Source organism: Diplotaxodon limnothrissa, linkage group LG23, assembly GCF_057381915.1.
Source record: "Diplotaxodon limnothrissa isolate DT_005_m linkage group LG23, D_limnothrissa_male_GT1.1, whole genome shotgun sequence".
NCBI classification, from domain to species: Eukaryota; Metazoa; Chordata; class Actinopteri; order Cichliformes; family Cichlidae; genus Diplotaxodon; species Diplotaxodon limnothrissa.
In genome coordinates, this window is record NC_140617.1 from 42698482 (window position 1) to 42842660 (window position 144179).

At 40.5% G+C, this 144179-nt stretch overlaps 12 protein-coding genes and 1 non-coding gene across 14 annotated transcripts; 5 read left to right on the top strand and 8 right to left on the bottom strand.

Annotated features, from left to right (window-relative positions):
* Nucleotides 1-16959: 16959 nt before the first annotated feature.
* Nucleotides 16960-18592, top strand: LOC146608762 (uncharacterized). The gene is made up of 2 exons (XM_085348684.1): nt 16960-17940; nt 18584-18592. The coding sequence occupies exons 1-2, from the start codon at nt 16975-16977 to the stop codon at nt 18590-18592; spliced, it is 975 nt and encodes a 324-aa protein (XP_085204810.1). The 5' UTR covers nt 16960-16974.
* Nucleotides 18593-50380: 31788 nt separating this feature from the next.
* Nucleotides 50381-50499, top strand: LOC146608763 (5S ribosomal RNA). The gene has a single exon (XR_014905150.1). It is a non-coding gene; the product is annotated as a 5S ribosomal RNA (ribosomal RNA).
* Nucleotides 50500-51398: 899 nt separating this feature from the next.
* Nucleotides 51399-59423, bottom strand: LOC146608764 (ETS translocation variant 5-like). The gene is made up of 13 exons (XM_085347186.1): nt 59333-59423; nt 57288-57353; nt 57112-57196; nt 56759-56806; nt 56626-56676; nt 54747-54855; nt 54380-54640; nt 53976-54253; nt 53744-53806; nt 53600-53668; nt 53065-53216; nt 52848-52949; nt 51399-52314 (listed from the first exon to the last, which is right to left on the bottom strand). Exons 2-13 carry the CDS (start codon nt 57333-57335, stop codon nt 52081-52083), a joined length of 1500 nt encoding a protein of 499 aa, XP_085203312.1. The 5' UTR covers nt 57336-57353; nt 59333-59423; the 3' UTR covers nt 51399-52080.
* An 8560-nt stretch (nt 59424-67983) lies between these two features.
* On the bottom strand, nt 67984-69152 carry LOC146608765 (gamma-crystallin M2-like). Its single transcript, XM_085348555.1, has 3 exons — nt 69135-69152; nt 68448-68690; nt 67984-68256 (listed from the first exon to the last, which is right to left on the bottom strand). Exons 1-3 carry the CDS (start codon nt 69150-69152, stop codon nt 67984-67986), a joined length of 534 nt encoding a protein of 177 aa, XP_085204681.1.
* A 1348-nt stretch (nt 69153-70500) lies between these two features.
* Nucleotides 70501-71320, bottom strand: LOC146608766 (gamma-crystallin S-1-like). Its single transcript, XM_085348553.1, has 3 exons — nt 71276-71320; nt 70876-71118; nt 70501-70773 (listed from the first exon to the last, which is right to left on the bottom strand). Exons 1-3 carry the CDS (start codon nt 71318-71320, stop codon nt 70501-70503), a joined length of 561 nt encoding a protein of 186 aa, XP_085204679.1.
* A 1406-nt stretch (nt 71321-72726) lies between these two features.
* Nucleotides 72727-73894, bottom strand: LOC146608767 (gamma-crystallin M2-like). Its single transcript, XM_085348554.1, has 3 exons — nt 73886-73894; nt 73560-73802; nt 72727-73002 (listed from the first exon to the last, which is right to left on the bottom strand). The coding sequence occupies exons 1-3, from the start codon at nt 73892-73894 to the stop codon at nt 72727-72729; spliced, it is 528 nt and encodes a 175-aa protein (XP_085204680.1).
* A 1610-nt stretch (nt 73895-75504) lies between these two features.
* Nucleotides 75505-76780, bottom strand: LOC146608768 (gamma-crystallin M3-like). The gene is made up of 3 exons (XM_085349054.1): nt 76766-76780; nt 76384-76632; nt 75505-75780 (listed from the first exon to the last, which is right to left on the bottom strand). The coding sequence occupies exons 1-3, from the start codon at nt 76778-76780 to the stop codon at nt 75505-75507; spliced, it is 540 nt and encodes a 179-aa protein (XP_085205180.1).
* Nucleotides 76781-77236: 456 nt separating this feature from the next.
* Nucleotides 77237-78101, top strand: LOC146608769 (gamma-crystallin M3-like). Its single transcript, XM_085348275.1, has 3 exons — nt 77237-77245; nt 77422-77670; nt 77823-78101. Exons 1-3 carry the CDS (start codon nt 77237-77239, stop codon nt 78099-78101), a joined length of 537 nt encoding a protein of 178 aa, XP_085204401.1.
* Nucleotides 78102-80772: 2671 nt separating this feature from the next.
* Nucleotides 80773-82183, top strand: LOC146608770 (gamma-crystallin M2-like). The gene is made up of 3 exons (XM_085348276.1): nt 80773-80784; nt 80991-81233; nt 81911-82183. Exons 1-3 carry the CDS (start codon nt 80773-80775, stop codon nt 82181-82183), a joined length of 528 nt encoding a protein of 175 aa, XP_085204402.1.
* Nucleotides 82184-83909: 1726 nt separating this feature from the next.
* LOC146608771 (gamma-crystallin M2-like) lies at nt 83910-84757 on the top strand. 2 transcript variants are annotated; one of them, XM_085349051.1, is made up of 3 exons: nt 83910-83984; nt 84169-84411; nt 84488-84757. In XM_085349051.1, exons 1-3 carry the CDS (start codon nt 83976-83978, stop codon nt 84755-84757), a joined length of 522 nt encoding a protein of 173 aa, XP_085205177.1. In that variant the 5' UTR covers nt 83910-83975. The 2 variants fall into 2 exon arrangements, with proteins under 2 accessions (XP_085205177.1, XP_085205179.1); XM_085349053.1 differs by having other exon boundaries at nt 83976-83984; nt 84169-84421; nt 84495-84757.
* A 370-nt stretch (nt 84758-85127) lies between these two features.
* On the bottom strand, nt 85128-86290 carry LOC146608772 (gamma-crystallin M2-like). Its single transcript, XM_085349055.1, has 3 exons — nt 86282-86290; nt 85917-86159; nt 85128-85403 (listed from the first exon to the last, which is right to left on the bottom strand). The coding sequence occupies exons 1-3, from the start codon at nt 86288-86290 to the stop codon at nt 85128-85130; spliced, it is 528 nt and encodes a 175-aa protein (XP_085205181.1).
* Nucleotides 86291-89526: 3236 nt separating this feature from the next.
* LOC146608773 (protein boule-like) lies at nt 89527-94324 on the bottom strand. The gene is made up of 11 exons (XM_085348412.1): nt 94298-94324; nt 92310-92438; nt 92127-92218; nt 91917-91971; nt 91738-91813; nt 91390-91550; nt 90936-91007; nt 90793-90828; nt 90594-90710; nt 90256-90348; nt 89527-89673 (listed from the first exon to the last, which is right to left on the bottom strand). The coding sequence occupies exons 1-11, from the start codon at nt 94322-94324 to the stop codon at nt 89527-89529; spliced, it is 1005 nt and encodes a 334-aa protein (XP_085204538.1).
* A 23423-nt stretch (nt 94325-117747) lies between these two features.
* On the bottom strand, nt 117748-134746 carry LOC146608774 (DNA-binding protein SATB2-like). Its single transcript, XM_085347711.1, has 11 exons — nt 134512-134746; nt 132071-132256; nt 127751-127877; nt 126769-126892; nt 125728-125830; nt 123114-123164; nt 122354-122874; nt 122048-122260; nt 121724-121876; nt 119830-120021; nt 117748-118386 (listed from the first exon to the last, which is right to left on the bottom strand). The coding sequence occupies exons 1-11, from the start codon at nt 134744-134746 to the stop codon at nt 117748-117750; spliced, it is 2544 nt and encodes an 847-aa protein (XP_085203837.1).
* Between the last annotated feature and the right edge of the window lie 9433 nt (nt 134747-144179).

Here is a 144179-nt window from a genome sequence, read left to right on the forward strand (position 1 = left end):
TCCAAAACACGTAAAAACACGTACAAACTCCGAAGCACGTAAAAACTCAGAAGCACATAAAAACTCAAAACACGTACAAAAGACAACAGAAGTGCTCCAGGATGCTGGGCGCAGTGTTGAGCCTTTGTTATCTTGTGGCTACACAAGCCAGCAAGTACCAACGACCGGATTTGGTGTGTGGTAGTAACAGGTAAATGAACTTTTTTTTAAATTATTTGAATATATATATGAGTGCCTGTGTATAAATACACAAACAATACACACATGCTTTCAATTGTGTAATTTAAGTGATCTAGTAGCTCTGCTTTGGAAGTTCAGTTCATGCTAGAAATGTGTTTTGGCGTTTGTACGTGTTTTGTCTCTAGGGGCCACCGCATATATTTATATATAAACATATATAAATAAAACCACTTGTTTTTACGTTAGTAATTCCTTTTGTGCATAATTTTATATTATTGTTAATAATAAATTAATTAAAGCAACAAAACAACCTGAAGAGCCGGTTCGGAGCCGAAAGAGCCGGATCTTTTTAGTGAGCCGAACCGAAAGAGCCGGATCTCTAAAAAGAGCCGGAAATCCCATCACTATTATAAACCCACCCGCTGTCTCAGGTCAGCTGATCAGCTGTTCCTGAATGTTCCCAGGACTGAGCGCAAACTTAGAGGACATCGTGCTTTTGCTGTAGCATCTCTGAAACTGTGACACGATCTGCCTTTAGAGATTAGACAGGCTTCTTCTCTGCCTGTTCTTAAATCACTCCTGAAAACTCATCTCTTCACCCTGACCTTTGACACCTTGTAAGATGTTGGTTTTTAGTTTGAGTTTTTTAGTTTATTTTTGCTGTTTTATCTTGTTTTTAAATATAGGGCTGTTTAAATTTTTTATGTATTATGTGTTTTATTTTTTTACTGTTATGTTTTATTCTATTGTTCTTAACTCATTTACTGTACAGCACTTTGGTTTTGTCCTGGGTATTTTAAAGTGCTTTCTCAATAAAGATGGATTGGATTGGACTGGAAGATAAACACTTTAGTTTGCAGTACTGTGGTGAGTTCACAGTAAAGCACTGTGTTGGACTGGCGCACAGTGATTGTGGCGTTCATGGTCAGTGTTAGGTTACCTTAGAGCTGGGCGATATAACATTTTTTCATATCACGATATGTTTTTTTCATTTCAGGCGATAACGATATCTATCACGATATAAGATTTAAATGTGACGTTGCTCACAAGTAAAATGTGAAATAATCAGCAGCTTGTTTTTATTTAAATATTTATTTCCCATAATAAGTTCAACAGGGTAGATGTACTCAAGGAACATGAGACTTTTTCAGATAAATAAAGGCAAATATTGCAAACTACACAAAAGGCAGCCGTTAAAGCGTTTAAGTTTCAAAATAGAACAAACGAAACAGACGACTAAATTGTCAATTCCACTTAGAAACAAAATATTAATTCTAAAAATAAATCTTAGTTTGTTTTACAGAAGAACAGACAAAACTCACTAACTTTTGTCAATATCAAATAAACTGAGAACTAAAAGGAAATTCTCAATCTGTCCTTGTTGTATAGCTTAGCTTTTCAAACAGTTTTAACAGTTACTTTAGTCTGACAAAAGCCGAATGACGAATTAGCGCTTCCAGTCAGAGACTGAGGCTACGTCCACACGTACACGGGTATTTTTGAAAACGGAGATTTTCCGTTTTCGTTTTAAAAAATAATCCCGTCCACACATAAAGGAAGAAATGAAGGAAAACGCTGCTATGAACATGCCAAAGCAGCAGGTGGCGCTAGATTCCTAACCGTGCAGAAATGTTGGCCAATCAGAAGTCTAGAAGCCTCGGTGGGAAAAAGTAAACAAAGCTGGGGCATAGAAGCAGAACCGAGTCGTATGCGTGGAGGGACAGTAACTGTGTGTATATGTAAGCATTTAAACACTGCAGAGAGTAGAATTAACAGTAACAGTATTGTAGAAATTCATTTCACTGAAACAATAACGTGGCGCACAGTGTGACGTCAAAAAATGCGCACACCTTTGACGCTGCATTTTCTCCGTTTTTCTAGTCCACACGTAAATGCAAAAACGGAGTTTTCAAAAATCTTCGTTTTCAGTGACCAAAAACGCCGTTTACGTGTGGACGAAAGGTGCAAACGCATAGAAAAATCTGCGTTTTCAAAAATACCCGGGTACGTGTGAACGTAGCGCATGCACCAGTTTATTGTATTTCCAGACTTGCTTTCGGCACAATTTACAGTGCACGCTACTCTGTTTTTTGTCAGACTTGAAATAGCCGAAATACCTTCACACTACGGAACTTCTATGGCTCTTCTGTTCGACAATCTCTCCGGCATTGGAACCATCATCTGTTTTTTCTTCGGTCACGCTCGGTTGATTTTTCTAGTCGGCACACTCATTTCCTCCATTACCCGGGGGGTACGGTGGCTGGCTGCTTCCTAAACAAATACACATGTGCGGCTTGGCACTTGTGCTGTACGTAACAAGTCACGTGACGTGACGCTGCGGCTGTGATTGGTTCGGCTCTGCACTACTTAATTTGGATTGGCTGTTCTCTTTTTTTTTTAAGAGGACAAGAGCGGCGAGGTCTATCGCGATAGTTTAATTTTTCTATCGAGAAAAAGTTATATCGCGATACATATCGTTATCGTTCTATCGCCCAGCTCTAGGTTACCTCAAGTACAGTGGATTCATTTGCATTTAAGTTGATGATGCTTAGATTAAGTCATCAAATTTCACCTTTATATCAGCTTTATAAGACAATTCTCAGGATACTGTTAGTGTAGGAAATGGAAAGACAACCAAGATATCTGTGAAACGTCTGCTTACATCTTGAACTCAGCTCCGGCGTATGTGGTAAGTTGTTAATGAGTGACTTTAATTTATTCTTTCTTCAGATGTGGCTATACACTCTACTGAGAATAAGCATACTGTCACGATATGAGTGGATCTTCAAAATAGACATCAAAATAGTTCATGGAGAAAATAAGTAGAAAAAGTAAAGATCTTATTAGGAATAATACTGTTTGGATAATTATAACCATCATAAGCAACCGAATCATCTCAACATGTATATGCTCAAAAATTAATTTATTACTACAAACACGTATTTAATTATCAACACAAGGAAAGTCAACAGTTTCTAGAACTCCAACAGGGGCAGGACTTGGAGGTACTGGGATTTCAGGAGGCAGCAGAATGGTACACTGGTCAGTGTCATTATTATTGACCGGTGATGGTGGATGGCCTTGGGGGGAGCTGAGAGGTACCTCAGACCTCTTATCTTCAGGACACGGAAAGCAAACATACTTCTTTTCAGCAGCTGGAGACTTAGAGACATCCCAAGTCATCAGCCTCATGCGTTTAGGCTGAGGCAAAGGTTCCTCTTCATCCTCCATAGAAAAAACGCTTGAATATCTGCGCTTTCTGCCCAGACCTAACTCTGCAATGGGTGGAGGTGTCAGAGGCAGAGGAGACATTAAAAAGGCCAAATCATCATCCAGGGATGAACAATCATATTTAAAATCTGGATGCATGATCTTGTCTGTGTCCTTTGACTGAAAGCTGGCATCAGCAGGTGGAGGAACTGAAGAAACTGGAACATCAGAACTCATCAGCCTCATGCGTTTAGACATCAAATGTTCCTCTTCATCATTAACAGAAAAAACAGCAGAATATCTTCGCTTTCTGCAGAGACGTAACTCTGCAGTGGGTGGAGGTCTCGGAGGCAGAGGAACATCAGTAGGACACATGAAAAACGTCACTTCATCATCCAGGGATGAACGATCATTTTTCAAATCTGGATGAATGATCTTGTTTGTGTCCTTTGAATGAAAGCTGTCATCAGCAGGTGGAGGAACTGAAGAAACTGGAACATCAGAACTCATCAGCCTCATGCGTTTAGGCATCAAATGTTCCTCTTCATCCTCCACAGAAAAAACAGTAGAATATCTGCGCTTTCTGCAGAGACGTAACTCTGCAGTGGGTGGAGGTCTCGGAGGCAGAGGAACATCAGTAGGACACATGAAAAACGTCACTTCATCATCCAGGGATGAACGATCATTTTTCAAATCTGGGTGAATGATCTTGTTTGTGTCCTTCGACTGAAAGCTGGCATCAGCAGGTGGTGGACTTGGGAGCTCACATGCAGGTGCGCTGATAGGTCTGAACATGAAAGCGGGAACTTCATTGTCCAGAGCACAACGGTCTGCATCGGATGAGTGTGGGAGCTTCTCCTTTGCCTGTGGAGGAAGCAGACTTTGAGCCAAAGGGATCTTGTGTTGCAGAGGAACATTCAAGTCATCTGACGTTTTGCTCTGTTACATATTATTATTGTTGTTGTTGGATTTTTCTTTAAAAATTCACACGATTGAATGTTTAGAAACAGACACAGTGAAGGGTAACTTACCACAGCTCGAGCCATTTTAGGCGTCTGTCAAGGCAAAGACGCAGGATTTGGTTTCTCTGTGTAAGATTACAGGACAGTTGTCAGTTTCATTTTCAAGTCAGTTGGATAAATTCATATCAAACTTCTCAAACTGTATCATTAAAGCATTGTTTAGGTGGACAAATATGAAAGATATGAAGATAAAAACAGTAACAGCTGGCAATCAAGGGAAAACAACCTTACGAAAAAGGTCTTAATCATTATTGTTTAAAAGTAAATCTTTCAGTCCTTACTTCAGTGATTGTTTGAAGTCTCTGTGCTTGTTGTCAGTCGCAGATTTGTGTAAAATAGTTGCAGTTTGTGAATAAAGTTTGCAGGAGCTCCAAAGTTTGTCTGTTCAGTACCAAAGTAATGAGGAGACTGAGTGCAGGTTTGGAATCCTCAGTGACAGAAGAATGCAGCAATGTTTGAATTTGAATTTGTTATTGTTTTATTAACAACAACTACCAGGATCATACCATAGCAACACAGTGATGCCCAGTCAAATGTCAGGTACAAGGGATAGTCCACATACACATCCAACAGCACAGTAAAGCAATGGGCACCAATGCCACCAGTCAGGCCTTAAAAATACCTGAGTTATTTAACAGCACACTGACAGTGTCTCATCCAAAAAAAGAAAATGTATAAATACAGTTAATATCATTTTCATTTAAATTTTATTTAATTCTCTTCATATAGTGCCAAACAGATGTCTCAAGTCGTCACTGTTACAACATAGATAAACATGAACATGAAATCCATTATTTAATTCTCTTCCATTCACTCCAGTTCAATTCAATAGCTATATAGATGGATAGACAGATACTGTATTATATACTATATTGATTCCAAATGGAGAATTAATGTGTTATATCACCAGGATAATGAATTCAAGTAGTACAATCTCCAATAAACAGACAACACAGTTCAAGTTCAAAGTGCAATATGTGCAGGATCCAGGCTTTATATTGTAAGATGCAAAATGTTTATATATACATAATATTGTTGAAAAAATAAAGAAAGTTAAAAATCAAAATAAGTTTATTGTCACGGTGGCTGATGTGATTGCAATATGAACCCGGAAGCAGACAAGGGAGAGATGGAACTGAATCTTAACAAAAAACAAACCATTTATTAGGTTGAAAGACACGAACACAAAACAAGGCCCAGCAAACAGGGGCGACAACTAAAACTAAAACCTACACTGGGAATAACTCGGTATGACTATGACAACTATGACAGGAAAAACATGAACATGAATCCGAGGAGGTGCATGCGAGAAACTCTGATGAAAAAACATGAACATGAACATGGACCTAAACAGAATCAGGAGATAACCTGAAACCCGGAATAACGTGAATGGAGGAAAACAGACGCACCAGCACTGACCAGAGGAAGACAGCGGACTTAAATACACAGAAAATAAAACACAAGTGGAAACACAGCTGACACAAATGAACCTGACACCACAGGGGAAGCAAAATGAAACACACTGAGCATGGAAACACAACCCTTTCATAATAAAAGACGAAACAAGGAGAGACGTGGACGTGTGATGGGCTGAGTTGAAAAAGCAGGAGGAGTCACAGGAATTATTACAAAAACATGGTTTTCATTTATTTAACCCAAAAAAGCTGTGATGGATGGCCTTCGCCTCACGGTAATGCACCAAAGCTTTTCATCCGCGACCCTCCAGCCCAGAGGACATAGTTGGACTGGCCATCGGGCATACCGGGCATTTGCCTGGTGGGCCGATGGTGATTTTTCGTTTTTATGGGCCGATGTTTTGTTTTGTTTTTCATTTTTTCCCCGTAACAGTATAAACACTGAAAGGTGGTGGATTGGCCAGATGCTGGGAGATGCAGCAGAGAGCTTTCTCCCAGCTCTCTGCTGACGAGACTAGCGCCACATATGGAGTTGTTTATTTTATCTGTTTATTATTTTCTTATCCTGTTCTCACTGTCTTTCCTATAAAAAGTGCCAAGCCTCTGTTCACGATGTGAGTTGTTCTCAGCAGCTCACCCGTGTTCACGTTAAAGCATAAAAAGAAACCTTGTCTCATTGTGTCTTTATTTCTCCTGGGTTTTTTACAGAGTTTTCCCCCAACATTTCTTGGTCCTTCGGAGCCGGAGCACCTCCATCGTGTCCCATCTCCGTGACCAGTCCACGTTGTTCGCCTGTCGACAGCCCACACACCAGGTGTGTGGAAAAAGACCAAGAGCGTTAAATTCGAGTCTTGGCCAACGTCTTAGCAAGCGACCCACGGTGGTGGGGCCCGATCGAGGTGGACCAGACCCGGCGACACTGACCAGGTAGATACAGACACACTGACACAATCTTGCGTAAAAACGTATTTTAAATTCAGGGAATTTAAAATAGCGGAAGTAGCTCGTCGACTGGTAGCTTGGAGCTCGTCGACTGGAAGCTCCCCACTTCTGTGGGTTAGGTTTGGAGCTCTGGGTAGCTCCCCCAGCTGGGTCTAGACAGGGTCTAGGGAATAAGTAGCTCGTCTACAGAAAGACTGGCAGCTCCCCTTATGATAAGGGTTCCGATCGCGCGAATAGGTGTGAATGTGAATGTGTGTGTGTATTGTTTTAATTAACGGAGCAAGCTGACTTTCCACGGTCCAATAAGAGACTGAGCTGCTCCTACTGTGTTTTCTTTCACTGCTGTTCTCTGAAGTGCTGGTGGTTTGGGAGAACGGTCGAGTTTCGTCTTGTAAAGTTCACACCGCTTTTGGAAATAGTCTGAAAGTCGAAGGGCGTGTGAACAACCACTCTCATTCCTCATACCAGCGAAGGTGGATAGCAGCTGTATTGCCAGTGTACTATAAATAATATAAATACATGCATGACTAAATAAATAAATAAATAAATACATAAGTAGGATACGCTAAATAATAAATAATAGAAAAATGGGAAATGAAACCTCAAAACCTGTTGCCAACAGTGGACAGTATACACAAAAACTCATTAATGATGAACAGTGGATAGAAAATAAATATCCAGATGCAGGAAAAATCAGTGCAAGGAGATGGCGTAATCCTAAAAAGACGTCATGTCCTGGGTGGGAGGGTACGTGCAGCCCCGCAGCTTTAACGCAGCTCAAAGACAGCCTATTAAAAGAAATAAGTGCAACCACAAATCTTAGAAAGAAAGGAAAACGCACAAATGAATTAACTTTCCTAGATGCATGGAAAAAAGAGCAACAGAGACGTGCTGAGAATAAAGAAAAGAGACAGAATAAAAAACAAAAACAAAAGCAAAGCTGTGAGGTGCCTGAAGCAGCGACTGCAGGCCCTCCCCCCTATGTTACTGCCTCTGCATCTACTCCCAAGCACACAGAGAAAGATAAAGCTGTGAATAACCCGTATGGTTCAGTACAGGCAGATTTAGCAAAAATGTCATTAACACATGCACTCAAAGCAGATATAGGGGAAGATCATGTAGACAGGGACATATGGCCTGACCCCCCAAGCCCCCCAGGAGTATTTCCATTAATAAGTTCACCTAACCCCAGATATGGTCAGCCCACTGGACCTATGGGGCATAGAGACGCCCAGCCCACAATTCTTGTGTTTAGACCATGGTCACATGAGGATCGAAAAAATGTTCTTAAGGATGTCCCGCCCCTGTCTGATGGTTTTGACACATGGAAGAGAGCAGTTGAAGCAATTAGGACTCAGTGGTATTTAAACGGTCATGAAATGTACCAGGTACTTCAGGATCTTTTAGGTTTAAAGTTTGGCTCAGTGAAAGGCTCTTTCACTGGGGGGGGCAATTAATAACCCCTTAGACTCTTTAGTAATCGGTAACGGGCCACAACCCCTGCGTGCAGGCGACCCTGATTTAGAAGGCCAACTACATAACTTCTATGAACGTGTGAAGCTACAGCTGGCCCCCAAGCCAAACTACAATAAAATAGGAGAGGTGAAACAGAAAGAAAATGAAACCGCATCAGACTTTCTAGACCGCCTGCGCCCAGTTTTTAGGCAGCATTCAGGTTTAGACTATGCCGATGGCGATGCAACGCCATTCCAGCAACAGTTAAAAAATGCGTTTCTAAACGGCCTACTCCCACCAATCAGAGCACATGTAGAGAAACATTGGGTCACAATGAACACTGGCAGCCTGCCAGACGCTCTGTTGCACGCTGAACATGCCACAAAAGTGCACAAGCAGAAAAATAAGGCTGACGTGTTCACCATAGATTCAGAGACAGGTTTCCTTGCATTTGCAGGAGGCTATCGGAGGCAGAAAGGGAAGCAAGGTAATCGACAGCAAGGCCGCAGACACCCAAACAGAGACAGCAGATATGACAGAGACAATGCCTGTTATAACTGTGGAAGACAAGGTCACTTTGCACAAGATTGCAGGAGTAAGCCACAGACACAAAATAGTAGGAGAAATAATGACAGGCAAAACAGTGGCGAATCTATGGAGAACAGCGACATGTGACTAGAAAACACACAAGACATGAACATTGATGAGGGAGGAGAAGTTTTTAACATAGAACAATTGCTATTAGGGTCAGAATACAAACCAACGCTGCTAATCCATGTGAACGGGCAACCAATCCAAATGTTATGCGACACAGTAGCATGTAAAACGGTTTTGAGGCAGGCACCTAAGAACTTACAGTACTCAAAAGACACATTAGTTGTGAAGTCAGCCACAGGCCACACCACTGTACAACAACTAACTGCCCCTTTAGAACTAATGCATACAGAAAGTGGCCGCAGATGCTTCATTAAATGCATATACGACCCGTCATGCCCAGTAAACCTACTAGGAAGAGACGCTCTGACAAAACTCAAGATAGGCGTGATACCGGAAGAGAATGGCATGATTGCTGAATGCATGTTAAATGACAACACACCAGAGCCAGATAGCATTAACACGGCACACAGCAGCAACGTGTGTCTCTCTCAAGGCCACGGTGTCCCACATTATTACTGGACTCTCGACTTGCCAGAGCTCACAAAACTATACAATGTGGCCCGCAAATATACACCCGCCACATCCTCTTTTCAGAAACCCACCGAGTATCACAACACGTTGAGATTTAAACAAACTCCAGGCCCAGACCCACTTTACAATCAGCAAGTGTGGAAGCTAGGGCAACAGAGTTTGACCTTACAACACCTGTATGTCACAAAGTCGGGAAATGCAGTGTGCTCCGTAATCCAATCAGCAGCCGTGAAGGCTTTGAACCGCATGCCTAAGCCGCACGTGTCTGTAGCGCATGACATTCACTCAGACTGGAAGGATTTAGGAAAAGTGTTAGCCAGGGTTGAAGCAGACACTTATGAAAAAACGGAAGACACTCATGAAGGCTGGCTTCAAGGCCGCCGGACGGGTTGTTTCCGATACACACTGGGTTGGTTGGTCGCAGTCAGGCCCGCTGTACACCTAGCCGATGTCGCTGAAACACACGCACAACTAACTGAATGACACCAGGCAGCACTAGCTCAGCTGCCTAAAACTCTCTGGTCTACAGGCCCTGCTGATGTAGGACTTATAAAAAATGCAGATGAAGTAAGAGTAAAACCTCTCTCAAAACACAGACCACTGATATCTCAATACCCACTCACTACTGAGGCTAGACATGGCATCCGCCCAGTGATAGCAGACATGGAGAAGGCAGGAATTCTAATAAAAACAAAGACAGCGACCTGCAACACTCCTATCTTTCCTGTTAAAAAAGCTACCGCTGGTACATACCGTCTAGTACATGACCTGAGAGCTATAAACGAAGTGACTGAACAGATCCCGCCTGTGGTTGCAAATCCACACACTATTTTAAATCAGGTCACACCTAAAGAACAGTGGTTCTCAGTAATTGACCTTTCAAACGCTTTCTTCTCAGTTCCACTACATTCAGACTCACAGCCATTGTTTGGCTTCACCTTTGAGGGTCAGAGGTACACATACACTCGTTTACCCCAAGGTTTTCAGAATAGCCCAACTCTCTATGCAGAAGCGCTGAAGAAGTCAATGTCTAACTGTAAACTCCCACAGTTAGGTCAATATTTGCTGTATGTAGATGACATTTTAATAACCGGTCACACACAGCAGGCGTGTAAAGATGACACACTTGCTGTGTTACAGCACTTGGCTGAACAGGGCCACAAAGTCTCACAACACAAGCTGCAGCTGTGGAGTGATAACGTTACCTATCTCGGACACACACTCACAGGCCAGGGCAAAACACTGCTGGGAACCAGAAAACTGACAGTGCAAAACACACCCAAACCTACAACAAAACAGCAGATGATGAGCTTTTTAGGCTTGTGTAATTTCTGTAGAACTTGGATCCCAGAGTATGCACTGACAGTTCAGCCACTGCAAGACATGATTTATGGCAAAAATCTCGCCTTGCGGGACAAAATAACGTGGACGGTAGAGGCAGACACAGCATTCACTAACTTAAAGGTGGCTTTACAAACAAACGTAGTCCTGGCCCTGCCTGATTATGACAAGCCTTTCACGCTGCATGTTGATGGGGGGGCCGGCTACATGAAGGCAGTTCTGACACAGGCTTTTGGTGACGAACAGCGCCCTCTAGCATTTTACTCATGTAAGTTAGACGCTGTAGTTTCGGGCCTGCCGACTTGCGTGCAAAGCTGTGCGGCAGCCACAGAAGCAGTAAAGAAGTCAGCAGACATTGTTTTAGGGCACAAACTAGTTGTCAAGGTCCCACATGCTGTCACATCTATACTGCTGCAGGCCAATCTCTCCTACCTCACTCACGCCAGACAGCTTTCATATGTAGGCATTTTACTATCACAGTCTCACATCACATTGGAAAAATGTGGCACACTGAATCCAGGGACACTAGTGAGCGCACCAGGTGATGGAGATCTGCACAACTGCCACGCAGAATTAGACAAAAACACAAAGCCCCGCCCAGATATTTATACTGAACCACAAGCTGGCTTTGCTGATGTCTTTGTGGATGGATCAGCCTCTAAAGACAACACAGGCCGCAATTGTGTAGGTTACGCAGTGACCACAGACAATAGGATACTAGAAGCGAAACCACTTTCTTCTTCATATTCTGCACAGAGCGCTGAACTGATAGCTGTGATTCGCGCATGTGAAATACACAAAGATAAACAAATTAACATTTATACAGACAGCCAGTATGTTTTCTCTGCTGTGCATCATTTCGCAAAACTATGGCAAAACAGGGGAATGATTACATCAACCGGAAAGCCGGTTCAGCATGCCAGCCTGCTACAACGCCTACTGACTGTATTAAATTTACCACAACAACTCGCATTGTGTAAATGTGTAGCTCACAAAACTGATGGCTCTTTCATTACTACAGGCAACAATTTTGCTGACCGAGCAGCAAAACAGGCGGCACAAAAGACAGACTTCACATTGATGGCAGTAGACACACATCAGATTCCGCTGGATGTGTTGCAAACTGAACAAAAAGCGGCAAGCACAGCAGAGCAGGCAAACTGGCTAAAACACGGTGCAGTTCTGACAAACGATTTAATGATGTGTTATGGCAAGCCAGTGTTGCCAAAATCTCTCCACAAGATGGCGGCATTAGTGACTCATGGCTGTACGCATTTGTCATCGGGGGGAATGACCTGTATTGTCAACTCTCATTTCTACACTGTAAATTTTGAAACTTCAGCAAAACAATTTGTCAGAACGTGCATGACGTGTCAAAAATATAATGCTCAGGGAAATCTGCGACCAAAAAGAGGCCGTTTTCCCACTCCGCCTCACCCTTTTCACACAATTCATATGGATTTTATTGAGCTAAGCGAATGTCAAGGGTCGAAATATGCCCTAGTGGTTATAGACGTGTTCTCAAAGTGGCCAGAAATTTACCCAGTGAAAAAGGCAGATGCAATTTCAGTAGCAAAGTGCCTGTGCAATCACTTCATACCCACATATGGCATCCCAGCTTTGATACGATCAGACAACGGCACTCATTTTGTAAATGGTGTCATCACTAAGGTCTCTGAAGCACTCGGTTTCAGCATAAAACACCATTGTGCGTATCACCCTCAGAGCGCAGGCCTTGTAGAGAGAACTAACGGCACTATAAAACAAAGGCTCAGGAACTGCATGGCAGAAACAGGAAGGCCTGAATGTTTGGGTTTAGTGAAAATGTGGATGCGCTTAACACAAGGCTCCCATAAACTAACTCCATTTGAAATCATTCATGGTAGGCCGTTCCCACTGCCCATCACCAGTCAACCAATAGACAAATCAATCAGAGAAAACACATTAGCAGAATGGATGTCTAAGCTGTTAGAAAACAAAGAGATCATTGTACATAATCGACAACCTGATGATGTTTCTCCAGTGTCTTGCAGATTACAGCCCGGTGACTGGGTTCTGATCTATGGAACGCCAGGACTGCCATAATGAATTAATTAAATACACCATTAACACTAGCATCCCCAGGCTTCTACCTTTCTACCTATAAAACCCGAGAGCAGTCAAATGGTGGAAGTGGAAGCTAAATTGGCTAGTCATTCATATGTATATTAGGTCGTTACCTAGGAATTCTGGAGGGAGGGGAGTGGGGGTGAGTGATTGAGGGGGTGGGGGAGTGGAGTGTTTCAGTTTGCCATCTTAGGGAGAAATCAACACATGTCCTTTGTATGTCCTTTGTTGCTGACATTTATTGATGAAAACAGTACAAAAAACCAACCATTTGTACACATATTTACAAATAATGATAAAAAGTGAGTGAGTACATTTCAACATTTTCAGCAATCACTCACAATCCTGGCACTGCCACGGTATCTGTCGTCTGCATTTACCACATGTGTACCTGTAGCAGTGAACACATTGCACAGTGGCCTGATTTTTTTTGCATCTGTGTACTTGGATTTTAGGTCGCAAGCCACCCAAAACTTGCTCCATGCACCACTCAGCAGGCCATTTGTAAATATGTGTACAAATGGTTGGTTTTTTGTACTGTTTTTATCAATAAATGTCAGCAACAAAGGACATACACCCATGTGTGTTGATTTCTCCCTAAGATGGCAAACTGAAACACTCCAAGTTGGTGACTTTTGGAGATTTGTTTCCCTGGATGATTGAGAATGCATCAAGATGAAACACAAAAGGAAGCTCACCGCTTTTAGCAGCTCCCCCACCCCCTCAATCACTCAGTGAGTGATTGAGGGGGTGGGGGAGTGGAGTGTTTCAGTGTTTCAGTTTGCCATCTTAGGGAGAAATCAACACATGTCCTTTGTATGTCCTTTGTTGCTGTCAGCCTCACCCATCAAACTCAGGGGGCGGGGTTAACGCTGATCGAGTCAAAACCATTGCTTTGGCCTGGTGGCCATTGTTTCTAGCACACAACAACCGGCATGTGGAAGCTAACAGAACTGAGCTTTGAAAAACCCTGTTTGTGTGTTACCAAATACCGTTTTAATATTTTTTTAGCCGAGAATGTAGTGGTTTAATCTTCATGTGTCTGGTCGGTTTGTCAAGATACAGCCTCTTTGCAAAAGTGTTTCGATGATTTCGGAGATGTCTGCCCAGTCTCACGGCAAAGCGTGGGATAGACCCGCTCGCCTCGCAAGCAATCCCACCGACAAAGCGCAGGCCCTGGTACACAGCTGTAGTAACCCCCGCTGACTTCTTTTACTGAGGTTATATTTATCGATGTTTTATTTCCTGATGTTCTTATGTGTCCTACGTGTTTCAGTCGCCAATTCTGAATTATAACTAACATTTAAAACATGTTTAAGGAGGAGAGAGAGCAAATAAATCTGTTTAACATCTGATCTTTGGGTTTTTGTTCAGTAATCAGCGTGACCTGTGTATAAACACATAAAAGAGATAACGTTGGTGTTTCCGTCATGTAGTAACTGCTGGCTTTAACTGTACAAAGGTTGTTCGACACTATGAAACACATACAGACTTCATGATGTTCGGCTAATATTTTTATTGTGAATATTAATCATGCTGACCTCGCTCTGTACACCACGCAGCGAGGTCAGCATATCCACGATATCCTCAGCTCCATGAGTTAACACAAAGTTTCCCAGCTGACTATCTAACTGCCAACTATTCCAGAGACGTGAAAATATACAGCATAAAGAAAAGTGTAAGAGACTCAGCAGCAGATTAGAATAACAGTTATACATTTAATAAATCACCAAATGAATCCAAGAAACGAGCAAACCTGTTCCGACAATTTGAGTTTGTATTCCCTCAGCTGCAGACTCGCTGCTGTTTAAATGTTTGAAAAGGAAGATTAGATATAAAAAACGTCAAACATAGACTCAGTCTGCCTTCACATTTGATATGAGGCCAGCACGTATAGTGGCCTCAGCAGGCTATTACTGAAATACACGTGCTATATCATAAACTATGATATAAACAGGGAGGTCCTATTAACATGTTTAGTTTTAAAGGACACCTTCCTGCCTTTAGTCTAATTCATGAGCAGTATTAGTTTTCTTCTAACATCTAGAAGTCTGCACGATGTGTTTCATAGTTTGTAACAAGCCTTTGACAGGTAAACATAACATGACCGAAAAAGCAAAAAAAAAGCAAAAAAAAAAAGAGAGTGTTGACATAAGAAGAGAAAATTCTCTCAATTATGGAGACAGGCAAATGGTTCATTTATGTTTGATGTGTGTTTATTCCTCCCTAAATATCGTCGGTGAAGTTTGCCATGCACGTCAGATTTTCCTGCGCATTTTTATACCTCTGCCAACAGAGAGAGAGAAAAAATCACATTCTAACAGACAGCTGGTGCTTAGAATACAGTTGAATAACTATTAAAAAACAGATGATATTTAGATGATAGTTCAGTCTAACACATGTGCCAGTGAACCATTAAACGTCTGTGAAACTATGCAGTTATGAAACGTAACTTTAACCTCAGCCAAACCGATTTGCTCAGTTGTAAATAAAACAGCGAAGTAAACGTGACCCGACAGACAGAACCTGAGTGAATGAAGTCCAGCGTTTAACCACTGAGAGCTAAAACTCAGCTGAGGTTTGAAAGCTGTGTGCCGGTGATTGGACATCAGCCGCTGATAAAGCTGGCTCGCCTATAAAGTGCTCTGTAAGGAAACAAGCTCCAGCAGCTCTGCGCTCGGGGAAAATACTATATTTACTTATCTTGTGCAGAAAAATGCGCTGACATTGCGTTATATCGAGCACCGGCTGCCCAGTTAAACTGTGACTATCACCAGGTAACTAGGCGTGTTTCTTGAATTAGCAGCAGGTGTTAAACAGCTGACAGATGAGGAGGAGGATGCATGCAGGTAAACTGAGGGTCTGTTGAGCTGATCGCTGGTTTCGTGAGAAAAATGTCAGCTCGTTCTTTATGTTACAGAAGCACAGAGACACAAGACCAGGCGGAAAGAGACGATCGTTCGGTGAAAATGAGAATCTGCGAATGCAACATGTGGAACACGGAGAGTGGAATATGTAAACAAACCGGTTAACGTAACCCCCTCGGTGCACTCTGCATGCTAACTGTTAGCAGAGCTAGTGAAATCTCTGAAAACATCTGAGCACTTTTGCAAACATGTTCTATGTTGACAACCTGACCAGACATACGTCGCGACATTCGCGGCTAAAACACTGTTAAAAGTGTAGCTGGTGACAGAAAAACGGGGTATTTTAAAACTACACCACCACCATTGCTGCCTGTGATTTGATCTGCATTCTGGGATAACTGGCTGCCCCAAGTCTACACAAGCAATCGATTTTCTAGGATCGACCTGTTTTGACTTACTTTGCACGGCAACCAATCAAATGTTAGAGAAGCTGCATGGGCAGCGTTAACCCCGCCCCCTGAGTTTGATGGGTGAGGCTGACAGATAAAATTATTTCATGACGAGAGCCAGGCGTCAGGACTGCCAAAATGAAATAAATAAATATATCATTAAATAATTAATTAAATGTGTCAATAATTAATTAAAATGTGAAATACATAAATAATTAATTAAATGTGTCAATAATTAATTAATTACATGTGTCATAACTATTTATTTAATTAATTAATTCCAATTTTAATTAATTATTGCCACATTTAATTAATTATTTAATGGTGTATTTAATTAATTCATTATGGCAGTCCTGGCGTTCCATACTGATCAAGGTGCTCCAAAGGAAAAACTGGAGCGCACCTAGGTGGGAGGGACCACATCAGGTTCTCCTCACCACGCCCACCGCTTGCAAAATTGCGGAACGACCATCCTGGATCCATCAGAGTCACTGCAGGCGAGTAAGTGAAGCCATCTAAACTCAGCCGACACAGGCTCGCCCAATTGTTGTGATCTCGCCCGGTGGAGGGAACAGCCTTTCTGGCCGGGGGGTCTACTCACGACAGGAGGGTGTGTCCTGTTGTCATGAGGTGGTGGCTCCTAATAACTGCAGCGGCCCTGACCCTGGCCGGGCTCCTCATCTTTGCTTCCGTGAGGGACAACAAGTCACGCTATATGAAGAAAAGGCAGACACTGTATGACAAAGGAAAGTACACCAAGTTTCCCCATGGCTACGCTACTAACTTCTGGTGGCAGTTTATGAACACTACAGCTCACTTGAATAATAAAACTGACTGCTATGCATGTACCCATATGCCCCTATCCTCACAGACGTCTGGCCTGTGGCCGTACAGCATACCTGAAGATCGCAGTTGGTGCCTGTTGGGCCTGGCAACACATCCAGGCTACGGTACTCTTTGGTCCAAGGCCAACTACAGCATCCCAGCAAAAGCAACCTGGAGGTCATCATCACCCACAAATGTGAACTGTTCCGGACAGACCTACCTACTGACCTGGCCCCAAGTCTCAGACCCACTGCCTGATGTAATTCTACTGAACAAACTGAACGCATCACAACTGCCAGTATGTGTGATGAACAATGGATCGCGGGCAGTGGGGGAGCTGCCTACTCACCTATGTAAATACATATACACTTTCTGCCCACCGAGGAATGAGAGGAAGTGTATGGCCTGTTCAACCAACACAACCTGTGACAGTAACGCGACGCTGATGAGCCTCAACTGTCGCTCCGACTACAGCTACCGAATGCCACTACAAACAAAGACTCAGTACCAGACAGGATGTGCACGGACGGCACCCAGCAGCAGAGGAACCAGAGTTTTGGCTGACTGGTACTTCCTATGTGGCAATAAGGCTTATCTGTCACTCCCTGGAGGTTGGGGGGGTCTGTGCGCCCTGGTGCAATTATCAGATCACGTCTTCTTCATGCAAAGTGTTGCACATCACCCAAGCAGCCGACAGAGACGTGAAGTGGACATCGCCTCACCCAATTCTTTCGGCATTACAGTGGACACTGGAGTGCCGGGAGAGTTTCGCATCTGGGGAGGAGGAGTGAAATTCTTACAGAGCTTGATCCCCGGCATTGGAGTTGCCGAGGTGCGGGATCACGTGGAAATCAACCGATATGATCTGCTACGACACATCAACTTAACTAAGACCCTGGGAACGGCCTTAGCAGGAGAACAGAAGGCCATGAGAACGATGGTGCTGCAGAACAGACTGACTCTAGACCTGCTAACAGCATCACAAGGAGGAGTTTGCAAGCTGATCGGGGAGACATGTTGCACTTTTATCCCTGATGGATACGAAGCTGGAGGTGACATTTATGAAGCTTTGCAGAATTTGACCGTTCTGCAACAATATCTCACTGACCACACACCTGGAGCAGCTACAGCACAAGGCTGGCTGGACTGGCTGTTCGGCGGTTCATGGCTGGCTGCTGTAGCAAGACCGTTTGTCCTTCTAGGTCTCATCATGATAGCACTGCTAATATTAGTGTTGTGTGTGTTGCCATGTCTCAGAGTAATGATTTCAAAGATGATAACAACTACAATGACTGCTTATGTTGCCGTGCCTTAAGAAGAACAGCATCCCGTTGAAATTCTGTTAGAGGAACTTGTAATAGCTGCTAATAAATGACGTGGTGATTAAAAATGACTTGTCAAGTGGTCATGCACTGATTAACACATTAGTAGTTTATACAGGTACAACATAAGGTTTTCTTATTCTTTTATTTTTTTTATTTTTTGTAGTTTTAGTTTTATTATTTTCCTTCATTATCACTTTTGTATTTTCTTTTACTGTGTCTTCCTTAGTTCTTTTTTTCTTTTATTGTTTTATTCTTTAGGCCACATGATTTAAATTTCTGCTTTGTTGACATTTTGACCATTAAAAAATTGCTAAAGATACTTAATAAATAACCTTGACAGACAATTGTTGTATACATTTAAAATAAGTTAAAACAGGGGGGAATGTTAGTGGAAAATGATTCTATGTTTCTTTACCTTCTTTTAAATGTACAAAGATGCCTTTTATCTGCCCTTTGTCTATGGTTAGATTAGTTTAGAATTATCCTCTTAGACTTTCCCAGCGAAGACATATTGTTTTGGGACATATTGTTTTAGATTGTTTTATCTCTCACAGCTTTCTCCCAGCTCTCTGCTGACGAGACTAGCGCCACATATGGAGTTGTTTATTTTATCTGTTTATTATTTTCTTATCCTGTTCTCACTGTCTTTCCTATAAAAAGTGCCAAGCCTCTGTTCACGATGTGAGTTGTTCTCAGCAGCTCACCCGTGTTCACGTTAAAGCATAAAAAGAAACCTTGTCTCATTGTGTCTTTATTTCTCCTGGGTTTTTTACAGAGTTTTCCCCCAACACTACTTCAATCATTAAACTGATCCATGATCAGCTGATCGGCTTTTCTCTCTTGTTTGTTTATTGCCCACTTTGTGCCAGAAAGAGGAAACCGCCAGATGTCACGCTAAACAACAGCAGCACGTTTAAGCTTGATCAGCTGTTGTTAGAATTTAGGGAGAGGGGGGCACAAGGAAATACTTTTCTTTCTTATTCTCATTTAAAATGTCTCGCTTTTAATAAATAATTATCTGAATCTTACAACAAACATTTTCATCTGATGTCAAATGTATAGAAATCCATTATTGTACATAGTAATTTTTTTAGGGTCCCATCATAATTTCTTCAGAAGTAAGTACCGTATATGATGCCAGTATTTTCCCACATTTTCTAGATTCTGTACCAGTACTGTGTGTAAAATGCCATCAAAAAGTCAATTAAGTTTTATTCTTTCTCACCTGTCTTCCTGTCTCCTTTCACTTTTTAAAGGTTGCCATGTTGGAAAAAATATTTTGCCCTGCCATGCTGTTTATTGATGTGGTAAATGAATGGTTTATGAAAATATATCTAAATCTGTCATCAGTAATCAGTAATGATCATGTCTCACCTCTAGTCTTCTCTGTCTTAATTTCAGGTTTTCACCATGTGTTGTAGATAGTTCAGGAGGTTAACTCGACCAAGCAGTCTACTTTCGGGTACTGTTTAGAATACCAGAATAGGGAGGATGGTGTAGGTTTAAGTTTATTAGACTGACGCATATATACCAACAAGACAGTGTACATCACTGTGACAACAGCGTTTGTTTTCTTTCAAAGGCTTTATGGTTTTTCCTATAATACCTGGTGGGCTGGTCTCTAGTCAAAATGCCCGGGCCGATTTTTTTGTCCCAGTCCAGCCCTGCCAGAGGAACGAGACGCTCTTTTAAAATTGACATTCTCCTCCCTGGCAGCGTCCCCAGCAAACCATGTGGAAGTCAACCTGGTTCCCCTCTCTTCCTAATCTGTCTTGGGCGTGTGAGGGCTCAGAGAAGCACTTCCAGTTCATTAAATGCCTCTCACTTCATACCCATCATTCAAAGTTGTTAAGAATACATCACACTAAGTGTGCATTTATGTCTCATAGTGATGCATTGTACATACTAGGAGTACACTGCTGCTGCTTAGTGTAGCCTATGTCTCCTGTTCACCGGACAGTTATGTCGCGCATTATAAATTCCTCCACAGCGCAGAAGTTCTCAGATGCTTTTAATTTAACACTATCCCCACAAAACGGTGTTGATTTCTCAACGGATCTATTTAATCATCATTGTCTTTCGATCTTAGATGAAATCTGTCCGGTTAAAATGAGACCTGTGCCTGTTTCCAAGTCCCTACCTTGGCTAAATGACAACATCCGCTCTATAAAACGTAATTGTCGTAAAGCTGAGCGGTTATGGAGGAAAACTCATTTAAATGTTCATCTCCTTTATTTAAAGGATCTTTTAGCCTCTTTTAACAATGCTATTAGAGATGCAAGGGCTGCTTACTTTTCTCAGTTGGTTGCAAAGAGCAGAGGTAATCCTAAGGTCTTATTTGATACTGATATCATTACTCCTGCTCCACCTGCTGCCATTATTTCTTCTGCTGAAGACTGTGAAAAATTTCTTGCTTTCTTTTTAGAAAAAATTAGCAATATAAGGAAAAAATTGTCCCCATCAGCATCTGCACTGTCAGTTCCCACGCCAGTTCGGCCTGTTGTTTTAGAAAGATTTTTACCTGTTTCACTATCCGAGCTGGGAAAAATAGTTAGTGCAACAAAAGTATCCTCTTGTTCACTCGACATTTTACCCGCATCGTTATTCAAAAATGTCTTTTACTCTATTGGTCCCTGTATGCTCACTATAATTAACACCTCTTTGGGATCTGGCAAAGTCCCTGCTTATTTTAAAACTGCTGTTATATACCCCCTGTTAAAAAAGCCTATGCTGGACCCATCTCTCACTAGCAACTACAGACCGATCTCAAAAATACCGTTAATTGCTAAGATTTTAGAGAAGATTGTGGCTAAGCAGCTTACAGCAGTTTTAGACAAATATAATATCTTTGACAAATTTCAGTCTGGCTTTCGTAAAGCTCATTCTACTGAAACAGCCCTTCTTAGAGTTTCCAATGACATTCTGATGCAAAACGATGCAGGTAAGTGGTCTGTTCTCTTAATGTTGGATCTCACGTCGGCCTTTGACACCGTTGACCATTATATTTTGCTTGATAGGCTGAAATACTGGGTCGGTGTATCTGGGTCTGCCTTAGAGTGGTTCTCCTCGTATCTTTGTGAACGATACTCTTCTGTGGCAGTTTCTAAGTACAGGTCATCTTCTACGTCCCTGTCCTTTGGTGTGCCACAAGGCTCTGTGCTGGGGCCATTATTGTTTTTAATTTATTTACTTCCTCTCCAGCATATTTTGAGCCCTTTTGAGGATATTTGTTACCACTGCTACGCAGACGACATCCAACTATATATATCTTTTAAACCTGAAGATGCTTCTAAGCTGCGGATTTTAAATGTGTGTTTGGAAACCATCAAAGGTTGGATGGCCGACAATTTCCTCCAACTAAATGAAAATAAAACTGAAGTCCTTTTATGTGCTCCAGACAGACATGTACCCAGCATAATGAATGCTCTTGGTCCCCTTTCAACATTTGTGAAACCATCTATCAGGAACCTAGGGATAACCTTCGATCCTGCTCTTACATTGGATATTCACGTCAAATCTCTGGTTCGGTCTTGCTTCTATCATTTAAGAAATATTTCTAAATTGAGCCCCATAATATCTCATACTGAACTGGAGATTGTGATTCATGCTTTTATTTCATCACAACTGGACTATTGCAATTCACTGTTCACATGTCTAAACAAAAGTTCCCTGGAGCGTCTGCAGACTGTCCAAAATGCTGCAGCAAGGCTTCTGACGAAAACATCGAAATACTCACATATAACACCGTTGCTTATACAGTTACACTGGCTCCCTGTCGAATTCAGAGTCCACTTTAAGATTCTAGTTCTGACATTTAAGGCTCTTCAAGAACAAGCACCATCATACATCATTGAACTTTTACAGCCCTATGCCCCTAGTAGGTCTCTGAGGTCTTGTGGTCAGGGATTACTTGTTATTCAGTATACGAGACTGAAAACTAGGGGTGATCGAGCTTTTGCTACTGTGGCCGCCAGACTGTGGAATTCTCTTCCTCAGAACTTAAGATCTGCTGATTCACTGATTACTTTTAAAAAACAGCTAAAAACACATCTTTTTAAAATTGCATTTTGTTAACTTTTGACTGTACTTTGTCTTTTTAATCTGTTCCTATACCTTGTAAAGCACTTTGTGATCTTTTATCTATAAATGTGCTATATAAATAAAATTTTACTTACTTACTTACTTACACTCGGCTGGATTACTGTAATGCACTTTATATAGCGATCAGTGCTTCATACGTGACTCGTTTACAGTGGCGTGTCCAGCGGGGTGGCCTGTGCCCCCCCAGGCCTAATTTGCCAATTGTATGTTAAAATGTTCGTATTTTAATATTAAAAAATGTTTTTGCCCAAAACATATGTGCACTACATGTCAGTAAAAATACTATGCAAATATTGATGTCCTTGACTGCTGAATAAACACTGACTGATTGTATCTCTTGTACTTTATCAACGCAGTATCTAAAAACTTTTCACCGTAGTGGTTAAAATCTCATACTAATAAGAGTTAAAAGCGCATTCGCTTATTAGGTTTATAGGGTTATTGAATTATGGTTAACGGTTGGTAGAATTGTTTTTAACATTATCTGACAATTACATCTGCCACCCTTCTCCAAATCTGTGCCCCTACCTGGCCCCCCCAACAAAAATTTTCTAGACACGCCACTGCTCGTTTACGGAGGGTGCAAAATGCGGCAGCTTGTGTTTTAACTGGCACTCGAAGGTTTGAGCACATCTCCCCTATTTTAGCTTCACTTCACTGGCTGCCCATTTCTTTTGGCATTCATTTAAAAATTCTTTTATTTGCCTTTAAAGCTCTCCATGACCTAGCTGCATCTTAACTCTCTGAGCTGCCACAGTCTTATAAACCCACCCGCTGTCTCAGATCAGCTGATCAGCTGTTCCTGAATGTTCCCAGGACTGAGCGTAAACTTAGAGGACATCGTACTTTTGCTGTAGCATCTCTGAAACTGTGACACGATCTGCCTTTAGAGATTAGACAGGCTTCTTCTCTGCCTGTTCTTAAATCACTCCTGAAAACTCATCTCTTCACCCTGACCTTTGACACCTTGTAAGATGTTGGTTTTTAGTTTGAGTTTTTTAGTTTATTTTTGCTGTTTTATCTTGTTTTTAAATATAGGGCTGTTTAAATTTTTTATGTATTATGTGTTTTATTTTTTTACTGTTATGTTTTATTCTATTGTTCTTAACTCATTTACTGTACAGCACTTTGGTTTTGTCCTGGGTATTTTAAAGTGCTTTCTCAATAAAGATGGATTGGATTGGACTGGAAGATAAACACTTTAGTTTGCAGTACTGTGGTGAGTTCACAGTAAAGCACTGCGTTGGACTGGCGCACAGTGATTGTGGCGTTCATGGTCAGTGTTAGGTTACCTCAAGTACAGTGGATTCATATGCATTTAAGCTGATGATGCTTAGATTAAGTCCTCAAATTTCACCTTTATATCAGCTGTATAAGACAATTCTCAGGATACTGTTAGTGTAGGAAATGGAAAGACAACCAAGATATCTGTGAAACGTCTGCTTACATCTTGAATTCAGCTCCGGCGTATGTGGTAAGTTGTTAATGAGTGACTTTAATTTATTCTTTCTTCAGATGTGGCTATACACTCTACTGAGAATAAGCATACTGTCACGATATGAGTGGATCTTCAAAATAGACATCAAAATAGTTCATGGAGAAAATAAGTAGAAAAAGTAAAGATCTTCTTAGGAACAATACTGTTTGGATAATTATAACCATCATAAGCAACTGAATCATTTCAACATGTATTTGCTCAAAAATTTATTACAAACACGTATTTAATTATCAACACAAGGAAAGTCAACAGTTTCTAGAACTCCAACAGGGGCAGGACTTGGAGGTACTGGGATTTCAGGAGGCAGCAGAATGGTACACTGGTCAGTGTCATTATTATTGACCGGTGATGGTGGATGGCCTTGGGGGGAGCTGAGAGGTAACTCAGACCTCTTATCTTCAGGACACGGAAAGCAAACATACTTCTTTTCAGCAGCTGGAGACTTAGAGACATCCCAAGTCATCAGCCTCATGCGTTTAGGCTGAGGCAAATGTTCCTCTTCATCCTCCACAGAAAAAACGCTTGAATATCTACGCTTTCTGCCCAGACCTAACTCTGCAATGGGTGGAGGTGTCAGAGGCAGAGGAGACATTAAAAAGGCCAAATCATCATCCAGGGATGAACAATCATATTTAAAATCTGGATGCATGATCTTGTCTGTGTCCTTTGACTGAAAGCTGGCATCAGCAGGTGGAGGAACTGAAGAAACTGGAACATCAGAACTCATCAGCCTCATGCGTTTAGACATCAAATGTTCCTCTTCATCCTCCACATAGAAAAAAGCAGCAGAATATCTGCGCTTTCTGCAGAGACGTAACTCTGCAGTGGGTGGAGGTCTCGGAGGCAGAGGAACATCAGTAGGACACATGAAAAACGCCACTTCATCATCCAGGGATGAACGATCATTTTTCAAATCTGGGTGAATGATCTTGTTTGTGTCCTTTGAATGAAAGCTGGCATCAGCAGGTGGTGGACTTGGGAGCTCACATGCAGGTGCACTGATAGGTCTGAACATGAAAGCGGGAACTTCATTGTCCAGAGCACAACGGTCTGCACTGGATGAGTGTGGGAGCTTCTCCTTTGCCTGTGGAGGAAGCAGACTTTGAGCCAAAGGGATCTTGTGTTGCAGAGGAACATTCAAGTCATCTGACGTTTTGCTCTGTTACATATTATTATTGTTGTTGTTGGATTTTTCTTTAAAAATTCACGAGATTTAATGTTTAGAAACAGACACAGTGAAGGGTAACTTACCACAGCTCGAGCCATTTTAGGCGTCTGTCAAGGCAAAGACGCAGGATTTGGTTTCTCTGTGTAAGATTACAGGACAGTTGTCAGTTTCATTTTCAAGTCAGTTGGATAAATTCATATCAAACTTCTCAAACTGTATCATTAAAGCATTGTTTAGGTGGACAAATATGAAAGATATGAAGATAAAAACAGTAACAGCTGGCAATCAAGGGAAAACAACCTTACGAAAAAGGTCTTAATCATTATTGTTTAAAAGTAAATCTTTCAGTCCTTACTTCAGTGATTGTTTGAAGTCTCTGTGCTTGTTGTCAGTCGCAGATTTGTGTAAAATAGTTGCAGTTTGTGAATAAAGTTTGCAGGAGCTCCAAAGTTTGTCTGTTCAGTACCAAAGTAATGAGGAGACTGAGTGCAGGTTTGGAATCCTCAGTGACAGAAGAATGCAGCAATGTTTGAATTTGAATTTGTTATTGTTTTATTAACAACAACTACCAGGATCATGCCATAGCAACACAGTGATGCCCAGTCAAATGTCAGGTACAAGGGATAGCCCACATACACATCCAACAGCACAGTAAAGCAATGGGCACCAATGCCACCAGTCAGGCCTTAACAGTGGCGTGTCTAGAAAATTTTTGTTAGGGGGCCAGGTAGGGGCACAGATTTGGAGAAGGGTGCCAGATGTAATTGGCAGATAATGTTTAAAAAAAATTCTACCAACCGTTAACCATAATTCAATAACCCTATAAACCTAATAAGCGAATGCGCTTTTAACTCTTATTAGAATGAGATTTTAACCACTACGGTGCAAAGTTTTTAGATACTGCGTTGATAAAGTACAAGAGATACAATCAGTCAGTGTTTATTCAGCAGTCAAGGACATCAATATTTGCATAGTATTTTTACTGACATGTAGTGCACATATGTTTTGGGCAAAAACATTTTTGAATATTAAAATACGAACATTTGTAACAAACAATTGACAAATTAGCCAATGCCAATGCAAAACCAATGCCTATTAAAAAAAGAAGATAATCTTCTCACAAACTGAAGTTTGATTTTGAAACAGGAAAAAGTGTGGAAACAACTGAAAAGACTAACATTTGAATAACACCTGAAAGCAAGTAAATACTTTCTATGCTGCCTTATGGTAAACTTTGGTAATATTGATGTATAAAGAACAACACTGGCTGATGATGAAATACAGTCAGCTGGCATGGTGACACTGCCAGTATTAACCTGCAGGGCTGGACTGGGACAGAAAATTGGGCATTTTGACTACAGACCAGCCCACCAGGTATTAAAGCCATAAAGCCTTTGAATGAAAACAAATGCTGTTGTGACAGTCCCATATGGAAAAGAAATAGTAAAAACGTATATGATTTACTCATGAAAGTGGCCACTTTCTCATTACTTTCATATATTGTTTTAGTAAGTATCCAAAACATACAAGATTCATTATATAATCTTTCAAGGGATCTTATATCTGTTTTTACTCTTGTATGCTTTTCATACAAGTTTCACACAAGACATTTACAAACTTTATAAAATTTATATATATCTTTTCCATATGTACACTGTCTTGTTGGTATATGTATGGTTTCTATACATTTATGTCAGATAAAAACTTTGGTTGTAAGATTCAGATAATTATTTAATAAAAGCTAAATATTTGAAATGAGAATAAGAAAGAAAAGTATTTCTTTGTGCCCCCCTCTCCCTGTTAATGCCCTACCTGCCCCCCTGGCAAAACTTTCCTAGACCCGCCCCTGCACAGTTACCAGCTGTCAGCTACATAAAAAAAGGATGCTGGTGTTATTTGTCTCTCAGAAACAGTTCATAACTTCCCTTCAACTCATTCATGTCACCTAAAAGGTAAACCTGTTTCTCCATCACTGTTCTGCTCTGATGATTCAGTAAGGACATCTCCTGGTTTCATCTTCATGTTTCCCTCTCACCACATATACAAACCGACATCATGACCAGCAGCTTTACAGCTGTGGCTCCAGCAAACATCAGCTGATACTAGAAATTAATATTAAATAAATTCTAACAACAGCTGATCAAGCTTAAACGTGCTGCTGTTGTTTAGCGCGACATCCGCTGGTTTCCAATGATCAGCTGATCGGCTTTTCTCTCTTGTTTATTTATCTCCCACTTTGCGCCAGAAACAGGAATCAGAATCAATAAAGTATTCTGATTCCTGTTTCTGGCGCAAAGTGGGAGATAAATAAACAAGAGAGAAAAGCCGATCAGCTGATCATTGATCAGTTTCATGATTAAAGTAGCAACAGAAGAGGGAGGGTGGGGGGGATAAGAGAAGAGGCAGCTGTGCAGCGTAAAGACAGAATAACTCCAGCTTTGTGTCTTTTCCCATTCTAGCTAAAGTTCGGGACAAACTGCGTCTCTTCTCAGCTCAATACGAAACACGTAATATTTTCTCTGAATGAGGGACCATTCCATTTTTTAAGGAGCCGTTGGCAACTCTACTAACTAACCTTATGAATAAAATAAAGTTCACTATCAGTAACATCATAGCAACCGAACAGCTGTATAGAAACTCCGTCAAGCTGGCTAGAACGCAGTACGAGTTATTGCAACTGACGGTAAAAAGTCAGCACAACGAAAATAAACTCCACCTAAACTTGGTTTATATCTGACCCAGATAGACTGCAGGTCATAACTTCTTACCTGAAGTTCAGTTCACCTGACACTCGGACTGGTGGCTGCCTCGGGTCTCTTCTCCTGCCTCCCCTTCCCTCATCCACCTGCTGGCCTCTGTGGAAGCCCCGCCATAGCCACCACCAAACAATTGAGTTATTTTTACACATCGACCTGCATCTGGCCAATCCACCACCTCTCATTGTTCATGCCCTTACAAAAAAAAATAAGTCACCAGGCATATGCCCAGTATGCCCGATGGCCAGTCCAGGTATGTTAACCTGCAACCAAATCTGCAGCTCCATACAGCAATGTTACGACTTAGATTATATCTTATAACTCATAACTCTTATGTTAGCTCCCCTCAGTAGCATACTGCCTGAAATATTCGACGGCTGCAATAATAAGTGTTATTTTTTCCTTGGTATTCTAATTTCACTGAAGTTTACTAAACTCAACAAACTTAATATTACTTACCGGGACATTTATTCTGTCCTCATTTTCTTTCACCGAAAAATTGTTTCCTGCGGTGCCGTCTTTCGTGCTTGGCTCTCCTACCTTTGCTAACGTGATGCACATAGCGCAGAAGCCGATGCTGCATTCACTTACACTCGGATATCTGAACTTCACCGTGAAAACATAATCGGACATTTGATATTTGATTGAATTTTATTGTTTTGCCTTTGGGGTGGCACCTGGGGTGGCCAGTCTGGTTGGGGGAGTGGCCTGGGGGGGCACAGGCCACCCCGCTGGACACGCCACTGGGCCTTAAAAATACCTGACTTATATAACAGCACACTGACAGTGTCTCATCCAAAAATAGAAAATGTATAAATACAGTTAATATCATTTTTATTTAAATTTTATTTAATTCTCTTCATATACGGCCAAACAGATGTCTCAAGTCGTCACTGTTACAACATAGATAAACATGAACATGAAATCCATTATTTAATTCTCTTCCATTCACTCCAGTTCAATTCAATAGCTATATAGATGGATAGACAGATACTGTATTATATACTATATTGATTCCAAATGGAGAATTAATGTGTTATATCACCAGGATAATGAATTCAAGTAGTACAATCTCCAATAAACAGACAACACAGTTCAAGTTCAAAGTGCAATATGTGCAGGATCCAGGCTTTATATTGTAAGATGCAAAACGTTTATATATACATAATATTGTTGAAAAAATAAAGAAAGTTAAAAATCAAAATAAGTTTATTGTCACGGTGGCTGATGTGATTGCAATATGAACCCGAAAGCAGACAAGGGAGAGATGGAACTGAATCTTAACAAAAAGCAAATCATTTATTAGGTTGAAAAAACACGAACACAAAACAAGGCCCAGCAAACAGGGGCGACAACTAAAACTAAAACCTACACTGGGAATAACTCAGTATGACTATGACAACTATGACAGGAAAAACATGAACATGAATCCGAGGAGGTGCATGTGAGAAACTCTGATGAAAAAACATGAACATGAACATGGACCTAAACAGAATCAGGAGATAACCTGAAACCCGGAATAACGTGAACGGAGGAAAACAGACACACCAGCACTGACCAGAGGAAGACAGCGGACTTAAATACACAGAAAATAAAAGGGGAAGTGGAAACACAGCTGACACAAATGAACCTGACACCACAGGGGAAGCAAAATGAAACACACTGAACATGGAAACACAACCCTTTCATAATAAAAGATGAAACAAGGAGAGACATAGACGTGTGATGGGCTGAGTTGAAAAAGCAGGAGGAGTCACAGGAATTATTACAAAAACATAGTTTTCATTTATCTAACCCAAAAAAGCTGTGATGGATGGCCTTCGCCTCACGGTAATGCACCAAAGCTTTTAATCCGCCACCCTCCAGCCCAGAGGACATAGTTGGACTGGCCATCGGGCATACTGGGCATTTGCCTGGTGGGCCGATGGTGATTTTTCGTTTTTATGGGCCAATGGGTTTTTTTTTCATTTTTTCCCCGTAACAGTATAAACACTGAAAGGTGGTGGATTGGCCAGATGCTGGGAGATGTGTAAAAATAACTCAATTGTTTGGTGGTGGCTATTGCGGAGCTTCCACAGATTCAGTAACATTAGCAAGTGGTGGAGGCCAGCAGATGCAACACGCTGGCAGGTGGATGACGGAAAGGCACGAGGAGCAGAGGCCGGAGGCGGTGAACTGAACTTCAGGTAAGAAGTTATGACCTGCAGTCTATCTGGGTCAGATATAAACCAAGTTTAGGTGGAGTTTATTTTCGTTGTGCTGACTTTTTACAGTCAGTTACAATAACTCGTACTGCGTGAGCTAGCATGAAGGAGTTTCTATACAGCTGTTCGGTTGCTATGATGTTACTGATAGTGAACTTTATTTTATTCATAAGGTTAGTTAGTAGAGTTGCCAACGGCTCCTTAAAAAATGGAATGGTCCCTCATTCAGAGAAAATATTATGCGTTTTGTATTGAGCTGAGAAGAGACACAGTTTGTCCCGTACTTTAGCTAGAATGGGAAAAGACAAAAAGCTGGAGTTATTCTGTCTTTACGCTGCACAGCTGCCTCTTCTCTTATCCCCCCCCCCCTCCCTCCCTCTTCTGTTGCTACTTTGATCATGAAACTGATCAATGATCAGCTGATCGGCTTTTCTCTCTTGTTTATTTATTGCCCACTTTGCGCCAGAAACAGGAAACCAGCGGATGTCGCGCTAAACAACAGCAGCACGTTTAAGCTTGATCAGCTGTTGTTAGAATTTATTTAATATTAATTTCTAGTATCAGCTGATGTTTGCTGGAGCCACAGCTGTAAAGCTGCTGGTCATGATATCGGTTTGTATATGTGGTGAGAGGGAAACATGAAGATGAAACCAGGAGATGTCCTTACTGAATCATCAGAGCTGAACAGTGATGGAGAAACAGGTTTACCTTTTAGGTGACATGAATGAGTTGAAGGGAAGTTATGAACTGTTTCTGAGAGACAACACCAGCATCCTTTTTCTAAGTAGCTGACAGCTGGTAACTGTGCAGGGGCGGGTCTAGCAAAGTGTTGCCAGGGGCCAGGTAGGGCATTAACAGGGAGAGGGGGGCACAAAGAAATACTTTTCTTTCTTATTCTCATTTCAAATATTTAGCTTTTATTAAATAATTATCTGAATCTTGCGAACAAAGTTTTTATCTGACGTAAAATGTATAGAGATCATACATATACCAAAAAGACAGTGTACATCGCTGTCACAACAGCATTTGTTTTCATTCAAAGGCTTTATGGCTTTAATACCTGGTGGGCTGGTCTGTAGTCAAAATGCCCAATTTTTTGTCCCAGTCCAGCCCTGCAGGTTAATACTGGCAGTGTCACCATGCCAGCTGACTGTATTTCATCATCAGCCAGTGTTGTTCTTTATACATCAATATTACCAAAGTTTACCATAAGGCAGCATAGAAAGTATTTACTTGCTTTCAGGTGTTATTCAAATGTTAGTCTTTTCATTTGTTTCCACACTTTTTTCCTGTTTCAAAATCAAACTTCAGTTTGTGAGAAGATTATCTTCTTTTTTTAATAGGCATTGGTTTTGCATTGGCATTGGCTAATTTGCCAATTGTTTGTTACAAATGTTCGTATTTTAATATTAAAAAATGTTTTTGCCCAAAACATATGTGCACTACATGTCAGTAAAAATACTATGCAAATATTGATGTCCTTGACTGCTGAATAAACACTGACTGATTGTATCTCTTGTACTTTATCAACGCAGTATCTAAAAACTTTGCACCGTAGTGGTTAAAATCTCATTCTAATAAGAGTTAAAAGCGCATTTGGTTATTAGGTTTATAGGGTTATTGAATTATGGTTAACGGTTGGTAGAATTGTTTTTAACATTATCTGACAATTACATCTGCCACCCTTCTCCAAATCTGTGCCCCTACCTGGCCCCCCCAACAAAAGATTTCTAGACACGCCACTGCTCGTTTATGGAGGGTGCAAAATGCGGCAGCTTGTGTTTTAACTGGCACTCGAAGGTTTGAGCACATCTCCCCTATTTTAGCTTCACTTCACTGGCTGCCCATTTCTTTTGGCATTCATTTAAAAATTCTTTTATTTGCCTTTAAAGCTCTCCATGACCTAGCTGCATCTTAACTCTCTGAGCTGCCACAGTCTTATAAACCCACCCGCTGTCTCAGGTCAGCTGATCAGCTGTTCCTGAATGTTCCCAGGACTGAGCGCAAACTTAGAGGACATCGTGCTTTTGCTGTAGCATCTCTGAAACTGTGACACGATCTGCCTTTAGAGATTAGACAGGCTTCTTCTCTGCCTGTTCTTAAATCACTCCTGAAAACTCATCTCTTCACCCTGACCTTTGACACCTTGTAAGATGTTGGTTTTTAGTTTGAGTTTTTTAGTTTATTTTTGCTGTTTTATCTTGTTTTTAAATATAGGGCTGTTTAAATTTTTTTTATGTATTATGTGTTTTATTTTCTTACTGTTAAGTTTTATTCTATTGTTCTTAACTCATTTACTGTACAGCACTTTGGTTTTGTCCTGGGTATTTTAAAGTGCTTTCTCAGTAAAGAGGGATTGGATTGGACTGGAAGATAAACACTTTAGTTTGCAGTACTGTGGGGAGTTCACAGTAAAGCACTGTGTTGGACTGGCGCACAGTGATTGTGGCGTTCATGGTCAGTGTTAGGTTACCTCAAGTACAGTGGATTCATTTGCATTTAAGCTGATGATGCTTCGATTAAGTCATCAAATTTCACCTTTATATCAGCTGTATAAGCCAATTCTCAGGATACTGTTAGTGTAGGAAATGGAAAGACAACCAAGATATCTGTGAAACGTCTGCTTACATCTTGAATTCAGCTCCGGCGTATGTGGTAAGTTGTTAATGAGTGACTTTAATTTATTCTTTCTTCAGATGTGGCTATACACTCTACTGAGAATAAGCATACTGTCACGATATGAGTGGATCTTCAAAATAGACATCAAAATAGTTCATGGAGAAAATAAGTAGAAAAAGTAAAGATCTTCTTAGGAACAATACTGTTTGGATAATTATAACCATCATAAGCAACTGAATCATTTCAACATGTATTTGCTCAAAAATTTATTACAAACACGTATTTAATTATCAACACAAGGAAAGTCAACAGTTTCTAGAACTCCAACAGGGGCAGGACTTGGAGGTACTGGGATTTCAGGAGGCAGCAGAATGGTACACTGGTCAGTGTCATTATTATTGACCGGTGATGGTGGATGGCCTTGGGGGGAGCTGAGAGGTAACTCAGACCTCTTATCTTCAGGACACGGAAAGCAAACATACTTCTTTTCAGCAGCTGGAGACTTAGAGACATCCCAAGTCATCAGCCTCATGCGTTTAGGCTGAGGCAAAGGTTCCTCTTCATCCTCCACAGAAAAAACAGCAGAATATCTACGCTTTCTGCCCAGACCTAACTCTGCAATGGGTGGAGGTGTCAGAGGCAGAGGAGACATTAAAAAGGCCAAATCATCATCCAGGGATGAACAATCATATTTAAAATCTGGATGCATGATCTTGTCTGTGTCCTTTGACTGAAAGCTGTCATCAGCAGGTGGAGGAACTGAAGAAACTGGAACATCAGAACTCATCAGCCTCATGCGTTTAGGCATCAAATGTTCCTCTTCATCCTCCACAGAAAAAACAGCAGAATATCTGCGCTTTCTGCAGAGACGTAACTCTGCAGTGGGTGGAGGTCTCGGAGGCAGAGGAACATCAGTAGGACACATGAAAAACGCCACTTCATCATCCAGGGATGAACGATCATTTTTCAAATCTGGGTGAATGATCTTGTTTGTGTCCTTTGAATGAAAGCTGTCATCAGCAGGTGGTGGACTTGGGAGCTCACATGCAGGTGCACTGATAGGTCTGAACATGAAAGCGGGAACTTCATTGTCCAGAGCACAACGGTCTGCACTGGATGAGCGTGGGAGCTTCTCCTTTGCCTGTGGAGGAAGCAGACTTTGAGCCAAAGGGATCTTGTGTTGCAGAGGAACATTCAAGTCATCTGACGTTTTGCTCTGTTACATATTGTTGTTGTTGTTGTTGGATTTTTCTTTAAAAATTCACGCGATTTAATGTTTAGAAACAGACACAGTGAAGGGTAACTTACCACAGCTCGAGCCATTTTAGGCGTCTGTCAAGGCAAAGACGCAGGATTTGGTTTCTCTGTGTAAGATTACAGGACAGTTGTCAGTTTCATTTTCAAGTCAGTTGGATAAATTCATATCAAACTTCTCAAACTGTATCATTAAAGCATTGTTTAGGTGGACAAATATGAAAGATATGAAGATAAAAACAGTAACAGCTGGCAATCAAGGGAAAACAACCTTACGAAAAAGGTCTTAATCATTATTGTTTAAAAGTAAATCTTTCAGTCCTTACTTCAGTGATTGTTTGAAGTCTCTGTGCTTGTTGTCAGTCGCAGATTTGTGTAAAATAGTTGCAGTTTGTGAATAAAGTTTGCAGGAGCTCCAAAGTTTGTCTGTTCAGTACCAAAGTAATGAGGAGACTGAGTGCAGGTTTGGAATCCTCAGTGACAGAAGAATGCAGCAATGTTTGAATTTGAATTTGTTATTGTTTATACCATAGCAACACAGTGATGCCCAGTCAAATGTCAGGTACAAGGGATAACCCACATACACATCCAACAGCACAGTAAAGCAATGGGCACCAATGCCACCAGTCAGGCCTTAACAGTGGCGTGTCTAGAAAATTTTTGTTAGGGGGCCAGGTAGGGGCACAGATTTGGAGAAGGGTGCCAGATGTAATTGGCAGATAATGTTAAAAACAATTCTACCAACCGTTAACCATAATTCAATAACCCTATAAACCTAATAAGCGAATGCGCTTTTAACTCTTATTAGAATGAGATTTTAACCACTACGGTGCAAAGTTTTTAGATACTGCGTTGATAAAGTACAAGAGATACAATCAGTCAGTGTTTATTCAGCAGTCAAGGACATCAATATTTGCATAGTATTTTTACTGACATGTAGTGCACATATGTTTTGGGCAAAAACATTTTTGAATATTAAAATACGAACATTTGTAACAAACAATTGGCAAATTAGCCAATGCCAATGCAAAACCAATGCCTATTAAAAAAAGAAGATAATCTTCTCACAAACTGAAGTTTGATTTTGAAACAGGAAAAAGTGGGGAAACAACTGAAAAGACTAACATTTGAATAACACCTGAAAGCAAGTAAATACTTTCTATGCTGCCTTATGGTAAACTTTGGTAATATTGATGTATAAAGAACAACACTGGCTGATGATGAAATACAGTCAGCTGGCATGGTGACACTGCCAGTATTAACCTGCAGGGCTGGACTGGGACAGAAAATTGGGCATTTTGACTACAGACCAGCCCACCAGGTATTAAAGCCATAAAGCCTTTGAATGAAAACAAATGCTGTTGTGACAGTCCCATATGGAAAAGAAATAGTAAAAACGTATATGATTTACTCATGAAAGTGGCCACTTTCTCATTACTTTCATATATTGTTTTAGTAAGTATCCAAAACATACAAGATTCATTATATAATCTTTCAAGGGATCTTATATCTGTTTTTACTCTTGTATGCTTTTCATACAAGTTTCACACAAGACATTTACAAACTTTATAAAATTTATATATATCTTTTCCATATGTACACTGTCTTGTTGGTATATGTATGGTTTCTATACATTTATGTCAGATAAAAACTTTGGTTGTAAGATTTAGATAATTATTAAATAAAAGCTAAATATTTGAAATGAGAATAAGAAAGAAAAGTATTTCTTTGTGCCCCCCTCTCCCTGTTACAGTTTTTGCCCACTGCTTGAACACATTTTGCAAAACCCCGCTCGCTGTGCCAAAACTGTACACACAAGTACACATGACACAACACTGGGAAATATACCATTCACATCTGTGCCAAATTGGAACTCTACTCCCAAAACCTAAACTCTGCTGTCAAAACCTAACATTCCTTTGTCAAAATGTAACTCTGTTGACAAAATGACACATACCTGCACCATATGCAAACACTCACAGATCAGGGGGAACACACTAGTCTGCTGTACATAAAACACTGCAGTCCTTGATTCCCATTGTTTATTCAGAAGGCACATTTACAGGAGACACATTTCCAAACAACCATAAACGCAAATAGACCTACTCAATACTGTACATTGCAGTACCATGAATACAGGTACAGCAAATAAAACAACAACAACACAATAGTACTGCATTTGAAAAAACACTATACTGTAAACACAAAAAACCATGACAATTGTGCATAAGTGGGCTCATGGATCCCGCCGTCTGTTGGGGTCTGGCCACAGGACCTCATCAACATCGCAAGCAATGTCCTCTCCCGCTAGGCACCGGGGTAAATATCCTCTTGCTCTCCCTCCATCCATGCTTGCAAAGTTCTTGGAATGGCTACGCTGAGGGCTTTTTGTAGTTGGCTAATTGGTGTTCAGTTTTGCAAGTAGGTGCCTTCAGGTGTGTATTTGAGTGGTTGCAATTACCCGATGTGTTTTGTATTTTGGATACATGTGTTTTCCGAATGGCACCCTGAGATTTCATTTTGTGAGCGAAGTGTCTTATGTATGAAATAGAGTGTAGCATGCAGGACCATGTGTGTTGCATGAGGGAGTAGGTGTGTTGCATAATTGGTACTGGGGTGCAAAGCAGCGCTTTTGTTTAAGGTAGGGGTACATGTGTTTGAGGTATGGTAACAACAGCTTCACGTTGTGTTACTTTAGTCTAAGCATGGGTTTATAGTGTTCAAGCAACAGGCAAAAACTGTAATACCCTACCTGCCCCCCTGGCAAAACTTTCCTAGACGCGTCCCTGCACAGTTACCAGCTGTCAGCTACATAAAAAAAGGATGCTGGTGTTATTTGTCTCTCAGAAACAGTTCATAACTTCCCTTCAACTCATTCATGTCACCTAAAAGGTAAACCTGTTTCTCCATCACTGTTCTGCTCTGATGATTCAGTAAGGACATCTCCTGGTTTCATCTTCATGTTTCCCTCTCACCAGATATACAAACCGATATCATGACCAGCAGCTTTTTTGCAGCTGTGGCTCCAGCAAACATCAGCTGATACTAGAAATTAATCTTAAATACATTCTAACAACAGCTGATCAAGCTTAAACGTGCTGCTGTTGTTTAGCGCGACATCTGCTGGTTTTCTCTTTCTGGTGCAAAGTGGGCGATAAACAAACAAGAGAGAAAAGCCGATCAGCTGATCATTGATCAGTTTCATGATTGAAGTAGCAACAGGAGAGGGAGGGGGAGAGAATGTGAGAAGAGGCAGCTGTGCAGCGTAAAGACAGAATAACTCCAGCTTTGTGTCTTTTCCCATTCTAGCTAAAGTCCGGGACAAACTGCGTCTCTTCTCAGCTCAATATGAAACGTGTAATATTTTCTCTGAATGAGGGACCATTCCATTTTTTAAGGAGCCATTGGCAACTCTACTAACTAACCTTATGAATAAAATAAAGTTCACTATCAGTAACATCATAGCAACAGAACAGCTGTATAAAAACTCCGTCAAGCTGGCTAGAACGCAGTACGAGTTATTGCAACTGACGGTAAAAAGTCAGCATAACGAAAATAAACTCCACCTAAACTTGGTTTATATCTGACCCAGATAGACTGCAGGTCATAACTTCTTACCTGAAGTTCAGTTCACCTGACGCTCGGACTGGTGGCTGCCTCGGGTCTCTTCTCCTGCCTCCCCTTCCCTCATCCACCTGCTGGCCTCTGTGGAAGCCCCGCCATAGCCACCACCAAACAACTGAGTTATTTTTACACATCGACCTGCATCTGGCCAATCCACCACCTCTCATTGTTCATGCCCTTACAAAAAAAAATAAGTCACCAGGCATATGCCCGGTATGCCCGATGGCCAGTCCAGGTAAGATAAGATAAGATAAGATAAGATAGAACTTTATTAATCCCTCGGGTGGGTTCCTCTGGGAAATTCGATATGGGTATGTTAACCTGCAACCAAATCTGCAGCTCCATACAGCAATGTTACGACTTAGATTATATCTTATAACTCATAACTCTTATGTTAGCTCCCCTCAGTAGCATACTGCCTGAAATATTCGACGGCTGCAATAATAAGTGTTATTTTTTCCTTGGTATTCTAATTTCACCGAAGTTTACTAAACTCAACAAACTTAATATTACTTACCGAGACATTTATTCTGTCCTCATTTTCTTTCACCGAAAAATTGTTTCCTGCGGTGCCGTCTTTCGTGCTTGGCTCTCCTACCTTTGCTAACGTGATGCACATAGCGCAGAAGCCGATGCTGCATTCACTTACACTCGGATATCTGAACTTCACCGTGAAAACATAATCGGACATTTGATATTTGATTGAATTTTATTGTTTTGCCTTTGGGGTGGCACCTGGGGTGGCCAGTCTGGTTGGGGGGGGTGGCCTGGGGGGGCACAGGCCACCCCGCTGGACACGCCACTGGGCCTTAAAAATACCTGACTTATATAACAGCATACTGACAGTGTCTCATCCAAAAATAGAAAATGTATAAATACAGTTAATATCATTTTTATTTAAATTTTATTTAATTCTCTTCATATAGTGCCAAACAGATGTCTCAAGTCGTCACTGTTACAACATAGATAAACATGAACATGAAATCCATTATTTAATTCTCTTCCATTCACTCCAGTTCAATTCAATAGCTATATAGATGGATAGACAGATACTGTATTATATACTATATTGATTCCAAATGGAGAATTAATGTGTTATATCACCAGGATAATGAATTCAAGTAGTACAATCTCCAATAAACAGACAACACAGTTAAAGTTCAAAGTGCAATATGTGCAGGATCCAGGCTTTATATTGTAAGATGCAAAACGTTTATATATACATAATATTGTTGAAAAAATAAAGAAAGTTAAAAATCAAAATAAGTTTATTGTCACTGTGGCTGATGTGATTGCAATATGAACCCGAAAGCAGACAAGGGAGAGATGGAACTGAATCTTAACAAAAAGCAAACCATTTATTAGGTTGAAAAACACGAACACAAAACAAGGCCCAGCAAACAGGGGCGACAACTAAAACTAAAACCTACACTGGGAATAACTCAGTATGACTATGACAACTATGACAGGAAAAACATGAACATGAATCCGAGGAGGTGCATGCGAGAAACTCTGATGAAAAAACATGAACATGAACATGGACCTAAACAGAATCAGGAGATAACCTGAAACCCGGAATAACGTGAACGGAGGAAAACAGACACACCAGCACTGACCAGAGGAAGACAGCGGACTTAAATACACAGAAAATAAAAGGGGAAGTGGAAACACAGCTGACACAAATGAACCTGACACCACAGGGGAAGCAAAATGAAACACACTGAACATGGAAACACAACCCTTTCATAATAAAAGACGAAACAAGGAGAGACATAGACGTGTGATGGGCTGAGTTGAAAAAGCAGGAGGAGTCACAGGAATTATTACAAAAACATGGTTTTCATTTATTTAACCCAAAAAAGCTGTGATGGATGGCCTTCGCCTCACGGTAATGCACCAAAGCTTTTAATCTGCCACCCTCCAGCCCAGAGGACATAGTTGGACTGGCCATCGGGCATACTGGGCATTTGCCCGGTGGGCCGATGGTGATTTTTCGTTTTTATGGGCCAATGGGTTTTTTTTTCATTTTTTCCCCGTAACAGTATAAACACTGAAAGGTGGTGGATTGGCCAGATGCTGGGAGATGTGTAAAAATAACTCAATTGTTTGGTGGTGGCTATTGCGGAGCTTCCACAGATTCAGTAACATTAGCAAGTGGTGGAGGCCAGCAGATGCAACACGCTGGCAGGTGGATGACGGAAAGGCAGGAGGAGCAGAGGCCGGAGGCGGTGAACTGAACTTCAGGTAAGAAGTTATGACCTGCAGTCTATCTGGGTCAGATATAAACCAAGTTTAGGTGGAGTTTATTTTCGTTGTGCTGACTTTTTACAGTCAGTTACAATAACTCGTACTGCGTGAGCTAGCATGAAGGAGTTTCTATACAGCTGTTCGGTTGCTATGATGTTACTGATAGTGAACTTTATTTTATTCATAAGGTTAGTTAGTAGAGTTGCCAACGGCTCCTTAAAAAATGGAATGGTCCCTCATTCAGAGAAAATATTATGTGTTTTGTATTGAGCTGAGAAGAGACACAGTTTGTCCCGTACTTTAGCTAGAATGGGAAAAGACAAAAAGCTGGAGTTATTCTGTCTTTACGCTGCACAGCTGCCTCTTCTCTTATCCCCCCCCCCCCTCCCTCCCTCTTCTGTTGCTACTTTGATCATGAAACTGATCAATGATCAGCTGATCGGCTTTTCTCTCTTGTTTATTTATCTCCCACTTTGCGCCAGAAACAGGAATCAGAATACTTTATTGATTCTGATTCCTGTTTCTGGCGCAAAGTGGGAGATAAATAAACAAGAGAGAAAAGCCGATCAGCTGATCATTGGAAACCAGCGGATGTCACGCTAAACAACAGCAGCACGTTTAAGCTTGATCAGCTGTTGTTAGAATTTATTTAATATTAATTTCTAGTATCAGCTGATGTTTGCTGGAGCCACAGCTGTAAAGCTGCTGGTCATGATATCGGTTTGTATATGTGGTGAGAGGGAAACATGAAGATGAAACCAGGAGATGTCCTTACTGGATCATCAGAGCTGAACAGTGATGGAGAAACAGGTTTACCTTTTAGGTGACATGAATGAGTTGAAGGGAAGTTATGAACTGTTTCTGAGAGACAAATAACACCAGCATCCTTTTTCTAAGTAGCTGACAGCTGGTAACTGTGCAGGGGCGGGTCTAGCAAAGTGTTGCCAGGGGCCAGGTAGGGCATTAACAGGGAGAGGGGGGCACAAAGAAATACTTTTCTTTCTTATTCTCATTTCAAATATTTAGCTTTTATTAAATAATTATCTGAATCTTGCGAACAAAGTTTTTATCTGACGTAAAATGTATAGAGATCATACATATACCAAAAAGACAGTGTACATCGCTGTCACAACAGCGTTTGTTTTCATTCAAAGGCTTTATGGCTTTAATACCTGGTGGGCTGGTCTGTAGTGAAAATGCCCAATTTTTTGTCCCAGTCCAGCCCTGCAGGTTAATACTGGCAGTGTCACCATGCCAGCTGACTGTATTTCATCATCAGCCAGTGTTGTTCTTTATACATCAATATTACCAAAGTTTACCATAAGGCAGCATAGAAAGTATTTACTTGCTTTCAGGTGTTATTCAAATGTTAGTCTTTTCATTTGTTTCCACACTTTTTTCCTGTTTCAAAATCAAACACCAGTTTGTGAGAAGATTATCTTCTTTTTTTAATAGGCATTGGTTTTGCATTGGCATTGGCTAATTTGCCAATTGTATGTTAAAATGTTCGTATTTTAATATTAAAAAATGTTTTTGCCCAAAACATATGTGCACTACATGTCAGTAAAAATACTATGCAAATATTGATGTCCTTGACTGCTGAATAAACACTGACTGATTGTATCTCTTGTACTTTATCAACGCAGTATCTAAAAACTTTGCACCGTAGTGGTTAAAATCTCATTCTAATAAGAGTTAAAAGCGCATTTGGTTATTAGGTTTACAGGGTTATTGAATTATGGTTAACGGTTGGTAGAATTGTTTTTAACATTATCTGACAATTACATCTGCCACCCTTCTCCAAATCTGTGCCCCTACCTGGCCCCCCCAACAAAAGATTTCTAGACACGCCACTGCTCGTTTACGGAGGGTGCAAAATGCGGCAGCTTGTGTTTTAACTGGCACTCGAAGGTTTGAGCACATCTCCCCTATTTTAGCTTCACTTCACTGGCTGCCCATTTCTTTTGGCATTCATTTAAAAATTCTTTTATTTGCCTTTAAAGCTCTCCATGACCTAGCTGCATCTTAACTCTCTGAGCTGCCACAGTCTTATAAACCCACCCGCTGTCTCAGGTCAGCTGATCAGCTGTTCCTGAATGTTCCCAGGACTGAGCGCAAACTTAGAGGACATCGTGCTTTTGCTGTAGCATCTCTGAAACTGTGACACGATCTGCCTTTAGAGATTAGACAGGCTTCTTCTCTGCCTGTTCTTAAATCACTCCTGAAAACTCATCTCTTCACCCTGACCTTTGACACCTTGTAAGATGTTGGTTTTTAGTTTGAGTTTTTTAGTTTATTTTTGCTGTTTTATCTTGTTTTTAAATATAGGGCTGTTTAAATTTTTTATGTATTATGTGTTTTATTTTCTTACTGTTAAGTTTTATTCTATTGTTGGGTATTTTAAAGTGCTTTCTCAATAAAGATGGATTGGATTGGACTGGAAGATAAACACTTTAGTTTGCAGTACTGTGGTGAGTTCACAGTAAAGCACTGTGTTGGACTGGCGCACAGTGATTGTGGCGTTCATGGTCAGTGTTAGGTTACCTCAAGTACAGTGGATTCATTTGCATTTAAGCTGATGATGCTTAGATTAAGTCATCAAATTTCACCTTTATATCAGCTGTATAAGACAATTCTCAGGATACTGTTAGTGTAGGAAATGGAAAGACAACCAAGATATCTGTGAAACGTCTGCTTACATCTTGAATTCAGCTCCGGCGTATGTGGTAAGTTGTTAATGAGTGACTTTAATTTATTCTTTCTTCAGATGTGGCTATACACTCTACTGAGAATAAGCATACTGTCACGATATGAGTGGATCTTCAAAATAGACATCAAAATAGTTCATGGAGAAAATAAGTAGAAAAAGTAAAGATCTTCTTAGGAACAATACTGTTTGGATAATTATAACCATCATAAGCAACCGAATCATTTCAACATGTATTTGCTCAAAAATTTATTACAAACACGTTTTTAATTATCAACACAAGGAAAGTCAACAGTTTCTAGAACTCCAACAGGGGCAGGACTTGGAGGTACTGGGATTTCAGGAGGCAGCAGAATGGTACACTGGTCAGTGTCATTATTATTGACCGGTGATGGTGGATGGCCTTGGGGGGAGCTGAGAGGTAACTCAGACCTCTTATCTTCAGGACACGGAAAGCAAACATACTTCTTTTCAGCAGCTGGAGACTTAGAGACATCCCAAGTCATCAGCCTCATGCGTTTAGGCTGAGGCAAAGGTTCCTCTTCATCCTCCACAGAAATAACAGCAGAATATCTACGCTTTCTGCCCAGACCTAACTCTGCAATGGGTGGAGGTGTCAGAGGCAGAGGAGACATTAAAAAGGCCAAATCATCATCCAGGGATGAACAATCATATTTAAAATCTGGATGCATGATCTTGTCTGTGTCCTTTGACTGAAAGCTGGCATCAGCAGGTGGAGGAACTGAAGAAACTGGAACATCAGAACTCATCAGCCTCATGCGTTTAGGCATCAAATGTTCCTCTTCATCCTCCACAGAAAAAACAGCAGAATATCTTCGCTTTCTGCAGAGACGTAACTCTGCAGTGGGTGGAGGTCTCGGAGGCAGAGGAACATCAGTAGGACACATGAAAAACGTCACTTCATCATCCAGGGATGAACGATCACTTTTCAAATCTGGGTGAATGATCTTGTTTGTGTCCTTTGAATGAAAGCTGTCATCAGCAGGTGGAGGACTTGAAGAAACTGGAACATCAGAACTCATCAGCCTCATGCGTTTAGGCATCAAATGTTCCTCTTCATCCTCCACAGAAAAAACAGCAGAATATCTTCGCTTTCTGCAGAGACGTAACTCTGCAGTGGGTGGAGGTCTCGGAGGCAGAGGAACATCAGCAGGACACATGAAAAACGTCACTTCATCATCCAGGGATGAACGATCATTTTTCAAATCTGGGTGAATGATCTTGTTTGTGTCCTTCGACTGAAAGCTGGCATCAGCAGGTGGTGGACTTGGGAGCTCACATGCAGGTGCACTGATAGGTCTGAACATGAAAGCGGGAACTTCATTGTCCAGAGCACAACGGTCTGCATCGGATGAGTGTGGGAGCTTCTCCTTTGCCTGTGGAGGAAGCAGACTTTGAGCCAAAGGGATCTTGTGTTGCAGAGGAACATTCAAGTCATCTGACGTTTTGCTCTGTTACATATTATTATTGTTGTTGTTGGATTTTTCTTTAAAAATTCACGTGATTTAATGTTTAGAAACAGACACAGTGAAGGGTAACTTACCACAGCTCGAGCCATTTTAGGCATCTCTCAAGGCAAAGACGCAGGATTTGGTTTCTCTGTGTAAGATTACAGGACAGTTGTCAGTTTCATTTTCAAGTCAGTTGGATAAATTCATATCAAACTTCTCAAACTGTATCATTAAAGCATTGTTTAGGTGGACAAATATGAAAGATATGAAGATAAAAACAGTAACAGCTGGCAATCAAGGGAAAACAACCTTACGAAAAAGGTCTTAATCATTATTGCTTAAAAGTAAATCTTTCAGTCCTTACTTCAGTGATTGTTTGAAGTCTCTGTGCTTGTTGTCAGTCGCAGATTTGTGTAAAATAGTTGCAGTTTGTGAATAAAGTTTGCAGGAGCTCCAAGGTTTGTCTGTTCAGTACCAAAGTAATGAGGAGACTGAGTGCAGGTTTGGAATCCTCAGTGACAGAAGAATGCAGCAATGTTTGAATTTGAATTTGTTATTGTTTTATTAACAACAACTACCAGGATCATACCATAGCAACACAGTGATGCCCAGTCAAATGTCAGGTACAAGGGATAGCCCACATACACATCCAACAGCACAGTAAAGCAATGGGCACCAATGCCACCAGTCAGGCCTTAAAAATACCTGAGTTATATAACAGCACACTGACAGTGTCTCATACAAAAATATAAAATGTATAAATACAGTTAATATCATTTTCATTTAAATTTTATTTAATTCTCTTCATATAGTGCCAAACAGATGTCTCAAGTCGTCACTGTTACAACATAGATAAACATAAACATGAAATCCATTATTTAATTCTCTTCCATTCACTCCAGTTCAATTCAATAGCTATATAGATGGATAGACAGATACTGTATTATATACTATATTGATTCCAAATGGAGAATTAATGTGTTATATCACCAGGATAATGAATTCAAGTAGTACAATCTCCAATAAACAGACAACACAGTTCAAGTTCAAAGTGCAATATGTGCAGGATCCAGGCTTTATATTGTAAGATGCAAAATGTTTATATATACATAATATTGTTGAAAAAATAAAGAAAGTTAAAAATCAAAATAAGTTTATTGTCACGGTGGCTGATGTGATTGCAATATGAACCCGAAAGCAGACAAGGGAGAGATGGAACTGAATCTTAACAAAAAGCAAATCATTTATTAGGTTGAAAAAACATGAACACAAAACAAGGCCCAGCAAACAGGGGCGACAACTAAAACTAAAACCTACACTGGGAATAACTCGGTATGACTATGACAACTATGACAGGAAAAACATGAACATGAATCCGAGGAGGTGCATGCGAGAAACTCTGATGAAAAAACATGAACATGAACATGAACATGGACCTAAACAGAATCAGGAGATAACCTGAAACCCGGAATAACGTGAATGGAGGAAAACAGACGCACCAGCACTGACCAGAGGAAGACAGCGGACTTAAATACACAGAAAATAAAAGGGCAAGTGGAAACACAGCTGACACAAATGAACCTGACACCACAGGGGAAGCAAAATGAAACACACTGAACATGGAAACACAACCCTTTCATAATAAAAGATGAAACAAGGAGAGACATAGACGTGTGATGGGCTGAGTTGAAAAAGCAGGAGGAGTCACAGGAATTATTACAAAAACATGGTTTTCATTTATTTAACCCAAAAAAGCTGTGATGGATGGCCTTCGCCTCACGGTAATGCACCAAAGCTTTTCATCCGCGACCATCCAGCCCAGAGGACATAGTTGGACTGGCCATCGGGCATACCGGGCATTTGCCTGGTGGGCCGATGTTTTTTTTTTTTTTTCATTTTTTCCCCGTAACAGTATAAACACTGAAAGGTGGTGGATTGGCCAGATGCTGGGAGATGTGTAAAAATAACTCAATTGTTTGGTGGTGGCTATTGTGGAGCTTCCACAGATTCAGTAACATTAGCAAGTGGTGGAGGCCAGCAGATGCAACACGCTGGCAGGTGGATGACGGAAAGGCACGAGGAGCAGAGGCCGGAGGCGGTGAACTGAACTTCAGGTAAGAAGTTATGACCTGCAGTCTATCTGGGTCAGATATAAACCAAGTTTAGGTGGAGTTTATTTTCGTTGTGCTGACTTTTTACAGTCAGTTACAATAACTCGTACTGCGTGAGCTAGCATGAAGGAGTTTCTATACAGCTGTTCGGTTGCTATGATGTTACTGATAGTGAACTTTATTTTATTCATAAGGTTAGTTAGTAGAGTTGCCAACGGCTCCTTAAAAAATGGAATGGTCCCTCATTCAGAGAAAATATTATGCGTTTTGTATTGAGCTGAGAAGAGACACAGTTTGTCCCGTACTTTAGCTAGAATGGGAAAAGACACAAAGCTGGAGTTATTCTGTCTTTACGCTGCACAGCTGCCTCTTCTCTTATCCCCCCCCCCCCTCCCTCCCTCCCTCTTCTGTTGCTACTTTGATCATGAAACTGATCAATGATCAGCTGATCGGCTTTTCTCTCTTGTTTATTTATCTCCCACTTTGCGCCAGAAACAGGAATCAGAATACTTTATTGATTCTGATTCCTGTTTCTGGCGCAAAGTGGGAGATAAATAAACAAGAGAGAAAAGCCGATCAGCTGATCATTGGAAACCAGCGGATGTCGCGCTAAACAACAGCAGCACGTTTAAGCTTGATCAGCTGTTGTTAGAATTTATTTAATATTAATTTCTAGTATCAGCTGATGTTTGCTGGAGCCACAGCTGTAAAGCTGCTGGTCATGATATCGGTTTGTATATGTGGTGAGAGGGAAACATGAAGATGAAACCAGGAGATGTCCTTACTGAATCATCAGAGCAGAACAGTGATGGAGAAACAGGTTTACCTTTTAGGTGACATGAATGAGTTGAAGGGAAGTTATGAACTGTTTCTGAGAGACAAATAACACCAGCATCCTTTTTCTAAGTAGCTGACAGCTGGTAACTGTGCAGGGGCGGGTCTAGCAAAGTGTTGCCAGGGGCCAGGTAGGGCATTAACAGGGAGAGGGGGTCACAAAGAAATACTTTTCTTTCTTATTCTCATTTCAAATATTTAGCTTTTATTAAATAATTATCTGAATCTTGCGAACAAAGTTTTTATCTGACGTAAAATGTATAGAGATCATACATATACCAAAAAGACAGTGTACATCGCTGTCACAACAGCGTTTGTTTTCATTCAAAGGCTTTATGGCTTTAATACCTGGTGGGTCGGTCTGTAGTGAAAATGCCCAATTTTTTGTCCCAGTCCAGCCCTGCAGGTTAATACTGGCAGTGTCACCATGCCAGCTGACTGTATTTCATCATCAGCCAGTGTTGTTCTTTATACATCAATATTACCAAAGTTTACCATAAGGCAGCATAGAAAGTATTTACTTGCTTTCAGGTGTTATTCAAATGTTAGTCTTTTCATTTGTTTCCCCACTTTTTTCCTGTTTCAAAATCAAACACCAGTTTGTGAGAAGATTATCTTCTTTTTTTAATAGGCATTGGTTTTGCATTGGCATTGGCTAATTTGCCAATTGTATGTTAAAATGTTCGTATTTTAATATTAAAAAATGTTTTTGCCCAAAACATATGTGCACTACATGTCAGTAAAAATACTATGCAAATATTGATGTCCTTGACTGCTGAATAAACACTGACTGATTGTATCTCTTGTACTTTATCAACGCAGTATCTAAAAACTTTGCACCGTAGTGGTTAAAATCTCATTCTAATAAGAGTTAAAAGCGCATTTGGTTATTAGGTTTATAGGGTTATTGAATTATGGTTAACGGTTGGTAGAATTGTTTTTAACATTATCTGACAATTACATCTGCCACCCTTCTCCAAATCTTTGCCCCTACCTGGCCCCCCCAACAAAAATTTTCTAGACACGCCACTGACACAAAGAAGGAAAACCCACCCGATTGACCAAAATCAACTCAAAATACTCCCACACAACAGAACCTCCTCTATTCCTCACTGGCTCCAAATCTTTCAGTAGAAATATCAGTGGTTCACTATTTGTCACCATCAAAATACTCCACAAATCTCGCGAATGATTCACTTCCTTATAAACCAGGGAATCAGACACCGAAGCAGTTAGGTTCTAAATGAAGCTTCGGACGTCACTGATCCGAATTTGACGTATTTGACTGATATTGACCCTCATGTCCCGTTTATTCTGGGCTTGTACCTGTAAGAGCTTTGGGCCTGAAAGTTTGCACGAGTAGTATAGAGGCCCTTAGCGGTTACTCGGTGGCTTTTACTCGCTACATAAAAACTATTTCACCTTCCAGATACTGCATTATATGACATCGTCAGTTGGTGAACTTTCCTCTCATGGATATTTTGTATAATTAATTTGCATATCTCATATAGAGATGACTTGCACTGATTTCATTTCAGATAAATATTCCAATTTAAAACTGATCAGATGTGCAGGTGCTTTTTAGTCACCTGGCCACTATTTTAACTCACTGCAGCCAATCTGAGGTTTCACAGAATTTCCTTCACTGACCATCTTCAACCTTCAATCTCTACACTTGCAATGTTGCTGTTAATGAGAGCAGCTTTGCTGTGATCTTTAAAGATCATTCTCATGATGTTGCTTTGGAAATGTTTCTTAAGAATTTGTTGAGTTTAAGTAATATAACAGTAATTATAATTATGACAGAACATGGCAGATTTCAGTGAATGTGGAAAAATATCACAATCACAGCAGTTATAGCAGCATCCTTTAGATCCTTTAGCTGCTGCTCCAGAGAATTTTATTAGAGTAGAGTGGACATCATCACTGAGGGTCATTGCACAGAAGTGAAAACAGGAGGAAGCTACAGACCACTTCAGTGGTTCACGACTTTGTATCATTTGTATTGTAAAGATTTTTTCAAATTGTTATTTTATTTTGGGGATTTTATATTATTTTATGTCTGTATGTAGTTATTAGTAGGGATGGGTACCGGTGTCCGGTGCCATGATGGCACCGGTTCTGACATAAACTGTAGTAACCAGACCGAAAGCAGCGCACATTTCGGTGCTTTATTTCGGTGCTTTTTTTTCCTAAGCTGTGATACACTTTAGATTCTAGCCAATCATTTTACGTTTCCGAGGATAGTAGGCGGGCCCAGGTACGTACGTTCTTTTAGAGCAGAGCTACAGATTAAAAATGTCCAAGGTGAAGCGGTCAAAAGTCTGGCTGTACTTCACAGCAAAATATGCAAACTCAGCAGCAACAAGTGCTTTAAGCTGATACTGTGATACTGTCAAAGGAGGTAACACCTCAAATCCGATGAAACACCTGGCGACGCATTAAAAGCCGAGAAATGCGCCGTATTTGATAGCTTGCTGCGAGACCTCACACAGAGCACATCTACTGCGGGTGGGTTGCCTGTTATGCGACATCCCCCAAAAACACAAAGAGGAGAGTCCTGGCCCCTAGCCCTGCCAGTGTAGCAGAAATGATGACGGATGATGGTGGCAGCAGCAGCCGTTCTTCTCTGCGTGAGTAGCTTAATGTTGTTCGTGTGTAATTTACGTTGAGTAGGCTCACCACGTTATTACATTAATGCATGTAAGGTGAACTAGCAAACATCATCATAGCTACATGCGGCTGTCTTCTTGTTTGATGGCAGATACTAACTTCACCCTGGCCAAAAAGGCTAAAATGACCAAAGAAAAAGCGGAAAACAGTTAAACATGAGAGGTTTTTGGACAAAGTTTGTGTTTTTTTCATTGTTTAAGCACTGCTTCCAGCCAAGAGTGATACCATATATGCACCATAGCTGCAGAAAAGGCTAACATTGTTATCTTTTTACAAAAAACCAGCTGAACATGAGAGGTTTTTGGACCAATTTTGTGTTCTCCATTCTTTAAGCACCGGTTTGAGCACCGTTTGAGCACCGGCACCGTCTCAAAAGTACCGATTTGGCACCGGTATCGGATAAAACCTAAACGATACCCATCCCTAGTTATTAGTTTTACACAAAATATAAAAGCAGCACTTACAGAAGTTTTGTAAATTACTAAAGTATTTACTAAAGCTGTCTCCCCTGAGTGAGCATCAGGGCCCTCTGCAGTTTTTTTTGTAGAAATGCAATCTTAGAATTAAACTGATTTATCTGGAACACAAGATGGAAAACTGATATTCTCATTAAAGACAGAAAATAGATGCAAATGCGCAGAAATGTAACTGTTCATGCCTGTAAGAACAAAGATGAACAGCAGCTCTTGTCGTTTGGAGACTTTAACTTATATATAGAAGATCAAAATGTAAGGGTATGTGTGTCGTCACCGCATGTATAAAAAGGCTTTTTCCGAATCGCTTTCTCGCTTACGGCCATACCACCCTGAGCACGCCCGATCTCGTCTGATCTCGGAAGCTAAGCAGGGTCGGGCCTGGTCAGTACTTGGATGGGAGACCGCCTGGGAATACCAGGTGCTGTAAGCTTTTGCACTTCCACACACAAACTGCAGAGGGCGCCGCTGCTCACTCAGTGGAGATAGCATCAAGGAATACTATGATAACAAGGACATCACTTAATATTTCGGTATTTTGTTTTGAAATAATACAAATGACAGTTTAAATATAGAAACTAATCTGAGGCCCTCTTTTAGCTCATTTTCTAATAGGATGGTTAGTGTGTCTTGCAAAGCTTTTGCACTTCTAAACAAACTGCAGAGGGCGCTGCTGCTTTCTCAGGGGAGACTTTCTCTTTTCGTCACGTGGTAGTAGTTTTGAAATAATGAACTGAGGCGAGAGAAAAGAGTAAAATAGTTTATTTTATCAGTAAAGATCAACAGAAGGCACGAATAACAGAATCCAAGGGCAGAAGAGAGACCAGTGTCAGTATGTTATACAACCATGTGATCAGATAGCAAAATATACCTTTACATCCACCATCTAGCTCCAGGAGTTCATGGGTAAATCCTTGGAAGGCTGAAGAAATACTTCAACAGGACAAATCGCAGCCTTTTGCAAAAATATATCCATATATAATTATACACTTTTTTTCTACATGTCGAAGCAAATAAACTCTACAAAATGCAGAAAACTATCCGAGAACATGAACTGCTGATGCATTCATAAGAAAGTCCATGCTTATTATTCGCATCAGAGTATCACTGAATCAAAAATAGAAGCAGTACCTTTGTCAAAAACAGCAATAGGAAAAACTTACGAGTCCATAGAAAGCCAAAAAATATCAGCTTTGAAAACAAGAAGAGGAACACAAAACGTTTCAAACAGATGTTTATAGGATAATTCATAGGTCTGAAAATACAAGTCAGTCCCTTTCAAGCAGTTTAAAACAGAAACAGTAAAGGACTGCCATGGCTTTGAGATACTTTGGTTGTAATACAAATCCCAGAGTTCACAAGCAAGAGGACTACAAAGATGGCCATGCTACAAAAAAATACAACTGGCATCAAGAGCACTGTCACTAACAAAAAGAATTTTAAAGATAAAAATGGAGCATTTTGAAGGGGAAAAAAAAAAAAAAAAAAAAAAGCTTGGGAAAAAAGTATTGAGCATCACAATTTTACAAGAAGCTGGAATATTTCAGGACCGATGCAGTTTTTACAAAAAATAAAACTGTCATTGTAATTTAACCAGCCTCATTTTGCTACAACTGCCTATCCCACCCAACAAACCTGACTCAATACCATTTTACCCATCACAAGTCTCCCAAGTAAAGTAAAGCCTTCTCCTTCTAGATACATGTTGTAATCTTATTGACTGCTCAAATGTAAACTAATCTTAAAATTCCAGGTATTTTTAGAATATTATAATACGTGAAACCAAATCAGAACTACGATGAGTTTTTTTCCCCCATTTTCTGAGTTTAACCATCAGTTATTTTTTTTGTTAGCTTTCTGGCTTAATAATAATTTGTTTTTTGTGAAATTAACTTCTTCAAATGCTGCGTCTTTGTGACAGATAACGTAGGTACATACTAAAAATTCTCAAACACTGCTCCGTAAATATAGGTTACATCGTGTTAAAAATAATTCAGCTGCCAGGCTGTGGAGTCTAGTACGGGTAGCCGTCAGGGAGGCCCAGTCTTTGGATGCACTGCTCCACTCCTTCAGCCAGATAAGGCCCGTCATCTTCATAGCTGGGGAGGTGGGAGCCTTCGTCCTCGCTGGGAGGTAGGACAGCATCCGGGTCAGGCTTGAGACTTGGCCTCTGATTGTCTGGGAAAGCCATGGAGAAAAGTGCCTCGGGGTTGCACACGAACTTGTAGACGTACCGCTCACCGGCCACCTGCAAAGAGTTTGAGTTGAGAAATTTAAAATAAATAAATAAATAAATAAATAATAATAATCAAACAAAAGTAATCTCTCAAAAATTTGGAAATTGATGACAAAATGTTGAGGACAGAAAACTGCAGTTTCTCTAACGGCCACTTGAGGCTGGTTTAAACAGCAAGTCAGTCTCCATGGACTTCAGTGTTTAAATGACCAAAACAGCAGAAAAAAAACAACACTGATGATGTTTAATAGCCTGGTACAACAACACACACAAATAAATAAATAAATAAATAAATAAATGCCTTTAATAAAAATTATAAAAATATATATATATATAAAATAACCTCAAGTCTTTTAAAACTCAAAACATTAAACTGGATGGCTTCCAGATGTGGTTCATTAGAGGCTAAGATTAGAAATAAGAGGTCAGAAACTCAGTGCTTCAGTGTAAGAGCCCAATAGCTAGTTGTTGTTTTTTTAAATAGTTTGTGATTACAACAACATAGGAGTAAAGGAAGACTCAAGTGGAACATGACCTGCCTTTACCTTCTGCATAATGCCCTTTTCATAATAGTACCGCAGCGAGCGACTCAGCTTATCGTAGTTCATGGCAGGTCGATTCTTCTGGATCCCCCAGAGCCGAGCCACCTAAAAACATGATGGGGGAGGGAAAAATTAATATATGGCTTTAAAATGTTGTTTTTCCCCAGTCTTAAGAATATTAAGCTTCTCAAAGTTCCACATTAGGTATGCAGTAGCTGACCTCTTCGGGGTCAATCAGCTTGAACTCCATGTTTCGCCCCGTCCAGATGATCAGGTGTGCATTGGCTGGGTTGTCCAGGAGTGTGAGCAGGAACTGCCACAGCTGCAGGGAGCCACGGCGCTGGTACGGCAGACCCTCCTGTTTCACTTTACCTGGTGAAGACACGCAGAAGTCACCTTTCCTGCTTTTGTGCTGTTTTGTTGGTTGGTTGTTTTTTTTTTTTTTTGTTTTGTTTTGTTTTTTTTTGTTTTTTTTTTTAAAACCAATTTCTTGATCGTTTGCTCATTTAAAAAATAAATAAATAAATAAATTATGCTTTTTTTTTTTTTTTTTTTTTTTTAAAAAAAATCACATCTCATTGGACAGAACATAGTTACAACATTAGAAACAGAATACTCAACCTGGTGTATGCAAATGCCAATAACGAACACAATACCGCCAACTCACAGCACACTGCCTTAAATGATATTGTCCTTCCCTCCTTTGTCTTATACACTAAGTGTTAACAAGGATGTTTTGGAAGTCCGTGTCTTACCTTCCAGCCTTTCCGGCACAACACAGGTGTCATCATAGTACAGACACTGCTCTCTGTCTGGACCAAATCCTGTGGAGCAAAGAATAGAGTAAAAAGGCTGCGGCAGCATGAAAAGGCATTTTTAAACCCAGGACACAAACTCACCTGCACTGTTATTTTGGTACAAAGCAGACTTCTCAAAGGATGACGGCTGGCATGTTTGAACCTCTGAAAGGCACAAAAGTCACAATTCTTCATAAACTGCAAGCAAATGTAAAGTGTCTGAGCCTAGGCCTGTAGTTATTTGAATGTTTCACCTATGGCAAGACTGCCTGTTACCCTAACAGACGTGAATACATTTTATTCAGATGCCGTCGCCACACTAAGGGTAACATACCCGAGTCATAGCCAAAGTCCCTTGGCTCTTGTTTAATTGTGACATGGTTGAAGGCAGTCTGAGGACGTGCCAGACCTGACGTAGGAGGCCCTGGCTCTGGATATCTCGGGTCCACCAGTTCTTGTTTAAAACCCCGGGGAGCGTGGGGAACCAGAGGCTCTGAAAGGTGGCGCTGATACATTGGCCTCCCGTCACGGATGGCGGGGTGGTATGGCGTGTTTGCGGTCTTCTTTGGAGGAAGGAAAGACAGGCAGGGATCCGACAACTGCCGCTGGAACCTGAAGTGTGGAAAGAAGTGGATGTTTAAAGGTTTGAAGCTCATTCGCTTCCAGCTTAAACCGCGCGCATGTGTGTGTGTGTGTGTGTGTGTGTGTATATATATATAGATTTATTTTAAAGCTTACCTTTGTTCTGCATTGAACGACACACTGGAAGAGCCGATGGGAGGATGTGGCATAGCAAACTGCTGGCTTTGATTGGCCTGTGGAAGGTTGCGGAGGTGGGAGGGGCTAAGGGCAGGAGTGTGGTTTGGGGAGCAGTTGTTGGTCAGCTGAGGGGTAGATGGCTGTAACTGCCTCTGTAAAGGTGGAGGTCCAGTAGGGTGGATGGAGCCACGTTGTTGTACTGCAGGTGTGGAGGATGGAGTCGGAGCGGGCTCACAGGCACTAAGGAGACCAGATAAAAACACATCATCCAAAAGTTCTGTCTGCCAGGTGTGTGGTGGTAGTATTGCAGTATATCACACACAGGTTTAAAAACATGAATGGTTACCTGTAGCTGTAAAGGCACATGTCAGCCTGAGGCGTTCTGCAGGGAGAGAAGTCTTTGGACGGACTGGGTTCACGCTTCACTTTGCTGGCGGCCAGTCCATGAAACATCACTGCAAAAAACACACAGGCAAATAATACATACATGTTTGCAGAGCATGGAATGAACACCCTTACATTAGATGGCCAAGTGGACTGCTTCAAAGATTAGTCTTTTTTAAAAAAACAAACAACAACTTTCCTTTCTGATAAAGCTCATAGTTCAGGCAGAATCAGGTGATAAGCTTAGGCTACGCAGGGCTTCCCATGATGCAGTGTTCTACTCAACACAGTGTCTCTGTACAACACTTTGCATTTCCACAGTGTCTCGTCTGTCCTGTTGCCCTCCCCTCAACCCCAATGCCTCAGTGCAGATGGCCACCCCTCCCCAAGTTTGATTCTGCTGGAGGTTTCTTCCTGTTAAAAGAGAGTTTCTACTTCCCACTGTCACCAAGTGCTTGCTCACAGGGGTCATCTAATTGTTGATTTTCCCCCACCTGTGTTACTTCAGTTCTTTAACTTCCAATATCCTAAAATTTATTTATTCCCCCCCCTGGTATTACAAGTATATGAACATCAGTCAGTCTTTATCTCAAAACTGTGTTTTTTGCTGTCTCAAATGAGTAAAATTGAATGTTCTGTCCCTATTCAATGCCAAGGCATTTTAATTGACTTCATCATCATCAGTTCATCTTTTGCACAGTTACACAAGTCTCACACTCCTAATTTGCCTCCAACTGCCTAGTGTTGGATCCCTGGTGAGCGTAATGGTTAGACAGTTAGGATTACGCAACATTACCTCTGGGAACACTGGTTGGGAAAATAATGTGTTTGTTGAAGCAGCACTTCCATAACCAAAACACACTCGAGACCTATTAAATGGCAGCTTTGGTGGAAACATTTGCCTGCCGGTGTGGCAGAACGGCTTCAGATCCAAATTAGAGTTTACCGCCAGCGCTTCAGACCCTGAATATTTCCCTCCTAACTCTTATCTGCTCATGTTGATAATTTAGTAGCAATGACACCTCACATTAAATAGACAAGCTCTGCACATCTTTAAGTTGCACTCTTCCAGTTTGCAATGCAGGCTTTAGCATAAAGTTTTTCCTTTATCGTCCCTTTCAGCGTTTGCTCCCCACTCCTGCGTCTGTGAAAGAAAGGAAACCTACCCCTATCTGATCTGAGCTTTCCAGGAATCTGTAGAGATTCTCATCAGTATGCTGCGCCGATGACGCCAGGCCGCTAATGTTTCCATCCACGACACGGTCTCCGTCAGCTTTATTGTCCGCACGGGGAGTCGTTGTGTTGAAGCAGCTATGATTACGGCAACAATAAGTATATGCAATACGTGTTTGGCAGGAGCACTAAACGCACCATTTCCTCATCGCCCGCGTTATCTGTAACACTTTTAAGTACAGTACTTTTTTTTTTTTTTTTTTTTTTTTTATCTCGCCTCATTTCCTCTGGTACATGACGACTATCATTTAACTGGCAAAGCTCCAAGGTGAATGGAAACACCAACGAATGAGAGCACTGTAAACAACTGGTTTTACACCAATGACCTTTGAGATCACAAGTCACAATCTGGTAAGTTCAGTAAGTTTATCCATTTGAGCAGGAAGCTGCACAGATCCTAAATGAGAGCCAACAGCTGACAGTGCAATGTGATCACACGTGCCAACCCTCTTATGTCCAACTCCACGTTAAAGACCAACTTCCAACGCTCAGTTCCAGACCCATCATAAAGCTCTCACAAAAATACTCTCGTGCATAAATAGTGCGCACCACTGCTAAAACCTGAAATCGTAATCTCTCCAAACATCCAAGAAGAAGCAGGTACTCACAGTTATTGGACTGGAAATCCGGGACAAACTGCTCGTCATCGGTAGCTTGAGCTGAGAGGGAGGAAAAGACATGCCGTTTAAGGACCCCTCTCATCAACTATCACACATCATTTGTATAATGTGGGATGCTCACCTTCAGCGATCCATATTTCTTGGAGCTGAATCAGGTCTTGGAATAGATCTGGAAGATGGTTTCACATTCATTTGTTAGAATGTGTGTGGGCGCAATTATTTGACATTTCACATGTAATTAATGACAACAAATGGCCTATATAAGACTGTCAGAGAAGCATGACCTATTAAAGAAATACCAAAGACCACGAGGGGCACTTGAAAGAACAGGGGAGGGGGAAAAAAAATAATCCTATTAGCAAATTTATGAATATAATTTCTCCCCACATTGTTTGTATCCAGCAGACAGATGTTATCCTGGCACTCACAAGAAGTTAGACTGACTATGAAACTGCAGTTGAGTTTTATATGTACCTTCTGTGTCCTGAGCCAGCTCTGTGTCCATGAACTTCCTCTTCCTATCGCTGAGACACTTTGCTGCTTCCTGTGTGTGACATTTCTGCAGAAATGGGCAAAGGAATGAAACTCAGCACACATGCAGCAAGACAATAAAAAGATAAGAATATAAAACCATAACGTTTCAAACTCACACTCTCAGGGACCACAAAGGGAACCTGCTGATCATAAAAGGCCTCCATGTTGCAGGAGTCTTCACCCTGGGATGAGCAGTGAGGAAGTGATATACTTTGAACATACTGGAGTCATTAAGCAGAAATCCAAGTCTATCGTAGTCTATTTTTCCCCCTACAGGACTAGCCCCTCCATCCATACTACCATCATCCCTTTCACATGACTTGGCATGTTTGTTTACAGTGGCTATAAAAGCCCCGTTGTCACAGAAAGAATTATGCAATCTGCAGTACGCAAATCTGACATGAATAAACTGACGTGAAGCTGCGGGAGGAATCGCTCTTCAAAGGCTGATTTGAGGCAATGAAAAGAAAGCAGCTGAATAGTCAAATAAAACATGACGTCTTTTCCTTTGGCTGTGCTGTGCCAACTTTAATGACGTACAGAGAAGCATATGTACAAAGAATGACAATGCTATGTTTGAAAAGACAGGAATTAAAATGGTTTGATGCTTTGCTTGCCAAGAGATAGGATTAAAGAAGAAACATTTAAAAAACAAACAAACAAACTACTTGTTCAGCTAATAATGCCAATACCTAATCACATTGCTGCAACTGAGTGCATTTAGGCACAGTCAAGGTGACCAGCTGAAGTTCAAAGTGAGCATTAGAATGGGGAAGAAATGGAAGTTAGGTGGCTTTGAATGTGGCATGGTTGTTGGTGCGAGTATATCAGAAACTGCTGAACTGTTGGGTTTCCCCGCACAATCGCCTCTAGAGTTTACTAAGGCTGTTTATGCTAGAGATCAGAGGTGAATGACCAGACTGCTTCAATCTAATAAGGCGGAAACAAATAAATCAAATAACCACTTGGTACAACCAGAAGAGCATCTCTGAATGCACAACACCTCAAACCGTGAAGCAGACAGGTAACAGCAGCAGAAGACCACACCGAGTGACACTCCTGTCACCAGGAAACAGGCTAAAATTTGCACAGGCTAACCAATAATTAGACAAGGGGGGGAGAAAGCTGCCTGATTTCTTCTGTGACATTCAGATGACCAGATAACTGGTTGTAGTGCTGCAGTTTGTGCCAGCTGGGCATTGTTAAATGCCACACTTTACCTGAGCTTTATTGCTGGCCATACCCATCCCATTATGACCGTAGTGTACCCATCCAGCAGAACAACACAACGTCATAAAGCTCAGATCACCTCAAACTGGTTTCTTGGTGTACCTAAAGTAGCCGATAAACGTATATATGCGATAAAGATATGGGACATTATTTTAAACAATGTTTTGCACCTCTTAACTACACCAGATTTCAAAGCTTTGTAAATTTCTACATTTTTAATGTTTCTTCAAACAAAAAAAACAAAAAAAGGGGGTTATTGACCTGGCTCAAACTGCTCAAGAGTCCAACTAAAGCTCGTGAAATATGGGACAAAAGTAAACAATGAAAAACTATTTCAAGAGATGAAAAGGTCAGCCCCCGACGTTGCGTAACGTTTTGTCTAGTCTTCGGTTAAAGTAACCTCCACAAACGATTTAGTGTGTGAGTGTGAGTGTGTGTGTGTCACTCGGCTTTGCTTCAGTGACTACAAACACCACCGAGGAGAAATCACGCCAACTAACTCCGCTAACGTTAGCAACAAATCCTCGCTTAAAGTGAAAGATTTGTGAATGGAGTTTCGCGTGACGCTCGTTGAGTCCTCCTTGTTTTTCTCAATGAAGTGAAACACGATACTGGCTGAGGAGGAGGAGGGGGGGGAGACACCACAGACAAACAGTGAAGGATTCCCGGCGCCAACAAGCTGAAAAAAAGGCTGCTGCAGACGGAAATGCCGCACTGCAGGCAGGCAGACGGTCGCGGGGAATAAACGCAGCGCTGAGTTAGATTTTTAAGAAAATGGCGTTAGCCTCTGAACGCCTATGTGCTCCCCTCGGAGCCTGTAGCAAAGAAAAAAAAACCCGCGACCATGCATCTGGTGTTTATGTAATTAAAGGCAAGCAGGCGCCAGCTTTTACTAAAGCGGTAAGATAAAAACAAAAAGAAGAAGACTCACTCGGTAAGTGAAGTTTCTTGGCAGTGTGAAAACAGAACTCGTCGCAGATTTCCTCCCCTACATCCCATGCAGCACCTCGATTAATCACTCGGCTGTGGATTTTTCTCAATGAAGGACTCTGATAGCTGCGGCTAAAACGAACGATCTCCTGCCCTGCCATTGGCTGGAACTCAGAGTCAGTCAGAAGGCGAGCCAATCGTCATCGAGGCTGCTCTGTGGCCCGGCCCCGCTGTTTTTTATGAATGGCTGCGTTTCATTCATGAAACCAGGACTGTCTTAAAGTGCCAGCGCTGCAATTAAGGTCTTATAAAGTAAACAGGTAAATCAAGGTCATCTGTAACTTCTACACGGGAACAATAATGATGAAAATAGCACTAAAAGCATGCCTTTGCTGGTTTATTATATAGCCTACTGATTTCAACTTGTACAGCTGCTGTTATTGTGTATATATTTATTTATATTTAGATTTCTTCATACATTCTTATATAGTTCTATATTGTGTATTGTGTATTTTGTTGTACAGTTATTTTATTTTCAACTTTAATTTATATATTTTATCTTATTCTTCCCAGTTAAATTTACCCTTCATTCTAATTCGTGTTGTACAGTTATTTCATTTTTAACCTTAATTTATATTTTATTCCTTCCTAGTTAAATTTACCCTTTTTAATTTTTCATATTTATTTCCTATCTTATTCATAGCCTTTCCTTTTTTGTTTTCTTTAGGTCACGAGCAGTTGTCCAAGCATTTCACTACATATCGTACTGTGTATGACTGTGTACGTGACAAATAAAATTTGAATTTGAATTTGAATTTAAATCAGGGGTGTTAAACATAATGCCTGGCAGCTTTAGAAAATTTGAAGCAGGGCATATATGCACACGTATACACACACACACACACACACACACACACATTTAAGATAAGATAAGATAAGATAAGATAGAACTTTATTAATCCCTCGGGTGGGTTCCTCTGGGAAATTCGATTTCCAAAAAAGCACAGCACCGACAGAAGTTACAGAGTTACAGAATATTATATATATATACACACACACACACACACACACACACACACACACATATATATAAATACAGAGACAAATATAAATAAAATATACAAAGGGGATAAATAGAATAAATAGGAATAAAAAATAAAAATACAAGTGAATTGCACATTTCAAGTATTGAGTCTATTGCACTGTTGACTATTTACAAAAAGTATTGCACAAGGTATTGTACAGTGAGGTGAAGAGGCACTACAGCTTAGTTGTTCCCCCCTCCTTTGTCCTCCTGTCTCCCCTCCCTCTCCCCTCCAGAGAGGAGTTAAACAGTCTGATGGCGTGTGGGACAAAGGAGTTTTTAAGTCTGTTAGTTCTTGTCTTGGGGAGAAGCAACCTGTCACTGAACAGACTCTTCTGGTGGTTAATGGCCGTGTGCAGAGGATGCCCAGCATTGTTCATAATGTCCATCAGTTTCTTTAATGTCCTTTTCTCTGCCACTGTCACCAGAGTGTCCAGCTTCATGCCGACCACAGAGCTAGCCCTCCTGATCAGTTTCTCCAGCCTGCGTGAGTCCTTCTTTGCTGTGCTGCTCCCCCAGCACACCACAGCATAGAAAAGTACTCCAGCAACCACCGACTGGTAAAACATCCTCAGGAGCTTCCTGCAGATGTTAAAAGACCTCAGCCTCCTGAGGAAGTACAGTCGGCTTTGGGCTTTTTTATACAGGTGCTCTGTGTTGCATGACCAGTCCAGTTTATTGTCCACCCACAGCCTGAGGTACTTGTACTTGTTGACCACCTCCACCTCCTCCCCCTCTATCTGAACCGGCAGTGGACCTGCTCTAGACCTCCCGAAGTCAACAACCAGTTCCTTAGTCTTTGAGGTGTTGAGTTGCAGGTGGTTTGTGTGACTCCATGCGACAAAGTTCCTCACCAGACTTCTGTACTCCTCTTCCTGATCATCCCAGATACACCCCATGATGGCTGTGTCATCTGCAAACTTCTGAATATGGCATAATTCAGAGATAAAGAGATCTTTATCTTTAGACCATGCATGCTGCACCAAAGTAATAATGTAATACACAATCTACTATATTTAATTCTACACTATTTTTTCACAATTTAAGCCCAAAGAGTTACGCTGACAAATTTTCTTTCACTGACTACAACATCATTTCATTATCAAGTAGAAAAACTGCTGAAATTGCATTTAAAATGAGTGTGACACCCGAACTAGGTTATATTCATGAGATCATCTTTCCTGCCACAGATCATAATAAACACTATAGCAAGAAGAGAGAGAAATACTTGCCATGTAATAATAATTGATTTCCTCAATTTTATTGTTCTCTTATGATGTTACAATTGGAACTACAACGACAACCACCACTGAGTAGATCATATATTTAGTGTTACTGTTATTAAACCTTACAGTCAATTACAAGGGTTTTTTGGGGGGGAAGTTGCATATGTAATAATTTAACAAAAAAAGTCAAAGAAATAATAAAAAATGTGTCTCTTAGCTTCAGCCTGGAATAAGATGAACCAATGTTATACTCACTATAAAGGTGAGCACAGGCACAGGGGAGCATCATCAGGTTATCAGACTAACAGTCGTTTTACAATAAGACCCTAAAAGGCTTTATAGCTTTGTTGGTTCACAGCAAGTACAGTAGGTCCTATCTCCCAGCCTCATTATCATCCCATTCTGTGTGGAGACGGCACAAACTCCATGTGGTTATGTGGGTTTCCTCCCAGTACTCCGGATTCTCCCAAAAATCCGCATTTTAGGTTAACTAGTGATTGTAAATCGTCCATAGGTGTGAATGCAAGATAGATAAAGCACTTGAACATGTATGAAAAGGTTAAATCTGGCTTTGAGGGCCATTAACCCTAGAAAAGCTTCAAATCTTTGTTACTTAGAGCATTTCTTACTCAGGACTGTGGAATACCGAAAACTGTACCCAACCCTAATGCAGTTCTTTCACATGTTCCTCCTCAGCTACCTGTATTGCCCCAGTTACAGTTTATTTCTTTTTTGAAGGCACATCCATCAGTTTTTGGAAGCTACCGCAGAATATGTGTTTTTGTGGGGATAAGACTTCAAAAAGACTCCCGTGACCTGGACTGCATGTAACACTGAGGATATTTAAGTAGTCCTGTAAAAACTGGGAAACTGTCAAATGTTCGACGGGTTTAATCCAGCATCGCACATGACTGTTTGAAGAGTATTCATCTCAGTGGGTGGCAGAGCCCTTGCTGCACTTTTAATTCTACTCTGATCTCATTCCACTTCATTACCTGCTGCTGCAGAGTGATCACCCAAAGAAATTCCACATGATTACAGGGTAAATCCCCTCATACAGTACCTCCACAATAACAGGTGGCTCTTTACAATGCTTGGAAAGCTACAACATTGCAAACCCTGCAGTTATCAACATGTTGCTCTAAACAAATACAGTGTTCCTGTCTACCTAGGAGAAAAATCAGTGCATATTACTAAGGTGTTTGTGCATTTTTCTGCTTAAAGTTCTGCAGACTGCATCACCCACTGAATATAGATTTAGTAATTCTTTTATTCCCCTGTGCTCTTTTTGTCCCAAATATATTATGTATTTATTAAAAAGGAACTTGACAGAGCTGATGACATAAAACCGACTTTACAATTAATGGATCCAAACAACAGGAAGGAAAGAGCAGCTGTTCAGCATTAAAGGGTTAATGTTGATCTGCTAGCAGTGAAAATGCGTGTAAAGGTTTATTTTATGGCTTCGTACTGACTGACCTCTTCAGGTGGATTTTTTTTTTTTTTTTTTGCAGGGCTGCGCCGACTGTTTGCATTCGACTTAGAAAGTGCTCGATCAGCGTGGGGAGATGCCAGAACGGATCTGTGCGTGTGATAAAAGTTCCAGTTCAAACATCAGCTGAGCTCAGCAGCTCTGTTACTGATTTGCAGTGTCTCCTGTTTGCTCGGCCACCGCACGTCTACGACTGTGCACAATATCACATCACAGATTTTTTTTAAAATTTATTCTTCCGTTCTGGCAGATCAACAAGCGTGATATAGTTGAACATATCCTGGAACAGGAAATTACACACTGCAGTCTTAAAGCTTCTTATCAAATGTTCCAGTTGTGTGTTGATGTCTTTTTTCCCTTTTTATCTGTATATTTATTAGGGAAACAGAAGTTGTCACATATGATAAATTATCACCCCATTTTGACCTACAGCAACGGGTAAGTATTGTAAGTAAAATTACACCCGTATAATAATTATTGTTTTGACTAGCTCTAAATATGGGATCAGTTACTTCTCAGGGATTATGCTGATTTACAATATTTAGTCAATTTTACATAAACAGATCACAAGGCAAAATATCAGGATTAAAAAAGACAGAGATGTATGGATATTCTTTTTTTTTTTTTTTTTTTTACTAAATCGCACAGTTTTAAAGCTTTTTTACTACACTTATTTCCTGTCATGTGAAATGCAGTTGTTAAACCACTGGGTGGCTCTCATGCCTACATCCTTTAGTCCTCATAGAGTGATAAATTACCTCAGCTCTCATAGAACCAGAGATCTTAGATCACATTGTTTTTCCCTGCATAGTTTTGTGCTCCTCCTAAACTTTCTAACGTTTGCACACAAACCCCTAAAAGCCAGCTGCTCTGCACTGACCACTTATTAGCAGCTCTCAGCTCAGATTCACCTTTGACACCATTGACTTTGCACTTTAATAATAAATTAATTCACAGATTACAAATTCAAAGACAAACCCGCTTCTCAAAAGGTCAGAACACTGTAAAGTGTAAATAAAATAAAAATGTAATGATAAGTCACGTAACCCCATCTTTTAATTACAGTTGAAAAGAAAATAACACACTGAAATTGAGACATTGTATAATTTTAAGAGCAATATTAGCTCGTTTTGAGTTTGATGTGATCTGAATGGAGCAAATGTTGATCTAAAATCTGTATATGCTGGTTAAGGTGTCTTTCCAGATGTGCAAGCTGCCAGTTCCACAGGCACTCATGTACCTCCATACCACCAGAGACACAAACTTCTGACCTGAGCACTGATAACAAGGCAAATGGTTCCTTTAGTCTTTAGTCCAGAGTACACAGATTTCATTTTTTCCAAAAAGAATTTCAAGTGCTGATTCATCTGACCACAGAACAGTTTTCCACTTTCTTTTAGTCAATTTTAAACAAGCTTTGGTTCAGAGAAGACGGCAGTGTTTCTGGATCATGTTTGTGGCTTCTTTTTTGCATGATACAACCTCAACCTGCGTTTGTGGATGCCACAGTGAACTGTGTTCAAAGACAGTGATAAGGAAGTGTTCCTGAGGCCATACCCAATCATGTTCCTGAGCTGTTGTCAATTAGCCTAATTAGTTGGTATTATAATTAGTTGTTAATTATAATACAATTACAAAACACAAGAAACAATTTAGCTTTGTTTCTTGTGTTTGTTTATTTTTTTATTTAAAAAAATGTTTTAATCGTCATCATGTACATATGCTGATGTTAATGAATGGATTTAGATACAAGCTCATTTCTCCAGAAAGTCAAAGGTCAGAAAGTCCATAAAAGGCTGAAAACACATTGTGAAAAAGAATGAAAAATACAGATTGGAGAGGGACAAACTGTCCAAACCCTAAACCTACCTGGCAACCCTAAAGGTATCGTTTAATTATTATTAAAAGATAATAATTAAACTATAAAGGATAAGTAAATCATTCACTATTATTAGTGTCTTGGTGGCTGTTTCTTGTCCTGTCTGTGTCTTTAAGTCTCTGCAGGTCCCTGATTGGATAAGCTGACGGCTGCCGATTGGTCCCCTGATCATGTGGTTGCTTTCAAAATCCCTCACCAGCAGTTGTCCCGGGGCAGCCACTGACAGCAGCAGCAGACCTGACCCTGGCTTCCAAAACCTGTGACATTTGTTTGAGATTCTCGTGACTTACCGAGCTTTGTATATAGTGTGTACATTAGTTTTCACTTGTAAATAGCACATTGTAAATAGCACTGAAACAGAAGGGGTGAGCTGCCTTATTATTTTTCCTTGTACTGTTTTTTGATAGCACCTCCTCACCTGACTTAGCTTGTTTTGTTTGTTATTTTGGCCTTTGTTCACCCCGGAGCTTCATTTTCAGTGTAGACAAATAAACCACCGTTCACTAAGAAATTGGTTTTTCTGTGTATGGTTTTGGGGCCCGGGGCGGGGTCACTTCCTTTTTTAACTCTTATGTTACGTTCCTGTACCCCTAGACGGGCGTAACAGAGCCATTAATGCAAACCATTACCAGTGTTGGATTAAAGCACTGTATCAAATGTAAAGGCACTACTTTGAGCCCAGGTCAGGCAGATGTTGATGAAGTTAAATAAATCGTAAAATCAGCATCCTGCATCATATCCGCAGTACTGTGTATCAGCGAACCATAGCTGTCTGACATGGTGACAGTTTTTTGCTGTTGTTGTCTGGGCACCTGCTGGTAGGGTTGCCAACCGTCCCTTAAAATACGGAATCGTCCCGTATTTCGAAACAAAAGTACACGTCCCGTATTGAGCTAATAAGGGACGCACTTTGTCCCGTAATACAGTGAGAATCAAAAGTAGTCTATAACTTTTAATGGAATTAACGCTTTGTTTGAAAACATAATTCCCAGCCCCTCTCCTGCTTTGTGACCAATGAGCTGACAGCACACTTATGACAATTCGAGTATGACAATTCAGATTACCGCTCATCTCATTGGTCGAGGAAAGGTCGCTTGCGGAGAAAATACCGGAAGACAACAGATGACCACAACAAGAAGCATGGCCAACAGGGAAACAAACGCCGACACTGCGGTGCAAGTCTCGGACGACAGTAGACCTAAAGCTGGGCAGACACTGTGCGATTTTTTCAGTCACGTTATTCAGCTCCTGCTCAAACTGCACGATTGACTCGCAGAGGTTAGAAGTTGGTAGGTCACGATGCAGGGTCTCACACTCTTACCGATGCTCTGATGCGACCTGAGTGCGCACACTGTGCCTCCATAAAATGAAGTTTATAACAGAAAATCTGTCGCTCGCGCTCTCTCTCTGTCTTTCACTCACACAGACACACCACCACCATCAACTTTGCTAAATTGCTAATGAAAAACATTGATCAGGCAGCTGTGATTGAGCAGCAGTGTAGATCCAACTATTTTCACGGTTGTTGTGGTCGTGATAATTTTGTGATGCCACATCGAAAAGGCTCGGATGAGCTTGCCAAAGTTCTACAAGTTGTGCCTCCATCGCTTGTGTCCAGATCACACGCTGCACTGCCGTGCTGCTCCGTCTTTTTCACCGACGTTTACGTGTTTGCGCGTGCGCAGTGTGAGCGGCTGTGGTGAGACCCTCACGAGCGATTGATGATCGGGAGCTGGTCGTGAGGTGTTAATCACTTCTCTTTACCCCACGTATACTACACGACGCACGATGAAGGCCAAAATCGGTCCGATCACTCAAAAATCGGCTCAAAATGGGCCAAAAACCGCACAGTGTGAGCCCAGCATTAGAGCAGCAATGTTTGTTCCCCTCAGAGAAAGGGAAGAATGGGAAAAGGAAAACACCTGGCTGGAAAAAGTTAATATGGGCATGTGCAGTGAATATCAGCGCTATGTGGCCAGAAGTGTGATAATATAATTTATTTTGTGTAATAAACAACTGCAAGGATAGATGATTACAACAAATAGATGACTAATACATAAAAGTAATACATAGATGAATAATGATGATGAGTTATGATGCGTAATCATGGGAACAAGCGGGTTTACAAACAGGAGCAGCTGATTAGAAAAGCTGAAATAATACCTCAACTGAAGCCAATTGTACTAAATGCACTAAATGTGCACTGTTACAAGAATATTTTTCTTTCTATTGTTTTCTATTATTTTAAGTTAAGCAGGACAGAGTTCTTTTAAAGAAAGATTTACTTATATTCTCAAAAGTTAAGCATGACAGGCTTCTGTTTAAGAAAGAGACCTGTTTTATTGTGTTAATGTTGTCATTTTGAGCTAAAAATAAATGGCTAAATGATCATTTGTTTCACATGTGTTCATATCACAAAGAATAGAATATGCATCTACTTAAATCAACTTCAAGTCAAATGGTTAAAAAAATAATTTCACACACAAAAAAAGAGCTAGAAAATTCACCACACTGGGAAGGGTGAAGACAACTGGGTCGCCCGGCCCTGGCCACGAGGTGTCCCTTATTTATTTTTCAGGGAGTTGGCAACCCTACCTGCTGGGCAGTGGATATTGTTGCTCTGCTGTATTATTTCTGCCACCTCTGGCACAAATAAACAATAGCTGGCTGCTGGCATACCACTAGCCCCTGTTGGTGAACCCTCCTGAATTACCAGCAGGCTTTTTTCAGCAGTTTTATTTCTAGGCTTTACCACGAGCCGCCAGCTGTTGGCACGCTAATTAAAAAAACTCCCGCCGGGCACCGCAAAGTGGAACTTATCCTGTTTTATTTTGTTTTGTTTTTTTGGGTTGGTTTAAAACAACAAGAAATAAAATCACAGCAGTTCATTGTTTGTCTATGCCTGTGGGTTTATTTGCTCATTTGAATAAGCGACGGGAGGAAAGCAAGAAAAGGCAAGTGAGCTTTTGATCTAGAAGTCCACGACGCGTCTAATGGAGCCTACAGATGGATTAAGAGCTCCCCACTCCGAGTGTCGTCTGTATTCGCCCTTTTCCAGCAGGTACTGGCGCCCCCTGTAGCTCGGATGCTCATAGAAGACCCAGGTGCCGTCCTGGATGTGGGCCGAGTGGATGTCGCGGTAGCGCCAGCGGTCCTGCAGGTTGGGCATGTCTTCGCTAAACTCTATCATCTGGCCACTGAAGTCTGGACGTTCGTAAATGCGGATCCTGTGCCTGGTGGATGGCTTAAAGATTTAAAAATAAGAACATGTTAATAATTGATAGGAATTCCTTTAACTTTAAGCAGCTAAGACCACATTTGTTCATCCTGTAAGGAGGAGAACATTTCTCACAGCGTTGCATTGCTCTCAAAAAAAATTACAGTGAAGAAAGTATACATAGTATTCTAGTTCTGTGGTTGCTTCCTGAGACTTACATATCTAATGAAGCGACAGGAGCGAATGGTGTCATTGAAGCCATTCCAGCTCTGATAGTTGGGGTACTCCCCTTTAGAGAGGACGTACTGGTAGCCCATATACTGGGGTCTCTCATAGATGACCCAGGCTCCACTCTCCACCCGAACAGAGTTACAGCGGCTGAAGTGGGAACTCAGCTCGGGACAGTCACTGCTGCATTCGAAGTAACGACCCTGGAAGTTCTTGTCCTCGTAAAAAAAGATCTGCAAGCAAGAGTGTGAATTAAAAGCTGTGCAAGTAAAGCAAACCCTAAAACTCTCCATATCTCTATGGACAACACCGCTGATATAACTCTTTTGACAGAGAATTTGAATTATACGTTAGAGATAGTTATAGATAAGTTTGTTGTACTAAGGCAGGGCAAATGTTGGACTTTCACTTTTTTGTGCTGCTCCCTAGTGGCTAAAAATGAAATAATTCAGCTTTAAGGTTTTTGTCAGGGTTACCATCTATTTATTTGTGCAGGAACATTCATGCACTTCAGGTTATATCAGGTTATATCTGACAAAAGCCCCGCCCGCTCGTCACACTAACAAACTAACATTTGACAGGACATCAGCTCAACGCCATTTAGCAAGAAGCAATTCACCCACAGCTTAGCGTGAGGTCATTACGGCATTATCATGTCGCACAGTTGTGGCGCTTACCTTCCCTGTGCGCTCCATAATCGCCTCGTGTTCCTCCTCACCCAATTAGATTAAAGCCACTCATACACACTGCATTGCCGGCAGTCCACTTTTAAATAAAGGCTGATGAACTGCATTGCCAGGGGAATCATTGTCATTCAAATGAGCTCTCCATTAACATCGGCACATTAGCTGATTCTGCAATTGTTTTAGCACATGGCCTTTATATGTGTTGATGCTGAATGCTGTTTAACTCTAGAAAAATAGAAATATTGTTGCTGAAAAATCACTTCTTCATTCATGTCACCTCCCATATCCTCCAAAGAACCAGCCTAATCATTTATGTCCTCTGTAATGGACATTGATTTTTGGTACTAAATACAGGACATCCTGGGCTTTCCATTGATATTCATGTGTTTGGGTGGTTTCTTTTAGCTCCAAAGTTCAGTGGGAAGATTCTTTTTTCCTCGGTTCTCAGGAGGATATAAGATAAGATAAGAAGATAAGAAGAACTTTATTTATCCCGAGGGAAATTCTTTTGTCATACATATGCTCAATGCAGCCAGAGAGACAGAGGAGCAGAGGAATAAGATATACAATATGTACAATAGAATACAAGTATACAGTAATATACAGTAGGATATAGCTGCTATTATCTTAATATTTATGGAAACATTGTTTCAGCATGTATTATTGTGTTTTGTATTTCATGTTACATTACATTACATCACATATACTCTTTTTCTATTTTTCTGTTTTTGTTTTGTTTGCCCAGTCAACTGTAACTTATCCTCTTGTTTATTATTATAGCTGTTCTTATTGTCACATGCACAGCCTTCCCACCTGAACACTATTCACTACTAGAGTTAGATATAAAATATTTATAAATATAAACCATTGACCATTACATCATCTTATAAATATTAAATAATAAAATTTTGTGTGTATTCTCCTGTTTTTCTTAATAAATATACTCATTTATATAATTAATAAAAAGCTTAGATATAAAAAAAACCCTAATATATTTCTTTTGTGTAATGCAAGTGCATGCATAACGTACACGTGAGTTTATATACTGGTGCAAATTTTAACCTAAAGTTCTTGTAGTTATTTTACTATGATTTAAAATGACTTTCACTATTTAAACATTGCATTTGTCCAGTTTAAATCAATATTTATTATTTATATATTAAGTTTTAAAGTCTAAAAAAAGCTTTAATTTGATTTTTTTTAAATGTTGTGATTAAATGTAACACAATATGGATAATGAGTGAAAAGGATCATGGGTAATAAATGACAACCAATGTTTAATTTTCTATCATGACTTTATTTTAAGCATGTTTAGTTATTTTCCTTGTTTTTATTTTTTTCAAAGATTTGTCAGTGGCTACTGCTCTTTAACCCGGCGGATGGATCCAACGCTGGGCTGCATGCCCCCCCACTCAGCGTACCTCCTGTATTTGCCCCTCTCAAGCAGGTACTGGCACCCCCTGTAGTTTGGGTGCTCAAAGAAGATCCAGGCTCCTTCGAACACCTTGCAAGAGTGGACATTGTTGCTTTTCCAGTTCTCGGGGAAGGCAGGCAAGTTGTCTGCCATCTCCATCGACTGACCTTCAAAGTTTGGCTTTTCCCAAACTTTCAGCTTCCATGAATTCCCCACCTGGAAGGAACAAATGAAAGAATGGGAATGTCTGCATTGTTGGTTTCTGTATTATATTGTGAATTGATTATACACCATTCACACTCATATATAGTCACCTACATTTCGAATAATTCGACAGGACCTGATGGAATCGTTGATACCTAGCCAATACTGGTAGTCTGGATACTCTCCTGGGCTTAGCACGTACTGGTAGCCCATGTAGTCTGGTCTTTCATAGACTACCCAGAATCCTCCCTCCACTCTGATGGAGTTGCAGCGGGGGAAGTAGGTGTGCAGGTCACTGCAATCATTGTCACACTCGTGGGACTGACCCTGGAAGTTTTTGTCCTCGTAAAAGATGATCTGAGAAAACAAGTTTTGATGAAACGTTGCACTCACTGAACTCTAGGAAGTGGCTGTTATGGTAAAACAAACACATTTTGTACTCATTCATCTCAAAATACGGTATAAGCATGAATCATATTGCCACAAACATGTGCCTGTCTTAAACATACAGTACCTTCTCCATTGTCGATATCAACAGGTTTGGTGTGATATAAAACATTAAAGCAGCCACCTCCTATATTCACTTTATACAGAACAAGGACAATAAAACTAAGCACATGGCTTGCTTTCTGTGAACTGGATTATTCAATCACTGATTCAAATATTTATCCAGGCTTATCACATTGTTCTGAAGCAGTGAATCCTGTTTCCCTAAACAATGCAAATGCACAGTGCAAAGCATCCCAAAGCCACTGGATGCAGCAGAGCGTGCTGACAAAAACAAGGGCACTGCAGGACAGTTGGTTTGATATGAAACGTTTTGAGCTGAGTCAGTGACACAGCAGGAAGGCACCAGAGACTCTGCTGGAGATATTTATACACATTTTATAACTAATCCATATTATAACAAGTAAGCAGTAATTTGATCGATCATTTACCCCTAGCGTTCCTTTCCATGGTAAATAAGCTGATTCCATGCACTGTTCATGATGCAGGGAAAAACTCCCATTTGAAACAATGCATGAGGACACAAGTGATGGTCTTCAGCACGACACTGTGGTGAAGGTTAGGTAATGTTTAGGAAACAAGCAGGATTGCATTTAAAAGGAACCAACACAAACAAAAGGTGATCTCCTGTTCCCACCCTGTTATTAATCAGAACCTTAACTCCACACTTAGTCATTTCCACACAAACAAATGTCATTTTGATAAACTTCCTTTCCTTTATTGAATCATCAAGGCAGATTTTTCTTTTAAATGTAACAAGCAGATTGCCACAGCTTATATGAACATTCATGCTCCCCAGAGGGTGAACTCCCACACGATGATCTTCACCTTTAAATCTGCCACCACAAGATCGCTGTTGTTACTGAAGAACGATCCAGATTCTTAAAATAACAATAACAATGTTTTAAGTATTGCCCTTCTAGTAATGATACAATTCATCATTTAAAGGTATCCAACATTAAATCATCAGTACTGAATTACCTTCAGCAGTGAAACTACTGGTTTCTTTGTACTTTGTCATAGTTGCTCGGTTCTCCTGCTTCTTTCCCACCTGAGAGAGATATGATTTCCTGCTTAAACTAAGATCAGGATGCTCAGCCCGTTAATACAAGTGCAGAGTTTTCTTTTATAATATATGTATTTATATACATACACGTACATGACATATATATATGGCATGGCATGGAGTTGTAGTGTTGTATTTACACCAGAGGTCTAACAAAGGAGGAGTCTATTGCAGATTCCTGAACTTTGTGAAACTGCCACACAAAAAGTCTTCACATCTTTAAAATAACGTGATTTAATAGTTCTACTTGGTTTTTATTAATGTATTCATTCTTCCAAATCGAGCTTGAGGCACATTTGATGAAATCCACAAGGACAAAGTCAGTTTGCTTGAGTCATTTATAAGTCATTTATTGATTGTCATGTGCATCACTTTTTCATTATGACTGTTAATCAAAACTCTGTGATCCTGCGGAAAGAGCCGACGCCAGGTGAAGATGCCCCCCAGTCGCCGTGCTGCCGGTACTCGCCCCGCTCCAGGAGGTACTGGTGCCCACGGTAGTTGGGGAGGTCGTAGAATACCCAGGCACCATCTGTCACCACACAGGAGTAGGCCTCGCGCATCTTGTAGGTATCATAAACCGATGGGCAGTCATCAGAGCACTCCACCATCTGCCCACCAAAGTCCGGCCTCTCGTACAGCCTCAGCTTCCACGCACTACCGTAGACCTGCAAACACAAGCAAAGCACAGTGTACTCGGTGCAGATTTACACTGCCAACTTTGGAGCAGCGTTTTCATTTTATGGCTAGTGTTATGAAAAATCCTGGAAATTCCTCCCAAAGATAAAAAATACATGTGCAGGGTTTCACTCTAGGCTATCAGCTCACATGGGCTTACATTTTTATTATGTAATCTCTTCAAAAGCTGGTCTTTGGCTGCTATTGCACTGTCAATTAGACTGGTTTAAAGCACAGACTGATTAAATCAAAACAATGAGCTTAAAGAGGCTAAAATGTTCCATCAAACAGAAAGAAATTACATTTCTTACATACATTAATCTTTTTTTTTTCTTTAAGAAAAAGCTAAAAGTTGCTGCCAGTTGTGCTTCCTATTGTCTACTTGTTTAGTCTGCTGGCTTAACAGTGAGCACCCAGCCTGGACTGGTGCCCTTGTACAATGCTGTCCTGCAGGGACTGCACAAACACATTTCCAGAAGCAGTCTATGTGAAACCTCTGTTGGATTTTGTGGTTGAAGGAACTTGGGAAAAAAAGGGGGGAACTTACATTTTTGACGGTACGGCAGGATTTGACATTGTCGTTGAAGGCCATCCACTGCTGGTTGTCGGCGTACTCCCCTGGGCTGAGGACGTACTGGAAACCCTTGTAGTTGGGTTTCTCATAGATGACCCACACGCCGCTCTCCACTCGGATGGAGCTGCAGCGGTTGAAGTATGTGTGCAGGTCAGCGCAGTCGCTGCTGCAGTTGTAGCAGCGACCCTGGAATTTCTTCTCCTCAAAAAATGTGATCTGTGGAAAACGTACACTTTTAATAAACCCAAGAGGAGGAAGAGTCTTTAAACGCACACTGATCGCAACAGGTCTTAGCTTACCTTCCCCATTTGGATGCACTGTAGACCTCATTCTTTGCTGCAGCCCCATCAAAGTATTTAACGATAAACAAAATGTGCAGAGTGTGGCAAGTCTTTGATACCCAAATGAGGTAGATTTACATATCAGCAAAATAGCTTGGAGCTGTTTGATTTGCCTTTGTTCTGGCCTGATGATGGCTCTGTATCAAACACATGCTGGAACAGTGAAGGCAGAGGATCAGTGTTAGACTGTGAGGGACAGAAATCATTTAACACTGTTTAATAGTAACTCCCTTTAAAACAAAAAACAAAAAAGTGAAGGTATTATTGAAAATTGAGGTATTACTGCAAAAAACCTATGTGAACATGTAACTAAAATGGCATTTTTAGGCTTTTATTTTCTATTTCTGATCCTACATGAAACAAAAACCCCGCCTCATGTAGTATTTACTGGTTTAAATATATGCAGATAGACTCAAAATGTCTTTTGGACTACTGTTGCAAATATAAAATGCATACATTAAGACCTGTTCTGTGCAATTTAGAGTGTTTACATTATGTGAAACTGTAGAATATTACATCTTTCTGTCTAGTTTCATTAAACAGGATAGACCTTTTATTTAGTGATGATTTGGTTAAGTCCATTAGGAACCTTCAGACTATATATGTAACAGCTTTAAAGTAATTAAACATCAATACATGCAAGAAATTGATCAACTATACTATACTATAATGTACAATCTACTCAATAAATATTTAAGATGGACACAGGGGGGGACTCTGCACTCCACAAGTGGCCTTAGCCAATTTGGCCATGTCACCTCCAAAATACACAATATGAGCACTTGTGCCTCATATTGTTTCTACTTTCTATTTACTCCAAGTGCTTCAGTTTTAAGGCACACACTTAATGGATCACACGGGCATAAAAGAGGGTGACAACCTTTTCAAACAACTGATGTCCTTCATCTTTCTTTTCCTAAACCGTCTAAAAATAAAGAGGTGAATCCTTAAAAGTCCACCGAATGAGTCCTTTTGATTTTATCTCCTTGGATTGTTTTTTATTTTTCTTCTTCTTGGGTTCTCAGTCTTGGTATAAGCTTGGGGGGAAGTTTTGTTCGTTCTTGTTTGGCATTCAGCATGGTTTGCTCATTACAAACCCACTACACTTTCACATCTTTTGATTGTTTCAACACGGTTCTCTGTTCATATCGTCTTTTAATTTATACACAGCACTTTGTGACTTTAATGTCTGTGAATAGTGCTATATAAATAAACTTCACTTACTTATGCTTTACAGTTTCCCTTCTTCCTAAAGTCTTTGAGTTTTAGATACAAATAGAAGTCTTATGAGCTTCTAGTTCTGAAATTTACTGATAAAATAAAACCGAACTCTCTCAGTATTCAGAATTCCTTATTATTTCTGTTTGGGATGTATTTCCTAATAGTAAATCCTCTCTCAAATACAGAACTTTGAAGCATCTGTAAATGCAGTTAATCTTCGAAACTTTCTAACATATTACTTACAACTGAATTTTGACTTATCAGTATTTACATTAGAAAAACCAGGGGTGTGTCTGGATGGGATTTCAGCTTGCTTTATTATTATTCACAGTACATTTGGAGTGTGTCATTTTGAGTTAACAGGAGTCCATAATGCGCCTGATGGAGCTGAACTTTGTGATGTTGCTCCCCATCTCTCTGAGGTTCCTGTACTCTCCTGGCCTGAGGTACAGCATCCTGCCTCTGAAGCCGGGCTGCTCGAACATCAGCCAGTGACCGTCCATCACGTTGCAGGACTGACAGTCAGACATGTGAAAACGATCCATTATGTTGTCGCAGTCGTCGCTCAGCTCGTACATCTGGCCTCCGAAGTTCTCCCTCTCGTAGATCCTCATTCGGAAGGGGCCTCGGTGCTGTGGATGAAGAAGCAGAATGACTGTGGCCTGTAAGTCTATAAAACTTATCTTTAGCTGAGAATGTAAATCTAAAACTACATCTTGGACAACATAAAGTAGCAATATTATTAAAAAAATTAAATATAAAATTAGCATAAATAGAATTTTTAAAACTATATTTTAATGTTTCCCTCCATTCATCTTCTTCCACGTTTATGAAAACTTTTGCTGCTTCATTTTATATCGCCATATCCATGGGATCTGGAGGTTTTGTTCTCTTTCATTTAGGACAGGTGATTACACCAGAGGATGGTTAAAGAAGGCTGGGAGATATGGATGACTTCTAGTGAGCGAATCCTAAATTTAAAATATTATACATGCAGAAAGATAGGACTGAACAGCTAGGCTCAATTTTTATTTCAATATATTTCACAATTAATTACAATTTTTCTCCTGCATGCAGGAGGGCAGCCTTTGTGCTCAGACAAATGTTGACCAGATGGCTGTTTCTTTTTAGCTTTTATTGTCACTGGCCTTCTACATCTACATATTTAAAAGGTCTCTGTCTTGTCCATTCTGTTGTGGCTGGGCCCCGAATGCAGCTCAATGTCATCCACCTACCGTGGGGATTATGCGACTGGATCTTATGCAGTCGCTCATGCTCATTCCCATCAGGCGCTGGTTGTCTGGGTATTCTCCTCTCCTCACCAGCATCTGATGGCCCATGAAGTTGGACTTCTCATAGACCATGAAGAGGCCACTCTCCACCCTGCAGGAGTTACACCTGCTAAGGTAGGACGTCAGCTCTGGGCAGTCACTGCTGGTTTCATAGGAGCGACCCTGGAAGTTCCGGTCTTCATAGAAAATGATCTGCAAAAGAGAAAAACAAGTGAAGTATATATAAATAAGCAACCTGTAAACAGCTATTTTGCATATTTGTTATTATGAACTTGTGAAGTTTAACTTTAAAACTTCCTACTGTTATTGGCTAAGTTTCACTTACCCTCCCCATGGTCATGGTTATCTCAGATACATCTCATCAACATCGACCCTTTTCCCTTTTTATACATTGCACAGCTTGTGCTGAAACCTTTGAGTCATCACTCTATATTGTGGCACAGCAGCACTATAGCGTGGCAGACTGCATGTCCGATTCTGCAAATCGGTATTGTGATAGAAATTTGGGATTTATGCTCCCTTCCAGCAACTTCTACTATTGCATTCATCTCTCTTCTGTAAAAATCTATGTAGTATGAACATCAGATCTGTAGATGAGACTGAATGTTGTGGTAACAATAACAGTATTAAACAAACTCTATTGAGGTATACTGTGAAATGTGAATGCTGTGCCACGTGAACCTCATGATGAGTCAGGATTGTTTCACACAAAGGTGAGGAAGGTGGTCTCGGGCTCATACTGTATATAAAAGTGGCACGGGTTGGCATCAGTTGGAAAAAAAACCAAACCGTCACCATGGGCAGGGTAATACTTCTCATTTGCTTGTATAGTGCTAAAGAAAAATCTGACAATACTGAACAATTAAGACTTGTGGAAACATCGCAAGAGGGTTAGAAATGCAAAGCAAGTCCATCCAAATATTAAATCACTACTCTGTGGCGCTGTCAGCTTACCACCTCTTTCCTGTTTATTTTTTGCAGATCATTTTTTATGAGGAGAGGAACTTCCAGGGTCGCTCCTATGAGTGCAGCAGTGACTGCTCCGACATCCACATGCACCTGAACCGCTGCAACTCCTGCAGAGTGGACAGTGGGTGCTTTGTGGTGTACGACCACCCCAACTTCATGGGTAATCAGGTCTTCTTGAGGAGAGGAGAGTACTCTGATTTCCAGCGCATGGGAGGCATGACGATGATGGATACCATTCGCTCCTGTCGCATGATCCCCATGGTAAGACATTTTGGTGGTTGTAGATGGTCTGTACCATTTCATGTGGGGATTGCACAGACACTCCAAAGTCCAAAGAGGTAGCTGCTAGGTCAGCTGGACCTGGGACAGACTGCATTTCTCATGATTCGTGTCTTTTTCCCCCGCTCCATTAGCACAGGGGACAGTTCAGGATGAGGATCTATGAAAGAGAGAACTTTGGAGGCCAGATGCACGAGCTGATGGATGACTGCGAGTCCCTCCAGGAACAATTTTATATGTCTGACTGCCAGTCCTGCAACGTGCTGGACGGCCACTGGCTGATGTTCGAACAGCCCAATTTCAGAGGGCGCATGATATACGTGAGGCCAGGAGAGTACAGGAACCTCAGAGACATGGGAGTGAGCAACATAATGAAAATCAGCTCCATCAGACGCATCATGGAAATGTGCTGATTGTCTGTCCGTTCACAAGAAACTCTGGGAGAAAAATAAAAAAAATGAAATATTTTTGAAGTATCTCTTTCGCTTCATGTGTGGAGTCAAAGATGCAAACGTCATGCTTTATATCCTTTAAGATAAACTTCTAAGTTTATCATAACCTTACAGCCTTAATCAGGAATATTTCCCATGGCATTTGTGCACATTCAACAAAATACTAAATGCCATCACAACTTTCACACCAGCTGTGTTAGAGCAGGGGTGTCGAACTCCAGGCCTCGAGGGCCGGTGTCCTGCAGGTTTTAGATCTCACCCTGGGTCAACACACCTAAATCAAATGATTAGTTCATTACCAGGTCTCTGGAGAACTTCAGGACATGTTGAGGAGGTAATTTAGTCATTTAAATCAGCTGTGATGGATCACATCTAAAACCTGCAGGACACCGGCCCTCGAGACCTGGAGTTCAACACCCCTGAGTTAGAGGTTGGATCCCTCGATTCAGCATCATCACTTAAACAGTTTCTACTTAAATACTTATGTAGCAAAGCGCCGCTGTTGCTCTGTTGTTATCTCAGTTATAGATAATTGACATGGACACAAAGATAACATACAAAAATGACCATGATGGTCTAATGTAAACGCCATTTGTAATACAGCACATCACAGCATCACCGAGCTACTTTAATGCTCCGTATTGGCTATAATCAACATATCAATCAAAATATTATTACAGCTATGAGAAAAATAAACATTCCACAGGACTCTATACAATCATTTTAAAAATGAAGTACACCCCATGATTCAGCGGCAATAACTTGAAGTAATTAATGTATGACTTTATCAGTCTCTGGCATCATTGTGGAGGAATTGTGGCCCACTCTTCTTTTTAGTGTTGCTTTAGTTCCTTTGTTTATGCATTTGGTTACGCATCGTTCTCTCAGTGTCACACCACAACATTTTCATCAGGTTAAGGTCTGAACTTTGGGTCTTGCAACACCTGCATTCTTTTCTTTTTCAGTCATTCCTTTGTACATTTAGGGGTGTGCTTCAGATCGCTGGTCCTCGTGTACTAATATGTTAAATCCTGTGCAAAAAAGAGTTTCCATGTAAAATTACTGTCAGATTTAGGACACATATGCACTGGTGACTATGAGTTTACCTGGAGATGAAGTGAAGAGAGTGGTGACTATGATGTAGGAGGGAAGGGAGAGAAACCTAAAATATTAGTGTCCAATGGTCCAATGGTTCAGAGGTCCAATGAGTAATACAGAAATGGGAAATCTTTCCAAAGTGTTTCCATAGGAGTGATGATCATTTATGAATAAATAGAAAACATTGGGTTTGGGTTGAAATAGCAGGGATGGTGATGATTGTTTCCCTGAGACAGTCAACGTGGCTCAAGTGAAAACATACAACAATGAAAAAATGAAAAACCTTTGGATTCAAAGTTAACATGAATAAAGACAAAATAATTTACAAGAAAAATAAGAAGAAAGGAGGAGGAGGGAGAGCACGTGAGCATGTGAGCTGTCAGTTGCAGAGACAAAAAAAAAAAAATCAGATTTGCCAACATCAGTCAGATAAAGCTAAGAAATACAAGGGTAAGAGATGCATCCAGTAATGATAGACGCTATTTTTAATAAAGATAAAATTAGATAAAGAATACCAGATATTTAAATTAAAAAGGTTCAGTCCTGATAAATCACTGATGATTTACACTCACACCTGTGCATATGCACTGTTAATACATGAAGGCTAATGAACTTTGACAGTTTTAGCTGTCAGACACATGAGCTCACCTTTGACTGAAATGCTTTCAATTCAGTGACTGCAAGTTGGCCAGTTCCTGTAGCTGCAAAACACCCAAATCTTGACTGTTGGTTTGAGATGTTTGTGCTGATATACTATGTTTGGTTTTTGTCACATGTGTGCATTATGGCTTAAACATTTCCACTTTGGGAGATGCTTAAGCCATACTTGTTCAGCGTTTGTCTAATTGAACTTTACATTTGACATGCTAACCGAAGCCTGTAGAGTCTGAGATGTAGCTGCTTGGCTTTTTGCAGTTTCTCTGAGCATTGCACGGTCTGACCTGGGGGTGAATTTGGGTCCACTCCTGGGAAACGGTGGCATTGTGTTAACACACACCTGAATGCTCCAGACCAGCGACCTATCAAAATCTCTGCTTTTGCATAAGTGCTCACACTTTCAGTGAACAGTCACCCTGGATTGAATAGGCAGTTAAAAGAGTGGATGGATTCTATTGTTTCAGTCTTGCCATAAAACTAAATGCAAAGTCTGTCCTGTTTATGGTGTGGGAAAAAAAGAAATTAAAAAATGCAGCGTCAAGTGAGTTGAGAACTGCACCATTTCGTCTTTCAAATATTATATATTTATCCGAAAATCAAAGCTTTTTTTCATCTTTAAACACTATTATTCAATGCTCTACAAATATAAATGTGTCCTATAATGAAAAAGATGTTTGCTTTGCCGCCATTAAATCTGCACAAGTTAAATCTCAGTAATTGCAGTGTTCACAGTTTGATGTGTAGTACAGTAGAGACTTCCATACTGATGAGCTGACTCAGTCATTCCGTACAATTGAGGCAGATTCTTTGGATGTCACATGATGCATAAAAGGCAGCGCGCCAGTGAGAAAAACAACAGAAATCAAATCGTGCGACCATGAGTGGAAAGGTAATGCAGGGTACAGATCCCTGCAGCAGCTGGTGTAGGACATTGAACTCTATATATACTGTGTCAAACTCAATAGTATTTTTATTCTGTAACTTCTGCCGTGCAGCACTGTCTGATATGACTTACTCTTACGATAATCTCAGACACTCTGAACACTTTCTCTGGAAATAGTCTCACACAAACACAATTTGTGTCTTTTTCTCTAGATCATCTTCTTCGAGGAGAGTAACTTCCAAGGCCGCTCTTTTGAGTGCGTCAGCGACTGCTCTGAGATTGCCTCTCACTTGAGCCAATGCAACTCCTGCAGGGTGGAGAGCGGGACATTCATAGTCTATAACCAGCCCGACTTCATGGGCCAGCAGTACCTCCTGACCAGGGGAGAATATCCCGAATGCACGAATACCTTTGGCTTCAACGACTGCATTCAGTCCTGCCGCATTGTCCCTGCGGTAAATATAATATAATCATTTGTAAAGACGAGGACAGTCAGCAATGTAAAGGATCAGTTTGTTGAATTCATGTGTAACCCATTAGATGAGAAGCTCAACTTCGTTGTCTGAAGCAGAGGATATGTGTTCTATATATGTCCAGCATATAGCTTCTATCACGCATTTTTATCTCTTTTTTTATCTCTCTTTCCAGAAACATAATTTATGTTTCTATAAAGCAATTTGCCACAAATGTGAATGTAGCCTACCACAGTCCTTAAAACCATAGAAAAAGTGCATAAAGTAACCAAACAGTCTAAACTTGAGCTAAAAAATTGATCGATTTTGTTACACTTATTAGTCATGAATGAACATTTTGTATCAAAGCTGTTTTATGTATAGATCTTATATATCTAGCCTATAAGATCTGCTACCTGTTAGCATGCTACCTAGCAAGAGCTTAAGGACTTACATTTTTCAAAAGACAACTTTCCAGAACTACTATTAAGATTCCCACGTGACACAGCAGCACACACATTCTTCAACAAAAGTTAGCATATAGCTTATTCCCATTTCCTTTCCAGGCCTAAAGCAATTTTTCAGTACCTCTGCATTAGCATTAGCTGGGTACATTTGTTTTCAACTGCAAAACTATGATTTCATTCCTTTAAAATATATACTTTTTATAACTTTTACAGCACAAGGGACTTTTTAATATGAGGATCTATGAAAGACCAAACTTTGAAGGCCAGATGCACGAACTGACAGATGACTGCAACTCCATCCAGGATAACTATCACATGTCGAGCATGCAGTCCTGCAAGGTGATGGAGGGCTACTGGTTGATGTTTGAACAACCAAATTATGAGGGCCGGATGTTTTTTCTGAAGCCAGGAGAGTACAGGGACTTCAAAGGAGTCGGCAGTAATGACATGAAATTCAATTCCCTCAGACGCATCACAGAATCTTAACTGTCCCATGACTTTTATTTGGCTAAAAGGTTTTGCAGATGGTTTGTTGTATTAATATTAACAAATTGTCAAAGGCAAAAAGAGAAAGCTTTGTTTTATCCTGAAACTGTGATTTGTGCATTGTTTGAATGTAGTTTCAGCTGTAATGTATAATTTACTTTTATTGTGTGGTGCACATAATAAATAGACTGGACACAGATCTGGGTAAGTTGTTTTTCAACTCAGTCCTCAATCAAAATAAATAGCTGATTTACCCAATCATATATGTATATTCACAGTTCACATATTGGTTCTAAATCTTTAAACCCACTTAAATAAATACATTATAATTTTCTATATTTTTTTTATTTAACACAACTTTGCTAAAAACAAGGGCAAACCAGTTTTATATTTTGAATAATCAGTAACTAACACATTTTGGCAATCTTTTTTGATATTTCCGGTAGAACAATTGCTCTCATTTGCATAATATACAACTTTACATACAATACTTACATTCCCTACTTTATTAACCATCTATCATCTATTTTTCAGTTTTCACTATACTGGATAACTGTATTAGGATTACATGAATGGTTCTTCTTAATGTCCTTAAGTTTTTGTTTGATAGAAGGGAAAGTATTTTATAAGGGTTGAATTCTGATAGACCCATTGTTCACTGACTAAGTTACACCAGTAATATTAGTATAGTAAAACAAACTGCCTGAACAAGCTAACCCCTGTATGAAAAAGATCAAGTGTTGCACTTCTGGCAAATGTGGGTTTTTACTGCAATAAAACTTTACAGAAATATGTTTTATAGACTTTACAACTTTGCAAGGTTCTGAGATATGAATAATTACAATGTCACAATAAGCCTCTTGCAGTTAAAATGCATGCTGTACACCATATATATATTTATAGATGACTATAATCATGATTAAGACTATAATCATGCTTTAAATTAGGCAATACTACTTTGACACGATGCTCCTAATCCACAGTATCGACACTGATTCATATGTAAATAAATTAGTAATGATTTAATTGTCATATGACAAGCAAAGAAATCAAATAATCCTAACAATACAGATTGAAATGTATTGATGCATTAATAATAGCACGTTATACTTGCTGTATCTCCATTGCATTAAATAATCACAGAGTGTATTAAACATCGTATCAGAAAAAGCTGATAAGAACCAAACAAAAGCACAACAGACAAGAGGTTATTTAAAACAACTTGTTTGCTGACATAAAAAAAGCGGTTGAATTGTTGGACCTATAAAAGGCTGCTGCCACTTTGCACAAGGGTGCAGCAGTGGCAGCTGAAAGCAGTACCATGTGAAAGATGTTCACTGCAGCTTTTATCACTTTTACAAATGCATCATCTTTGCTATTAGCATTAACATTAATACATTTAATTATACGCAATGTGTAAAATGTGTACCCTAACACACGTGAATGTAATTTGGTGATATGTCTATATACCATCTTTCACCATTCCAGTGTAAATACTGTATATGTTTAGGGATTTGTTGACAATAGTTGTTGGTATTTTTAGTTTAGTTGTGGATTTTATGTGTAGGCCATTAAACAAATGCAAGGGGCAGCTTCGGCTCAGAAAAAAAAACAGCTGATTTGCACTGCAGACCTCACCAAACAAAGCACAAGAAAAAAATATGTTCTGTGTGAAAAAGCTGACCAGCCCAGTCATTGTTCTCAATCACAATGACACAGGTCATCCATGGGTTATAAAGGCAGCCTGGAGCCCACGGCTGCTGCTACAGTGTGACAAAAGTTAGCCGACACAATGGGTAAGGTAAGGATACCTTTTTAAAAAAAAAAAATCCTGTTCCTTTTGTGCTTCTGCATACCTGCATGGACTATTCATCGAAAACCAGTGATGCAGAACCACTTCACGTGTGGTATTTTTAGCAAAATGTCTTTAATTTAATCAAGCATGCATCCAATTTACCGAAAATCCCTGAATAAACTTCTTTCAGATCATTTTCTACGAGGACAGGAACTTCGATGGTCGCTCTTATGAGTGCAGCAGCGAGTGCGCTGACCTACATTCCCACTTTAGTCGCTGCAACTCCATCAGAGTGGACAGTGGTAACTGGATGGTCTATGAGAGACCCAACTACATGGGCTACCAGTACTTCCTGAGGAAGGGCGAATATCCAGACTACCAGCGCTGGATGGGATTCAACGACTGCGTGAGATCCTGCCGTATGATCCCTATGGTAAGTCTCAGTTGGGCATTTTTGTATTAAAGGTTTCACTGATCTACACTGATGATTGTAATCATCATTTCTGCAGCACCAAGGCACTCACAGACTGATGATCTACGAGCGCCCAGAACTTGGAGGACAGATGATGGAGCTGACAGATGACTGCCCCTCCCTGTATGAACGCTTCCATTTCAATGACATCTACTCCTGCAACGTAATGGATGGCTACTGGATCTTCTACGAGCATCCTCACTACAGGGGACGGCAGTACCTGATACATCCTGGTGAATACAGGAGGTTTCATGAGTGGGGAGGCATGAGTCCCAGGGTTGGATCCATCAGACGCATCATTATGTGAGAATGCCGATGTGAGATATTTCATGTGAAATATTTTAAAAAGTACTACCAATAAACCAAACAAAAGACCAGAGTGGTGTCAGCTGCTTTTTGTTTGTTTTTTTCCTGGTTGCTTAAACTTTTTAGAGTCGTCTGGAATATTTAAGGACTGATTGCTTCTCGTTACCTCTGAAGAAAGCGGCATGAAATGGTCTAAGTCAACACAAACATTTCTTGTCTAACAAACTATTGTTTTACAAGAAGTTTAAATGTTACAGCAAAAAAATGTTTAAACATCAAGGCTGTCTTCTTTTGGATAAAGACATAAACACAAGCAGTTTAAGCCCAGCATATTTATTGAGAAGAGACAAAGGAACAAGGTTCAGAAGGTTTTAATTAAAGTCGGTGATTCGCCTGAGAGAGCCGATCCTTGGACTCGCACCGCCCCAGTCACTGTATCTGCGGTATTCGCCAGGTCTCAGGTAGTAGGTCCTCCCCCTGTAGTTGGGCTGGTCGTACAGCAGCCAGTGGCCGTCTACCACATTGCACGAGTTAATGTCAGACATACGGAAGCGGTCCTGGACGTTGGGGCAATCGTCGCTCACCTCCTGCATTTGGCCGGCCATATCTGGACGCTCATACAACTTGATTTTGTAGGAGCCCCGGTGCTGCAGAACAATGTTTATTAGTCAGACACTATGGAAGAGTAAAACAGTCCATCTAAGACAATCTAATGGAAAAACATCCTTAACCAAAAAGTTCTTCTTCAGTTTAGGTTTCTTTTGTGGAGCAGGGACGACCAGATGGTCCCAGCATCTGAGCCAACTGGATGTGGGGAACCAAATATGATGAAGGTTTTGGTCAAACATTAGCTGTCAAGGATTTATATTCTGAAATGTTCCCCAAAACTAAATTTATATCAATTTTATTCCAAGTTGTCTAATAATAATGACAGTTCCTTTACAAAGTTTGTGTTAGAGTTTCTACCTGTTGATCCAAGTCAGCCTTTATTTTACTTTAGCTTCTTCATTTTGTTACTTTGAGTTTTATTAATAATTTATTGAGCACATACATGTCTTCTTTCTTTGACCTTGCTTTGTACTCCAATAATTCAACAATTCAACATGCCCACTTCTAAATAATATTAACTCATTGCATCTTTAATACAATCTTATGCTTACCATGGGAATCATGCGACAGGAGCGAATGCAGTCATTGATTCCGATCATGCGCTGGTTGTCGGAGTACTCCCCCCTGCGCAGGAAGTACTGGTGGCCAAGATAGTGAGGTCTGTCATAAACCATGAAACAGCCGCTCTCCACCCGGATGGAGTTGCAGCGGTTGAAATAGGGGTGCAGGTCAGCACAGTCGCTCATGCACTCATGGTGCCGACCCTGGAAATTTCTGTCCTCGTAGAATATGATCTGCAAATGTATTTCACAGCATTCGCAAATTTTTAGCTCCTTTTTCATTCAAGCTCCTAGCTCAAGGTTAATGTTTTGCTTTGGTTTTTAATTCTGTATTTTCAGTAACATAATAAACTTACCTTTCCCATTGTTATTTTAGTGGGGGCCCGACTGATGCTCAATAGATGCCCTCTGTGCTGCTGTCCTTTTATATAAAGTAGCTGTGTGATGGCACAGCATAAAGTATTGTCATCCAAATAGGTTTTATAAAACAAATCTGGTTATGTATAGCGACGCACTGCAGTGTGATGATGAGTTATTGTTGTCCACTTTTCACACGTTCATCACTATTGATCAAAACACCATAGTTTGCTAGTGCCCCACGGGTCAGTGATCACATTATGTGCAAAACAACTGCGTCCTTCTCATTCAAATAGATTCCTAACTGTACAAATGCCAGGGTCGGAGCAAGTATTTTTCCTGAATTTTGTCATTCAGGGATCCTGGACGGCTTTGAGGGGCTGAAGGCTACAGTTTTTTGTTTGTACCTCAGGCTGTTTTGGATAATCAATAATTTCTACAACGAAAAATGATTAAATCTTGTCATAAACTTGTTTAAGGGATAATTAAATCTACCTTTACCGTTTTTTAATTGATTTTTTTTTTTATCTAGCCATAATCACAGAACTGCTGTGGCCCTGAGTGTAATGTAACAAATGTTAGAGCTAAATAGCAAATATAGATACACTAAAGCCTCTACTGAAATTGTGAACATCAGTATTTGTGTTTGTATTGACATCAGCATTGCTACAGTGCCCAAGTATAGTGTTTAGCTTGGACATTATGTCATCTTTGCATATATTTCAATCATTTATGGAAACAGGCTACACTGTTGTTGAATTAATTATTCAATTTTTAGGTTTGCTGATGTTTACTGTGGGTTTTTGAATGGAGGCTTCGCAAAGTAAGCGCTGCCGTGTACACCCCCATTTAGGGCCTATGATAACGCATGCCTGTACGTGATGATAACAGAAACACTAAATCCAAATCCTAGCATTTTTATGGTATGGGTCCCACTCTGTTTCCATGAAATGGTTCGTGTTGGGGCAGCTTTAGAAAGAAAACTTCAGTAAAGCAGAAATTTACATTACTGCCTGTATTTTCTATTGACATTTGACATTTTTTTCATGTAAACCTGTTATTCATCCAGTATTATTTGTCAGTTGATATTATTAATAAAGATTACAGCATTGTATATACACATGATACACAGTATTGACAACAGTTTGTTTACATTGTTTGTTTATCTATATAATGGAGGGAAATCCAAGCCAAAGCTTCAGTATGCCAATTTCACTATTGTCCATGTAAGGCCTAAAAGTGACATTATAAAGTATGAAGCAGTTAAAAAAATAATAATTATTGATTAAGAGCCTGGGAGACTGTGTAGTGTAGTTTGCTCCCTTACACTAAGCTTGAACAGGAGACCTTAAATATGATGCTGTTTGCCACTTCTGGGTCACAGAATCTATTTTAATGTGTTGTAATATGTGTATTACACATATGTGAAAGCTTACTTTCAGTTTTACAGCAGGTAAAGCAGATCTTGAAAACTGGAAAAACTCTGAAAATGACATAAAAACAGTATAATGCTACTTATGCATAGACACACAACTTTTTTTTTTTTTTTAAAAACTTCAACCTAAGGTCACGAGACTCCATCTCTTGTTATTCTAATAAGCTGGCATTTTGTTGGCTTTGCCACTCTGCCAAGGCCTTTATCCCATTCATACACATAAAATCCCTGATTCATCAGTGCCAGACTGCTCCATTATTCAGCTGCAATTATCCCATACGGTGGCCACACATATGATGTCTAGAGTTTACAAATCCTTCCGAGCATTTAAAAAACTATATTCATCCCATCTGTGCTAAACTGATGTATGCAGATTTCATATTCATAATGCAAATCCTGTGTTACACACTCAATTTGAAAGATTTGCTCTAAAAGGCACAAATCCTTTGCACTGTGATCATTGCTTTAGAAATGGAAAATTAATATTAAGTCATCTACAACTTCAAAACATTTTAATTTGATATTGTACATTTCAAATCACAGACCCAATAAAGGATTTTTAAGACCAGATAATCTGAAACTTTGTCTGATATTTTTTCTTCTTGCTTCTTAAAATATAAAAAACATGTCCCACATTTGTTATGTGTAGTTGTTTATTTACACTTTAAGTACACTTTGCCTGACTGCTTGGAGCAACTGGTTGTTTTGTTTGTGGCAAACAGGGACGTTACAGAGTGCCCTCTTGTGGACAAACTGTGCAATGTCAGCAATGATAACACAGTTGAAGGGTGTTTCCCCCCCCCCCATCTCTTCTTTACTTTTATCATTTTCACTTATTGGCTGTTCTAAATCCTGACACAGATACATATATGCAAATAGCGATTACAAGCCAATAACATTAATCTACCGATAAATCAGTCTGGCTTTACTTGATTTTTTGACCCATTTACTTTAAATCTGCACATTTAAAACATGCTGTTATTTTAAACTGTTAAATATTCCCATTTTCCATCCTTTCAGGCACCACTTCAGAATCGCTGCCTACAAATGGAAACAACATGGCGACTACACCACAGGAAACATTTATTACCACTGAAGAACTTAAAATTATGTGAGAACAAAACAAGCTTTGGTGGTCATGTGACATTACAGAGCTATTTTTTTTTTTTTATTTCTCAGTTTTACAGTTTGCTTTAAGCTTGAAAACCTCAAGCAAAATACAGAACAAAAGCAAAGAAAATGAACAAAGACGATCAGCAACGTCATAAAACCACACAGACAATTTTAAATGTATAAAAACTAATTTGTCTATTTTAAATGACTAAGCACAAATAGCTGGAATTGAACAAATTACTATAAAATTGACTGTTAGATTTGATATAATTCATATTTAAGTTGAAGTCCAAATTTCAGTCCATGAAGGTCATGACTGGACTGTAATGACTGTAATCTTGAGGGTACAACTTATTACTGCACATGAACATCTTCAGCTTTTATTTTGATCAAGTCAAGATATGCTATGAATACTTATGTGTTTTCACACTAAAGTAAATACTTGTTACTGGGATACTTCACCACTGCTACTATTTGTGCCTAAATGTAAAAAAACAAAAAAACAACAACAAACAATACAGCGTAAGAAAAGAACCCCACTGTAACAGTAAATCTCAGTCATCTGACTGCACAACTAGATGAAAGCTTACCTTTATTGTGTTGTAAGGCTGAGGTTTATCAGCTACCCATAGGGCAAAAAGGAAGTGACTAAAATTAGATGTGTAACTCGTTTCTCTTGTAAAGCCCTCGGTGGATTTAGCCTACATTTGACATTTGGGGAGTGTGAAACATGGAGGCGTCTGGAGGCTCTATTGATTCTGGCAGATGGTGGTATTCCTTGTGGTGGATGTGGCGGCGGTGTCTTGGCTTGTGATGGACCCACGAGGGTGAAAACCTTAGATTCTGCAGAGGGAGGAAAAAAAATAAAAATAACACACTATGACTCAGTGAACACTATTACACTAACCATGACAGAGTCAGAGGAGAAGCAGTGGTACAGTCTGACACTGGGTGTGCAAGAAAATAATTTCCTCATTTAGACTCCATCTATCTAACTTGTACTCTTACTTTGGCATCTTTATAACTTGGGACCATCCAAGAAACACCATACAGAGAAAGCAATCTGGTGATATATAAGAGTGCTAGCTATAAAGACACTCTTACTTATCACCTGCACCTGAGCCCTCCCCTACTCAGACACAGAGACCTATTATTATTTTCTTTACTTACTGTCATATATAATTTGCTGTAATGATGGATGTTCACATTAAACATGGCCAAAGTTTAAAATAATCATGTTAGTATACAAGTTAAACCCTCTGAACCAGATGCTAAGGCTTCAGACTGGTCTAAATACTGGTTGTGCAGGGTTTTTTTTGCCTCTTGGCTCTTTATGATGTCAACGAGAGCACAGACGCTCTACCCACCTGCTGCGAGGACCTTTTATTTATGAGCTGGCTTACAGGAGGGATATCCATTTCTTACCTTTCCAGGGTCATGCTGCAGAACAGCAGGTGCCATTTCTTCTGCTCTCTGAGGATACACTGGGTAAACATGCTGCACTGTTGGCTCAAGAAACTGCAAGCGTAGAAGAAAAGGACAGAGTAAGTGCCTCCTGAACAGCATGTTTCCTCAATAGTCATGACAGAATTATAATATGGTACGTTACTTCATTTTGCACACAAGCTACAAATATAGCAGAAAGATCGAAGGCATTTTACAGTCATGTATCATGTCTTATCTAACAAAATAAAACATACTCAAGGGAATAGATACAGTTAAATAAATGTGCAACATTTTGGTCTTCCTTGATGAATCTGCACCTCCACTGTGGAGTCCTCCATGAACAACACAGGTGGCTGAACAGAAACTCCATCAGCAGGCAGGTAAACATATTGTGACTGCTGGGGGTACAAGACTGCATAGGATGGCATCTGCCACTGGAGAACAGACATCAAGAACAGGTCAAAACTGGCCAAACGCTCCTGAACTGAAGCTAAAGTCAAGCTGCATTTTGCCTACCTGGGGTGTATTCCACTGATACTGGTTTGGCATGCACTGCAGTGAGAGTAGGCAGAAAGAAAGTTTGCTGTTAAATAACTTGCTGTGCTTGTTAAATGGCACCAATGGGAGAAATGAGTGGATCCCTGAAAGGCTGAGCTGACCTGGTAGTGGTGACTGGATAGTTGCTCATACACAGGCTGATAAGGATGGGGGCCCATTGGCGAAGATGGCGGCTGGAAGAAAGTCATCAATCATGCAAATATTTAAAGTTAGAAAAGAGCTTCTGATTCATCTGCGTTACTGCAACTATAACTGGAGATGCAAGTTTGGTCTTTGTGGGTATAAATTTGTCTCTTTTAGAAAAGACACCACAAACGCATGAGCTCTTATTAGACCAGCTCCCTTGGATAAACTGGTTAAAACCAAATTGGCATTTATAACAGCTGATTAGGGTGGTGGTGGTGTATGTTATTATGTTGTTAGTTTTGCATTGCTTAGTTTGTCCACTAGAGGGAGCTACACCACAAACTACTACCAGCTGAGGCAAACTGAGCATAAAATCAAGCCTTCTGCATAGTACTGAAAGTGTTAAATGGGTGTTATATGAGCACTTACAAGCCACTGGTAGGAAGGAGTATTTATGTTGGAGCAGTGGAAGTAGGCAACTCCATTATGGTAAGTGTAGGGAGAGCCTGTGGATGTGGTCAGGTAGAAGGTCCCATAGGATGTTTGCTGAGACATGGCAGGTTCAAGGCTGGCTGTAGAGGTGCTCTTTGCTGAGAAAAGAATGAAACCACAGAACCATGATCTGGTGTCTTTAGCCATCACAAGAAATGTGCCTGTAAAAGCTGGACCGACCGTAAGCCTGAAATTTAGTACTCCAGTTATCACAATTATTTTAGAACTGCTGATAACAATTAATCTACATGTTCAAACACCTGCACTACTGGACCGTCAACCTACTTTGACTTGAAGGTTGATGCTTTCGAAAAGCCGGACCAACACTGAGTTTCTTGTCTTTGAAAGTGACTCCATTAGTCTGTAACAGCACATAAACAAACGTACAGACAACAAATTCTAGTCAGATTACTTGCATGATTATATGCATGAAATATTCCAAAGCAAGACACTAAACTACTTACATTGTTGATGATTTTCAGAGCATCTTCTTGGGTTTCAAATGTAACAAACCCATATCTGTTAAAAAACAAAAGGCAGAGCGTGTTTTACTGTGACAGTAAATGTGTAAATAACGCTTATAACTCTTAAAGTCAAAGCTGAGAAAATCAGCTGTGCATACTTTATCATTCAGTCGCACTCTGTGTATGAGAGGAAAAAGACAATGAACTCACCCCCTCGACACTCCTGAATGATCTAAGACAATCTTCACCTCTTTCACTGTGCCGTGTTGAGAAAAAATGTGCCGCAGGTCACGCTCATTGACCTTGAAACACATTAGTTTGGTTCATCATTGCAAAAGAGCTTTTAAATCATGGTCTGAATCATTTGCTCTACATTATTTCAGCAGCCCTCACCCTGTAGTCAAGTCCCCCAACAAAAATCCTGTTAGGGATCACGTTGCCAAAGGTGGTGCTGTGGTCTGTCAGGCTGTCAGCATAATCATCTGGAAGTAGCACATCACTTAGGGAGGAACTGCCCCCGCTCTGGGAAAAAAACAAACACCAAATATAATTTTGTGTGAAAAGTTTCATGTCCAGCTTTCAAGCCAAGAGCAATTATTTTATTTCTCCTACCAAAATTTCTGTATTTATGTGTACATTATTGTGCAAATGTAAAGTGGAAAATACATATCTCTGTTCACTCAGGCCCAAAGACAGCGTGTACTGGTCTTACTCTGGGCCAGTAAGAAGCTTTACACGTAATGAGGTTGGCCTGATTTTTTAATTTCTTTCCCAGAAAGTAGTCAAGATTATGAGTATTAAAACTTAAGTGCTACACTTACTGGACAGTTTATTAGGTACACCTTGCCAGTACTGGGTTGGGCCCCTTTTTGCATTCATGGCACAGATTCGACAAAGTGCTGGAAACACTCCTCAGAGGTTATGGTCCATATTGACATGACAGCATCACACACATCCATGATGTGATTCTCTCATTCCACAACATCCCAAAGATGCTCTTTTAGATTGAGATATGGTGAGTGTGGAGATCATTATAGTATTGAGTCAGGCAGGCTGTGGTGTTTAAACAATGGTCACCTGGTACTAAGGGACCTGAAGTGTCAAGAGAAAGGCATTGGGACAGTCCTCAGCCCAGGCAAAGGTTTTCCAGTTTTCTTGAGCCCCTGCACACTGCAACCTCAGCTTCCTGTTCTCAGCAGACAAGAGTGTCACCGTGTGTGGTCTTCTGCTTCTGAACCTCATCTGCTTTAAGGCTCAAAGTGGTGCTCCTTCAGAGCTGATCTTCTGTATACTTTGCTTATAACGAGTGTTTATTTGAGTTACTGTTGCCTTCTCTCGGCTCAAAGCAGTCTGCTCATTCTCCTATGTCCCCTCACCTCAAAAAGGCATTTTCACTCAGAGATTCCCCCTCACAGAATATTTTATCTTTTCCAGACCATTTTCTCTAAATCCTAAACATGGTTTTGTGGGAAAATCCCAGAAGATTAGCAGTTTCTGACACACTGAGACCAAGAGGTGCAGCAGCAGGATTACTTGTTCAGTGACTTTGAGTCACTTACTTGCTCTGTGATTGGCTGATTACATATGTGTCTTAAGGAATAGGTAACTAGCTTTACTTAAAGTGGCCAGAGATTATGAATCCCACTTCTATTTACACAACCTGACTCGTAAAATGAATGTAGCCATGTTCACAAGGAAATTCTGCTCTAAAACTTAACACTTAATCAAAACTAACAAAATAAATAATTAAACAGCAGGTTCTTAAACCAAAGTAGATGTACCTTCAACCTTTATACACAAGAAACAGCCTCTGGGCTGGGTAACAATTCAATTCCTTTAAAGATTCACTTCAAATGTCCAAAGAATATGGAGAAAAATTGTCAGGAAGATACAACACAGTGAAAAATGATTAGCAATTAACTTAATCAGTATATTTCCCTATAGTTTAAAGGATTGTGTGCAAATTGAGAAAAAAAAGTTACTCAAACAACACGAACTTTTTAAAATTATCTTCAACGAGCATTAATATTTCTCAGGTAAAAATGGTTTAAATCGTGTAAACAGCATGCCCCATTAAAGTGTAGTTAACGTCTTAGCTACTTTGAACTAACCTATTTAGCTAGCATGTTGCCAAGTTATATATATTGCACAAGTTAATTCCAAGTTAATTAGCATTTTTCTTAATGTATTTTTCACGTAAACTAAGATTATAACCAACAATTTATTGGAAATAAAGTAGCTCAAAAGTATCGAAAACTAACTGTGATAAAGTTTATATCACATAACATAACCCAGCATTACTTACTTACCTTAGCTCCGTTAGCTGTTAGCTAAAATAATTGCTCGCAAAGCGGCAAGGGCAAACTTGGCAGTGCACTCACCTTTTGGCTCTCCGCTTCCATAGCCATATTATTCTGAAGCTAAAAAGATAAATGCACGTTACTGCTCTGATTAACGGTGGCCTATTCACGATTTGGCTAATGGTTGTTACACAGCTTCATTGCTCCCCTCCGACCGTTAGGTTAGGTTAGCCTTCACCACTCACACGAACTATGACCTCATCAGTTGGTTTGTGTATCTCGGAAAGCAACGGGTGAATACGTAACATTTTTATTACTTACTCTAAAAGTTTTTTTTTATTGTCTCCCATTAAACTATGTATGAAGGCGTGTTTTCACCACAGATTATTATTTTTTATTTAATTATTTATTTATTTTTGTCTTAAGTCAACATTGTGGGATATTATCTAAAAAAAAAAACCACTTAATAACTCAAAATTTCAAGGTATCAAATTTTCATGTATTTTGAAACAGTCAACACAAAAAGGTTAAGAAAAAAAAAGCATTAACAGAATTCAGTGGGCTACATACTGAACTTAGAAACCCACATCCTGTTGTGCTACTATCAGTCAAATCTAGTACCAATATCGACACTGGTATCGATATTTAATGATAATGATACGCCCACCTCTAATGTACGCTCTTATTTTAACTACAATAATAAGTCATATAATTTAATTTAAAAAAAGAGACGTTAAAACAAGTTTTAATTTTTCTTTTACGTCTTAATAATTCCAGACAATATAATTTTCATAATAATAAAAGAAATCCTTTCCCGGCTTCTTTCTCACCTTTTATAGAGAAAGAATAGCCACAATGTCCTGTTTGGTTTTAGGTGGGGAAATGTGCTCATTTTAAACCTAAAATGTGCTTAACTGCTGAATCCTTTCCTGATTTAAAAAAAATAAAAATAAAATAATGGGCATGGAACAATTTTGCTGTCCTACTTCAGTCCACGTTTGTTGTATTAAAAAGTACAGTACTAAAACGTGGCCACATAGAGGCGCCATTTCTCTGTTGCTAAAAAAGGCATAGGTAGTCACAGAGACCCAGGGCGCATCGGAATCAAGCATGTTCTTCTCTTTTCTTTCTATTTGAACTATGAAAGTGAAAATTTTGTTAAATGTGAAATATTGCCAAAGAAATCTGTCTACAAAGTTCACAAATATCTCATCACTGACTGAATCCCTTTGTGCTGATTATTAAACACACACAGCTTATATTTCCACTTAAAAATCTTTTTTTTTTTTTTGTTTTAATGTGTTTTAATATTATGTTCCTCGCCATTAAGAGCTGCAGGAAAAACTAGAATAGAGTGACTTTTCCACATTTCCACATTTCTTTCCTCTCTTGATGCTTCAGGAGCCACTTCAGATGTTGAGCAAAATCCTCACGGAGCCATAATTTGTCTATGATTGGCTGCAAAGTGTTCTGAAACGCCATCATTTGCATCTCGTGCCCCCCCACCACCACCTTTTTATGCTCCTCCCTGGGACCACAACAAAGTGACACTGAACACTGCACAAAGTCTTCAAGAGCTGGAGGGTGGTGGTGGTGGTGTGGGGGAGGGGGGGGGCAACCAATTCATACCTAGTAATACTAATAGTGAATGAAAAACACACAAGCAGGAACAGGATTTGCCTTGAACACATCCATATTATTATGAATAAATGTGCAAACACAGTTTATAATCCACTCAGTGTGTAATTCTTCTCAGTCTGTGTTGCACATTTCCCACCATTACACCCTTCTGTCTCTGGATTGCTTGCCCTCATCTGAGTAATGTGGGCCACACCATTACTTGTCATTCATTTCCAGCTTTCCTTAATTGCTGGGGTGAATTTGCCAACGAAGTCTGACTGTGCAAAATGAGAAGGGCATGTTTGATAATTACAGCAATTTACGAGCTAAAAGTCCTTTTATACTCCACAAAGATCATTTAAGACACAAGTGCTGTCAGGGCAACTCGCCTGGCTGTTTGAGTTTTCTCTGGAAACAAAGGAGAGTGAAAGTTTTATTCTTTGACTGTTTTAGTTTGTCGCTTTGTATTGACTACCTTCATTTCCTCTTAATATAAATTTTCCATGTTATACATTATTTTTCCCCCCACCCTGTCATTGCTAGGGAATGTTGTGCGTCAGAAGCCTTTCTATCACTGCGTTTCAAGATTCAAGACTTTTTATTGTCATCAGACCGACAAATTAGGACAATTCTCCAACACAGGGTTCCAAAAAAGGACTTGAATAACATAAATAAATATATATACATATATACACATACATACCCACATATATATCTGCTCATACATACACCCATATCTATCTATCTATCTATCTATCTATCTATCTATCTATCTATCTATCTATCTATCTATCTATCTATCTATCTATCTATCTATCTATCTATATATATCTATTTATCTATATATATATAGATATATAGATATATATATACATACTCAGTTAGATTGGGACGTTATATTGCACTGCTGGACTGAACATGAGTTATTTGCATGCCATGTGTATGTTTATGTAATGTATATATGTTTTGCGATCATTTCAACCTTTAATTGACTTAAATCAAACAAAAATGACCTCAGATGAGTCTGAATCAGACACAAACTGCTGACTTGACGTTCAAATGCAATATTCGTTGTGTCATCTGTCTTACATCGGAGTGAGTAATTTGGCCCAAAATGAGCCTCGCGCTGGAGGGGTGCAGGCTTTGCCAAATGCAGAGGAAGAGGGCTGGTTTTAATCTAGAATATAAGGTTTGGAGGTAGCTTATTTGTCATCAAACATATTGATATGAAAATGACAAAAAGCAGCATTTTCTGTTTGTTTATTTCAGACTAAAAATACTGAGGTAAGTGTTCCAAAATAAAATCAGTTGTGCCTCACAGAGATTCAAATCTATCCACTCTTGGTTTTGTGACAAACAAGAGGTAGAGAGTAAATAACAGGCATGGAAGAAATAAAAATGGAGGTCAAATATCAGGTCAGACTTGCATTCCCATTGAAAAAAGGGCCCGTTTTTACCTCAGTCGGTCACTCAGTCAGACAGTCGTGGAGACAGAGGTTGATGAAAAATGAGCCGTAACAGAAGGGTTCAACTCTGACTCTGTAATTACTCTACAAATCTCTGATTTCCCCTCCTTCATCTCCAGACTATTTATAGCTGCTGCATTCCTCTCAGAGAATAAAATGATCTCTTTGAGACAGTACAATGCCAGAAATAACAGGTTTGGACAAACATTTGCTGAGGCGTGGTGGGCCTGGCTGACCATCGCTGAGTTCCACTGTGGTTTTAGTCTACTGTTTTTTTCCCCCCTCGTCCATTTATTCATCTGTTCTTCTAAATGTGCTCGGGGTGGGGAGGTGGTGAGTAAGATGCGATGGCTCGACAAAAGCAGCTTGTACGGAGCGGGATGAAATCACTTTCTGACACACGAGGGGATTGGGCGAAAGAAAACACACAAACGCGCACCTTCATGTCTGCAAACACTCAGGTGCCTACAAGGCCCAGACCTCCCTCTTTGTGCATCACTGTGTTTATGTTACAATCATATGGATTTGCTGGCAAATATGATCCACTGAGACATGTGCGAATATGTGTGTGTGTGTCCTTGCGTGCCAGTGTGTTTAGGTTATCGGAGGAGCTTTGCTATCGACTGTGTTTTTTGTCAAATTTCGTTTGCCAGAACGAAACAAAGATCATATGATGCCTGCTTAGCATCCAGGCTTCATATCCAATTTATTTAGACCAGTGTTTAGAAAAGGCTGTGTGGGTAAATGAATGGGTAACGCTCCTTTTAACTTTGGACCACTGGCCCAGATGACCCCCTAATTTGGGGTAAGTTTATACCACTGAGTAGAAGAGATCTTTTTTTTGGGGGGTGGGGGTGGGGGGGTTCATTGTTTATAGTATATTGTGTGGAGTTTTGGTCTTTAGTATGTCTAAATTCCCCAAATGGATCCGATGAGAAAAGATAAGTTAAACTAATGTCACAGCTAATGTCTACTTTTGTGGACCCAGTTCTATTTGATTCAAACCCTTGATCTAACGCTTGTTTAAGGTTATCCTACTCTTTTTCAAGTTTCAAAATTCCTGCCAATAAAACCTCAGACTATGCAAAGGACCCTAAACATAGGCTATAGTGGAGGAAATATGAAGCTACTTTTAAAGCCATCCAACTACACATGGCATCTATAGCCTGTTGTTTCATTTGAGTGCACTGAACCTATTTGAACCTCATGGCAGGTTCTTTCTCTCAGCAAATTGTTTCCTAGCTATGGCTTTGTGTTTAACTTGCACACGGCAACATCTGTATGTAGTAAAAAAACAAACAAACAAACAAACAAAGTTTTCACAGGACTGGTGTAAAAAACTAAATATGTTTCTGTTTCATTTAAGGGGGTAAGTAATACCCAGCTGCTGCTAATCAAATATACTTAATTAAGTAATCATCAAAGCTGTGACCACGTCTGAAAAAGCAAACATTTTGGGACTATTCAGGTGTGTGTTAACACAATGTCATAACTGTCATAGTCTTCTCAGGAGTGGGCTACCACCAAATTCACCCTAAGGTCAGAGTGTGCCATGCTGAAAAAAGAAATGCATGAGTTACATCTCAGATGCTACAGGCCTCAGTTAGCATGTTAAATGTTAAAGTTTATGACAGCACAATTGGATACACTTCAAGGAGAAAGCCTCTTCTCTTCAAAAAGTTCATAGCAGCTTGGATTAGGTTTGCAAAGTTGCATCTGAAGTCAACCACAATATTTCTGGAATAATGTCCTCTGGAGAGATGGGATCAAAGTGGAGATGTCTGGTCACAATAGTGCACAAACACCTCATAGAAAATGTCAAGCACAGGGATGGAGGGGTGATGATTTGGGCTTGTTTTACAGCTATAGGACCCGGGCCACTCCGCAGTCATTGAGCTGTCCATGAACTCCTCTGTATACCAAAGTCTTCAAGAGCTAAATGTGAGGCCAGCTCTCCACAGCTAAAGGTTAACCAAAATGGGAAAAAAATGCCTGCAAACTTCAGTAAGCTGAAGCAATTTTGTAAGGAAGAGTGGGCCATTACATGTACTTCAACTTATTGCTGCTAAAGATGGTTCTGCAGTCTGCTGAATTTTGGGGCATGGCAAGTGAAACCACTTTCTTTTGCATGATTGTAAATAGACTTTAAATGAAATCCAAAACTTCCATGTAACAGTAAAATGCCTTTATTCTCATGGCGTGGTCACATGGTTACTGAAGCCAGAAGTTTGCCATTAGTTGAGCATCACTGGATAAGAGTCATTGTTTCTATGGAACCCATTTAACTCCCTGACATATACTGAAATATGACAATGCCGTCTATATAGCTGTGCCCCAATTCCTAGGCCGCATCCTTCGGAGGACCCAGTCTTCACAGTCTACGTGGGGTCGGTCCTTCGAAGACCGAGAAGACCGAGAAGCCCGGAAGCGCGAGGCTGTGAAATGGGACGGGCTAGCCTTCAAATTTGCATCCCCAGCTGTCTCGGTGGAGTTTAATAAACTCAACCGTCTGCTCCTTTCTCCCCTAAAATATAACACGACATTGGAGTAAATTCTCGACCATCAGTTTTCTGTTTGATGTTTATTCAGCTGTGTGAAAACTTTAACTTAAATCTCAGTCAAACTGATATACTCAGAAACAAAAAAAAAAACACTGAAAAAAGCCAAATAACAACATTTTTAAGTTATCCAAGTAATTATATATCATGTTTAACCTGGGTAGTGAAGGACTGTGGGGGGTCTGAAAACAATGTGCTAGAGGTTCGGTGTTCTCGCCGGCTCTAGTGAGCCTTGACCTCCCGTTTAGCTGTTGAGCTGGTGGGTAACAGACGTCTCCAAAAACGTCGGAGCACTTTTGCAATTATGTGATGTCTTGATAAACCAAGCAGATGAAAATAACTTAATAGTTTATTTTGTGACCCAGAAAGAGTAATATTAAAACTAAGTAGCTGCCGCCATTGTTGGAAACTGAAATTGGCTGGGCTGCGCTATGAATTCTGGGATAGTTACACCCCATGCTTGAAATCCAGAGAAACAAAGGACACATTTGTCAGCCGCATTTGTAGCAGGCTTCGAATTGGGACAGCCTTTGTCGCCTGGCTGTGACGTAATTGGCCTTCAAATGCGGCCTCCGAAGGATGCGGCCTAGGAATTGGGACACAGCTTTTGTTAATCTTTTTACCAGTACATTAAAAAACAGCTTTTCTTCTGAATGCCAGCTTTATGCCACTCTATCTCACGCAAAGTTTCCTTACACATTGGTTAATGTCTCTAATAGAACTTCAGGTAAAAATCCAGGACTGTGGGCCAGATTTGTATGTGAGTACAGAGAACGGGGATGTTATAATAAACCCTTTTAACTGCTGATATTTTGACTTGTCACAGCAGTATAAGCAGAGGTGTTTCTAATAACCTCAACAATAAGTACAGTGGGACCCCGACTTAAGTAATTAATGCGTTCCCGAGGGTCTTTTGTAAGTCGAAAATTTTCGTAAGTCGAAGCACCCATCGCCCTTTTGAGTGAGGCGATGCTGGCTGGAGACGAAGTTCTTGGTGGAGGAGGAGGTGGTGGAGGCTGAAGAAAGCATACGCATGCATGCATACAGCGAAGCGCAAGTACGAAAGCCAAGGGTTTGTCACATGATTCGGAAGGCATTTTTGGGCATTCTGGGCTTTTTCGTTAAATGGGGTATTTGTAAGTTCCACTGTAATGGTAATAACTACAAAAGCACTTTTCATTCTGCTATATTAATTAATTAAAAGGGCCTGATGCAATGCAAGAAAAGCAAGAAGATGGAATTAATCATTTCACTGATTCTATTTTACCATTTCTTAACAAGAAAAAAACAACAACAAAAAATAATTGCACAAAAACATCTTTGCCCACAGTGGATGTTGAAGTATTTGCTGCATGATAACCATTATAGGTGATCCATATATAATACGGCCACAAAAAAATACACGTGTCAATCACATTGTATCATAACACAAAGTCGTTGTCCCTTTTCTGGCTTTCTCCAGTGGTTGTTTGCTCTTTTGTGAAAATGTTTTACCACAATGGTGTTGCATTCCACAGCGACACCCGATGATTTCTCTAAATGTAGACATATTATTTAGGGTTTTATATGCTGAGGCCCTGGCTATAGTTAGTGGGTGTGCACACACTGACCTATAATAAAGTAAACACAGTCAACTGGGCTCCGGCCAGTGCACTAAAAGTGAAGCCAAGTCTTCTCGCTATTTCCCTCTGGAAGTATCAGGTAAAAGGAAAATAATGGTACGATTCAGTTGATGTTTCACGACATAAAGTCAATGGAGCTGGAGGACATTTCATAGTATCTGTCAGCTGCCTCTACTCCAGCGCTCATCAAATTAATTGATGACTGGTAATGTTTTTTATGGTTGTGCTTCCTGAGCGTTCCTTCCTGAGGGAACAAGATATTCTGCCACAGTAATGCTACCTTTTTTTATTTAAAAGGCGACTTTGTCATCACCCACACACACAGTCATTGCCACTCTTGGTGGAGGAGAAAAGATCCACTATAACTTAATACTAAATCACTGTTTTGTTGACCTCTTTTGATTGAAAGCTGTTGTGGGTGCAGAGAAAAGCCACATCCCAAACAACATCAGTAATGTGCTTGCCGCTGCTTTTACGGTTTGCTAGCTACCTTGTTGGCCAAACAAATGGGAGCAAAATTGCAGTTATTAGATCACAATTTCTATAAAAAGGCATATATTAGACTTGATATGGTTCATATTTAATCTTCCTCTTCTTGTTCCAAGCCACATAGGCCCTGAATTACAGCCCTTGTGCTTTTTAAAGCAGACCTATTATGATTTTGACCACTTTTCTGTTCAAATTGTGGATGCTTGTATCAAGTAATGAGGCATACTGTATGTACTGTAGCCCTATAAGCTAAAAGCTCAGGCTTCAGTCTGCTCTAAGCACTCAGTTTCTTTCTACAAATGGTTCTCAGTCATCTCAGTGAGAGCTGTTATCTCTAATGTGGTCATCTTAGAAACACAGCTAGAAGCTCAGAAGCCCCACCCACCTGCAGCCTTCCGTTAAGACTATTGACAGCCAAATCGTTACAGAAGACACCCTTTGTTTGAATAGTGTTTTAAACTCAAACTGCAGTAAAAATAAACATGCAGTCATGGTAAAAACAAAGTACACCCTCTGTCAACTCTAAGATTTAAAAAATCAGGAGATAAAAACTATGTAGACCTTACCGGGGCTTTAAATTAGGCAAATACAACCTCAGATGAGCAACGACACATGGTATATTGCACTGTGCCATTTATTCATTTGACAAAAACTAAGTCAAAATGAAGAAGAAAGTTCTCACAGGACTACATATAGGTTTGTAAAAAGTACACCTCAAGATGCAGTAGCTTGTAGAAACACCTTTAGCAGCAATAAGTTGAAATAATTGTTTCCAGTATGACTTTATCAGTCTCTCAGATCATTTTTGGCCCACTCTTCTTTACAGCACTGTTCAGTTCATTGAGGGTTTCCAGGATTTGCTCATGGATAGCTCTCTTAAGGTTCTAACACAGCCCTTCAGCCAGGGTAAGGTCTGGACTTTAATTGGTCCACTACAACCTTGATTTTTTTCCCTTTTTTTCAGCCATTCTGTCGAGTTGCTGCTGTGTTTGGGATCATTGTCCTGTTGCACGATCCAGTTTAGCTTTTACAGTCAGACAGATGACCTCATATTAGACTCTTGAACAGTTAGGTTTACAAAGAAGTTCTCCACTTTGGTGTGGTCTGTCCACAGGACATTGTTCCAGAGTTTTTGCAGTCTTTGCCATGTTCTTTTTGGAGAGATGAGGCTTTCTCCTGGAAACCCCTCCAAACAAGCTATTTTTGTTCAATCATTTTCTAATTGTACTTTCATTAACTTTGATATTTAACATGCTAACTGATGCCTGTAAAGTCTGAACTGTAGCTGTTGGGCAAATTTGTACTTGGGGGCAATTGCTGGGATATTCACTCTTGGAAAGATTGGAAGCTGTCTTGAATGTTTTCCCACAGTGAATAACTTTTTCTCACTGTAGGATGATTGTGTGGAAACAGCCTTATAACCCTTCCCTTGATGGGCAGCAACAATTACTGATGTCTTTTCTGCTTGGATCCCTCTCAAATCAAGCACGTTTGGATAGCAGAGCGGCGTTGCTTCCTCTCAATTCCTATAAAGGTGTACTTAGATTTCCCCACTGTGTTTCTGCATTTTGTCAAATTTTATGGTTAGTGTGAATTTGTATTTGCCTAATTCCAAGATCCACCCAGGTTTAGATGACTTTTTAATTACGTCCTAGTACATAAAGCCTTAAACTGAAAGATAGTGTACCTTCTTTTTACAATGACTGTAAATCAAGATGCTGCTTCTTCCTTTCCTATGCCCTCCATGACTCGAATCATGCCTAACGGTCATTTGGGATCAAACCAGAGAATTGTCAGTTGTAGCTGTTCTTAATTACTACTTTCTGCTCCATGTGACATCTTAAATAAATCATCGTTCATGGGGGAGGAGTGACAAAGACAGAGGGGACGACAAGCCGAGTCATTCTGCAATCATTTCAGATGCGGGCTCATGAATTATTTGGTAGGAAGATAACACTAATTTTGCATTAGATTTATGGCCCAGTGCACCTGCAGAGTTTCACCCCCCCCCCCCCCCCCCCCCCCCCCCAACAAACACGCTTACACACAAACACACGTGCATATTTGCTGCCCTGCCCCTCCTGACACCCTGTTGTTTGTGTGTGTAGTAAATGTAGGTCATAAATGTGTGTGCGTTTGTGTTTACTGTACTGTATGTGGTCATGATGGACACACAGTGTGCTATGGGGGTCTCTCGACAAAACTACAAATATAAATACACACATACACACGCACTCAATCCAGCGGTAGGTCACTTTAATATTTCATTTGGCTGATGGACGGCGTCTGCTACTCGGTGAGCCAAACATCATTACAACTCACTAAGTGACTTAACTCTAATTAGAGCTGAAAATCACATTAAAGCTGCCCTGTGATACAGGAAGTAGTTCACCTTTTCCCATTGCTTGTTTGGAACTGGAATGCATGAGTACCTTAAATCCATATCGTTAAACACATCTTAAAGTCAGAATTTTTAAAGCACAGAGAACAAAAGTCAAACGACATGTTCAAATTTCAGCATATTTTAATCCCCATTGTTTGCATTCAAACCTCACACTTGCTGCTTAATGCTAATTTACAGAAACAGTGATGCTTAGCACCTTTTTGTCCTGATATTTGTAGCCAATGCAACGATAAAATAAAAAACTGCATCGCTTTTTTGTCCGGCCGTTTTGTGATGTGCCAGAATGTCTGTGTTTACGTATATAATTTATGAATGACGAGGGAGTAAACAGCCCTGACTTTGGTAACATGCTTTTGCACTTTGAATGCTTGTGCGTAAGGCTGTGCAGCTCATGTGTGAATGAATTAACAGCCTGTTTATGATTATTCTTTCATTCCACTTTTCTTTAAAGTTTGCTTCGCTTTTATTTTTCATTTGTTGGTGAGCTGGTGGTGTCAAGTTTAAACATAATGTGTTTCAGTGTGTTGTAGAATGTTTAGTATTGTATATGTGATAATGGCTTATTGGATGACTGGAGGAAAGGGTGTCTTTGTAGCCTCTGAGTTGGTTGAATTCCCACCTGAGGCCAGGCCATGAATCCCACTAAATCAGGAGAAGATCCAGGAGGAATATTCTGGAACTTCTGGCTGTGGTAGAGAAAAGGGATTGGTTATAGAGTTACACCTGGTAACGGGAAGTGACAAACAGAAACCCTTTATCACTCTTTTTTTGGAAAACTTGATAAGAGTATAAAAAGAAACAAAACAAAGAACTGTGTATTTTCTTCTTTAAAAAAATTGGAACCAAAGTCACAGAAAATCTTGATCTGAGGTTTTTAGTTTCTATAGAAATCTGTCCTTTTTACTTCAAGCTTGTAAGTTTTCCTTTTCCATGACTCTGTACATGAAACTGTTTTGGATTCCTACTTTGAGTCCATGTCAACTTACTTTTAAAACCTCAACAACCACCTCCTTCCCTCTCCATCCACTTCCCTGCACAGTTCTATGCTTCACCTAGGGTGGGAGTCGGAGATGCCCTTGTTTTCTCCTCCCTCCATTCCTCCATCCCCACTGTGTTTGTGCTGAACAGATGCCAGTGCTGGGTAAAGTCCTTTCCAGAGGGACTGCGAGCAGCATATTGGTTTATAATTAATGAAATTAGGGCTGCTGTCTGCTGAGGAGGCTACGGTCCCAGTGTAGGATAGACTGCTGCCTGCCAGGAAGACAGATGACTGGAGAGATCCAGGAGGACAGACAGAAAGAGACGGATATCGCTTGATCACTGTCAGTACACTGGACGACCCTGGCAGTTTCCTAATATTTTAAAAATTGATCCATTTGTGACAAAGGTGCTAGCCTAATGCTAGCTACTTCACTGCTACAGTACACAGGCCTCCTTAACACTTACCAGCCACATGTGAGCACTAAGCCTCATATACACTGTCTTTTTACCACAGATGTAAATATGTGCATGAAAACAAATTACATATGCAAAAAAGTCCAACTGTAATTGTAATGCCAACTCTCAGAGTTTAGGGTACGCCTACACTTACCCTAAACCTACACATGCCTACACATAGGCCCTTTGTGCTGAAAGCCAAAGCTGCATGGACCCTCACAACCAAGTATGACATTGTAAAATCACAAATTAGTAACATGTTGACATTCTGGGGAGTCAAATACTGCTGTTCACAGAGATTTGTGCACAGTGTCTCATGGCACCAGTCTTTGACGCAACTTTGGAGGCAATATTGAACACCAGGAGATCACAGTCCCCGACGACAGGTGGTGGTTTGTGGGTTGTTTTCTTTTGGCAGGATTTGGGAGAGCACTTTGTTCCACTTAGTTTTTGCTTTCATATTTGTGTGGCTCTACCAACTGGTTGGGTTAATGCTCCAAAACTTGCTTGTTAAGGTTTATATGGTTAAAACTAATGAATAATGTAGGCAAATATTGCAGTTTGGGTTAAAATACGCACCTTTACAACATTAAAACGGCATGTTAAAAAATGTTTAAGCAATATGTTTGAATTTCAAGCCAAGGTCAAGTTTGATGAGTTTGGTGTAGTATTGCCTACATCAAAGCAAAAAATTGTGTATTGTGCAAGGAATGAAAACAGGCTGGAAATTTCCACGGCTTTCCATGAAACTAGAGTGATTCATTCTGTAATCTAACTGTGGACAGTTTCCTTGGCTGAAAAAATTCAGTTAATTGATGAAAAAAGTTTCCCCAAATCCAGTCGTGTACTTCTTTGTTACCTGTAAAGCCACATTCCCTTTTTTTGGCTTACTAAAGAAGCAAGAACAAACTAGTACCAAAAGCAACCCGGGGGTGCCCCAAGGTCTGCCAAATGAAATTATAATGCTATACAAACACAGATGCCTATAAAATATTAATCCTTGAATTAATAATTTGTTGTTTCATGTTAAATATTTAACATTGTTTTGAGCAGATTACATGACCTTCATCAGATGAAGTCCTAGACTAGAATTTGCTATAAAAAATAATAGTTTGAAAATAAAAGATGTGAAAAAAGACTCATAAAAGTGTGGATAGTGGAATTTTCTCACCAGACATTTTGACTAGTCACAGTAGGAAAATCACAGGTGTTCATAAGATATTAACAATAGTTTTGTTCTATTCAAGTGCCCCAGTGAGTCGATGCAATGACAGTCAGAGAGCATGGTTTCAAGAGCCTAAATGTAACTATGAGATCACTCATTTTAACATTTACTTTGGCAAAATGTCCACTATGAAAAGGGGACTGACATTGACATTCATTTTCTGGAGACTTGCCTTAACCTTAAAGCTCAAGTTTAACTTTCAATATTCACCCTAAAATATATTAACTCACAGTATGCAGACTTTTTGCCTTTTGTCCCCAAAACGGAGCCACAATGTGACTGTATGGACTCACTAATGTCCCCAAGACCTCACACACACACACACACACACACACACACACACACACACACACACACACACACACACACACACACGTGCGCGCGCACTTGTAGTCCTATTCATGCCCACTAATCTTATTTTAGTCACTTTCAAGCTCTCCTCCTCCAGTTAATTCACTTAGAGCTGCTCAATCTAGCAGCAGCCATTAAAGCTCTCCCGCTGTGTCCCGATGCAGCCAAACCTTCAGTCCACACGAACACAAAACGATATTGCGGCCACATCAAATGCACCAAGCTGACCTCCAGCATGTTTTTTGTTTCTGCGGGGTCACGTTTTCCATGAAACAAGTCATGGATATTCTTGGTGAATGAATCTTAACCTTTTAACAGACCGTCTGAAACATAATAAGGGCTGCTGTGTGATACTGCAAATTTTGGTATTGACCTGATAGCAAGTAAACATCAGGACTGTATTTATTTGCATTGTTGTATTTTGTCATGTTTCTCAGGTCTTTGTCTGAATTTCTACGAACATTATTGCTAAGGATTGTCTTATTGCATTGGAGTCACACTGGGTTAAATATGTACACTTGGGTTTTAAGGGGTATTTATTATTTTCTTCTTTTTTTGGGGTTGTATGGAAGCCCCAAACGCAATTTCATTGTTCTTGACAATGACAATAAATAAATAAATACTAAATACTAATACTAATACTATACCGATACCAGTACCGATACCTTTAACATATAAAGATCAAGATGAAAGATCATCACCACGAGTTTGCAAATTCTGAGCATGTTTTTATGAACACTAAAACGCTTTGTCACTAACTGAGAAAAAAAATAACCATGGCTTTTTTTTGACGTTCGGAAGATTAAGACTTCCTCAGTTTCTCGGCTTGATAACACAAGTGCTTGCAGTTTACTGCAGGCATCATGTTGATAATGCATCTTGTTTGTCTCAAAGCTTCATTGTTATGACATTTGTGCTCCATCACATTATAAACAGGCAGCGTGGCTGGCTGGCTGGCTAAGTACAACCACTAATTGTTGTAATTGTTAGCAGTTGCTTGAGCCACCTGGTCTGTGTGTATTTCTGTATATGAATACAGTATATCTGTGTGTTTACAGTGCACATTATTGGTTTCTTTGAGTGCAACATACACCTACGCACGTGTGTGTCTGTGTGTTTATGTATTGATCTGTGTGGATGCATTACTCTAAACACTTCCTTTCTCTTTCACTTTAGGCTTTAAACACCCATGATTAGTTGGGAAGATTAGAAGAAATACCAGAGAGGAAGGAAGGGAGAAATAATGAGGGAAAGCTGAGGAGAGATAAGAGCAAGTAAAATGAACAAAACAAAATCTCACTTTGGTTATTGTGTTCTGTTTGACAATAGCAGAAATGTAACTGTTTCAAAATCTTACCTTTTTTAAGGTAAGTTCATACATATTTCAAAAGGACAGGACAAGTATGGATTGCTTGGAAGGGTTGGAGGAGAAAGCCTCTCGTATCCAATAAAAACATGGCAACATGGATTAGTTTTGCAAAGTCTGAACAGACTGCAAGAGCTCTGAAACAATGCCCTTTGGACAGATGATACCAAAGTTGAGATGTTGCAGTTGACTGTGAACTCCTCTGTATACCAGTGGCTAAGTCAAAGTTCAGAGCTGAGCTGTGCTGTGTATAAATGAATGCCCACAAACCTCAAAATGAACTGAATCAATGTTGTAAAGAAGAGGACCAAAATTCCTTCACACTGATACAAGAGACTGATAAAGTCATACAGAAGACCAGGACTTCAAGTTATAACTACCAAACATGATTCCAAAAGCGACTGAATGGTGCGGTGTAGTTTGTTTTTCATGAGACTGCATAGAGTCACTTCACTGTATGTTAATATATATGCTAGCTAACTTGCGTGGCTAGCAACTGCACTGTGGTATAACATAGGATGCTAATTTTGGTTAGCGAAAAACAGACTTAACATTCATCTCTGATAACTGCGCCACTGCCTTGATAGAATGGAGTCAGTGGAATATCGTCAAATCAGTAAATCCGACTAGAGCTAGCTTTTGGAAAATATATACTATTGATTATCTTATATGTGCTAAACACAGCTAGAACTGAGTTAGCTAAATTTTGCAGCAAGACTGGAAATAGGAGGACACTTTTGTAACATGGCTGGTTTCACCTGTGTGTTATAGTAACAGTCATATAGTTAAACTTGCACTGCACTGAAAGTAATATATAAATGTTACTAGCTAGGAAAAGAGGCTGCCATTACAACTTTTGTGGAAAAGTGACCAGTGTAGTCATTTGTACTTGAAGCAGTCATATCCCGTCAGAGTAACGGGAAAGCATGCACATCTGAAATTCCTTCATTCATTCACACAGTTTGTCATTGGAAGTGTCAGAACTTAACTGAGCCTTTGGACTGTCCGGGGTTTTGGGGACCATGTTCTGGGAATAGAAAATTTCAGCGGTAGACCAACGCCACCAAAACCAAAAACTATTTGTATGGACAATTTGTGTTTTTGTAATTTTGGTTAAGTGACCTTTCTTAATTAAACATTTCTTGTCTTGACAACAGTGAAAACAAATATGCTCACCCTGTCAACAAACAGATCTCAACCATCACTAAACACAGACTACCAAAACACGGCTTCGGCAGCAAACTTGAAAATAAGTCCAAAGAACATTTTCCTCCATCCTGTGTGAGGGAGATGGGCAGTAAAGCGTGGTGAGCTTTGGGCCCGTGGCGGCACTGTGGAGGAACAGCCGGTGCTAATCCAACCCAGTAACGGTTCAGCAGGCGGCAGTAGGAATCGTTGGAAAGAGGGAAGGAGCGTGAAATCCCAGACACCTGGTGGCTCTTTCTGCACAAGAGTCTGCAGCTGGTGTCGAGAGCCCACAGCCACCCGGCCAGCTGTGCTCCCTCGACGGCTCCTCTGGCTCGCACTGAGGTTAGACCAACACATTATCTGTCTGCTGAAAGGGTTAATAACTTCAGCTGTGCTCCAGTCACTGCCACATTCCTTTTTTAATGCAAAAAAGTCGAAAGTGTATGTTTCAGGATCAGTTATTAAATATTCTTTTGGCAAACTGATGTCCTTTAGTCACTGAGAAATAACAGAAATCTGTTGTTCAGGGTTTTTTTTGGGTGACATCACCTAAGCTGGAAGTTGTGGATGTGATGTAAAATCCAGTGTGATGAAGCGAGATCACTGCGCAATGACATAATTATTTACAGAGCATAAATTAAGCCAACGTTGCCTTACATAACTTCAGAATGCCTTAATAGATGATTGAGTCTCACTTTCACCGTGTGCTCAAAGCTCAGAGAGGCATTAATGATGGTGTATACGCCGATCACGAGCCACGGCACTTGTTTCATATAGTCTAGGTCCCTTTGACCTCTGTTGCTGTCCCATGGTGTCTTTCACCAGGATGTTGGCAGTGGATCATTCGGGTCCTGTGGGTTGTGAGGATTAGGTCATTTCTGGCACATTACATGTTTGCTTGGGAGGAGATTTAGGAAGTTTGGGGGCAGAGTCAACACTTTGGGTTCTTTGTCATGTTGCTTGAGACATTCCTGAATAGGTTTAGTGGCGTGGCTGGGTAGGAGGGTGTGAGTGTGCTTGGTCTGCAACAGTATTTAGGTGCTCCGTATAAATCACAGTCACATCTACAGCAGAGTTTCCCAGTTGGCTGGTACAGTAGCCTAAAGACCTCTTCAGTTACTGGGTGAATAATAAGCACCAAATGAAAAATAAGAACAAGCAAATAAATTGTGCCACAAATTAGAGCCTGTAAATTCTGTTATTTTTTTTTAATGATATTAATTGGTCTGTTTCCTAATTAGAGTACATAAGTGAATGTTCTGTTTACCGTGCCTACAGAAGCATTAGTAATCTATCAATGGAGTAAATTAAAAAGGTAAATAACTTTATTGTGCTCGCTCAGTTTGTACTGCACGTTGTATAGATGTATTTAATTTTAGATGTGTCTTTCCCCCATTAAAACACTGGGCTAAAAGTACTGTAACGTTCCCAAGAACCAGACGTTTTGATCTCATTTTGTCCGTTTATTCGGTAACACAGGCAAACGGGCTGTTAACTCTGGGGAGAGTGCTCTCGTACAACACCTCACTTCAGCCCCTTACAGTCACACACAACAACCAAGACCCGCCTCCCATTCCTGCACACATAACTCCCTTTTTCCTGCAGCACAACCAAACATGTATCTTAAAGAAATAACAACAGTGTGCAGAGATAGCCAACCTGTCACTGTAAAATAACCTTTAACTATCGTTACTGTACATTATTTTAAAGGGAGAATTAGGGGTGCCTTTAATTAGGTTAATAGGCCCACTGTGCATCTCTTTTTATCTGTCACATTTCAAACCACATCACACAAGTTAATATGTCAGATGGAACAATGCCAAAAAACCTCTTCACCTAAATTAATGTGCATGGAGCGAAATCTAAGTGGCTAAATGAATCATCAACATTTAAAGATGGGATTTTTCACGGTAACCATGACACACTGTATTCCCCTACAAGCAGCAGGGGGCCCAGGACACTCCCCTGTGGGACTCCGTGTGCTAAAAGGTAGATATAGTTTGAACCCTAACTCATTGGGTTAAATACAGAGTAAAACATTATAGTGTTTATGATCGCAAACCATCACTGAAAGCTTTTGAAGTAGCATATTTTGTTGAATTAGTCATTCATCACTGAAAACACCTGACTACAGACAGTAAAGATGAGCTGGAAGGTTTTATTGGAGCTCAACAAAATCTTGATCAGGAGTAGGTTAACGTTAATGGTAATCCACATCCACTAATGAATTATCCAAATATAAGATGTCCATTCCTAAAGTTCTCCCAAAAGTAGAGAGAAAACTTCCTAATTTAGCTTTAAATATATTTCCTTTAAAAAAAAATAAAAATACATGTATTAACAAACAAAAGAGCTTTTATTACTTGAAATGGCACGTTAAATGATCAGATTCCAGACATTTAGAAGTTAAAACCCTATTAGTCTTAAATTGTCTTTCATTTTCCTCTTGAAGTGATTTGCTTTGAATGTCTTTTGTGGGCGTTAAAAATGTTACTGGCTCAATGTAACGCTATTTAGAGGCGCACATCAAAACCCGCCGGTCGGCCACTAATGCAGCAGAGCTGCCATAATTAAATGTTTGTTTTTGAAGGAGATGTGATGTGGTTGTTTTCTGACTCGTTTCATCTCTGCGTGTTTTGAGGGGTGTTTTCACCATCTGTGTGTGTGTGTGTGTGTGTGTGTGTGTGTGTGTGTGTGTGAGACGGGCCAAAAGTTGTGATGTTTAGTTACCACGAGTAGCTGATGACAATGTGCAATAACTTGGATGCGTCTTAGCATATATAATACCCTACAGACATATTGTGTTAATGACACATTTCTGAGGAGGAATTTTCTACGATTTGAATAAGAGCAAAATTCTGTTTTGACAAATGGAAAAGTTACGTAACCGTGTGTGTGTGTGAACTGGTGAGGATTTAGATGTCATCATACCTGCTTAAAGCTTTGTTTCAAGACTTGGACTTGGTTTTAAACTTCATCTTAGAACCAGTTTTAGGTTCAGGTAAAGGTTAAATAGTTGTAATTGGTGCGAGCATTAGTGCTATTGAGGAGGTGTCATAGGAGCATGGTAATTACAATTTACACAGTTTCTGTTCAGGTGCTTGTGGGCGCGTAAATTGTATAATTGTCCATAAATGTCACCTAATGAGACAGACAGGATGTACTTCGATCACAAGTATGATACATTAGTAATATTGTGTTTAAAAAAACTCAATCAATAATTCCTAATCTGACTGAAAGTGCTTTCAGTGACATTATTTCAAGTTCCGGTTTTATTCACAGCAAATAAACCCCACATCTGTTGTCTGGATGTTCAAGCTGCTCATACTTGTAGTAAAGAAATTTCCTCCTATTGTAGGAGGTAGTAGGATATTAGGATATGGATCTCAGCATTATTGAAGCATAGTGGGATCATGTTGACAGACAACAGAACAAAAGGCAGAAACATCCACAGAAGAGCTTTGAATGTCCTTCAAGAAACCTGGAGAACTATTCCTGAAGACTGCTTAGCAATATTTTGCTAAGCAAAATATAAAGAAATGAGGGCTGGCTCAAGACTAACGTATCGTACTTTTTCATGGGTTATGTGCAAATTAGTGCTACCATAACCCATACCATAAGTGCTATGGGTTATGTGCAAATAAGTATTGGTTGTGCTAAACAACCAATACTTATTGCAAGCTACAAATCACATGAGCGTTTTAGTTGACTAAATGTGTCATGGTTCTCAAGATCTGGAGAGGTCGTGGTGTGTGTGTTTTTTGTCTTCGCCTCTCCCACCAGGGCGGAACTGGACCTTGATTCCCCGCCTCTGAACCCTCCCTGAACACACACCTGCGGCTCATTCACACTGATCCTGGCAGACTACTTAAGATGGCAAGAGAGGCTGCTTCCTCGCTGGATCGTCACATTATTTAGTGTCAGTGTAGCCTAGCCTTTGGAAGTATTCCTTGTGATCACCTAGAGTTTCCTCCTAATGTTGTTTTTCTGTGTACAGGCCTTCTAGATTCCCTTAAGACTAAAATTGATTCATCCATGTGTCTAGATAAATAAGCTGCCTAACCACAGTTATATCCCTTAAGCCTTGATTAAAGCTACAGTACATTGCCGTCCCTGCCGTCTGGATTTCTGTGGATGTGTGTGAGTGAGCGTGAGCATTTTGGAGTGGACATTCAGAGTGAGCTGTGGATTAAGTTCAAGAGGAGCGTATGTACCCCGCCTTGGACCTTCCCCTCGGACCCCCCTCCACCCCCTGGAGCCCCGTGTTATCTGTCTCACTGTATATATGTAGATATTCTCACTTGGTGCCACACTGTAAATAAACCCTCACCTTCTCTCTAAACTTCAGAGTCCTGCGAGTGAGTCCTCTGCCTAATAATCTGTGACCAAATGAAGTCATCAGGGTGCCCAAAGGAGCAGGGCACAGTAGATGAAAAAATAAAAGCCCTCAGTATGCAACTAGTGTGCTGCAATGTGGACTCTAAATTAAAAATGTGAAAATTTGCACGTATAACTTTCTCGAATGTTTCACTACAGGCTGTTTGTTGCTTACATGCAAGGCAGTGCGCACAAAGGCCACAGAAGCCTCCAAAACATCACACACAGACACACACAGCGCCACGTGTTGGCTTCACTGATTACCGTGTGTTGCGTTCAGTGGTGTGTAAAGTGCTGCCGCTGCGAGTATTAGCCTGTTTATCAGAGTGTGTATTAACGTGCTCCAGCGCAGGGGCTGAGGGGACAGAGTGTGTGTGTTTGAGTGCGTGAGCGTGCTAGCAGGGGATCACAGGTGTGTTTGCGAGCTCCGCAGAGAGCCTCCTTCCCCCTATAACCCCCACGCCCCCACCTCGAGCATCCTGGGTAATATCAGCCCACGGAGCACCTGCGTCCCTGTCCCAGAGCGCACGCACGCACACACACACGCACACACCTCTAATGGCCCCGTATCAGCCTGCCATACGGCTCTAATAGCCAGCTGTGTGAGCAGAAAACCGTTGGACCGTGCTGACACTCACTGATGCAGTTGTAATATTAGATCTGAGTTAACTGTGATCTCCAATTAGTTTTCATCACACTTGAAACAACCAATGAACACAGAAAACTACATGAAACACACAAAGGATATTTCACGCTTTAGCTTTGAATCCATTTAAAAAACAAAAACAAAAAAACTTTAGTAGCACACAGGGCTCACGGCTTTACTTTTCCAATAACTTTTTCTTGACTTTCCACCACTAGGTTGGCTGTTTTCTGAGGGATTTCCTCTCCAGTTTGAGTGAAAACATTTTCAGTGGGAAAGAAACAACTAGGTTAGAGTCGTGGTCGAGTGTGTAGGTCAGGGTTTTCACATGCAACTTAATATAAATGTCTTCCCGACAACAGCCTGCTACCACAGCCATTTCACACAAACACGTTTGACCTTAGAGGGGCAGACAGAGATATGAGTTTGCTCAGATGATTCAAATTGTTATCAGGTGCTCTGGCATGTAAGGAAAACACGGAGCTGCACAGAGTTAGCAAAACTCTTAATGACTCCCAGAACAAAACAACTCTGAACCCTCACAGCAGATATCATCACAGTGTCTCTGACAGATACAGTTCTTTGATAACATTTTTAAATGGATTATATTCATTGGAAAGACTCAAGGACATCATTGCACTCAGATTCACTTATGTTATCAGATCAGTACATTTTTCCATTAGTATACTGCAGAATGCTATAACACCAGTATTTAAAAAAGGAAAACAGCTCCGGGAAATATTAAAAACTATAGGATGAGGCTTTCACTCACACATACATTTTAAGTTAACAAGAACTTTATTTCTGCAAACAATAACTACATTGACTTCTCTGGTCAGTAAACCCAAGCAGCTAAACTGCAGGACGGTTCACCTGCATGGTGTCATTTAACACGTGCTTGTGTCAGCTAATGTTTCTCCCTTTAATATTTGTTTCTGCAGTCCTCGAGTTAAATCTGCACGACCTAAATTTAAAAAAAAGAAAAAAAGAAGTCCCCCCTCCTCAATCCCTTTAATTGCTTTTGTACAATTTATATTTTGCAGTTTACAGCTGCTGTTTTTTACAGTCACGTCTGTGGTCAGCGAGGCCTTTGCATTCGACAGCTGCTCTTTTTATAATGTCGGAGGTTGGAGTTGCAATTGAGTACTTAGAATCAGAGATGGAATGACAGCTATTTTGATACGAGCTTTTACATGACTTTACATGCACCCTTCAGTCATTATCGAGATCAACTGATGGATTTCTCTGGAGAGCAGACATGACGACAACAAACAGGAAGACTCTTGGAAACAGCCGCCTTCGTAAGTTGATGGGTGTGTTTGATAAACACACACACACACACACACACACACACACACCATGGTTTGTGCAGGCTGCTACTGTAAATGTCATCGCAGTGCTACTGAATTTTTACAATTCAAAAGATGCAGGATTTCCCACACAGAAAATGCATTAAACTTATCAGATTTTCCTGCCATGCCTACAACAGAATCAGCAGTTCAAGATCACAACTGAAACTAACAGGAACTCTGTCCTGCAGATAAACTATAAAACAATTCATTTGTTTTCACAAAATCTCAACCTTTGTTGCACAAAATGACACAAAACAGTGTAAAGTGACAGTGGTTGCATCCCAGTTTAATGGCAGATTCACTTTTGCAGGTGGATCACCAACATTTACATCATAACGTACATAAATGTCCCAAAAAAAAAAAGAAAGAAAAAAAGAAAAACAGTTATTTTCCTTTTCAGCCAAAGAAAAAGTTGAATGTTGAGTGTGTAACAGTCCAAAGGTCCTCTTGGCATGTTTTAGTCCCATTTACAAAGACATCTGTAGTCATTGCAAAGAAAAGAAAATGTAATTACAACAATAATACTTAGATTTAAGTAAATACAAAGCTGGTAATAAATAGTAAAAGGAGCAAAGTGTGAACTGGCTTTTTTTGAGTTTCACATACAGACAAGTCAATGCAGGGATCTCCAAAATAATTTTAAGGACAACACAAAAAAATTATATCTAGAAGGAAAAAAAAAAAAATCAGAAAATAAGAGGTTATAGTATTTTTTCCCTGCATGCTTGTATTTCTAAAAGGCGAATGCAGTTCAGTGCCGTTTATCCTTGGTCCCTATATAAGTGCATGAAACCTGAACCTGAAGGCATGTAAGAGTTTGCTCCTCTGACCTGCTGTAAGCCTCTATCCCTGCAGTTATGTATTTCTGGGGTTGGATTTAAGAGGGGCAACATGCACTCAATCACTTTATACAAACCATATATGCACCTTTTATCAAAACAGTACAGCAAATACAAAATTTATTGCATTTTATCGACAGCAGACAAAGAAGATGCACATTCTTTGCTAAAACTGTTGGAAATGTACTTGGAGAGCTAGTAAGAGGGCTGTGTTTTAAATGCAGTCTAAGATGTAGAAGGCTTGAGCGTTTTTCTTTTTTATCCTGTCAAAAAGTGGAAAACGACTCAAAGAATTAAATAAATCTGATTTTCAAAGACGTGTTGTCCTATGGAGCCTTTTCCCCAACATCAAAACAAAAACCATGGCATAACTGAAATGCATTTTCTCTCAGTGTCACTGAGCGTTGTCCCAAACACTGTTTTATAAACCAAAAACACTGGCTCTGAAGGTAGGTGGACTCACTTTTCAGTCAAACCATCCATAAATACTTTTCCCAAGTTTTTCAGATATTAGAGAGCTCTGATCATCAGCTCTATTAAAGGTGATGACAAAATTGTGTTTATTCACAGGCTGTCTGTGTGTGGTTGCTGCTGTTATCTCTGTTGCTCTCCAGACTGGGGGCTGTCCGCGCTGCTGTAAGGGGACAGAGAGGAAGCTACTGGCCCTGAAGCTTTTGCATCATCCCCTTCCTCCTTCTCAACCTCCATTTCCACCTCACCTTCTCCTCCCACATCTCCTCCTTCTGTTCTGAACACCTCCACTGATCCTCTCCCGTCCTCGCTTGACTCCTCAGACGGGGAGAGAGCCTCTTCCCCTCCTCTGCCCTCGATTGTGCAGACGCCTCCCTCACTGGGACTGGAGCTCTCCCTGTCATCCTCCCCAGCGGTAGGCTCTCTGGCCTGGCTGTGGTGCTTAACGTTGTAGCGCTGGTTCTGGAAGAACTTGATGATTGTGTGTTTGGGCAGGTCTAGCTGGGCTGACAGGGTGTGGATCGCTTCCTGGTCCGGGTAAAGTCCCACATCGCCAATGAAGCTCTGAAGGATTCCCAGGGCCTCCAGAGAAATCCTTGTCCGTGACCGGGCCTTCTTTGTTCCTCCACCTCCGAGGCCAGGGCTCACCCCGCGCTGAGGCCCATCTTCTGAGCTTTGCAGCGCTGGCGGGGGGATGGGCTGGGGTTCATCATGAATTGGGGATGGAGCCATTAGCGGTGGCAGGGGCTGCCTGTGGAGGGTCTGTTTAGAAAATAAAAAAGGTTGAGTCACAGCATTTAGAAGATTTGTGTCGCCTAATCTGCAATAGGCGAGAATAAAATAGAAAAAAAAAAAAAAAACAAGACAATGGATCCGTCTCACCTTATTTAACAGAAATGTTTGCCTTTTCTTGATTTTCCATATCAGTTCATTTAAAACTATGCCAAAAATATACATTTAAAAAGCCGATTCAAGGGCAGCTCACCTCGGTCTGAGGCAGCTTAACACAAAGTTGACACTGTATGAAGTTAATAAGTGGCCCTTGAGTCATGATTTCTTTAATTTACTGTTAAATGTTATCACTTAAACTTTTTAAAACTTCCTCGGTGTCCTGTTTTTTGTTGTTTTTTGTTTTGCTTTGTGTCACTGAAGATGTTAGATGTGAAACATATTTCAGCACTTAAAACACTTTCATCATTCCCTTTAGACATGTTTCTTATATGTAAAGCTACAAATATACGGCCTTTTGATGATTTGTGTAGGGGGCATATTTGCTTTGCCATCCATGCTGAAAAAGGTTGCACATATTTGTCCATAAATAACTAAATCTCTTAAACTCTCAAGCTTTGAAACATCAAAATCTATTACACACTACGGTTTGCTCTGTCGCAGTCTATTTGAAGATTACTCATTCTGTGTTCTCACACTCCTCATCCCCACGGGAGTAAGCGAACTGTTCGGCTCATATTTCAGCTCATGCCCCTCTGCAGACTCAAAGAAAATGTACTACAAGCGGAAGTGCGATCAACCGGCTTCCATCACCCGCCAACATGCACGCTAAACTCCCAAATTCATCACACAAACAAGCACGCTACTAGAGCTTATTAACAGGGTGGGGAGGCCTGCACACCCAAACACAGGAATCCAACACCATAAATCTGTGGTCCATCAAAATTAAAGGACCTAAATAAAGATAATGGCAATTCCTTTTTCTCTGCTTCAATAATTACAGGCTATGTTCTGAATAATATTGAGGTTAGGGCTAGACTGGAGAGCATTTTGGTTTTTGGGAGAGGGTGGGATGGAGGAGTGTTTAGCAGGAAATGTGTGGGCTGGTCATTTACCACTTCTATTTTCAATGACTTATGGGACACAAACATGACAAAGAGGAGGGCTGCTAAGAGGAGCAGGTGGTGGGATCAGACAGACGGAGGAGACAGAGGAAACTTTTTGACACAGCACAGCAAACGCTCATGCTGCTTTTCCCATTTTCTCACTCGTAAAAACACTTTGATTTGTGTCTTTTCTTACACATGGCTGCGCTGTGGTTGCAAGTGGCTGACTATTTTTAAATATCAGATTTTCACGCGTTTCTTTTGCTCCTCGGATTTTTAACCACATTTACCACTTCAGTGAAACACAAAACAAACTTTCCGATTCATCCTAGCGGTGCCAAACTCCGACCACTGACTGCATGTTTGTTACCTGCGGCTCTGAGATGTGCAGGACGGTGTGCAGCCTGTCGCTGTGCTGCTGTCTCGACTCTTCTTCATACACCTGATCTCGGTCGACTTGTGACAACGCCAGGAACCTCCTGATGGTACACAGGTTCTCCCACAATGTGCGGTTCTCAGGGCTTGGGCTCTCTTTCCATCTTAGCAGCTCACATAGCCAACCCTGAAGGAAGAAGAGAGGTTAGCTGTGTCTTTACTATCAAACAAATTAATGCAGCGCCCACTTGTTTGCAGGTGTAACTCAAAAGGAAAGCATTAAAACTACTCTAGCCTCGTGTACTGAGCATTTTCCAGACTGAGATCTGGAGGGTTTACCAAGGAATACTGGTGGTGGTGGACACCTGATTAAAGGGTGTTTACAGCAATTACAATGAAAGAAAAATAATTACTAACATGCTTCAGCAATTTGCAAAATCAATGGTGAAATAAATAAAGAATCTTTTAAATGTAACCACCTACACAAAAATGCTAAAAAGTAAGTGAACTACTTGAATTACAATGCAAATAAAACCCCAAACAAACTTTATATAGAGGAGCTTAGTTAAAGCTAGTTTACAACTTTCCAAAACTGAAGGCAGGTAGGTTTAATGATTTCCCTGTGAAGAAAATGCTCTGTTATGGCATGTAGGTGACTAATATGACATTTTAGGGCTACACACCAGGTGACTGTAACATTCGTTCTCATTTAGGAAGCAAAATGATTTCAGTCGCAAAGTGTCTGTACTTATATCCACCATACCTGAACCAAAGCTTAACGTATACATATCTATAAACCACTGTAGACACATATACACTGAATATATACTGCCAAGTCCTTATGTATATACAGTAAGCATCTATCCATCCCTTCTTTATCCCATAATTTATCGCAGCATGTTTGCGCTTTTTCATCATTGTACATATAAATATAAACGTACTATACAAGCTGCTTTTTCCCTATTGTTTGTTCTGTCACATACACTGAGACCCTGCATGTGCACATACTTGGTGAATAAAGCCGAGTCACTTTTTCTTCAATTTTACACATTTATTTATATTAATTTATACATGTGCGAACACGAGTGAATCAAAGTTTGTCCCAAAGAGTCGAAGGAAAAACCAGAAGGAAAGTCTGATATGAGTGGGGCCTGCAAATGAGTGCGCGCATGTGTGTGTGTGAAGATTGCATTATCTCTGCTAGGCTGACCCAGGATCTGCCACCAGCTGTTGTTTATACACAGCCTTCAGCCTGGAAATTAATGGTAATAATGTGATCATCCCTCCATCATCTTGTCTGTCTTCTCCTCCATCTTGCATCCTTCTGTTCGTCCTGTGTTCTCATCCTTTAGCGTTTCAGATTTAGTTTTTAAGCATCTCTCAGCGAGTCTCACACACCCAAACACACCAACTCGGTATTCATAATAAATGTAGTCTGTTGTCAGAAGATATTTAAACTGGTTTTAAAACCATAGCGTCCTCCCTCTCCCTCCTTCCCCGTCTCCCCCTTCAGAAGCAGACTATGCTTTGATCTCGCCCTCGATCGCCCGCATTGTTTATCTGAGGATGGAGTCATGATGGTATGCCACAAGTGGGTAATCAGATACCGCACACGCCCTCGCACAAACACACAGTCACACACGTCTACACTACACCCTCATCAGCTCCTTCAAACATTATCAACTCAGAAATTTTTACTCATGTTGAGACATTTTTATCTCAGGTTTGCACGTGTAACCCTCTATGTACATGCAAGTTTAGGCAGCCCACCTACAGCCCACACCCGTTCAGGCTAAGTTCACAGCAGCGGGCTGTGATTACAGGTTCAGATTTGAGTATAATTCGGTTGTGAAAATCAAAGACTCAAAACAACAAAAACAAGGACTGACCTGACTTTTATTAGCAGCCACCTTAGCGAACAGAGCCTGGGAGACCTTCGCCCTCTTCATCTCCTGCTGGATCTCCTCATAGATCCCTGATGTGATGTTTACCAGCGAGTCCAGCTTTATCTGCAGCTCCGGGCCGGGCATGCTGCATTTTGTCTACACAAGACCAAGAAACACAATCTGATGTCAATGAAAAATAAAGATATGTTGTAGTGAGTGACATAAGCTAGACTATAAGAGTGTAAGATTTTTCAAGTTTTAGTTGAAAAGAAATCTGCTAGCGCTTTATTTCATGTGCAGAGCTCATATTTAAATGTGTGCATGTACCTGTGCGTGTCTGTGTGTGTTGGCACTGGAGATGTGGTTGGTGGAGTGGTTGTGGTTAGTGTTGGTACTCCTCTCCCTCTCCTCCAGGTAGATCCGGTCTCGCTCGCTCTCAGGCAGGTTAAGGAAGTTTTGCATGGCTTTCAGGTTGACCAGCAGAGACTGAGAGGCAGAGCGAGGATCCTCCTCCTTACGGAGGATTTCTGACAGCAAGCCCTGCAGACGCACACATTTAAATAGTCATTCTTAGATTCTATGGAATGAAGTCTTTTATTATCGTCTCCACATTTGCCTTAATTCCACGTTTACCTGTGTGCGGTTAAAGGCCACACGGGCAAACACGGCCTGGGAAACGCTGGCCCTCTTCAGCTCATTCCTGACCTGCTGGTAAATGTCGGAGGAGACTTCGGCCCCGGAGTTGAGGCTGGGCTCAGAAACAGCCCCGGAGATCTTGCAGCTCCGTGAGATAGGAGGATGGTTGAGGAACTGCTGGTTGACTCCCTGTGGGTGCTGGTGGGCAAGCAGGCGGCTAACAGCCAGCTGCTGGTTGATGAGGTGGGCCATCGCGAGCTGTTGACGTACAAGTTGAGGGGGGAGTTGGGGAGGCAGGAGCCCGCCGTGGCCCAGGAGAGGTGGAGCCTGTGGACGAAGTGGAGGACTGGGGTGATTCTGTCCACTAGGGTGAGGCAGGCCGTGAGGCTGGGTTGAGGTCTGAGTGTCCCCGAGGCCACTCTTAAGGGAATGAACTCCGGACCCACCCAAATGGGTGGGAGAGGGCAAGAGAGAGGGAGGACGATGGCTGAGGATGCTCAGGTCCAAATCCCGCTCCACTACGTCAACACACATATACAATATTGTGTTAATATATCTGGATTGAACATCCTGGTGTGGGGTTAAAGGTTAATATTTCTTAGACTGCTGGTATTCAGTTTGAAGTTTCAGACAAATCTCACACAGAAAACATGCAAAAACTCTGAGACGCTTCTTATTAGCGAGCATCATATGCAATGTAAGTGTCAGAAGTATTTAATTTTCATTCCACTAAAAACACATTAGACGATGGGCGTACCTTTTATATCCGACTTCTCCTGTGACGACCACATCTTTTCAATGTATTCACCTACAAAGAAAATGAAAGCGAGAGGACCAAGACTGTTAGCAGTTTCTTCTGCATACATGATTACCCACGTAGTTCAATGATGCTTTACTTATAAAAATGATCTACACTGCATCCAGTCCATTAACGGTTACTTCATGTTTCTCATCCCACTCTGACATCAGACAGTGTGAGCAAAAGTTAAATGGCTCAGGTTTTATCCAAGCCTCAGTAGTGACAGTAGAGGAGCTTGTGAGAGATCCTACAGGGATCCTTCCAGGAGTTCTTACAGCAGCGGTTCTCAAATTAGGTCATGGCACCCCCAGAGGTCCAGGACCCGGAGTCAAGAATACCACAAAACTTTGCTCCAAGTCACAAAACTGCACTGTATCATTTCAAAGTGTGAAAATCTCAACTATAATTCTAGTCTTCGGGGGACGATCTGATCACAACCTCGGCTGAAGTATGGTCTTATTTTCACTTACTGTCTCCATATTCACCAGATAAGATTATCAAATAAGTGAAGAATGTTTCCTCTGAACTCTTTTCTTTCTCTTCCCCTGGATTTTAACAGCCTCTCCACGTAAGTCTGCTTCTTGTTAGGCTTCCACTCCGGTTTGGCTGTGTGTCGCATTTTTGGTTATTAAGGGAATAAAAAGTTGCAGCAAGGTTTGGCAGGGCATCAGATTTTTACCTTGTGTGTGTGTGTAATAAGTATTATTCCTGTGTTTTGTTGGTGTGTGTTGGTGTGTGTGTGAGTTGGGGGGGGGGGGGGGGGGCGGGGGAGGGGAGGTTACTGCTGTTTTCCATTAGGAGTTAAGAGCATTTAGTTTTGTCATGTGTATTAAGGGTGACATTAATGTGAACCATGTGTGACAGTTCCTTCCTACTGAGAGCTGTCACTGACAGACGTCTCATGCAGCAGATTAGACACACACACATACAGGGGGTGGACAGAAGAATGGAAAAGCTTCATTAGAAAGGATCACAAAACGAAGGCATTAAGGCAGGTGAGTCATATTAACTTGAGATGTAACTAGCAATAAGTGTCAGTTCCTTCTTTTTTTAAAAAAGTGTCTGACAGTTTTTACCTTTATGAGTTTTCAAAGCAGCAGAAAGCAAATAAAGTATAAACAGCTGAACAGCTGGTGGCTGAGGTTCAGGAGAGTTGTTCAAAAAACTGTAAAAGTTTTTAACAAGGCAGGAGGGGGACACTTAACCGGGAGGTTACCAAAAGCCACACACCTAGACTCAAAATATAATCACTACATTGCAGCAACACCTGGCAGTGAGGACCAGAACTGTACATACACACAAGGATCCGGCACTCAAAAAACCCCATGTGTGGCCACATTTCTGCTCACTGCTGCGTAAAAAATATCATTTTAGTCACCAGCTTTCCTTTAAAAAAAACCAAACAAAAAGATTGCAAGATGACCTCATTATCGTGTTCGTCATTTTTACTTGTTGTGGCAGGAAAAGCATGTGTGGAATCAACCCGGGAAAACAAACATCAGCTATTCTGATTTAACCTCTGGGGGAAACACCTTCATACTCACACCTAAAACCTGCTCTAATGTTAATGGTCAACAAAACTCTCCTGTTATTTGGGTTTCTATTAAATTCTATCGTATTTTATTAAATATATAGACTGTTACAATAACCAAAGCTCATATTAAAGATGGCTACATTTTCAAATAACGCAACCAATAAATGCAGAGATAGTTCCTATAAGGTACAGGTGTAGTTTCCACTTTTTGAAACTATCCTTATTTATATTTTTATTAAAGATAATTAAGGATATTTTCAACTCTGAGAGTCGAGGAACGAAAACAGAATTAACCGTTAAAGTTTAAATGACATGAAACTATGTCTGTTTCAGTCCGTTAACAACATCATTAGTTACATTTCTTTGAGACAAAAGTGTTCACTGTGGAAAATTACCACCCAGAGATTTTCACATCGTACAAAGTGGTTCCCTGACAAACTGTTATAATATTGATCCTATAGCCAAAGACACACGTAATGAGCTTCTTTACCACGGAGCAGGAAAAACACTAAGGTGACCTTTTTAAAAATCACACCAGCCTTTATCTTGTCTTAAACGTTGCTCCACTTTAAAACAACAGCGTTAGTAAAACCAGGGGAATCATTTGGTAAATCATAAAGCCAATTTACAACCGTAATGTCATTATTCATTTTTAAAAAGAATAATTAGGGACAAATTCATTCCTGCTTCAAACTGTAGCATTTCAGCCAGGGCCTTAGAAAGCATTCAGTTGTCATAATCTAAGTGAGGGCACACAAGCTGCAGCTAATTAACTACATTGTGGTCCCATTAGACTTTGCATGCTGTTGTCTCTGACAGCCAACAAATATATGCAACACTGTTCCATAATCAGAAAAATACTGACGAGTCTCCCACTGAGCACCTTCACTTTAGCACTTTAGGGCAGGAATATCTGTGCCCAGCTTGAGGCTAGTTTGCAGATATAGCTTGCTTAACAATGAAAGAAAGAAAAAAAGGAAACTGACTGCCTTAATTACACTCAGTTACCTGATAATGTGAGTAAGGCTTCAGAGTTACCTTTGATGCGTTTGTATCTCTTGTACCAGCGCCCAAACTCCTGGCACTTGGAGGTGGAGACGTTGGCATAGTAGGAACTGTTGACGATTGCTGAGATCATACTCTGACACAGAGACAATTTGACAAAATACATTAGTCATTCATGGGGTTAGCCAAAATTTTTGAACCATTAAGCAACAGCTTTGTCTTTCAGACTGATTAAAAATCTCAAGTCTCCGCAAATGACCAACAACTGGCCACTTATACCGAGCAAGAGATGCAAAAACGCCAGCAAAAGCTCAACATGGGAAACGCTGAGGATTAAAAGTCACATGAGTCAAGCTGCAAATGCACACCACCCACACACTTCCCCTAATCACTAATTACATCATGACTAAGTCTTATGTATAAATCACAAGTCGAAATGACACACTCTCGACTCTAATGACTGCAGGGTGTGTGTGAGCAGGATAATTGAGGTGTGCGTGTTTGCATCCTTTCCCATGGGATGGTACCAATATTTGTGTGTGTGTGTGTGTGTGTGTGTGTGTGTGTGTGTGACTCAGATTACACATTGCACTAAGCGTGTGGTGAACTGATGATGAAACCATGTGCTTAGAGACAAATACATCTTGGCTATCAATAAGCGTGTGACAAAAAGGGCAAAAAAAAAAAAAAAGGCAAAAGGAGGAATTTAAACTTTGTCCTTGTGTTCAGTTCATCACAACACATCATAAAGAAAATCTGAATATCAAGCAACCTGCAGGAACATCTAAATATGTCCTGCATGTGCTGATTATAGCTCACATTTGTGGCTTATGGGTGCTAAAACCTGAAGTATAAAGCATTTATTATCTGGGACTTAGCAAACTAATTCTTTTGAATGTTCTGTTTACACCATCTAATGTGAGTAATATGCAGTGACTGAATGGATTACCTAAAAATCATAAAAACATTCAGCTTATTCAGAGAAAGAGCGACTCGAGTCTGATTTGGACCCATGACGCAGTGAAACTGCTGCTGAGCTTGAACTCTGCCTGGACAGAGTTATGAAGCAGTTACCTGGGAGAGAGGACACTCCTTTGCCAGAGCGCTCTGGTTGGTCTCTCTAAGCAGCTCTTTGAGGGCGTTTCTCACGGTGGCGTGGGTCCACTGGTCTGATGGCAGCTCCTCCAGCCGGGCAAAGCTACATGGAAATGACAAAACTTTTCTGTTCACTCTTTCAAGAGCAGTGCTGATTACAGAAAGAAACAAACAGGAATCTGATGTAATCCAAGCATTTAGAAGACAAGACTAGTTTTGACCCTTGTTTTCTGCAGTCACTGGTTGTAAGAGGCTTTCCTCTTGTATTTTGCCCATTCCAAAGTAATCTCTTGTATAAATTATACCTGCTGCACATATATGATGAATAACGTAATGCATTAAAATGTATATAGTGCATTCTAATGCTTAGAATATGATTCTATTCAAGTGTATTTATTCTGTAACTCTTAAAAGTCGCCACTATAATGAGTGGATAAGTAAAACTGTACTTTTGGGCTCCCAGTGAAACCGGAGCTGCTGGCCTGTGTGCACAGTGTATACATATGGTCATCTCCATATGTCCACCAAGCACACGCAGCAGATACACACACTGCAGTTCTGTTACTGCAAAGTGCCCCAAAACTCTGCAAAATGAAATTAGATGAACAAAATCAAGTCAGCTGGTGTGCCTGGTACTTATTTTGGATAGCTCAGTAGGTAGAGTGGTGGCCCCATGATCGGAAGGTCGGGGGTTCGATTCCCCTGAACAGCTACCCTGAGGTACCCCTGAGCAAGGTACCGTCCCTACACACTGCTCCCCGGGCGCCCAATGGCTGCCCACTGCTTCACTGAGTGAATGGGTTAAATGCAGAGAGCGATTTTCCCCACGGGGACCAATAAAGTACACTTTCTTCTTCTTCTTTCTTCTTTTGAGGGGATGCTTCACCATGGATGCAAACAAAAAAAAAAAAAAAAAAAAAAGCTGGATTCCTATTTACAATCTGCAATACACAATGCTGACCTGTGCAGTAGGATCCGCAGTGTGACCATGTGGTAAACATCCAGCAGCATGTCCGCTACCGTGGCCTCCGGAGCATCTGTTAGGTAGTGGATGGGCATCGGCTTCCACCGGCCCACTTTAATGATCCCTGATGACACACACACAGACCAATCACTGTTTAAAAGTTACCATGTTAAACTGTTTTGTTCCCGTCAATATATTAAAAACAGCTCAATCTGTTTGTGCTTTTTGACCTGTTGGTTAAACTCGTGGTGAATCTTTGAGCATCATGATGATTTGAACATTCCCCTGGCCTTCATACGGCCGTGACTGGAAGTGCAAATCTAAACAGACCTAATCACATTAGGATCTTCTAAATCAAACACAGACCCTGTCTAGTCTTAGCCTGCCAGCCTCAGTTGTGTGTGTGTGTGTGTGTGTTGCATGAGGATGCTGGTGATAGGGGCAAAGAACAAAGTGTGTTCTCTTTGGCCTCCACAGTTGATTAATGAGAGGAGAAATGTAAAATCAGCTCAACATTAGGTCTGGAGCTGAGAATGGGCGCGCTGTTTTGATGTTCATGCTCCAAATAAACACTGTGAGGTCATTGCTCTCTTGTCTAACAGAATATCTTCTGATAACTGGCAGTTTTTACGTTTCCTAGATCTGCCACGTCTTTAAAACTATTGATACCTTCACATGTGGTCAACTACTCACTGAGATGCTACTTTAACCTTTTAAAACTCTCACTTGAAGTGAATAAAGCTTAAATTACTGCTGACAGGCAGATGTTTGGGCTTTATCCTTGTACCAATCTGCAGTCTTCCCTAGTTCCCAAACAATACCTCATATCAGTGTATCTGTCTACATGTCAGGCGCAGAGTAAGATTTTGCACTACATATTTTGGAAGAGGGCTCGACTTCCTCCACACAGACCCAAAAACAAATCTTTTTTTTGTTGTTAGAGCAAAAGGATGTTTATCAGAGATTTAGCTTAAATATTAAACACAATTTCCTGTCATCTTTTCATATGACTCTGCAAGCTCTAAAATATGAGTACTGGATTCTTGATGGACGTCACGTCATACACTATTGAACATACCTGCATGCACACCAGTGCATTTCTCCCTGCATTTTTTCCGCATAGACACACATCACAGTACTGTATCCAACAAAATCACAACTTTATAGGTGGGATAAGATTACGAATACAGACATTTTTTGACAATGCAACAACAAGATAACACAAAAATGGTAACTAACTGAAGATGACTAACAGACTGATGACCAAAAAGCAGCACACATGTAATACAACAAAAGGCCGTTTTAGTCATTTTCATCTAATTATCAAGCAAGGAAAAGTTTTATGGAGAAAAAAAATAGACACCTAAAGGAGCTACGTGTTCCACAAGGAGCAATTTGGGAGATTCAGAGGTACCGTAAAATTTTATTTTAAGCATTTTAAAAATAAGTGGGTACCGACATAATCTATGTTAAGTGCAGTTTCCTTTTTAAAATAAAGTTTGGGTTGTTTAAAGGGATCCACTAGTGGTTTAAACACCTTAAAAATAGTCATTTTTCAGTTTGTAATATCAGTGAATGTTTCCAAAAACTTGACCTTAAGTTAAATTTAGTTGGACTATTTCTCAGCAGTGCACCTAAGCCCACGTTACAACCCGAGCCTTAACCATATATTCCAAATAAGAAATAGCTGCTTTTTAATTAGCCATAATGTGCAAGTTAATTAAAGAAAAAAAAAGCCCTGTGCCATTCAGTGAAGAGTTTAAAAATACTCATCCAGTCAAAGTTATGCAAGATGCAATTCAATCGCAGAAGAGACTCTGTATAATTTTGGTCGTGACCACACTCGGGGGAAAAATGCATGACTCCAGCCAAAAATTATTTATTTGAAAAGAAAAGGCTTATTTCTCAGAACAAAACCTAGCTATTTGGGACAGGCGAGGGGGGTCGTAGGGCGTCGGCCACATGGTTAGAGTACCCTGTGTTTATGGGACACACCAGGAATTTCAAACTGCCCAGCTCTGTGAGAGTGAGTGCGTCTCTCTCTCTGTGTGTGAATGCAGTTGAACTGGATGCTGCTTGCTCTCCTGTTTTGATCTCTGAATTCTGGTGCTCGTCTGGGGTTTTCAGACATAGATTTATTGTTCAGTTTAACCGCCACGCAGCCAGGTGGGTGTAGTGAATCACTGAAAATACTTTCTTGGTAAATACCGCTCCTGTGACTGTCCCTGAGTTTTGCGACATCAGTACTCACTGTACCGATGTGGAAAACCCCCACTCAGTAATATTTCATTCAGCTGCTGCTGGATTAATTACTCAAATAACTAACAGGGCGGTAATAATGAGTAAGGCATGAGCCTTCCCATCAGCGTGTAATAACAGAGAAGTTTACAAACGCATGTTTCTCACATCTGAAGAGGCTTCAAGTTATTCAACATCCGATCATGTTTTTTAATTTGTATTTAAAAGATCTGGCATGACTACAGTTTGGCTTTGTTTTCACTGCTCTGCTGTCCGGGTGGCATTTAAGGGGAAGTTAAAGCCCTGAAGATGCTCACAGTAGATCCCCTCGTGTCTTGGATGTTCTTAGAGGAGCAGTAAGTCTTTCAGATTTAGAGGCGTCAGTTTTATGTGGATAAACTTTACTGATTTTAAATTGTAAGTCAGGGCTGCAGTTTGCCTGCTATTCGTTGTCATGTCATCTGTGAGATTTCTTAAATATATATAGTGGCAAATTGCAAAAAACTGTCACCTAAAGGTGTTTTATATCGTAAGGTAATGACCCTACAATAATAGAAAACAATAATAGCAAACCCCAACAACCTATGAGCAAGTACTTGGAGACAGTGAGAAGGAAGAAGCCTCCAGCAGAACCAGGCTGAGGGAGCAGCAGCCATGTGCAGTGATTGGTTGTGGGTGAGAGGAGACAGACAGAACAAAATAACTATGGATTAAATTTAGCTCCCTAAACTGACAGGTTTAGGGAAAGCAGGTTAAAGCAAGTTTAGGGAGAAATGTCTAAAGACATTTAGAAAGGCATTTTATAAACCCAGGTATGACCTTAACCCTCTCAGGCTCAAATTAAACTTTTTGTTGCTAATGCACAACCAAGTCCTGCAGTGGTACTTCTGAGTAAAAAAAACTCATAAAGTATGTATGTGGGGTAATCAGGTTGTTAGTTTTTAACTGTTGCAAATCTGCAACGCCTGCCTTGAGAGGGTTAAATTTGAACACCTGTCTGCACCTCTGGATCACTTCTAGTGCAACTGCAACTTTTAGATTATTCCCGGGAAATGTCCCAGTCAGCTTGACTTTGAGGCTACGTCCACACGTACACGGGTATTTTTGAAAACGGAGATTTTCCGTTTTCGTTTTAAAAAATAATCCCGTCCACACGTAAACGCAGAAATGAAGGAAAACGCTGCTAGGAACATGCCAAAGCAACAGGTGGCGATATATTCCTGACCGTGTAGAAATGTTGGCCAATCAGAAGTCTAGAAGCCTCGGTGGGAAATCGTAAACAAAGATGGGGCATAGAAGTAGAACCGAGTCGTATGTGTGGAGGGACAGTAACTGTGTGTATATGTAAGCATTTAAACACTGCAGAGAGTAAAATTAACAGTAACAGTATTGTAGAAATTCATTTCACCGAAACAATAACGTGGCGCACAGTGTTTGTAAATGCAAAAACTGAGTTTTCGAAAATATCCACCTTTTGCAGGCGTTTTTAGAAATCTCCGTTTTCAGTGACCGTAAACGCCGTTTACGTGTGGACAAAAGGTGCAAACGTATAGAAAAATCTGCGTTTTCAAAAATACCTGGGTACGTGTGGACGTTGCCTGAGATTGTGAATCAAGTTTTCTACTCCAACATCTTGAGGGATCCGAGGGTGAACATTTGGTACAAACCACCTGAACTGTGACACACGAGACTGTTTGCAGTACCCACCATATAATTTTTGGCTACACCAACATTATCTGTGCACACCACCTGTCCTGCTTTACAGATTTGGCTCTCAGTGACTTCATTCTTAATCCAACAAATGAAAATCTAGTTGACGACTCACTGTTTCGAGGAGCCCCCGTACTCCTTGCAGACCAAGAAGCGGTCAGTATGGGACTTCCAGAGAAGACTAAAAATACTAGCAGTGTCAGGAGATGTGCCCAAATAGACAGGGCAATGAGCCAAATTTAAAAATCAGTTATGTTTCATTTTCAAGGACAGAGTTAAGTTTAAATGTCCTTCATAGTGAGTAACATCTGAATCATCTGAAAACCACATGAATTTACCTTTTCAGACCTACCCACACTCACTGCTTACCTCGTGCCTGCACAGCTGAGTTATGCGAGTATCCAAGAGCAACCAGTGCCGTCTCTACCAGCTGTGTGAACAGGACATCTTTACGAACCAACACAAACTCGGCGTGGCGGTCACTACGCCCCTCACAGTTGCCTGCCATTCCCATGTCTGCATGCTCCACCACACAGTAGACCGGGATCATCAAACCTGGCGCAACAAGACAGAGAGGGAGAAAGTTATAGCGCTAATGTGTAGCTCACCCACTTCCCAGGTCCTCGCATTTAACGGGAAATCGCAGGTCAGGCCTCACTAGCGTTTCACAGTGTTTCCCTCTACCCCACCTGTTAATGTGTTTTTATCTGAGGAGGGGAGAAGATTTCCATGATATGCATGACAAACAGAATATTACAAGATTCAGCACTTTACAGGTGAAAGGTAGAAAATAAATCTTTTCAGGATTTCCCATCCCGGGCCTTTCTGTTGCTGTGGGTCTAGCAGTTAAGGTGTGGGAGAGTTTACCCATTCAGCAATTGCTCAAATGCTTGAGCACTCCCCTCTCCCACCCTCCCTCTTATCAATTAGGAGATATTCTTACTTTGTTAAATGGTGACAGAGAAAATGTCTTTTTTGCTGTAACACGATGTATCATTATAGTCAAGAAAACAACTGTTACTCGTCTTATAAAAGGTCTACAATTATTTGTATAATACGTAGATAACAAAAATAATACATTTTCAAACATGTTAAGTCCTCCCTGTTGGGCTAAGGATATGTGGACATATTTAAGATTTAATGCTACATTACTGACTGGAAATTCATCCCAGGGAGTAAAACAAACTTAATGTTATAAATTACTTTCTCCAGGGATTCCTCCAGAAGTTGAAGCTCACAGCCACAGTTCAACAAATTTGTCTGCTCAGTATTTAGTGCGTCAGCGCTGCTGCACTATAGCAGCTCGGTGGTCTCATTGTGTTACACTGGGCAGCTGCCAGTGTCAGTATAAGTCAGTGCAAGATTGTACAACTGTATTTGTGTTTGAACCACATATTAAAAGCCACAAGGGTTAAGACTTGTTTCCAGAACCGCTATTAAACTGCTGCATGTAGTGCTCAGGAGCGATGCCACGACTCTAGTGGTGAAAACGATTCCTATGCATCAGTCTGAACTTGTTATCGGATAAGTGCTTAGAGATCCTCAAAGCACAGAACCACTCACACCCATCCAGTCCACTCGTCTGTCCCACAGGAGCTGCTAATTAACAAGTCATCAATCCTTCTCCCCCAGTGTGCGGAGCAGTGACAGATCAGCCGGAGCCAAACCGCAGCAGCATCAGGCACGCTATCAGCCAATAACCAGACCGCTGAGTGGAAGGGTGGAGGGAGGTAACACAGCAGTGTGTGTGTGTGTATGTTCCGCTACAGTGTTTGTGTGATGATGCATGATGATGTTTTCAACTGCATGAGAGAATAATGGGCATCTATGACTGAGTGTTTTCTGTATCTTCTGCTCTGTAACACTATCCATGAGCCGACGTTGCACAAACTCTATAAAGCTCTTTACAATGTGTTTCTTTTCCTGCCAGCGGGAGAAACTTGGGTTCAGTCTCTTTCTCAAAGCCATGCCCGCGATTGTGATGTGATTAGCAGACAACCTGCTTTGCCACCAGAGCCATGGCTGTGTCTTTTAGCCATTATACCCAATCATTACAGCATACGAATGAACTAGAAAGTAGTATGCAGTGATAATTTTACTACATATATCCTCTTTGATTAAGGCTGGGACAGCCTCAGAACAAAGCAGTTTTTACACAGTATCAAGCCTGCTGGATGTTCATATGCTCAGTACACTGATGTGGAGCGGAAAACACGCCGTAGACAAGATATCGTAAAGATTTAGACTGACATACATTTTTAAACAACCTCCTGTCAAAGGCTTTCATGCCGAGCTCACCTTCAAAAATGGACTCATTCATTTGTCACCTGTCCAGTTGCATGAAGTAAAAAATAAATAAAAATAATTAAACATGTATGATCACTAACCAAGCAGCAATACCAAATATTCTGATTTGAGGTTAATAAAATTGATGTAAATACATTTATAATAATGAAATGAATAAAACTGGAAGTGAGCACTTAAGAGATTCTTTATCTTCCCTTTACACTGCTGAATTTAATTTAAGGATAAAAGTCATTTTAAATGAGGCAGTTGTGGCAGGACTGCTGGGTGTCTTTGTCTGACCGTTTAGACCAAGTTGGCTCAAGTGTAGCATTTTACTGTGTGTTTATGGCATAGAGAGAATTTGGGGAGACTGATAGAACTTCCTTAGAGAATGCAATACAGAGTTGGAGCCACTAAATGTTTATTAACTCCTTTCACTGTCTGTTGACAGCTTTAAACACTAAAATGACTTTTATTATAACAAACATGTACACCTTTATCGAGCCATCCTGTTAACAACGCACCTCCAAGTGGTCTCAGCGGTGTGCAGTTCTGTCGGGTTCGTGGGTTTGTTGGGCTGCCATTGACCTCCATACGGCTCAGCTTGCACTGAAGACCACCGCTGGAAGTGGGACTTTCCCCTTTCTCCCCCATCTCCTCTGGGCTGGCGCTGTCCTGACGGCTGGGGCTCTCCGCTTCCCCCCCTGCGTTTCCACGCTGCTCCATCCTCTTGCAAACTCCAGGAGGAACACACAGCATAGCCCGTGAAGCTGGAAACACACAAGAGCTTTGCTTTAGCACAATTTAATCTACAGCGATTAACAACTACAACATGAATTAGTCAGTAACAGCTCTACAGCAGTGAGGCCGAAATTAACAACCTAGAGATAAGAGACACATGGGTGGATTATGAAATACAACAAGTCTTTGTATGAACTCACCAGTCTGGAGTTAGGTTAAAAAAAAAATACAACAGAAGCTACTTTTGGCTGAACCCTTATTCACCAGCAGTCCCCACAGCAGGTAGTGCCACATGTTTGACTTTACTACACATCCTTCCTGACACAATCCCACAGGTATTTGTGCATCCTCCCAGGATCTAACCAGGGAGCTTTCATTTAGTAGGTGAATGCATAAACTACACCATGAGGAGGAAGAACCTCATCAAAAAACTGCAAATCACAGATCCTTGAAACAACGAGTCAGTAACAGTGATGTTACAGTAATTGTCCTCGACAGCTTCTCCTGAGAATTAGCCAAACTTTGCAGCCTTCAAAGAAAGTGGGCCAGCTTTCATTTTATTACACATTCAGGTGGTCCAGAGATCTACCATATGCAGAAATAGCTTGCACTGTCATCTTTTCCAGTGTTTTCTTCACGATGGAAAGAAAAACCCACAGCACTAAAATAAAAGAATCGTAAAAAACAAAAATAACACACGATATAGTTGATCTACAGCGTGCAGATCAACTATATCATCTTTCTTATTTTACCATTGTTGACAGTGTAGAGCCATTACAGACCGTTTCATCAACCACTCTGGCTTTGTTCCTTCCCTGCCCAGTCAATCCAGCTAACACATTTTTTTCTCTTATTTACACAGAAGTGAGGCAGGGACGACCACAACAGACTAAACACAGACCCGTTTATTATCCGCTGTTTAGGCTCACAGGAGTACACAACAGGTTATAATGAAAGACGTGAAGGTGCTTAAAGCACATATGAATACAGTGATAGTGCACACTGTATACTGTGGATGCAAATAAGCAGAACTGTACTTTATAAAAATAGTATGCTACGCAGTAGTAATTTTCAAATGCCTACATTTACTCTCTTCTTAACTTCAAATCGCTCGAGCCTCTTCTAAGCAACAACAAGAGCTTAAACTGCACACTGCTGCAGAACACATCACTATATGCTAATGAGGTCATCTTTTGCAATACTATGCGAATGTGCTTGACTTTTATTCCCGTCTTTTCAGTCTGCGTCTAAAAAACATCAAGATATTAAATAAATATTAAAATAAAAAAGTCTGTTTTGCTTTCATTAATATGCTAAAATATGCAGCCGCTTTCTCCAATATACAGTCCGATTAGCTTATTTACCTGGAGTTCCTGTGGTGCGACTATGACGTTCCTGTCACTCTGCTACCGGAGAGGATAAAATTATAGCAAATAATATTCAAGATGAGATGCCCACTTTTGCTTCGAGCTAGACCCAGTATCAACTGTTATGCGCACGATTAAATAACACGGACAGCATGTGAGACAACATGACAGGGAAGGACACGATAGAGGAAACCAGGAGAGGACGGAGTACATCACAGCACACAGCATGAAATCACAAGACGTGACACTGTGCGACCTAAGGGGAGGTTACAATACTATATAGTGTTTTATAACTGAGTGACAAGACGAGGTGAAGTTAACACAACAAAGGAAGTAACTGCTGTCGCACTTTACACATTTTTGTACAGATTTAAAAGAATTTGCATGTTTACCTTTGAGGGTGAACTGTTACGTTTGAACCAGGTGACCCGTTTCTACTACTTTTGATAAGCAAGTTAGATGAGTTTAACAACCGCAAGACATCAATGGGCTATCAATATACTCATGTACAACTTAGACTAAACGACAATTAACACACTTCCTGGCAATCACTTCAATAGACGGCACTGCAACTGGTCACATGAGATCATATCATAAGAAAGAAAGAAAGCGAAGAAGGCCCAAAGCAACACGATGATGTGACTGAAAGCACTTAAACTGCAAATCCGTCCTCATGGGTTCCTAATCTTGCACAAAGCATTCAAACAATTATTGCTGAGGCTCATTAAAAAAAAAAGTGTGTACACTCTAGATTTATGGCACATGGTAACAAACAACTGATTGTTAACAAAGAAGAATGAGAAACATCCTGTTTACACATATTTCTGTATACTATAAAAAGGTTTATCTGCACTGTTGTGCTGTCAGAAACAACAGTCCTCTTATATTTACATTTGCTGAAGCTTCATGAGTAATAAGCTGAGAACCTGAATCCAACTTACGCCGTTAAATAGACTCGGCGCTGCTCAATTGTGCTCACAGCTTTGTATTTTTCCTCACGCTGTGTGGTTTTCAGTGGTATGGCCGTAAAGTCGGCAGTGACACGCGAGTCTGCGCCAAATGTGACACATTATTATAATAAAACTCACATGCAAAATTAATAGCTGCCATTAAAAGAGTTTGGCCAACACAAACGAGGAAAAAATAAATAAAAGAATCACAACGTATGGAGCACAATGAGGCCCCTCCACACTGGACCAGGAAACAGAAGAGAAAGTCCTGAATGTTTCAACGGTCCTGTAAACGGATTCCTCGTCTTTGCATTTGCTGAACTTCACTTGGGCAGGCGTCCTAGATCTATTAACATCAGCATCTCATTTCTATTGTCTGATGCCTTCTAAGGCTTCAAGTAGTACAACTATGTCTCTCTGTTCACATCATGTGAAATGACACATGCAAGTGTTCCTCGAGTGTTTCGACATCAAAAACGGCCAAACTTTCAGCTCTCACACGGGACAGTTTAAGCTTGGTTTTCTCCTGCCTTTTGATTTGATTCGATGTAAATAAAAAAGAAATACTCTGGTTTTGTTTAATATACATCCTCTCACAGCATGTTAACACTCAGCTGTCTGGTTCAGCTCCATCAAAAGTTTATACGTGCTCGCATGTCTGCAAGCAGAAGCTGCAAACACTGAGCGCAATCAGTTATTCTGGTTCATGCTTGGAGTCTGCCTGTGTAGCTGGTATATTGTAATGTAGTTATTGTAGCGTAGTATCTGCACATTTGAGCTGAAGGTCACGCTGTCACACACACTCACAGACAGTATAACACTGCCGTCAATGTGACAACACTGGAATACATTTTACATACAGTTATTCACACACTCACTAAAACACACAACACTACAGGATCTAGTAGGAGCTTGCACAAATGACCCCAGTGCAAGACCAAGCAGAAGCACCCTCCTCACACCTGGTCCTGGAAAGGCTCAGCTATGCTTGAGACACTCAGTGTTGAACTCAGGTTCTCATCGTGAACCCTGTGGAGAAAACCCAGACCGTGCTCTTTGCACCCGTGCTCTTTAGTGAGAATAGTCAAATGTCAGTCTAATAAACACAAAATAAAACCCTCACGCCTTAACTTCTCCGAACCAATTCTTCACAATCTTTATTTTTCCAGTACATCCAGTGTTACTCTACATTAGACCTTTTTTTTTTAATGAATTCTGATTGTATTGCATGTAAACTTAAAACAACAAAGTGCTCTCTCTCCCTCTCAATTTGAGTTTGGTCTGCTTTTAATAAGCACATTTTTTTAATATTTGGGGTAATGGATTATAATCAGCCCCTTTCCCTCGTTCACATTTTCTCCACTAACCAGAGCAGCATTTAAGTCATTAATGAGGAGACATAAAATGTGGGAAGACAAAAGTAAATGGCTTTGAGGTTTGAAAAAAAATGTAATGTGGACATGGAGGCATCACGGCGAAGCACACAGGATGTGAAAGGAATCAGTTTAGATTTAAACACAATTTTTAAGACTTTTTTGAATAATGTTTTGGTTTGCTATGCTTTTAAAACACTGCTATCTGATCAGCGCTGGCAGGAAGTAAAGAAATATTCTTTATATGCTGAAAACTATGCTCTCACTGTTTATTAACTTACCAAAAAAGCATTTTTCAAACTAGTAACTTGATACGACGCCACCATTTGACCCTACGTCATCCTGCTCTGCTACATGTGCTGCCACACAGCGCTCACAGTACTGTGAATTGTGTGAACACATTCTGCTGTATATGAGAAACCAGAAGCTCATAGTGATAAACATCGGCCATTCTAGTCATCAAACACAGTTACTGCAATGAATTCAATTATAAAGTGTCAGAAAATAGAATAAAAAGATACCTAACATTTATTTTCCCTGCAGATTTATTTTCTCTTGATGAACCCTTTACTTCAGCTCGCATTGTGACCCATAGACCATGGTTTATGCATTCGGGTTATGACTGGACTAATTTTTTCCTTCTATATTTTACACGTGTCAGAGTGTAAAATCGAGCAGTTCATCCAAAGAAAGCAAACCCCTTAACCTACCATGTATCCATATTGGATATAAGACCCTTGGAAAAATTGGCTCCATTGAACGTGAGGCAAAAAAGGAGGGGGACAGTTCCTAAATTCTTCATCGAATGCATATGTAAAAACAACTCTGGCCTCATGCTGTAATACCTGTTTGATTTTAAATGCAATGTGCCGGGATACAGATGTGTGTGGGTGCACGCCATGTGGCGAGGCCCAGCAATTTATTCAGTAAAGAATTGCTGTCAGTTGTTTAAAGATTCCTGGTGCAGGCCCAAAAAGACTCTTATTTTGAAGGTAAACTTTGATTATGGCCTATAAGTTTATAAGAAAAGCTCCATTTTAAATTTTACACCACATCAGTGTGGCTGAGAGGCCTTTATTGACTTAATCGATCACTTCTGTACATAAAGAATACGGCATATTCCAGCCCCACTGTGACTACACATTCTTGAGCTCGCTGTATGATTATGCTGAACCACGTGAATATATTTTAAAGACAGGCACCAACTAGAGTCTCACATATTTCAGAGCTGTAACTGAAACAGCATTTTACTACTCTGATGTTTTAAATTCATATCAAAAACAGAGGGGGTAAGATGTAGTTAGCTTTTGTACACTGCTTTTTGGAGTAAAGTGTCTTTTACTCACTCATACACACATTAAAACTACTTCAAGCAACACAGTCGGTGGGAGTACAGCTCAGAGACCACACACTCTCAGCACGCACTCTTTACTAGCGCACATGGAGGCCAAATGTACAGTCACACTCAGTAGCCTTCGACCGACAAATCATGTAGAAACACACGGAAAACCTCCAGCAGACTCTAATTTAGGGAGTGTGCGTAAAAGCAGAGCTTAAAGGGCCTTTAACTGCTTTTTAATGAATTAAACTGTGAATTCTAAGAGTAGGGGTACTGGATTGAAACCTGATGGCCCAGGAGATTAAAACCAAGCTGAGTTGTATTTAGCTGAAATGATTGGGGTCTGGTGACACCTAAATGTTTGTGGCGAGGGTCTTAACGACCTCAAGATGCTTTCGGGATCTATATTCTAAATATGTAGACAGACAAGAGTTAAAATCTGCATTTCCAATAATCTCATCATGTAAACACACCGCTTCAATCAGAAGATGAACTCTTGACCAGAGTAGTGTAATAATGCTATAGATTCAACGTAATTCATTGCAAGCACATTTAATACCTATAGCATGTGAGCCGTACAGGACGACAACTTGTGATTGTCCCACCAAGATAAACTAAACTATGAGGATTATGCAACTATGGTTAATAGTTATTAGCAGCAAAACCACATTAAAAAGAAAGTTTACATCTCACCAGGAGCCTCTAACATGGCTCAAACATATAGTTTCCAATCGCTGCTTGCTCACTTAGAGAATAAGGAACAGATCATACTAAGGGATGTTGTTCTTGGAGAAAAAAAAGAGATGAGAAGCTTTTTTAGAAAACCACACAGTGACTCTGTTCTGTAGAGGGGAAATGCTGGTCTGGAAGCTCTCAGTATTTGTATGTATCCCACTTAAATAAAAACCTCCTTTAAGTGGAAAATCATTTTCCCGTTAACACAAACTCCCTATTTAAAAACAACAACAACAACAACAAAAACAACAACAAAAAACTTTTACTTTGCCTTTCTTCCTGTACAGTGACATTTTCACACTGAGGGCATTTTAGCCAATTATTTTTTTAAAGTCCACTATCTAACACTTATACTAGCGAATACATATTATTATTAAATACTTTATAACACATTTCGTTCCCCACACGCCTTATGTTGCCATACTTAATATGACATATTTGCCTCTAAAAGCCTCCTGTCAGCTACTGTAGCTTGTTTCAGCAGAACCCCTCCTCTCTTCTCTCAAAATCTCCTAAATAACAGCTATTTATGAATAATTATTAATAAATTTGCAGTATTTTAAATACTGGCTAACTCATCATTAATTCGGCATACATATCCACATTATTACTTACTCTACTGTCGTCTGAAGTTACAACTTACACCCAGAGGAACAGCAGCAGCTATTAGCAGCTCTGAAAAGAAGAAGAAAAAAGCAGGTTTTTCTCTGGCCCTGTTGTGGCAGGAGGGCAAACACAGCTGCAGCTAATAAAATTAGGCTAATAATGGCTCCGTTTGATTCAGGTGTGCTAAATGAACCACTACTGACAATATACGCCAGTGAACACCGACAGAAACGGCGCTATTGTTAACGCTCAGCGGCACAGTGAATCAAACGGTGCTGGAGTTATTAATTTTATTAGCTGCAGCTACGTGAAAGAGGTCAGCTAAACAAAAGGATATTAAAATAATTGCCAAAGTGAAGAGAGGAATATTCGGTTTTTAGAGAAAAAGCATGTTCATTTAAGTTTTTGTTTTTAAATTCAAGAGAGGGCATCTTTTGCCTGTTGGCAAAGGCCTCCGGCTAATACACGTGTTAATTAAGTGGGGCTTTAATTAAGCTAACCCTTTGCATTGACAGTGAGGGAGTGTTTGTGGTGTGGTTTATTAGTTTTTACCATTTTAAAATAATATGGAGGTCATAAAAGAAATATTTTATACCAAGAATAGGCCACTTTGTTTAAATGAATCAATGTTCATTTCTTTCCAGCTTTTCTTAGAAATCACTGACAGTCACCCATCATCTGTATTTAATAGTGGTGGGAAAATGCAAAGCTGCTTCAAACTTCAAAGCACAGAAAACTGAAGGAAGAATTATTAGAAGTTAGTGGTCCCAAAACTATTCAAAAAGGAAGGATGTGTCCAGCTTACAGAGGGATAGATAGAGGGTTTGGAGGTGAACTTCCTTCACACAAGTGTTTAGCAGTTATTATGGCACCATAAAAATAAACGAGTGTTATAAATAAACTGTTTAAAAAATAGTAAAACGCATCATAGACATGTATTTAATATGCAAAGCAAATGTGCCAAAGAGAAGGGGTGGTATTGATACATGATAAGAGAAACAACAATTTTCCAATGTGAGCCTAAAATACAGGATCAAAAACTAAAGCTGTTAAATAACTACATTAGGCTTAAAACTGTACTTTAAGTCTTCAGAATATTCCCCAAGTTAAAACCAATTAATATCTCCTTGTAACATGATTGTGAGGGATGTTAGTGTTTACTTTATTGTAATAACAATTGACAGTTTAAAGATAAACTACCATGACTTCTGTCAGCCTGGCACCTGCTTACTTACATATAAATATGTGAGTTTGGTGCTATATTGTCCTCAAGCATGAGTCAAAACTGCCATAAAACTTCAGTCTGTAAGCTCTTTGGGTTTAATATGTCATTAATAATTTGTAACAACTGCTTAACTTTTGGTAACATCTAAAAGCATCATTTCAACTTCTACCCATTTAAGCTTGCCAAAGTTTTATGTCTGCTTACTCGAATATGAATAACTCACTTTTCAAGAAGTCACTGTGTGCGCTTGGGAATAAACTCCATCCATTGGTGAAAACAAGTGAATCCAGCCTGAGAGAATAGGAATTTTCCACCGCTTTCCCTTCCTGGCGACAAATGGCACGACAGTGGACCGAGCAAGGAGATCTAAAGACAAGGAGTGATGAGGACAGACTGCTGCTGGCGGGCTGAGTAAAGAGAAGTAAAATGACACATGCAAAGAGAGTGAGAGAGAGGGGAGAGTGCAGGAGGCAGGGAGGGAAAGAAAGGGGAGGGAGGAAGGTCTGGGAGGGAAACTCAGAGACAGAATGACATTAAATCAGAAAGAAAATACAGTAGTCACATTTATTACTGCCCCCAGATCACAGTTTTAGCCTCAATTAATGTAAAGCAAATACAAGTGCAAAGAAATGGACAAAGCTGTGCAGGTAAAATAAGCCACTTCTTTGTTCTCGAAAGCTGCAAACTAAAATGAATAATGTGATCATGTTAGTCATTAATTCATAATCCAGATGTGGCGATAGCAGAGAACAGGAGGACGGGGAGGAAAAAGTGGAAACAGGATGATGGCAGAAAAAGGTGATTAATGTCAGAAGTTCATCTTGGAAGCAATGTCAGAAATCGTGCGGCTCATAAATAGAAGTAGATGCGATGGAGATAGAGATCTATAAATGAAAGACACAGAGATGATTCCTTCATATATGATAGGCTTAAAAGTCCTGTCTTTGTCTTTATGTCTCTTTAACCCACAATTCTGTTCTTCTATACTACACAGAGTTTTCCATGCTTTGGTGTTAGATAGACGAGCAAAATGCTTCAGCGAAGCTTTAAAGAAATGGTCACATGATGCACTAAACTGATGGAAAGCTAGGCCTTTTTATGAAGCGGACAATTCAAAATTCAGCGGAGAATACTGGTGTCCAGCCGTCTTCCTGTGTTTTTCTCACAGTGTAAAAACAAGTCGTTTTCTTGAGTTTGTGGTCCCTGATTATAAAAACCCGGGACAGCTTCACGGGGAGCTTGCTGTACTCTGTGTGTAACATGTTAATGCTATTGGATTATAGCTTATTGTGTTTCCATTGTCTTTACAAGATGATAAATGGGGAATATTATCTCCCTTGCTTTTAAGGAAAGCAATAAAACCCTGGACTTTCCCCATTATTTATTTCACATATATACACCGTCCATCCACCGGTTATATGTTTGTTTGTGTGTGCGTCCAAATAGCAGGCCTGGGTTTTCCCAACAGTGTGGTCAGCATGTCTTGATTTATTCTAGATGGAAGAATAGTCACCTATCATTACCACTCAGCCCGTCTGCCTTCCTGTCGCACCTCCTCTGTGGTTTTGCTCTCTCTCTCTCCCTGTGTGCTGTGTGTGTGTATATGTGTGTGTGTGTGTATATGTATGTGTATATGTGTGTGCATGTGCCCGCACTGACAACACTTGTCTGTCCTACATCATCTTAAGTATCTTTGACAGCTCACCACAGGTCACTCACCATGAGCATAAGGTGTGTGTGTGTGTGTGCGTGTGTGTGTGTGTAGGTATGTGCAGCAGTTAAAGGGTGCTTTCAGAAGGCTCCAGCGGGAACAAGCCGGCTCTCATAACCTGTAATGGCAAATATTGATGTTACAC

Coding starts and splice junctions, on each gene's coding strand:
- LOC146608762 (XM_085348684.1), top strand. CDS start 16,975: ATGAACACTACAGCTCACTTGAATAATAAAACTGACTGCTATGCATGT.
- LOC146608764 (XM_085347186.1), bottom strand. CDS start 57,335: ATGGAGGCCTTTTATGATCAGCAGGTTCCCTTTGTGGTCCCTGAGAGT. Junction 56,807..57,111: donor GCTGGCTCAGGACACAGAAG/GTACATATAAAA, acceptor ACCATCTTCCAG/ATCTATTCCAAGACCTGATT. Junction 53,217..53,599: donor TGTGCCGGAAAGGCTGGAAG/GTAAGACACGGA, acceptor TGTCTTCACCAG/GTAAAGTGAAACAGGAGGGT.
- LOC146608765 (XM_085348555.1), bottom strand. Junction 68,257..68,447: donor CCTGTCGCTTCATTAGATAT/GTAAGTCTCAGG, acceptor TAAATCTTTAAG/CCATCCACCAGGCACAGGAT.
- LOC146608766 (XM_085348553.1), bottom strand. CDS start 71,320: ATGTTTTATATCACACCAAACCTGTTGATATCGACAATGGAGAAG. Junction 71,119..71,275: donor TGATATCGACAATGGAGAAG/GTACTGTATGTT, acceptor TTGTTTTCTCAG/ATCATCTTTTACGAGGACAA. Junction 70,774..70,875: donor CCTGTCGAATTATTCGAAAT/GTAGGTGACTAT, acceptor TGTTCCTTCCAG/GTGGGGAATTCATGGAAGCT.
- LOC146608767 (XM_085348554.1), bottom strand. Junction 73,003..73,559: donor CCTGCCGTACCGTCAAAAAT/GTAAGTTCCCCC, acceptor TTGTGTTTGCAG/GTCTACGGTAGTGCGTGGAA.
- LOC146608768 (XM_085349054.1), bottom strand. Junction 75,781..76,383: donor CCAGTCGCATAATCCCCACG/GTAGGTGGATGA, acceptor CTTCATCCACAG/CACCGAGGCCCCTTCCGAAT.
- LOC146608769 (XM_085348275.1), top strand. Junction 77,671..77,822: donor CCTGTCGCATGATCCCCATG/GTAAGACATTTT, acceptor CCGCTCCATTAG/CACAGGGGACAGTTCAGGAT.
- LOC146608770 (XM_085348276.1), top strand. Junction 81,234..81,910: donor CCTGCCGCATTGTCCCTGCG/GTAAATATAATA, acceptor TAACTTTTACAG/CACAAGGGACTTTTTAATAT.
- LOC146608771 (XM_085349053.1), top strand. Junction 84,422..84,494: donor GATCCCTATGGTAAGTCTCA/GTTGGGCATTTT, acceptor TGCAGCACCAAG/GCACTCACAGACTGATGATC.
- LOC146608772 (XM_085349055.1), bottom strand. Junction 85,404..85,916: donor CCTGTCGCATGATTCCCATG/GTAAGCATAAGA, acceptor ATTGTTCTGCAG/CACCGGGGCTCCTACAAAAT.
- LOC146608773 (XM_085348412.1), bottom strand. CDS start 94,324: ATGGCTATGGAAGCGGAGAGCCAAAAG. Junction 92,439..94,297: donor TGGAAGCGGAGAGCCAAAAG/GTGAGTGCACTG, acceptor TTTTTTTCCCAG/AGCGGGGGCAGTTCCTCCCT. Junction 92,219..92,309: donor TTGGGGGACTTGACTACAGG/GTGAGGGCTGCT, acceptor ATGTGTTTCAAG/GTCAATGAGCGTGACCTGCG.
- LOC146608774 (XM_085347711.1), bottom strand. CDS start 134,746: ATGCTGTGTGTTCCTCCTGGAGTTTGCAAGAGGATGGAGCAGCGTGGA. Junction 125,831..126,768: donor AGGAGTGTCCTCTCTCCCAG/GTAACTGCTTCA, acceptor TCTCTGTGTCAG/AGTATGATCTCAGCAATCGT. Junction 122,875..123,113: donor GGAGAAGTCGGATATAAAAG/GTACGCCCATCG, acceptor GTGTTGACGTAG/TGGAGCGGGATTTGGACCTG.